At 33.9% G+C, this 144,179-nt stretch overlaps 6 protein-coding genes across 6 annotated transcripts; 5 read left to right on the top strand and 1 right to left on the bottom strand.

Annotated features, from left to right (window-relative positions):
• The first annotated feature begins 12,329 nt into the window (after window positions 1–12,329).
• LOC114274654 (small ribosomal subunit protein bS16m/bS16c) lies at window positions 12,330–16,315 on the top strand. The gene is given in 3 exon segments (XM_028216625.2): window positions 12,330–12,659; window positions 13,245–13,290; window positions 15,731–16,315. Coding segments are annotated over 3 exon segments (423 nt in total). The 5' UTR covers window positions 12,330–12,526; the 3' UTR covers window positions 15,975–16,315.
• Window positions 16,316–18,780: 2,465 nt separating this feature from the next.
• On the top strand, window positions 18,781–36,607 carry LOC114274653 (DNA repair protein recA homolog 3, mitochondrial). Its single transcript, XM_082902798.1, has 8 exons — window positions 18,781–19,071; window positions 20,205–20,259; window positions 20,491–20,708; window positions 21,517–21,604; window positions 22,378–22,550; window positions 22,950–23,096; window positions 25,203–25,334; window positions 35,847–36,607. Exons 1-8 carry the CDS (start codon window positions 19,015–19,017, stop codon window positions 36,237–36,239), a joined length of 1,263 nt encoding a protein of 420 aa, XP_082758924.1. The 5' UTR covers window positions 18,781–19,014; the 3' UTR covers window positions 36,240–36,607.
• Window positions 36,608–44,369: 7,762 nt separating this feature from the next.
• On the top strand, window positions 44,370–48,420 carry LOC114301385 (small ribosomal subunit protein bS16m/bS16c). The gene is made up of 3 exons (XM_028246352.2): window positions 44,370–44,792; window positions 45,384–45,429; window positions 47,836–48,420. The coding sequence occupies exons 1-3, from the start codon at window positions 44,660–44,662 to the stop codon at window positions 48,080–48,082; spliced, it is 426 nt and encodes a 141-aa protein (XP_028102153.2). The 5' UTR covers window positions 44,370–44,659; the 3' UTR covers window positions 48,083–48,420.
• A 1,357-nt stretch (window positions 48,421–49,777) lies between these two features.
• On the top strand, window positions 49,778–87,612 carry LOC114292951 (DNA repair protein recA homolog 3, mitochondrial). The gene is given in 8 exon segments (XM_082902800.1): window positions 49,778–49,827; window positions 50,066–50,283; window positions 51,093–51,180; window positions 56,954–57,126; window positions 57,571–57,722; window positions 57,863–57,874; window positions 58,878–59,010; window positions 86,851–87,612. Coding segments are annotated over 7 exon segments (1,050 nt in total). The 5' UTR covers window positions 49,778–49,827; window positions 50,066–50,184; the 3' UTR covers window positions 87,244–87,612.
• Window positions 69,978–70,602, top strand: LOC145806285 (serine/threonine-protein phosphatase 7 long form homolog). Its single transcript, XM_082902799.1, has 2 exons — window positions 69,978–70,058; window positions 70,167–70,602. Exons 1-2 carry the CDS (start codon window positions 69,987–69,989, stop codon window positions 70,551–70,553), a joined length of 459 nt encoding a protein of 152 aa, XP_082758925.1. The 5' UTR covers window positions 69,978–69,986; the 3' UTR covers window positions 70,554–70,602.
• Window positions 87,613–97,968: 10,356 nt separating the features above from the next.
• Window positions 97,969–103,435, bottom strand: LOC114292974 (putative transcription factor bHLH041). Its single transcript, XM_028236982.2, has 8 exons — window positions 102,794–103,435; window positions 102,429–102,551; window positions 102,199–102,304; window positions 102,027–102,041; window positions 101,870–101,932; window positions 100,909–101,622; window positions 99,628–100,017; window positions 97,969–98,498 (listed from the first exon to the last, which is right to left on the bottom strand). Exons 1-8 carry the CDS (start codon window positions 102,907–102,909, stop codon window positions 98,430–98,432), a joined length of 1,596 nt encoding a protein of 531 aa, XP_028092783.2. The 5' UTR covers window positions 102,910–103,435; the 3' UTR covers window positions 97,969–98,429.
• Between the last annotated feature and the right edge of the window lie 40,744 nt (window positions 103,436–144,179).

Below are 144,179 nucleotides of genomic sequence, written 5' to 3' on the forward strand. Positions count from 1 at the left end.
GTTCTCTACTCTATCTTACTGCAAGTAGAGCCGATATAATGTTTAGTGTTTGTATGTGCGCACATTTTCAATCCGCACCGAAAAAGTCACACATCATGACAGTCAAACGTATTTTCAGATATCTTGTTGGCACTTCAAATTTGGGATTATGGTATCCTAAGGGAACCACCTTTGAACTTTTTGGTTACTCAGATGCCGACTTTGCGGGATGTAGACTTGACCGAAAAAGCACTAGTGGCACTTGTCATTTTTTTGGACACTCCCTCACTTCTTGGTTTTGCAAAAAACAAAACTTAGTGGCTCTGTCAATTACTGAAGCATAATACATTGCCGCCACTGGGTGTTGTGCACAATTGTTTTGGATGAAACAACAACTTCAAGATTTTAGACTTTACTATGATCATATTCCTATAAAATGTGATAACAGAAGTGTCATTAACCTTTCAAAAATCCTATTCAGCACTCACGAACTAAACACATTGAAATAAGGCATCATTTTCTAAGAGATCATGTACTCAAATGTGACATTGAACTTGAATTTGTGCCTACAAATCGTCAATTAGCTGACATATGTACCAAGCCTCTAAATGAAGAACAATTTTGTTATATTAGAACTGAACTTGGTATGATGAATACTCCAATATAATGTTTATATTAAAAAAAATTATAAATTATAAATAAAAAATAATAATAATAATAATGATAATAAATAATTAAATAAAATAACTAGAGTAATAATAATAATTATTATAAATAATAATAATAATAAAATTATATACATATATATATATTCTCTCTCTTTCTCTTACCCGCTTTGTCTCTATCTCTCACCTGCTTTCTCTCTTACTTTCTGTTTTCTCTTTTTCTTGCTCTCTCGCTCTCCTTTTCTTCCTTTCGTCCTCAGCCGACACCATCTTCATCCTCACCATCGTCTATAACCAGCTTCACCATCCACTAAATCATTCATTATTTTCATTACTACCATTATCTACCCAAATCCCTCATTAATCTACCGAGATCCATCACTACTCTACCAAAAATCTGCATCACCATCATTACCGATTCATCAAGTTCCATTATTGATCCATCAAGATCCATTGTCGATCTGTAAAAATTCGTCATCGATCTACATGATCTTTTCCATTTCTTCCGATCATCAAGGTCATCACTGATCAACATGTTAAAATTCTTTTTACACTGTGTTATATTTTTTTACTTATTGTATGTGCTACAAACTCTCTTGGATTTAATAATGATTGCTTCTACCTTGTCTGAAGAAATTGTTTTTATTTTTATTTTCTCCTTTTATGTTAGTGCACTTGGCGTAGTTGTTTATGGTTGGATCATAATGGCCCTTAATATTATAGATTGGTAATTTGTTTTTTCAAATTTATGTAATTTTTAGTGCATTAATTTAAGGGAAGACTCATATATTTTGAGATTAACAATTATTATAAAAAAAAAAAGGACGTGTGTATATTATGTGAATAATTTTAGGGGGAGTATATATATATATATATATATATATTTTCTCCCTTTATCTGCACTACTTCTTATTTGCACCACCAATTTTTTCAATTTTTTTTTAAAGACAGAATTTATAGAAATAAAAAAGGGGGGGGGGGAGGAGAAATGCTTGCAATTTTATTTCAGAATGAGAAAATATTACTCGATTACATGTAAGTTTTCAGAAGGCTTTATAGATTTTTTCCGTTTCACTTCTCTCAACAATTTTTCATGAGCCTCTTTTACATGACTCTCTCTATTTTCGACTTCTGTGAGTCTTGGTATTATTGCACCGCATTCTCCAACTGTGCATTTTTCCTTTTTAGCTTTTTCTTCTCCTTACACATATTAACCAGTTGTTGTTTTAACAAGCACACCTCATCTTTCCATTGCTGATTTTTTTGTACTTTTGTTTGTAATCGTTGCGCTATATTGGAAATTACAGTAATTGCCTGTGTACTAAGAGCCATAGTGTTATTAGTAACATCGATATCATTTGGATTACCAATAACACTAGGACCCTCATTTACAGGAATAGTATGTGCCTGCACCACTGGTACCCTCTCATTTGCATGCATTATAGGCACTTCATGCATGTTCGAACCATTGATGGTTAAGGTAAGGAATGACATGATTACACAAGAAGGTAAAACAAATTTTTCTCTCCAACATTTGATATTTTTGTCTCTTTGCCTATCATTCTTGTCACTTTTTATACACTTCATCGATTCAATCCTTGATGCATATTTGTTCAAATCTTTTGTTTGTCAACATTTTGTGCGCTCAAGATGCTCCAAAATTCCCACAATGATCTCTACAAGACCTAAGAAACATTATTATATTTTTGGCATCTCAAATTATTGTATCAATTGTGTGTGTTTTCCTATCTCCATAGTTTATTTTGATGATGTCAATGGGGGAGAAAAAAATATGATTTTGAATTTTAAATTGCTGTGCATGCATATGCTTTAAATATCTTATGTTGCAAAATTATCAAATAACTTGTTGATTTCTATTTTGTGTCAAATCCATATAAGTATTGTCGTCATAAAAAGTGGGGAGATTGTTAATCATATTGTTTAATTTTGATGATGTCTAAAAGATTATTTGAAAAATTCAGATTTTTTTTATACATATTCTATATTATTTGACACAAAATATTATCTGGTTAAAATATAGATTGTATGATATATTTGTTAAAAATATTATTTAAATGGAAATATTTTGAAAATATCACTATTCACTTTTTGACAAATTTAAAATTGATTAGTTGTATTATTTTGACAAAGCTGATTGATTGGTTGACTGGTCACTATTTACTTTTTGACAAAATTAAAATTGATTAATTTTTTTTTGACAAATGTGATATTAATGAATTATTCCTTTTTGATATACTCACATGAGATGATTGGTTATTTTATTTTATTTGAGTGTATTTATAATTTCTTCAACAATTACAAAACTTTTAAGAGGGGTATATATATATATATTATCTGATATGTATATATATATATATGAGTGTAAATTGAATTTTATACTCAAAATTATGATGACTTGCTTGCAAAAGTGGACCGAGAAAAGGTGTAATATTTGACAAAGAAAAAATTGGACAAAGAAAAGGTGTAAAAGTTGGACAAACGAAAAGTGGACTAAGAAAAAAAAGATATGTTGTCGAGGAGTGTCTTCTCTTCCAACGGGTATATTTTTTTGTATAAATAGAAGTGTTGTGTATGGAGAAAAATAAGAACTTGAAGCGAAAAATTTCTGTGTGCTCCAAAATTTTGAGTATATTGTATTCTGCTCTTTCACTTTCAGATCTAAGTGCAGCCTTTGTTCTTATACTTTCATATCTACTCTTTGTAAGAGAATTATTGTAAAAGAGGGTTTAAGTACCACATATTTTTATTCATTATTTTTGTGAGAGATTTTTGTAAGGTTGAGGCATTTATTGTTGAGTGAGGTTCAATAGATAAGAGTAAGTCCTGTGCCAAATTTACAAGCTTAGTGGTGTATTTATTCAGTTGATAGTAAAGAAATTCTCAAGGAAATTCCTTGGAGAGTGGACGTAGGCCTGGCGTGCTGAACCATTATAAATCTCAGTGTTTGATTTTTTCACCCTATCTCTCTTACTTTTATATTGATAACTATTATTATGTTTTTTTTTGTTTGTTAAAATTCTGAATATTGTGTTAATTTTAATATTGTAAATTTTTTTTAATAACCCAATTCACCCTCCCTCTTGGGTTGCCTACTTGGGATAACACAATAGTTCATGGTAAACTACATTAGCACAAAAACACCAGGTATCTCTAAACGGCACCTGTCATCATTTGAAGAGTAATGCAACTGACATAACAATACAAATCGTGAGCAGACCCATAACAAGCTGTTTCATGAAAGCATTAGATTGCTCAAGCATTTGGTTCTTCACTTTTAGTCCTCCAGTCTCCATATTTTGATTTTGATCAAGCATTCTCTCGTTCCTCAGCCTCTCTACCATCGTCACAGATTTTGGGGCACACCACCTCCAAAATTGACAATTTCTCTTCTCACAAATGAAATATAGTTTTCCTTTAGATGACTTGTCAGACTCGGTAACCCTTATGGCAGCTCTTAGCCCACAATCACATTTCAAAGCCTCATACCTCAAGTCGACGGTCTCACCACTAGAATAATAGTTACTAGAGGATGGCATGCCTCTGCATTAATTAGGAAGAATTGAATCCAAATTCTCTAAAATTGATTGGGAAGTTAATTGTAAATACATTGCACCCAAGAAGTATTGATTGAATAAAATGTTTCTAACATATTGATAATTCGTTTGCACCCATTTGTTCCTAGAAAAATTTGAAGTGCACTGATCTCATTTCATATGAGAGAGTTATTTCTAATTATGTAATAAAATTATATGTACAACTATGTATTACAAGATTAATTTTTACCTAATTTATTTCCCACTTGCTACATGTGGTTAGTTTCGATTTATCAACTAATAAAGTTAAAAGATTCAATTCAGTGCTAAACATAGAACATGACATAGCAAGCACATGACTAAAAATCTGGCTAGCAATTAAAGAACAGTCAGCAAAGAAAGAAAGACATATGGCAAAAGGTGTTGCTCCTTGAGGTTCAAGAGTATTCTCCCAAAAGAATGTAGAAAATTATTTCAATTGGTTCTTAAATTGTGAATTTTAAAGACCTATTGTATAAGGATTTGAACTAATGTGGGTATGTTAAGAAGAAGATAGGGGCTCTGAGTCAACACACAAATAGTTCAATGGTTGTCATCCAAGTTGAAGAAGAGTAGCATGCTTGTCAAGTTGGCTCAACATTTGGGCTTAGGCAACTTGGTCTTTATTTGTAGAATCCACTTTTAAAAAATACTATCAATTTATTTATTTTCTAGATCTAATTCTATGTTTGGTTTTTAATCTTAAGACTAAATGAGAGAAACTTACAAAGCCAAACCCATCTGTCCGATAATCTGAATGTGATTTTTGAACATGCCACAAAAAAAAAAAAAAAGGATCTATTGGAATTCCATCTAACTCATTATTGATAGAAGCCCAAAAAGGAATTGAGAACAAAGGACATTAATCACATGCTAAACAACCTTACAAAATGAGAAGCCTTAGCAGGCAAACATTAATACATGGTAGCAAATCACCACATTTCTTATGCTGAAGGACCAAGAAAACAGGATAATTATAATTAAAGTAATAACAGTAACAACACAACTAAATAATAAAAATTACATATAGAAAACTTTACTATGCCTCATTTAGAGAATGAAATTGCCATTTGGATGTCTAGAGGGGAAGAAGCTAAATAATCTGTTGGTCAATAAGATTTCACAAGAAATAGAAAGTGTAATTTTAAAAGATTATTCCAAGATGAAGAACAACTTCATTTCAATAGCCAGATAATCAAGCTAAAAAAAGTTCAATGAAACCAGACCTGTTTCATATCATAACTTATGCTACTTCAAATTTAAACAACAATTTGGAAAGTAAAATCAGACCTGTTTCATTACTATGATAGATATCAGTTTAAAAAAATTATAAACTTTATTAATTTATATAACATTTCTCTATATTAAGAAATGTGATGAATGTGATGAAACTAGTTTTTCTTGATGAAAGTAACAATCAAATAACAAACACAATTAAGCACTCACATTGCAACCCAAATTTCACCTACTCCAGTACATTAATGAAGCTCGTGAAATGAATATAACTTTTTTGAACTCAAATTTCACTTACTCCAGTACCAAATTTATGCATTTAAAATTGAAAAACATTTAACGATTAAATAAATAAATAACAGATTGCAGTAAAAGGGGGTTTTCAACCCTAATCAAAGAGTGAAGAAGAAAGAGAAAGGCGTTTTCAACCCTATTCACATAGTGAAGAAGATGGACATTTCACCGTAATCAGAGAGAGAGAGAGCGAGAAGAAAAACCTCACACACAACTGGCACACCATTTCAGATAACCAAAAACAAAACCCTAATCGATGTCCATACATGTATATAACTCTTACCTTTCTGGTGCAGATGAACGGAAAATAGGGGGACGACTGTTCTTGAAGAGGTAAACGACTATTCTACAAGAACGATCTGCTGCGATCAGAGAGGTCAACGACTGTTTTCGTAGGTGTTTGGTAGAGCTTCTTCTCGGTCGCCAGAGGAGAGGAGAATAGGAGAGAAGAGTGTGAGAGGCGAGAGTGTTTAGGGCAAGAGAGATCAAACGATATATATAGTGGCAGTTTCGTAAATAATGAAGTTTGGGAGGGGCATTTAAGTCATTTCAACCCCCCACACCAGCTGCGCGCTTAAGCTGAAATATTTAAGCACCCCCTGACCAACTTTTCAAAAGAGCTGAAATTTAGCTTCATTTAAGCTATAAGTTGGTAAAGTTAAGCTGAACCAAACACAAGTTTTTAGCTTAATTTAAGTTAACAGCTGAAATAAGCAGTGGCCCCATTTGGTGTAGCTGTTAAAACAGCTTATAGATTATAGCTTAACAGATTATAGATTATGACTTTAATCAGAAGTTGTTAATCTGTTTAGTGTAGCTGTTGGATTATAGATTTAAGTTGCTGAGTAGTGTTTGTTAAATAAGCTGTGAAATAGTTTTTTCAATTAATTTTTATTTTTTGTTTGTCTACATTTCTCATAAAAAATAATAATAATAATCTATAGTCCATTTGAGTCTTTTTCTATTTTTAAAAAAATAAAAAATAAAAAAATTTAAGAATATAACCATAAATTAACATATCCACAGCAGAAGCTGATAATCAGAAACAAGGGGTGAGCAGCTTCTCAGAATCAGCTTTTTTGAGTTAAAATAAGCTGTTAGAATCAGAAGCTGTTTGAAATAAGTTTAACCAAACAGTCCAAAATAACTTTTTCAAAGCTAAAAGCCATAAGTTGGCTCTGAAAAGCTGAAACAAACACCCCCAAGGTCTACCAAACACCCTTAATAAACGAGTCGAGTTCTAACTCGAATAATTTCGGTTTGTTTATTTTTATTTAAATTATACAATAAATATATTATTTATATTAAATAATATATATATATATATATATAAATAATAGTATAAATACATTATTCATATATTAAATAATATAAATAATATTTAAAAATATCTTATCGAGCCGAGCCGAGTTCGAGCTCCAGCTCCAGCTCAATAAATAAGTTCAATAAGCAAACGAGCCAAATTCAAACTTAGTAAAGGTTGACTTAACTCGGCTCGTTTGCAACCCTACTCGGAATGGTCAAATGTGAAAATGAGTTGCCAAATTTGGAATGATTGTTTTTCCATTTGTAGCTCTTTCAATTTGGAAACAATCTCATGTCTCCACCTAATTCACTTCCTTAACTTTTCTATACTTCACTTTGACCCACCCTAATAGCATCAAAATTACTATAAAAAAGTGATAAATTACATTTTTAACCCTTGTATTTTGATTAAAATCACACTTTGGTAACTATTATATAGACTGAACAATTTAGTTTTAACACTTTAAATCTAGATTCAATTTAATTATTCTATTCAATTTTTTCTATATGTAAGAATTAGGATACGGACAAGTGTTTCAAAATCGTCAATTTTAACATCTAACCTAAGCAAAATAACTAAATTAAGATTAGACTTAAAAGATAAAAACCAAACTATTTAATTTAAAACGGCAATAATTAAAGTAAAATTTAATTCAAATTATAAGAATACAAAGTGTAATTTACCCAAACTTTATGAGTCCACCATTGATATTATTTGGTGAAAACCGTGAATTCAAAAAAGCAAATCACAATGGACAGAATTGGCTCGTGAAAACCATCATCCAATCACAAATGCAATATTGCCCTTTTGGGTAGAGTAACAAATATGTACTAATTGTGAATATATGTGGAATTTCATTGGAAAATTGAAAATTAGTGAAAATAAAATTGTAAAAATAAACTTACATCTTCATATTTTTGTAATTATTTTTATACTAATTTACAATTCCCACAATTATTTGCACTATAACATTCTCATAATTGCAAATTTAAAATAAAAATAAAAATCTAATCCCTAATGAACAAAGGTAAAAATTTTATTTTATTAATTGATATGTTATGTAATAATAAAATTTGAAATTTATAACAAAACTCAATTTTAACGAAATGATAAGTAGCAAATTAGTAACTAAAAAAAAATTATAAATTATCTTTATTTTTATAAAATCACTTAGGGGGAAAAATAAAATAAAAAAGCAATACATGGTTGAGATGGTTTGGTTCTCGTTTTTTTTTTTGGGATCAGATCCTTGTTGGTTAGGCCATCTCTAATGTTGTATCAGATATTTCATCAAATGCAAATTTAATGAAAAATTGATGCAAACGATGCCCCAACTGTTTTATCATATTGGTATCAAATGGAGGGAGCAGTACTTTTTTCATCAAATGAAGGGATTGTTTATCCTTTCATTAAATTTTACAAATGATTGTTGATGGACGACTTGATGGACAACCTCTCGAACAATCGATTTTGGAATGAATTTAATAAAAATTTACGTTGAAATATTGGAGTGTATCATATTATATCATACTTTTGATCAAATTTGTACTCAAATTTAATGAAAAATTTGGTGAAACATTGGAAATACTCTTACTCATAATCAGTGTGAATGTCCTTTGTTGTACAAAAAGCAAGCCCCAATATTTATTTTACTCCCTTGTTGTAGACAATTATTTTCTCAGGCTTTGTTTGGATATTTTCATTGCACAAATTTAAATTTTAAATACACTTTTTTTTTTTACTATCGATCTTAGCCACGGATATAGCCTGAAATTTGACAATGTTTTCACTATGGTCCAATAATCTTGTTATATAATTTGTTGTATACATCCCTTAAAATATGAGTATCATATAGGATACACTTTTTAAAGATGAGGCATCTTAACATTTTTCAGAAAAAATACATAAAACATTATTTGATAGGTGTTGTCCTTTGTACTCTATTATTCTCCATTAGTACTTATGTTTTCTAAACCGTTTGATGCTAATAAGACAAATTCATTGGCGGTTGAGATCGTTTTGTTCTTATTGATTATCCTATCTGTATCATCAATGCCATATGCTACACAAATTGTGAAGCAATTTTTTTTTTTTTTAAATTTTTATATAGAGATATTTAGCCTAACATCTTTCTCTAACTTTTAATAATATGAGAGATTCATAATTTTATTTTTATTTTTTTTATTTTTTATTTTTTTGGGTAACCTAAGGTCTCGTTTGGAAACAGGTTATTTTAGTAATTTTTTGACTTTTTACGAAAAGATGTGCAAAAAAATAGAGAAGTGATGTGACAATTTTTAGTAAGTTTTTGACTTTTTAACTAAAATAACCACTCTTCAAACGAGGCCTAAGTTCACTCATCTACGGCTCATATATTACACCTACCCTCTCATTCTCTTTCTTCCTTCCCAATAGCCTCCTCTTTTGTTTCGATTCGATCACAAAGAGAGTGGAAATTTGAATCGTTTGATTAATCATGAAGGAGACACCCACATCCCAATCTATCACCAATGACTCGTCACATCAAGTCTTGAATTTGCGAAATCACCCACATCCCAATCTATCACCAGTGACTCCACATCCCAATCTACCACCAGTGACTCCTCACATCAAGTCTCGAATTTGTGAAATCGCCCACATCCTAATCTACCACCAGTGATTTCTCATAGGCACAAAACAACTCCAAGACTCCTTATTTCTTCTCCTTAATAGGTTTGTTTTCCACCTCCTCGTCTACCTTTGTGGCGGCAAGGGCAACTTCGGCTCCTTCTTCCGTGGCGCTGCCGCCGCCTCCACCAAGGCCAGCCAGAAGAAGACCAATAACTTTGATGCTTGTAGAGACATAAGCGAACAGCGGCTCCACCACGTAAACGTGGAGAAGAAGTTGAAAGGAGTAGAGGGCGGTTGCAGAGGAGCAGAGGCTGGAGAAGGGTCCAAAGGAGTTTATAAAGAAGGAGAGAAAATTGGTCATGGGAATTTCTCTGGTTTAGTATAATCTGACTATAAAGAGTGAAGGCTAGTGTTTGGGATGAAGTGTTTGAGATGAATTTTCTTGTGATTATGTGCTTCTGTATAACAACAATACTAGGTAGTTCAAAATTTTGTGGCTCAAATGGTTCAAATCACTTAAAACGACGTCGTTTTGACAAATTTTGTGTGTAAAATGACGTCGTTTTGACATATTTAAACCATTTAAGCCACAAAATTTTAAGTTACCAAATATTTTCCTTTGTATAAACTGACTGCAAATAAACTTTGTATCCTTATGTCAAGTTGTTTATTATATATATTATGATCATGGGAATTCCTTTATGGGTTAATTGAGTCAAAATATAATTTTCTCTGATTTGGTCAAAACACAGAAAAAATTATGAGCAAATTAAAAAAAGTTGGTCAAAACATATAGAAAAATTATGAGCAAACCAGAAAAATTTCAACCTAGATAAATTTCAAAACATAGAGAAACTTTCAAAAAACAGAGAAAAATTAGAGAAGTTGAGAGAAAATTGGTCAAAACACAAAGAAAATTGTGAGCAAATCAGAGAAATTTCAATCCAGAAAAATTTTAAAACACAGAGAAAAATCAGAGAAATTAAGCAAACCAGAGAAATTTCAAAGTAGAGAAATTTTAAAACACAGAAAAATTTGTCTGAATCGAAATTTATCTGGATCGAAATTTATTTGAAAAAATGTTGAGGAACCCCAACCATTATGAAAATATTACATGCCTTTTATCCTATAAAATTTTAATACTAGAGTCCTTAAAAAAAAATCCCCTTTTTTTAATAGTTTTTTTTTTTTTACTAATATCCAAATTATTACAAAATTTATTTTCTAAATATAATTTGTTTTCAATTTATTTTAGAAACATGAGTTGTTTTTTGAAATCTTGAAATCATCTATCTATCTATCTATCTATACTATTATAAAGTGAACACATTTTATGGTGTCTTGAAACTTTTGTTTTTTATACTGCCATATGTCTACTTTTTTATTTGAAAAAAAAAAAAAAATTAGATAGATGAGAGGAGTGGATTTGAACCTTAAACTTAAGTCAAATGAGTAGGACTTTAACCACTTAACTAGCACACAATATATGATAAATGTTTTATTTTATTTTTATCTATTTGAATTGCACACGCATCGCGTGTGGCAACCGCTAGTATTTCTAAAATATAATTATTCTTATGATTTTAGAAATTACAAATACTCTCTTATTATTTAACATAATTAACAAAACATTTTTTTTCCTAACTACAATCTTATGCAACAAAAAAATTATCAGAATTATTAATTAAAATATATTTATGATGTCATTTAAAACTAATAATTGACGTAATAATTTACTAATAAAATTAATCATTTTATATAATTTTTAAAATGATAAGAAATAATTCATATTTTAAATAAATTTCAAAAAAATATATTTTAATGTTACTTCTTCTACTTTTTCTTCTTTTTTTTTTTGGTTTTTTTTTGTTTTTGTTTTTTAAGTTCGGAGGTCAAAGTTATGTTGATGTTAGTGGTGTCAGTTGACACCATTAAACTTCAATTTTTATTTTTATTTTTTTATTTAAAATATATGCAATTTTGATCTAAAATTTGTAAATATATACCTACTGAATCTAGTGGGTTTTGAAAGAAAAAAAAAAAAAAAACCTAATTCTCAAAATTTTACAAATTGAACCTATTAGGCTTAAAAAAAGAATCACTCACCCTAATTTAGGCTTCATTTAGAAATATTTTATTTTAGTAATTTTTGACTTGTTACAAAAAAATGTATAAAAAAATAGAGAGAATGATATGATAACTTATAGTGACCTTTTGAGTAAAACAAAATATTACCAAACAAGATCTTAATACTTTAAGAACAAATCCAACATTTGTTTATTTTCTATTGGTCTCGATTCCAACACCAATAAATATTGTATTTGTTATCTCTCACATTACTTTCATATTTATTCTTTCTCTCTCCAATGTTTCATTCTAGTTACATAGACTATCATTATATATCTTCTTTATTTGTTTATTATGACAGTTGTGATTTCTGAATAAATGAGGAATTTTTTGGCCACGCCAACTATTTCAACCTAATCCGATTAAAATGAATTTGGACTTTCACTTTGTTGGATTTAAGAAACATGATAGAGACCCTCCCTTCACCCCCACCCCCCATGTGGAGATTAGTAATTGAAGAGAAAAAAAAAAAAAAAAAAATATTCTGACCAATTACTGGGTCTCGGGAGTGATCCTCAGTGGGGGTCAGGAGCGTTTTTCATTTATCTTATCACGTTCGGGGCGGACTGACCCATCCCCAAAAAAGCAGCCCGAAAACGAAACCATCCCCAAAGAAGAAAAATCCAATCAAAGCCTTCGTTCCTGGACTCGAATCAAATCCACGGAGAGAGAGAGAGACACACACACAAAGAGATTGAAGTTGTGAGAGATAAAAAAAAATGGTGGTGAGGATAAGATTATCGAGGTTTGGATGCAAGGACAAGCCTTTTTATCGAGTTATGGCTGCAGATAACAGGTCTCCCAGAGACGGCAAGCACTTGGAAGTTTTGGGTTACTACAATCCTCTCCCAGGTACTCTCTTTCTATCAATTTCTTTCTCTAATCCATTTGTTTCCCGAGAAAATGTTAGGGAAAATGAAAAATGAACCCCCTTTTATGGGTTAGCATTTAAAAAATGCCATTTGTTTCCCTGTTATTGGGTTTCTTTACGGTTCTATGAATTGTTTGGTTGGTGGGAAAGCGTTGGAAAAGAGATGAAACCAAAATATTAAATAAAAAAAAAATCCAAATTTATTGTGAAATGAAAAATCCGTTTTTTCATCTTCTGTTTTCCGCAAGAAAATGTCAGAGAAAAGAAAATTAATTCCCTTTTATGGTTGGGCAAACAGAGATCAAGTGTGCACTTGTATGGGTTTTCTTTTTAGCATTGTAAAATTGCTGTTTGTTTCCCTGTTCTTGGGTTTCTTTAAAGTTCTATGATTTGTTTGGTTGTTCGGAAAGCGTTAGAAAATAAATGAAATGGAAATTATTTCCAAATGCGTGATTTATTATTTCTTCTGACCAAGCAACTCGAATTAGAGTTAAATCTAATATGCTTTTGTGGTGTAGTTTGATTTTTGTTATTACTAATTGTTTCAATGTGTTTGACTTGTACAGGTCAAGATGGTGGTAAACGAATGGGTCTTAATTTTGACTGAGTGAAGTAAGTGTGTTTTTTTAGAAGTTTATCTCTCTATAAATAATTCGAAACTTGTAAACGTAGAAGTGTTCATAGCTGGGTGCTTTAACCATGTGAAGCAAATTTTCTAGACTTGTGTTACATGATTGATTATGGTTTAGAGTCTGCAACATAAGTTATAGCCCTCAATGAACAATGGAGTTATAGCCTAGGAAAATGATGCAGCCACTCTTAAGTTATTTATGTCAGTGTATGTTTACATTCTTTATGTACCCCATGCAGATTGTTAGGAGAGAGGGGAAAAGGTTTTCAAATAAATATGTATGTGAAGATGAGAGGTGTGAATAGGAAGTATTTTGTGTTAATTTATTAATTGTAGTGTTAATGAAGCGTGGTGGCAAAAACAGTAATTAGAAGAATGAACTTGAATGGTATGACATATCTCCGCCAAGGCAACTTCACTAGACAAACACTTAAAATGGTTGTGGCCTTATTGGCAATTGTCAAGGCTTGTAGAACTGGTGTCCCTTTCTTGAGTATGACAGTAATTGGCCACTAGAACACTAGCCTGTCCTAGTTGGAAAAGCAAGAACCGTTGGTTTTGTTGACAATTTGTTGGTCATTAGAGAAGCAATACTTCATTGTGGGAATAGAATTGCCTTTTTCTACTCTTATGTGGTCTCTCTTTCCATTCATTACACGTGTACTCTATAATTTGTTGTCACTGAATATATGGATTTTCAGTCTCAGGTTTGTTCGATCCATAGCCAGACCTTCATCAAACATTTGGCTTAGTTGAATTTTTAATGGATCAGAACGTCTTCGTTGCTTCTCTTATTAGAATTCTCTATTTGTTGGAAAATGAACATTTGCATCATTTGTTCTCAGTGGTGCTCTTAAGTTGGCCTGATGATTTCTTATTTCCTGCACCTTTTTTGAAAATATTTTTTTCATTTGCTTATTCAATATCTGAAATCAGCTGTGTGTCTTTTCCAGTGAATTTGGTTTCTTAGATTTGAAGGAGCAGCCAGATAGGAAATGACTTGAATTTGCATGGTGGTGAACTTTAATTAGTTGGCATAGGTAGTACTTATGGGGGGTCAGGGATTCACTAGAGAGTGGAAGCACATGTTATAGACACCGGAGACATCGGAAGAGGGGGGGGGGGGGGAGAGAGAGAGAGAGAGAGAGAGAGAGAGGGAGGGAGAGAGAGAGGTACCATCTCCCATTTATTGGGGTGGTTCATGTGTTTGATAACAAACTTTCTGGATATTCCGATATTCTTTTACAATATGCCAGGGAATATGTCATAACATATCATTCAGTTTGGATTTGCCTCGATCCTTGAGTGACTGTACAAATGCATGGAGACAGTCTCTCTTAGTAAGACTAGCCTAAGGCAGTAACACCTGCATGGCATCATGGCAAGTGACATCATTGTCTCTAGCCACCAAGCCACAAGACCCCAGATTCCCGCGGTGCCTTACTGAAGACTTTGGCATTCCCAAATCCTGCCTTTTGGCTTGAGTATATGAAAATGGCATAGTAAGACAACCGCATAAGTGAGATTCGTGCGGTACAAAGTATGTAATCTATTTGATTAATTTAATTTTATATTTGGTTCATTGGAATGAGCTGGAATGAAATGATCATTTCATCATAATATCCATTCTCATATTTGGTTTACTAAAAAAATTATGAAAAATGCATTGCAAATGGAATTATTATTCATTATGGTAAGGGAATGATCATTTGGTAAGGAGTTTATGGAATAATTATTTCATTCCAATCCACTTTAATTCCAATGAACCAAACACTACCTAAGGATTGATATCAAATTTGATTTATCACCATGCTAACAATGAAAGCTAAAGGCATATGTTTTTGTAAATTCAAGTGATCTTTATATCATGTATAATTTGAAGAATTTGAAGAATCCATTCATGAACTTGGAGTTTTTCCAGTATTAGATTTCAGCTTCATGCAAAACTTTTCATTGCCTGTAAATTCGCTTATTTCCCATTTATTTTTTCCGTCATCTGATGAGATGAGAGTAAAACTGTGGGAAAGCAGTGGTTTCGTGGCCACGATCAGTTAAAGCTAAAAGTTTCATTAATGAGCATTTCCACAGGGTAGGACCTCCTTAGGGAATATTAGAATTTCATGAGGCTGATCTTGAGCCGTCATCTAAGGACGAATACGCTTGTTTAAGAGAATTTTTTTGGTGTAGAAATCTCAAATTCAGGATCCTCTGCTGGATGAATTTCATAAGAAATGTTCTCATAGGCGCACGTGTGAGGCTAGACCGACTACAATAGCACTCATTTGTACCCAAAAATAAATAAATTGTATACTGGCATATTGTTTTAGGTTTTCCTAGTAAGAGTCTTCAAACTATGTACTAAAAGGTTTTATTTAAAGGGATGTTTTAGTTCTCGCTTGATGTTTTTCCCAATTTTTGCAGGTATTGGCTATCAGTTGGTGCTCAGCCATCAGAGCCTGTTGAACGCCTTCTGTTTAGATCAGGGTTGCTTCCCCCACCGCCAATGCTGGCTATGGGTCGCAAAGGTGGGCCAAGGGACACCCGCCCAATTGATCCTATGACTGGGCGCTATTTGACAGCAGATAAGCCAGCAAATGGTGAGAAACCAAAGGACTCTGAAGGTAATGGAGATGGCGATGATGAAGATAGTGGAACAACACCATGATGAAGATGGTGCAACTGCCCCTTGAAACCAGTCTATACAGTTACTTTCTATGATCTGATATTGTTTTAGACGGTGCAAACGACCCTTGACACCTTCTATATGTAACTCGGCTTTGAAGATCTGACTATTGTTTCAGATAGTTCTGATAGGATTATATGGAGAGTGGTTCCAAGTTGCTTTGCATATAAAATAATTTTGAATTGTGTGGGACGGAAATTCTTGTGTAGAGAGTAATTACAATGCATTACTCCATTTTGAGTGTGGAAAAGCTCTTTGCTTTGGTTTAAAAACTATTCTTCTAGAAATACAGAAATTAATCACAGAATCAGACAACTTTTATATAGGTGTGGGATCTACAAAAATGAGCTTCATATAAAGAGTTGTGTGTACAGTTTTGTTATTGGTTATTCATCTGTTTCTGTACTTTTTAAGCAAAATATAAATATATACAGGTAGTTGAAGTAAACCAAAAGCTAGAGTATGTAAGTTGTATGTGTACATATAAGCTTATTATGTGAATTTACTGACTTTTTGGCTAATTACGAAAAGATGTGCAAAAAGTAGAGAGAAAAGAGAATCTTTGACTTTTTGGTATGAGTTGTTGATTTTTTGGCTAATTTAGTAACTTTTTGGCTAATTGGCTAAAAAAGTAAGTCCCCAAACGGGGCCTTAGGAAGTTAAAAAAATATGTAAAATGTTTTTTGCTACACGTAACTGCCTTCTCTTGTAATTACTATTTCTTAAGAATAATCTTATGCATCAAAATTTTGGTGTCACATATTTTTGCATTAACAAAATCGTGTTCCTTATTCAATTATATTTAGGGTATTGAGAAAAATTGTGCCAAATCGCACCAACTTAAATAAATTTGTGTGGTTTGAGAATGTGTGGGGGTTAAGTTGGGTGGATTACATCACAAAAATTAGTTTGTTATTTAATGGTATACCAAATGCTTGAGTTAAGGTCATTTTTAGCTATACCATCACAAAAAACTTCCTTCAATGATGTGTCAAACCTTGAGTCAAAATTTACCACATTTGCAAAAGCAATTATGATCATTAGATACTTTTTGAAAAACAGATCTAATGCTAAAAAATTAAAATTTGTCTTATAAAATGAGACTAGTTAGTGGAATAGCTTTTTAATAACTGTTTTTTTCACGGTAGCAAGTTAAAAAATAGCTTTAACAAAGTTTTTTAACTTTTACCATTGAAGTTGCACTAAGGCCTATAAATTATAATTTGTCTTATAAACTAACCCAAGCCTTAATTTTTGTGGCTCGAATTTGTCAAAACGACGTCGTTTTGAGTACAAAACAACATCAAAATTGCCAAAACGACGTCGTTTTGGCAAATTTGAGCCATTTAAGCCACAGAAATTAGGACCCTCAAACATTTTCCTTTATAAATTGACCTAACTTACTTGTACGTATATGCAACTTGTTACCTTGCACTTGTCTACCCATCATCTCTTCCTAATATTAATATCATTATTAGAATGATGTCACCTAAATTTTCTCTTAATTTGATTGCTTTTGTTAATTAATTTGTAAAATTTGTGTCAAAATTTATAATAAATAATATTTTTTATGTTTGAAATTATATAAAAAAATAATTCACTGATATATATAAATATATATTTATTTATTTTGCATTTCGAACTCATGTTTGAAGCAATTAAAATATTCAATCAGCTTGTTAATTTTGATTATCGATAACCAGTTAAAAAAAATTTCAATTTACAAAATTATGATTTGATTGATGATCTTCTATGAGAATCAATCGAGAATTTTACAATACACACTTCTTATTATGGCCTCTTTTGGCAAGAGATTAAAAATAATTTTTTAGCTTTTAATCTCTTTTAGATTATATCATTTTTTTACTTTTTTACATATTTTTTCAAAAAAAAATTAAAAGAACAAAAAAGTTAATTTTTAACTTACATCCTAAAACAATTCTATATACACTTTTCATTATCCTATTTTTTATTTTATTTTAATTGTGATATTATTTTGAGATATTTAGTACACGCTCTTTTCTAAGAATCAACTCAAGCCGACTTGTGTACATCCCTATAGGTGAAATTTGAGCGGGTTCGGTCGGGTTGAGAGGTTGTTCAAACCCAACCCAAGTTGTGCGGAGACTTGCCTAGGTTCGCCTAGGCCTGGATTGTAACCCGAGATTGTCTGTCCAAGCCCGACTCAAGTCAAACCCGAATTACCCAAATTGTAAATGAATTTTTGTTGTTGTTGTTGTTTTTTTTTTTGCAGTTATATTATTAAATTATTAAAATTTAATACCATCAAAACAAATAATTTATATAATGTAAGAGAAATATCGCTATAATAGTCTTTACAATTTATGAGTGAAAATAAAAAAAAGTAAAATTTTATGTTATATGTATATATAATATATATTCAATATGATTTGATAATATAAATTACTTTAATATCATGTAATAGCTAATAATTTATAGTATATTTAATATTTTTATATATTTATATATGTATAATTCGGGTTGCTCAGGTTATTTGACGTCTTTATCCAAATCCGTCTAAATTTAATTCGGACTTCTAAATTTTTGCACAAACCCTTACCAAATTTAAAAATATCTTGTTTAAGTCCTAAAAAAATTTAAAATAGATTTAAATTACTCGAGTTAAGCCTACTCAAGTTACACCCTAACACTCCCTACTAGTAAATAAAATAAAATAATCATATAATAATTTTCATGAAAGTGTAATTATTTTCTCACTACTTTGCAATTTGCCCCTTTTAAAAAGAGTATTTCCTGGAGGCCAGTCATGCAAAGAAAAAGTTCAAAAAGGAGGGAAAACCCATAAACCCTAAAAATACCAGTGGAGTAAACCTCTCTCTATTTCTCTCTCTCTGCAATAAACCTAAAATTTGCGAAACGTCGATGTATATATGATCTGTATATGTGTATATGCATACTCTAATTGTTTCTTGAAGTCGAACTATTTCATACTTCTTGATTCCTACGGCTTTTGGGGGTTTTTGTGACTGGAGGGACTCCAATGGCGAGGCTTCTTCGGAACGCTTCTTCTCTCAAACGCATTCTCTTCGCTCCACAGGTAATCTGTCTCCGCATTCTCATCATCAACCTTGTTTTCCCCTCATTTACTGCTTAGTTCATAGTATTCCAACAGTACTTGTATTTTTGCTCTTCAAAACGTCGAAATTGGTGTTTTTTTTTTGGGTTAGTTTTGATATTGATAATGGTGACTCGAAGCAATTTTTGTACAAGTTTTTGGTGTAGTTATCATTCTAGGGATGGCCTGTTTAGTTACATGCTTCGATTGATGCTTTTTGTTTAGAGTCTGTTTAGGAACCAAGAACAGGAAAGAAAAGAAAGGACTTGTTAAGTTAATGAGAGAAAATAAAAGAAAAGAAGAGAAAAGATTGTGTTTTCTCTCGATTAAGTTGGAGAGAAAAGAAAAGATTGTAATTTATTTTCTATCAAAGAAACTATTACAATTTATGTTACCAAAATAATTTTTTATAATAATTTTGATGTTATAAAAAGTTAGTAATCGCTTTGTTTCTTTTCCCTCCCAATGTCTCTACTTTTGGAGTGTTTCAAAATGTAAATTTTAAAAGAAATCAGTTTCACTATACTTCTTTCCATTTTCTCCTCTTTAGTAATCCAAACAGGTGATTAAGCTTAAGAAAAATTAATTCATATTATTTTCTGTCCAAATCGATCAACCAAACGGGCTATTAGCATCTATGATTTAGTTAATATTATCAAATTCTTAGGATAAAATGGGTTAAAGGGTTTTGCCATTTCACATCAATGAAACAACTAAAATGGAATTGATTTTTCAATTTTTATTGTTTGGATGATGCATTGGATTCGTTAAGTCACTGTACAACCCAACTTGTCCTGCAAAGTTCTTTGCTATTATGCTTACCCTGTGGGTTTAAGTGTGATAAAGAGGTCTGAAAATTTTGAAATTCCTCATGAAAGAGTACAATTGCGCATTTCTTTCTGGTATATAATGATCTTACCTTCACTTGGGACCTTTTGTTTGTGTACTTTTAGAAGTTTTATTTTGTTTATTCTGAAAAAATTGTCTATTTGTTATTTGTGGCTCCTTAGTTTTAAGTTTGTTACAATGAATAAAAGAAAGTGCTGTTGATGTAATACCTTATTTTATGATTATGAAATAAATTTTTTACTTTTAATTTTCTGTTTGGTTTGCAGGGTTTTAGGAAAGGGGTATTTGTAACATCCTCGATCTGCAATTTTTCTACTAAAGGTATTGAAAATTTGAGATCAGTTTTTTTCTCCTTATTCTTCAGCATTTGACACATTAAAATCCTTTTGCCTATTCAACAGTGTTTCTGTAGAATATCATCCTATTGGACTATTCATTTTTTGTAGAGTAGGACAAGCAATATGGATGCTATTTGTTCTGTTCTCCCTAGTAATTCATGTATTCCTGCTTAGGCTAATATGGGCTAATAAATCTCATTTTGTCTATTTGAAGGTAAAAAGAGATCTAAATCAGATGGCAGTGATTCCAATGACGAGAATTTGTCCAAAAAGGAGCTGGCCCTGAAGCAAGCGTTGGATCAGATCACTACCTCCTTTGGAAAGGGATCTATTATGTGGTTGGGTCGGTCCACCTCTTATAAGCAAGTTCCAGTGGTGTCTACAGGATCTTTTTCTTTGGATGTAGCACTGGGGATTGGTGGACTTCCAAAGGTATCTTTCAGCAATTGGAATTTATATGAATATCTATTTCCTATGCTGCAGATTTTCATATAACAGTTATAAGGATAAGAAGTTTTTGGATAATGCAACTGTTTAGAAAAAAAAGTTGTAATAATGCACTGTGTCATATATGTCATATAGGCACAAGTTCTTATGGCAGACTTTGCTATTTATTTTTTCCACAAGGCATATTCTGTTCTACATGATACAACTACTGTCACACTTTTCCATCACCAGCTCAAACATACTTTATGTTAAAACAACTACTCGCTCAACTTGTGCTACTGCACAGGCTTAACTAATATAATACGTTATTTTGAAATTTACATTTTATGATCCAAGTCTTTTGTTGATTAAATTAGGGAGATTTGCCAGTTCTTTCCTTAAGTTATGCTGCTCATGAATGTTCTTCTTATATCTTTATTTTCTACACTTTTCAGGAATATATGTAATTGTGAGTGGCATTATAATTTATAGTGCTCTATGTTGACTGTTTAGCTTTATAAAAATAACTCATTTGCATTTTATTGAACTCTGTATCTTTGATTGTAATTAATTTTAATTTTTTCCCCAATTGAATGATACATTACAAACCATATGTACATACTCATACAAACATCTAGATATTTATGCCTCTAGGGAGCTGTATGGATGAAAATTTAATGTGTATGCCAGTAGGGTTGTATGTATGTAAATCTAATGTATAATATCTTTATAAGGGGTTGGGGACCGAGAGAATTTTGTTGATTTGTCTTTGCTGTCTGGCTGCTTATACTGTTTTTTTATTGGATTTGTGCAGGGACGTGTTGTGGAGATATATGGTCCAGAAGCTTCTGGGAAAACGACTGTTGCTCTACATGTAATTGCTGAAGCACAGAAGCAAGGAGGTTACTCTTAGAAATACCTATATTTAATTTTTTTTTTCTTTCTGAACAAGTCATACAATTAGGATGATTGATTGTATTTGTTAATGTCCTGTGTACCGTGTATATTTCTAAACTAATAAATATTAAGTAATTGTAATTTCTAAAGTGCATGGTAGTTTGAGTTTGTCTGTCTTTAATTTTTCCCCCTTATATTTTGGAATGGGTAACTTCAAGTAATGAAGTTTTCACTTTGGGGTATCAAGTTCAATGTAGTCATCTATGCGGTTCAATTTTATTTATTTATTTATTTTTCCCAGTGCAATGTATTGACCCTCTTCTCCGTCTAATACCAAAAAGAAGTAAAACACCACAGCCAAAAATAAAAGTTACAATAAACAAGTCAATATACAAAACATATGTTGGTAAATAACAAAAGTTTTCTAGCAATGCATTTGTTGCCTAGCAGAAAGTTTAGATTCCCTAGCATGAAAAAAAGAAAAAAATGTAAGAAAACTGCAAAGTTAGGTATTTCATGCCATGCCTAGTGAATCATGAATGTTGTATAGGTGGGAAGAAGCATCTCATCTTGTAGAAAGCAATAATATATTGTTCACTTCATTCACAGATTTCTGGTTCTTGATACATTAGTATAAATTGGAAGCATGTGCTGGTTTTAATGTTGGTTATCATTCATAAATTTTTTCTATTGTTTTTTAAAAAAACAGGAAATGTCTGCTTTGTGACGGATTTTAACACCAGCTTCTTCTTGTTAATTAACATTTTTTTGGATATAGGTTACTGTGTTTTTGTTGATGCTGAGCATGCTCTTGATCCAGCACTTGCCGAGGCTATTGGTGTAAATACTGAAAATTTGCTTCTATCACAACCTGATTGTGGTGAACAGGCTCTAAGTCTTGTGGATACCCTAATACGGAGTGGTTCAGTTGATGTCGTTGTGGTGGACAGTGTAAGTGTTCCATAGATCAAGCTTCTGTGCACAGTGATTTAACAAGAATGATCATGGTTTAGAGTTAGTTGTAGCCTTGCAGGACATACTTCATGAGTTTCCTTCAAAATGTCTTGTGATGGTGTTATTACTGTTATACCTTTCATCTTCGCCCCCTTCCATGTTAATGTTGTGAACTTGTTTTTGATAGGAATCCTTGTGGGTTTTTTTTTTTTTTGGGGTGCATTGCTGCACATATGCAGCTTTGGCACATGGTTTGAATCCATGTGGACCAGATGGTTCATTTTGTCTAATTTGAGTCAATTTTTTGGGAGTCAATACTTGTCCTATTTTTAGGGGGGAAAGGCTCTATTTTGAATCTTCTGCTCTGTTTTATGAATTTTGTGTTTTGATTTACAGGTTGCTGCCCTTGTGCCCAAAGGTGAACTTGATGGTGAAATGGGTGATGCACACATGGCAATGCAAGCTAGATTGATGAGCCAGGCACTCCGCAAATTGAGCCACTCTTTGTCTTTATCACAGACAATTTTGATATTCGTAAATCAGGTATTGTTCTAATTTTTATTTATTTATTCTGTTCTATCATAATCACATTTTTATACAACTTCCAATTTTTATGGCTTTGATTGCACTCAGATTTATTATTCTACTTTGTTTATTGACTAATCGTTAAAGAAAATTCGAACCTCAGAGCTAACTTACAGTCAGGTAGCCATGTCATGTCAATGAATTATGGGAAATGTGTGGAATTTTCTATCACAGGCAAAAGAATCTTTCTTGGAGCTACTTCTGTAGGCTAATTTGTGTATTTTTGTTTTCTTTATTTTTACCAATTTCTATCTGTAAAGATTTTATGCTCTTTGTATCTTCTCTCTTAAGCTATGTTACACGGACTCTTCAAAATAGATCAAATACCTATGTGACTATGTCAGACACCCGACACTCGGATAAGGGTATGGAATATGTGTAGGATATTTTTCAACGGACACTTCTTATATAATTGTATATAACACTATTATTATATGTACATATTGTTGTATAATTATTATAAATGTCATTTTGACACTTCAAGTTACATATAGTACCATTTTATCTCACATACTAGATTAAAAATATAAAAATATGACATTTTTTTGCCAAGTCCGCATACTCTTAAATTTATGATTTTATGAGTCCAACCTCTAGATACATACCCGCACCTGACACCCGTACTGGAGTCTATGTAACATAGCTCTTAAGAAATGACACAGTTGATACTTAGCTAGGAAAATTTACTCTTTTTTCCTTGAGAGTGTGGTCAAGTTTCTCTTACATTTACATTTTCTTTTCCGGTAAAGTGCTTCCCAACCAAGTAAAATATAAATGTGTTATCCCTAATGTTATTAAAATGTCACTGTATAATATGATTTTTTTGAACAATCCTGTTAGGTAGCTCGAATTTTCCGTGGCTCGAGTGGCCCGAAATTCCAAAACAACGTCGTTTTGGTTTTTTTTTTTTCCTTTCTTTTCTTCATCCTTTTCGACTCAACACAGCATCATCACAGAAGAGAAGAAAGAAGAAAGAAGAAAGAAGAAAGAAGAAGAAGATAGAAGAGAAGAAAGAAAAAAGAAGAAGAAGAAGAAAAAGAAAGACGAAGACAACGTCATCATCAATACAGCATCATCATCATCAATAACCAACAAATCATCATCAACACAGCACCATCATCATCAACACATCATCATCAACAAATCAAACCCACCCACACACACACAGATCTGGAAAATCAAAAGTAGATCTGGAAGTCAAATCGATAAAACACACACACACACACGGTGGTGACAAAGTGGAAGAGGAAGAGGCGATGGCGGCGGCGGCGGCGGCGACGACGGAGTGGAAGAGGAAGATCTGTTTCGTTTCTCCCTTTCATTTCTTCCTTTCGCCCTTTCTCTCTCTTCTCTCTCTTTCTCCCTCCCTCACTCTGTTTCGTTTCACAGATAAAAGGGGAGAAAAAAAAAATTCAAAACGATGTCGTTTTGAATTCGGGACATTTGAGCTTGAGGAGTTTCGAGCGCTCAAGCATTTCTGTTTTTTGAAAGCTTAGTTATTTTTGTGTGGAAATTTTTTTGGGGGAGTTCATGATGTGGGATATCTTTCCATCAAAGGTAACTAATAAACAGTTTTAAGATGATAGATTGAAGGTTAAAGAATGATAATGAGAAGGGAAGAATAAAAGACAGAAGGCTGAGTAAGCTTGGTAGCTGAGTAAGCTTTCCTAGTCTTGGATCTTCTTTAGGTTCACTGGACTTATTACATTTTATCCTAATTAAAATTTAAAACCAAAAGCCCACCATGGCAGCCAATTCTACATTTCACAACTAAATTTTGGAATTTCCCCTATTGACAATCTCATAAAATGTTTTCTACCTTAAAGTTCTAAATTTGACTCATTTAATTTACATGATATTGGTTTTTTTTTTTTGGGGTCTAAATGAGATACAAATGTAATTAGTTGGTTACTATGCAGATTCTTGACCTATAAAATATAGTTTGTTATTTGAAATATATTGGTACCCACTGATAAAGCAGTTCGGTTGGTAAGCAGTTTCACCGAAACCTGCACACAATGTATTTGATTGTCAAACTTCCTAATCTATTACTTTTTTATTCAGGTCAGGGCGAAGCTATCTACGTTTGGATTTGGTGGGCCCACTGAAGTTACTTGTGGTGGCAATGCTTTAAAATTCTATGCTTCAGTACGCCTAAACATTAGGAGAACAGGGCTTGTCAAGAAGGGAGAGGAGGTAAATTTTCATTTATCTGTTGTTTTTTTGGGCGTAATTTACACTGACCTCCCCTGAGGTCTTGACAATGACAGACAGACCCTTCTAGGTTTATGAAATGACAGCGACCTCCCATTCCAGAACTTTTTGCTTGACATTGTTAATGCTGATTGATGAATGACCATTATGCCCCACTTAAATGCAGATATTTTAACCTGAATTGTCAATCAATGTAAAAAGACTGAATTGCCCTTTTGCTTTACTAAGACATTTGAGAACACATTTGTGGTGGTGATTCATCTTATACATGCATCTGGTGTACATAGAGGCGGAGTGGGTACATTGGCGGGAGGGAGTTGGGGTAGGGAGGGAAAAACTTAGAGAAAATGAGAGAAACGGAGGAAATCTTGTTGAAATGTGTGAGAGCCTGAAAGGTTAGTGTATTTGTGAGAGAAAATAGAGTTGGGTATTGGTTCATCACTATAACCGAATTATTTCTTTGTTTGAGTCAGTTTGGAGCCAAAAGAAGATGAAATGGCTGTGATTCTCATATTGATTCATCACATTTGCTCAAAGTTTGTTGTATTTTGGATTGTAAGGCAAGAATTGGTGCATTATTTGATAAATCATTGAGTTGGGTGTTATGGGTCTTGCTTTGTGTGTCGGTTTTGTTCTTTTTGATCGAACTATTTGTGTGGGTTTGTTTTCTTTCATCAAATGATCTGTTTGTGGATTTTATGATCTTTGGTTTTTCTTCTTGATGATTGGGCTATATGTGTTGTGATTGAAGTATGTGTTTGTGTGAATTTGTTTTCTTTCAGTGTGTGGGTTTGTTTTCTTTTGTCAAACAATTTAAGTGTGTGTGGGGGGAATGTTTTCTTTCATCAAATGATGGCGGCATTTGGTTTTGTTTTCTCTTATTTTCATTGATACTGAATTAGGGAGTTTAGATATGGGTTTTAATATGTTGTACATATTCTCTGTTTGTAGTTCAATTTTTATTCTGATACTTGGGTAATTTTGGTTTTCATTACTTCCTACTATGCTTGAAGTAGACATTTGTTGTTTGTAATCCTACAAACACAATATATATTTCCAATTGACACTTACACAAAATACAACAAATAACTAACCATATAGCTAAGCTAGTACATATTTACTGGAGAGAAAGGAATTTATTAACAATGTAATAAGGGCATCTCAATCTTTAACTAATGGGAATGCAGAGATAATTTGTCTTTTAACCAATGAAATGGAGGGCAATCATGTCTGTACACATGACATGACGGCAACATAGGCACTAAAGGGAACTTTGTTGCTGACCTCAGTAAAAACCATCACCTTCTTTACTAGCGGCACCATAATGGTTGGAAGAATCTGTAACAAATTGTCATCATAGGGAGGTCCTTGTCATTTCATAAACTTGGAGGGGCCTGTTGTCATTAGCAAAAACCTCAAGGGATGTCAATGTAATTTACCTCTTTTTTGCTTTTAAGTATTGATCACTTAATTGTATTTGCATGTATTAACAGGAAAGATGGCTCCTAATAAAATTGTTTGTGATCATAATATTGTACAGTGGGGCCACCTCAAATGTTTTTGGCTGGCGCTAACCCCCTTTTGGTGGGGTTTGACAATTGTTTTTTTAGGAGCTCTTTTTCTTGTTTGCTTTTTTTGAATCTAAAAGAACTGATGTGGTTGATAATTGCTACAAAAGTTGCTTTTTTGTTATGGAGAAAGTTGTTCCGTCTCTTTTTAAACTTTTATTTTTGGTGGGAAATTACCATATTGCCCATATATATATATATATATATATTTTACTTTTAGCTTGTTTTAGCCAAAAAGCTGCTTATTTAGCAATTGTCAAACAGGGCTTGCTTTTAGATTCTCTTTCCTTTCCTGTTAGGACTCAAGGCTTGCCCCATGATTTGTTCTACATTTTTATGATGTGTGGGGCCTTGAAGTTAGGTTTTGGGTTATTGAAGGCATAAAAGACAAGCCAATGGACATTAACAAGGAAGATGGTAGGCAGCCGTTTCAAAACAACTAACAGCAATTTGTTTAGGCTGAACTTATTTTTTGAAAATGGCTTGTGCATGATCCTCAAACTTGAAGCATGTGGTCTTAGGCATTATAACTGGACATGTGCACTTGTTCTTGTGCTGGAAAATTGGAGACAACAGAAAGATGAAGCAGATTAGGTCTGCAAGGGCCAAAAAAAAAAAAAAAAAAAAAATTATAACATTGAAGTGAGGATTAGATCTCAGTGCACTTGATTAGGGGCAACTTAGTACTTAACATTGCTTATTTTAGATTCAATATACAGTTAGGTTGTTAAAAATTGATGGCCAGCTATGAAGCACAGGCATGGGCACATGACGTGATACAGACACGATGACACAGATTTTCAAAGAAATGCAGGACACGACTTGTGGGCAAGGTTGTTAAAATTGGGATCTTAGATAGGATCGTTGGGAGGGATTGTGGATCGGATCGTAGAATTGGATTGAGCATCGTAAGATTCTACTTTTAATATAAAATAAAATGATAAATTATCTATAATGATAACGTATGCTAAATAATTGTAAAATCACTAAAGAAAAATGATTAATTTGATATAATGCATCTTTTATGCTATCATAAATTAGCAGAGATGTTTGTAGAAAGAATTTATAGTCAAATTTCTTATATAGATATACATATATACTATGAAGTACGGACACGTGACACGACACAGACATGACACGGACATGTGGACACAAATTTTCAAAAAATGGGGGACACGACACGTTGGGGACACGTTCAATATATATAATTTAATTTATTTATTATATGTTATGAAATGAAATTATAAAAAAAAAATCATTGAAAGATAATAAAAAATACAAAATAACACTATTAAAATTATAAAAAAAACCATTTCATTGATTTAACATCATATATATCATTCACAAATAACATAAAAATTGTATTCCATCAATACATAATATGTCATTCCAAGCTACCAACTATCTTTTGTTACAAAATGCATGAAAACCAAACCACAACATATAAAATTATCCAATGTACCAACAGCCACCATCTATTATAAAATCCATAAACATCAGAAAATGTAAACCTAAGTAGAGAAACTAATACAACATGTTCACCATTCCTTCCATCTTCTCCTTCATTTGAAAATAGGACTGCCTCCATAGCCGGTTCATCAAGTGAGATGTTAGCTGTCTCAAGCATTCCAATATCATCAAGTGAGTCAAAGTTATCTCCTACAATGCCCCACATTTTTATCTCTCCTTGCAAGTATTGGGAGCTCCTCCTTGATAAAAAACGAAGATTGCTATGAATGAACACCAAGTCCTCTGCTCGTCGAAGGACCATTTTGTTCCTTCTCACTGAGTGAATAAAAGAGTAAGTACTCCAATTTCTCTCACAACAGGATGAAGAGGTGGGTTGCGCAAGTAGTCTCAACTAGTTTTTGAAGAGTTGGTGCATATGCACAATATGCACACCACCAAGTATAAGGATCCACGTGTCACCTATTATGAATGGAATTATATTCTGAGAATGCTTCAACATAACTTGAAAATTTTCCAAACTCTGTTGTCACCTTGGTTCGCTCCGTGATATCTTCAAAATACCTCTTAAAACACGTGTTCCTCTCACTTGTCACCTCTTCATCCCTATGTGGAGGAACTCTATTTTGATCCTCATGGAGCCACTCATCACTATGGTACCTTCAATACAAAATAGGAAAAATAATTATTTCAAGAAAGACTAGATAAGTCCATTAAAATAAAATATCTAAAACAAATTTAAATGTGGTACTTACTTTGGATTCAATGAATGTGCTATACAATGGAGAGGAATATTGTTCTTATTCCAACGATCCATGAGAATTTGATGCACTACATTGTAAAATGTAGATTCCTTATCTAGTCTATTCCCTTCATGCCTATGTATTGTCATCTTCACTTTCTCTATCATTGTGTCCCACTTATCATATACCAAGTGAAGACAAGGCTTGTTCATATCACAAGCCATAAGCATGTCATATATAGGACCCGTGAAGGAAAGAATATGATCAATATAGTCCCACCACACATCATCCAAAATCTTTTCTTTTACAAATTTTGCCTTCCCAACATTATTCTCTCTATAACAATTCCACTTGTCACTAATCACCATTGCTTGAAAACCACGTTTTATAAGCTTCAACCTCTTGAGCATAACAATTGTGAAGGCAAATCGCGTTTCGGCAACCAAAAACAACTTCAACGGCACAAATTCGTTGTACATGGCCAATCAGAGTGATCAAAGATAAAATTCTTAATCATCAAACCATTTCCGACAATATCTCTAATCCAACTACACTCTTTATATGTGGCTTTATTCCTCTCAATATTCTTTGCAGCACAAATATTTTTCAAAGCTAGATTTAATGTGTGCACCACACAAGGAGTCCATAGAATAGGAGGGAATTGAGCTTCAATGAGTTGTTTAGCTGCCTTATAATTAGGAGCATTATCTGTGATGACTTGAACCACATTACTTGCCCCAACCCCATTAATCATTTCTTTCATCAAATTTGCAATGAAATATTTTTCTTTAGTTGTTCTAGAACAATCATCTGCCTTAATGAACATAGGCTCACTTTCACGCATTGCCATAAATTTAATCAAAGGCCTCCTTAGAGAATCACTCCAAACATCACTAACAATGCTCACTCCTTTTTCCTTCCATGTGCCCCTAATTGGTTGCAACAATCTATCAATATTTGTCCTCTCCTTTTGAAGTGATGTGGTTTGTAACAAATTATAACAAATATTTAGAAATATTATGATTTGCAACAAATGAGTAAGAGCTGACATTTCTTGCAAGATTAAATGGTAAACCACCCCCCCCCCCCGGCGCGGGCGGGCCTTGCGTGAGTAAAACATCCTAGCAATTTCAACCTGCAATTGCTCTTTATCCTTCATGTTTAATGCTTTCTTAATAGCAGTTCTGGGCCCACTCCTACTCCCACTCTCATATGTTCTATTCTTTGATTCATAAGCATAACTACAACCCACTAATACACTAGGAGGAGGAAATGGTACATTTTTAGGATGAGCATTTTTAATTCTCAATTTTTTTTTTTGAACAGGTTTTTAATTCTCAATTCAGCAGCATCAGTTTTATTTTGCATTTGTGAAAGTTTTTGACTTGTAACTTTCTTACAAGCACCAATTTCCTTTCCTGGGAGTTTTAACAGGTGTGCCCTTACTCTTGTATATGAACCTTTGAAAGTATTATTACAAAAATTACATTGTATTTGGTAATTTCCTCCTCATTTCCCAAGTTTTGCTAATTTAGTTATATACTTCCACAATGGTTTGTTCTCATCAAAATTATCATCATGTATGTCATTAGAACTACCACCCGTAGTAACCATTGTTTCAAAATTAAAAATTGGTTCCTATAAATAAAATTAATAGACACATATCATTAAAATTAACAAAACTAATCAGCAAAAAAAAAAAGAAAAAAATAATATAATCAAATAACAGAGGCAGAGAGAGAAAAGAACAAAAAAATAGAAGAGAGAGAGAGAGAGAGATGTCACAATCAGCATATAAAAGAAAAAAAAAAAGAAAATAAAAGTTGAAGAATAGAGTAGAAGAAGAAGATCAAAGAAGAAGAACGAATGAAGAAGAAGATAGAAGTTATACCTTGGATAACCGCAAGAGTAGTGACCATCGACGACCGACCACAGACGAGTGACGACTGACCAGCGAAGAGCGACCAGGTGGGCCCAACGAGTCTTTCTCTCACTCTTTTGTTCTCTTTGTTCGATTCTAGATTACAAATTGATCTATTTTTGTTTTTTTACAAATTTACCCCCACAAAAGTCTCATAAATTATGAATTTCAACCCGCGGTGTCTCGAACGTGTCCGGGCTGCACAAAAAAAAAAAAAAAAAAAAAAAAAGACCGGACACCTTCTACTGCCTGCCGGACACATGCCCACCACGTGTCCGACGTGTATCCGTGTTTGACACTAATACATAGCATATATACATACATATATAAGAAATAAGAAAAGTTTTACAATAGTTCCGGAATACCACGTGGTCATATTCCCTCTCCAATCACTATTTATTATGCCCCTTTATGTTCCTCAATCACCAAACACAAATAATCAATACTCCACTTTCTCCACCAATCATACTACCATGGAGCAACATGTGACCGTACTCCTGAACTACTGAATAATCGCCCAAAATAAATAAATAATAAGATTGTTATAGGATCGGGATCGTAATGTGATTTACATGATTTTATGATTAGGATTGTAATCACTTTAAGATCTTAAATTTAAGATTTTAGTTCGATCCGGATCGTTTAGCCCAACTAGAGTCGTACGATCCGGATTGGGCTTTTGATAACCATGTTCATGGGGGACGTGCAAAATTGTTAGAATTTCCCATCTTTACCTTCACCTACTCCACTATCTTTACCTTCACCTACTCCACTACACACTCCACTTCACCTACCTCCACTTCACCACACACTCCACTTCACCTAACCCACTATCACCTCCACTACACCTACTACCACATTTTCTTCTATATATAGATTGTATAGGAATTGTAATTTATCAATCTTGTAATACATCAATACAACAAAACACATCAATCAATAATACAATTCTCTACTTCTTTTTTATACATTGAATTTCTACATGGTATCAGAGCTATAGGTTAAAGATCTTGGTGTTCTTCGCCTTCCGGCGGGCGGCAACCGTGCCTTGACCGCCCGCCGGATCTCAACCGATTCAAAGCTCTCTCTCTTCTCTTCCTCTCGGACAACACACAGACAACCTCACCACCCCAGCTCCGCCGAATACTCTAGCTTCGACCACAGCTCCTAAGGCAGCACCACCTACTGTAATATCATCTCCGTCAGCTGTTCCTCTACTTCTGCACTGAGCCAGCACCACTGCCGAAGCTCTCTCCCGGTCTGCCTCCCTCCCTCGGCCTCGTAGAGCTCGAGATCCTCCAGCGCAGCAGCACTTCTTCCGAGAAGAGGCAAGCAGCTGTTATCCTTCCGGTTGTTCAGAAGCAACACCAGCTTCTTGTAATTCTGCTCCTGTATAATGCATGCGCTATGGAGGCCGCCACGACCCCGATAACCTCGGGTGGCCAAAACAGATCCAGACCTTCTTTGACTTCTCTTGTGTGGGAGTTACACAATCTGGAAACTTTAATGTTGAGAAAGAATTTAAGAGTGCTTGTGCAAAACCTGTCTTTGTGGACAAGCTAGGAGCCAGTCCAGAATCCATTTCAAATGGAATGCCTCTTGAAGATTTTGGGCATGGTTATCCAGATTCTAATCTCACTTATGCCAAGGATTTGGTTGACATTATGTATGGAGAGATTGAGTGGGTGTCTTGCCCCAAGAAAAGCTACCCACGTGATACCACTAGACCAAATGCCCTTTAATCTCTCTCTCCCTTTAAACCCTTTCTTTTTCCTTTCTTTTTCTTTTAATATTTACCTCCACTACTTTTTGTCTTTCAAATAAAGCCACCACCTTACACCAAACCACTTTTTTTTATTCGTTTTATTCTTATTATCATCCTCCTCATCATGATCCCCACTTTCTTTATTTTATATATATATATATATCTTTTTATTATATTATATAAAAAAAAAAAATAAAAAAAAAAAAAAAAAAACATCATCATCTCTCCTCCGTTTGATTTCAACCTCCATTATTTTTATTTATTTTCTCCAAACCACTTTCCTTATTTCTCCCATCTTTCATTTTGGATTTCAAATATATTTTTATTATTTCTTTCTTTATTTTTCTTTCACATTATTTTTAATCTTTTTCCAATTCCATTCATACCATATAGCTTTGCACACAAAACCATATTTTATTCATCTCAGGGATCAACCCCGATCACAATTTTACACAAAAAAAAAAAAAAAAAAAAAAAAAAAAAAAAAAAACCACCACACAACACCAAAAGCTTTGTTTTCTTTTCTGCAGCCGGCCACCCACCGACCTCACTTCTTCGCCTATTCCGCCGGTCTTTTCTTCTTGCCTCCGTCCTGGGCGGCCCTTGACGGTGTTGCCACCGTGTTTCCCACTCCACTGGGCATGATCACTACTCCCTGCTCCTCCACTGCAGCATATGGCGGACCTCCAAATCGGAACATCACGGTGGCCTTCCGCTTCAGCTCCTTGTTTTCCGCCTTTAGCACACTTATCTCTGCTCGCGCATCCTTATACATGCGTTGGAGCAGAGCCAGTTGGGCATTTAACTGCTGCACCTCATTTGTCCTACTCTGAAGCCGGTTCGACAAATTTGTGACCGCCGTCATGGTTTCCACGCATGACTTCAGAGTATACTGATTAGCCTCAATATCAGTTTGCATCGCCATTTTTTGCTCCACCGACCGCATCGGAAAGTTCAATGGAGCAAAACCAGAGGTGTTTGGTTGCGGTTCACTAGCCACCGCACCAGTTATTTCTCTTGTGGGCTCGTTCAGTTCTGGAAAGAGCGTGAGCAGGTTCTGGGTAACTGGACGGGAAGAAGAGGCCATGTTTTTGAGTTGCTAAGTGTTTCAGAGACGGGTTGGTTTCCGGGTGTTTCAAGATTTGCAGAGACAAGCTCTCCGAGCGTTCAGAGGTTTCAGACTCGTCTGCCTCAGCCTCAGCCTCCGTTTTATAGCCGAGGCAGCCACGCGCATCGCGCGCCTCTTACCACCAGCCGACAAACAGGCACGCAAGCCAAGGCGCCCACGTGCCTCGCCATCATGTCCGGCACACCTTTGATGAATTGGGCACGCCTTTTGATGGCACGCCTTTTTATGGATTGGGCACGCTTTTTGATGGCACGCCTTTTGAAAATTGGGCGCACCTTTTGAGGATGCGATTTTTTAAGGGGTCCGACAAGACTCTGTAAACTGTCCCGACATTGATTCCGGTTAGCTCCTTTCTGGGTCCGACAAGACTCTGTAAACTGTCCCGACGTTGATTCCGGTTAGCTTTTACAAGGGTCCGACAAGACTCTGTAAACTGTCCCGACATTGATTCCGGTTAGCTCCTTTATGGGTCCGACAAGACTCTGTAAACTGTCCCGACATAGATTCCGGTTAGTTTCTACAAGGGTCCGACAAGACTCTGTAAACTGTCCCGACATTGATTCCGGTTAGTTTCTACAAGGGTCCAGCAAGACTCCGTAAACTGTCACAACATTGTCTTCTACAACGGTCCGACATGACCCCATAAACTGTCTTCTACAACGGTCCGACATGACCCCATAAACTGTCTTCTACAAACGGTCCGACATGACCCCATAAACTGTCTTCTACAACGGTCCGACATGACCCCATAAACTGTCTTCTACAACGTTATGACACCCCATACAGTGTCTTCACCAACGGTCTGACACGACCATACAGTGTCTCCTATCATTTTTTATTTTTATGTATTTTCTTGTTTTGTTACTCTCTCCAAACTCAAGTTGGTTAGTTTCTCTCCTCCTTGAGTTTGCGGGGGGCTGTTAGAATTTCCCATCTTTACCTTCACCTACTCCACTATCTTTACCTTCACCTACTCCACTACACACTCCACTTCACCTACCTCCACTTCACCACACACTCCACTTCACCTAACCCACTATCACCTCCACTACACCTACTACCACATTTTCTTCTATATATAGATTGTATAGGAATTGTAATTTATCAATCTTGTAATACATCAATACAACAAAACACATCAATCAATAATACAATTCTCTACTTCTTTTTTATACATTGAATTTCTACAAAAATATATAATTTTTTATATTTATTATATGACATAAGTAAGGATGAACAATTATTATATATCATATATATGAATATTTAATTCAAATATAATAATTTTTAAACTTTAAAGAGGAGAACATGTATAAATTTGTAGTATTTTTTTATTATTGGATTCTAAGATATTTTTTGCAAATTTGTGATGTGTTTTATTTGTGTCTCAACAATAGACGTGTTCTCCAAGTCCAATTGTTTAAAGCGTGTTTGAGTCTAGAAATTTTCTGAAAATAGGATGTATTTCGTTGTGTATGAACTTTGATGAGTGTTGTGGTGTGAGGCTGTGGCGTGTTTGTATTGGCCTGTCGGGGTCGGACACGGCACACCACCTTTTTAGAAGTGTTGGTATTTCTTTGATGCCCAGACCTTGGCTTTTTAGACCTTTATGCTTTTGCCATAGTTAGCAGATCTTAATTAGGAAAAGGTTGGCAATGACAGTTTTGTGTTTTTATTTAATCATTTTATTTAATGGTAAATGTAGATTTCCAAAACCATCTTTAGTCCTTACCATGCAGTCCTTATATGTGGATCCTTGCTATGTTTAAATTATGTTGGGATTTTTTCGGTGGAATTTAATTTCATGTGTGAGCCACTTGAATAAAGACGTCTGAGGAGTCAGATTGGTCGCTGAATGAGATAGGACTCATTTTTTCCGGGACATATTTTTTGTTTTGCAGACTGTTGGAAGTCAAGTTCTTGTAAAGATTGTGAAGAATAAGCATGCCCCGCCTTTTAGAACTGCACAATTTGAGCTTGAGTTTGGCAAAGGGATATGTCAGGAAACTGAGCTCATAGAACTGGGATCCAAACACAAGTTCATAACAAAGGGAGGTGCATTTTATAGTATGAACGGTCAGAGTTTTCGTGGTAAGGATGCTATCAAACAATACCTTGCTGCTAACCCAAGTGTCAAAGAGGAACTTATGATGAAGCTCCGGGAAAAGTTGCTCGACTCTGAGGAAGACAAGGGAAAGGAATCCGAGGCAGAGGCTGTGGATACCGACCCTACAGAGGCAGTTGTTTCATCTGATACGACTGATGAAGAAGAAATATCTGCAGTTGAGGCATAAGACCGTCAATGACTATAAGATGTAAATGGGAAAATGTCCGTGTCTCAATGTCTTTGGGATCTCCTGATCATGTGGTGATGTTGGGGCGGCCTTCAATCTACGATTGCAGGCTTTCTGTGCCGACCCTTGGCATGATTTTCCTAAATGAGGGCGTTTAAAATTATATGTATATCTTGCATTGTTGTAGTACATGGAAGTTTTGAGTTAAAAAAGAACAATTTGGAAAAGTGCAGGTTCATTGTTCAGTTCCTGTAATCATCCCCATTGCTAATTATAAGTTGTCAGCTGCATTTGGTATGTTGGTGGCATTGATCCTATTGTACTGTACAACTTCATGAAGCAAGAAATCAATGATGTGTTTTGTCCTATTTGTGCTTTTTTGTTCATTTGGTTAGCTAGTAACTATCAGCTGGTTTATTCAGGGAAGCTATTAAAATTTTCCATGGGTTTTCAGGTGCTGATCTTGCAAACTTGGTCAACATATAGATGCTCTGAAAGCAGCAATGGATGGTTCTAAAGTAGTGAGCATGGTTGATATAGAGCTTGCACAGGACAAGATCATGATGGGAAGTGAGAGAAAATTAGCTGTGATGAATGGTTAAAAATGTATAATTATCTTATTATTTTTAATCATTACTACACTCTTATTAATTTAACTCCCCAATTTTATTCTTAGGTGTGAGTTCAATGATCTATTTTTAATTTTTACGGAATAATTTGCAATTAGGATAAATGCTGGGGCTAAATGGCAATTAAAGAAAAAGGATGCCACATTGAAAGCAAACTCTTGCCGGAAAGAATTCAACATCACACGGCCAATCAGACTATTGGAAGAATGATGCAAGCTGTTCTGTTCCAAAGATCCCAATTGGTTTATCACTATGGCAGTGATGTTATACTATAATAGATGGATAGGTAGAAGACGAGGGGAGGAGGCAGAAGCATTCCCCAAAATTTGATTCACAATACATATTATTTGCTCTTTGTGTTTTTGATACTCTAATTTTCTTTGTTAAGGTTATGGGTGAAATTCCAATGTTTTCGTTATATATATTTTTTTGATTCAATCATGGTTTTTAATATCAGATTATTTTAATTGATTGATTTATTTATTTGGAAAAAGTTTTTGTTCTGTATAATATCTTGTTCGATAGAAGCTTGATATTCCATGCGAATCAAATAACTAGATTTTTATGGTGTAATCAATCAGTGAAAATAATTAATTTTTATCTAGAATAATCGTTTTTATCTTCCGACTGAAAATACGTTTTGTGTATGTTTCAATTGAGTTATATAAATTGAATCTAAAATATTTTAAAGTAAGCATTGGTGGAGGATCCTTGATGCCTTAACACCCTTTTTATAATCACCTTATTTTATCTTTTAATTAATTATTTTTTCCTCCAATTATTCAACCGTTTCAAAAATTTAAAACCATATTTTTTTTAACTTTATTTGAGTGGTCAGTAATTATTTTGAACAAACTGGTCCTTGTGGATTTGATCTCGGACTCACCAAGTTATATTACTTTGCGATATCCTGCACTTGGGATTGCAATATAAAAGTGATAGTAAGTTATGATCTATCAACTTTTAATTGTTAAAGGTATTTGAAAGGTGAAAAGCTATATGAACTCGAGTTGATGTGACGCAGTTTTTCTCTTATTATTTGTTATGTAGTAAAAAGTGGTAGGGTTGAACATAAAAATTGAAAAATTGTAAACCAATCCCATCTAGACCAAATCACACGGTTTGGCTTAGTTTTCTCAATGCACTGTTCAGTTATGAGTTTTTAAATAGGCAAATTATATGTTACGGTTTGGTCCGTGATTTTATAGTTATGAATTGAACTGAACCATTTAGATTTTATATATAATTTGTTACTGAATGTAAATACAAAAATATTTTATTAGTATCAAATCTATGTATATATATAAATTATAACTCTCTACTATTATAAATATATTATATTTTTGTATATTGATAGAATTAGTTTCAAACAGTCATGTAAACAATTCTTAGGTTGTGAGTAATATTGTGTGATCATATTGTGAATAATGATAATATTTTTAAAATTTACAATGCCAAATTGAATTGAACCTAGTTTAGTGGTTTGGTTTGGATTGGTTTCAAGATTTTCATGAATTAGTTTGGTTTCAAATTTGATAAAACCGTAAGTAATAGATTGGTCTTAGTTTACGGCTAAATTGAATCAATGTGAATTATGGTCACCCCTAGAAAGTGGGACCAAAATTTGATTCGGCTGAACACTCAATACTTTGTGCTGAGCACAAAGTGACTTCTCAAGTTTCATATTTATCACATAACAAATAATGTGTGGAAGACAACACCATGTAGCATATACTTGTTACATAAAATATTTTTAGACAAAGTATGATGCTTTAATTTTAGCATATATTGAATTCACAAGCACACTCACTTTACGTGGATTTGTTTCATCTTCATGATAATCCATTTGGGGAGACAAAAATTGAATTGAATGCTTCTTTCTTGCCTTAGAACTAAATCAAACTAGAAATAATTAAGGAATAATTAATGTTTCCTTGCTGAGTTCATGATCATAAACCATACTACACCATGATGTTAGAAAGCCTAGTTTTTTTTTTTGTTGGTCATGTTTTCTAGTGTGTTTGTGATGTGTTCTGCCCCTGTTTACCTGGTACCCCTTTATTTTTTTGGTTGCTTTTGTTTTTCTTTACATGTATGATGAAAGTTTTTCATCAGCTAGCTAAATTGGTAAAATTTAGTGGTAAGCACCACCACGTTAACTTTGATCAATAAGCTTACACTCGTTATATGGTCCTGACTACGGAAGCTTCTAAGTACACTTACTGTATGCATTGTATGTCTTGTACCTTAGAGAGAAATCTATACTATATATTAAGCAAAAAGGGGTTTTTAACCCTAAGTCTTGTGGGAGCTCCAGTCTATAGCGACGGCGTTTTGTCGTCGCAAAAAAGTAATTTTTTTGGCTGAAACATAACGCCTTTAGCGACGGCTCAGGTTGCTGTCTCAAATACACTTTTAGCGACGGTATTTTTGCCGTCGCCAAAAATTATTTTAGCGACGGCAATATTGTGTCGTCGCAAAAAACTCAGATTTTCATCCATTATTAGCAACAGAAATTTGCTGTGGCCAAAAAGGCATTTTCCCGTCGCAAAAACAGTGCCGTCGCTAAAACGCTTTTGCAACCCCCCTTGTTGCGACCCCCACTTGCCGTCACAAAAAGCTATTTTACCGTCGCAAAAACCTTTTAAGACGGCGTTTGGAGTATTTGCGACGGCGTTTTGCCGTCGCAAAAAATAATTTTTTTTGTGGTGTATCTTTATTTTTATAAAATCACTTAAGGGGAAAAAATAAAAATAAAAAAAGCAATACATGGTTGAGATGGTTTGGTTCTTGTTTTTTTTTTTTTTGATCAGATCCTTGTTGGTTAGGCCATCTCCAATGTTGTATCAGATATTTCATCAAATGCAAATTTAATGAAAATTTGATGAAAACGATGCTCCAACTGTTTTATCATATTGGTATCAAATGAAGGGGGCGGTACTTTTTTCATCAAATGAAGGGAGTGTTTATCCTTTCATTAAATTTTACAAATGACTGTTGATGGACGACCGGATGGACAACCTCTCGGACAATCGATTTTGGAATGAATTTGTTGAAAATTTACGTTGAAATATTGGAGTGTATCATATTATATCAAACTTTTGATCAAATTTGTACTCAAATTTAATGAAAAATTTGGTGAAACATTGGAAATACTCTTACTCATAATTAGTGTGAATGTCCTTTGTTGTACAAAAAGCAAGCCCCAATATTTATTTTACTCCCTTGTTGTAGACAATTACTTTCTCAGGCTTTGTTTGGATATTTTCATTGCACAAATTTAAATTTTAAATACACTTTTTTTTAACTATCTATCTTAGCCACGGATGTAGCCTGAAATTTGACAATGTTTTCACTATGGTCCAATAAACTTGTTATATAATTTGTTGTATACATCCCTTAAAATATGATTATCATATAGGATACACTTTTTAAAGATGAGGTATCATAACATTTTTCAGAAAATATACATAAAACATTATTTGATAGGTGTTGTCCTTTGTACTCTATTATTGTCCATTAGTACTTATGTTTTCTAAACCGTTTGATGCTAATAAGACAAATTCATTGGCGGTTGAGATCGTTTGGTTCTTATTGATTATCCCATCTGTATCAATGCCATATGTTACACAAATTGTGAAGCAATATATATATATATATATATATATATTTTTTTATAGAGATATTTAATCTAATATCTTTCTCTAACTTTTAATAACACGAGAGATTTATAAATTTTTTTTTTTTGATAACCTAAGGTCACTCATCTACGCTCATATATTACACTTACCCTCTCATTCTCTCTCTACCTTCCTCAGTACAAAGAACGTGGAAACTTGAATCGTTTGATTAATCATAAAGGAGACACCCACATCCCAATCTACCACCAATGACTCATCACATCAAGTCTTCCGTGGCGTCGCCGCCGCCACCACCAAGGCCAGCCAAAAGAAGACCAATAACTTCGATGCTTGTAGAGACATGAGCGAACAGCGGCTTCACCACGTAAATGTGGAGAAGAAGTTGAAGGAGTAGAGGGCGGTTGCGGAGGAGCAGAGGCTGGAGAAGGGTCCAAAGGAGTTTATAAAGAAGGAGAGAAAATTGGTCATGGGAATTTCTCTGGTTTAGTATAATCTGACTGTAAAGAGCGAAGGCTAGTGTTTGGGATGAATTTTCTTGTGATTATGTGCTTTTGTATAAACTGACTGCAAATAGACTAATTGTATCCTTATGTCAAGTTGTTTATTATATATATTAGTATAATCTGACTGTAAAGAGCGAAGGCTAGTGTTTGGGATGACTTTTCTTGTGATTATGTGCTTTTGTATAAACTGACTGCAAATAGACTAATTTTATCCTTGTGTCAAGTTGTTTATTATATAGATTATGATCATGGGAATTCCTTTATGGGTAAATTGAGTCAAAACACAATTTTTTCTGATTTGGTCAAAATACAAAAAAAATAATGAGCAAATCAAAGAAAGTTGGTCAAAACATATAGAAAAATTGTGAGCAAACCAAAAAAATTTTCAACCCAAATAAATTTCAAAACATAGAGAATCTTTCAAAACACAGAGAAAAATTAGAAAAGTTGAGAGAAAATTGGTCAAAACACAGCGAAAATTGTGAGCAAATCAGAGAAATTTCAAAACACAGAGAAAAATCAGAGAAATTGAGCAAATCAGAGAAATTTCAAAGTAGAGAAATTTTAAAACACAAAGAAATTTGTCTAATTTGAAATTTCTCTGAATTAAAATTTCTCTCGATCGAAATTTATTTGAAAAAATGTTGAGGGACCCCAACCATTATGAAAATATTACAAGCCTTTTATCTTATAAAATTTTAATACCAGGGACCTTAGAAAAAATCCCCCTTTTTTTAATAATTTTTTTTTATTATTTACCAATATCCAAATTATTACAAAATTTATTTTCTAAATATAATTTTTTTCCAATTTATTTTAGAAACTTGATTTGTTTTTTGAAATCTTGAAATCATGTTTCTAAAATACAAATTATCCCAGTGATTTTAGAAATTATAAATACTCTCTTATTATTTAACATAATTAACAAAACATTTTTTTCTAACTACAGTCTTATGCAACAAAAAAATTATCAGAATTATTAATTAAAATATATTTATGATGTCAATTTAAACTAATAATTGACGTAATGATTATTAATAAAATTAATCATTTTGTTATGCGATTCAAAAATTTAAAAGAACGAGATATAATTTTTAAAATGATAAAAAATAATTTATATTTTAAATAAATCTCAAAAAAATATATTTTAATTTTAATTTTACTTCTTTTTTTTTTTTTTTTTTAGTTTGGAGAGCAGAGTTAGGTTGATGTTAGTGGTGTAGTTGACACCATTGAACTTCAATTTTAATTTTTTTTTTTTATATTTTATTTAGAGTATATGAAATTTTGATCTAAAATTTGTAAATATATACATATTGAATCTAGTGGGTTTTGAAAGAAAAAAAAAAAAAAACCTAATTCTCAAAATTTTACAAATTGAACCTATTAGGCTTAAAAAAAGAATCACTCTCCGTAATTTATGCCTCGTTTGAAAATATATTATTTTAGTAATTTTTGGCTTTTTAATAAAAAATATTTAAAAAAGTAGAGAGAATGATATAACAACTTATAGTAACTTTTTAACTAAAACAAAAGGTTGCCAAACGAGGTCTTAATACTTTAGAAACAAATCCAACGCTTGTTTATTTTCTATTGGTCTTAATGCCAACACCAATAAATATAGTATTTGTCATCTCTCACATTGCTTCCATATTTATTCTTTTTCTCTCCAATGTTACATTCTAGTTACATAGACTTGTTCATTATATATATATATATATATTTTTTTTATTCAAATGAAAGGTAAACAAACAAAAGTTACATTATCCTTACAATTCAAGAAATTAGTCCCTTACAAGACTAACTCCAGTCATGTTAACGATGACTAGAGATCTCACTTCTGCAGGTGGGTCATCTAGGACTACTACATGGTCATCTTGGACTGCCCCCAAGTTTGCTAGTTTGTCAGCTACTCTGTTGCCCTCGCGAAAGAAGTGTTTGATTGAGTAGTTGTAGCGTTTCAAGAGAAACTTGGTGTCTTCGATGAGGGCCTTATAAGATGAGTGATGGCTTGGTCCATCCTGGATTTGTGTGATAGCTTGGGTAGAATCAGTTTCATTAGTTATATTCATAGTGTCTTTTTGAAAGAGAATGGTGAGTTCCATGTATATGTCCCATAATTCAGTTTCTAGACTAGAGCAGTGGCCTAGTTTACCATAGTATCCCCATAGCCAAGTTCCAGTTTCATCCCTCAGCAGTCCTCCATATCTAGCTTGGCCTGAGTCACCTTTTAAACATCCATTTGTGTTGAGTTTGAGTTGACCTGCAAGTCGAAAACACCAGTGAATTAAGCCAAGTTTGGCTATCCTAAAAAAGTGTACTTATTTTATTTTTTTATCTTTTTTGGGTCATATCAATCAACATCTCCTCTCTACTTTTTCTACACATAATACAATAAAAGTTAAAAAATATACTTATTTAGTCTTTCCAAACTTGACCCTAATCTAAGATGAAAGGGGTTGGGATGGAGAGGGAAGTGGAAAGCCTCTTCGATATCTTCTTTATGGGGAACTTACTGATAAGTCCCATGTACCAAGTTTAAGATCCAGCTAATCCCAAAACAAAACACATGCACCAATTAGTCCAATACATTTTTAATTGTTACCAAAAAAATCCTTTTTTTTTTTAATTTACAGACACTGTTCACATCTTACTACCGTCGGACTTCCATTTAACGGTCGCCGAAGACTCACCGGAATGTCTAGAATATTGCCGGAAAAAAAAAATTAAAAAATATGTTATGAAACTGTAAAATTTTATAGTTCTAAAGAATGTTATAAAACTGCAAAATTTTACAGTTTTAAACCATGATTCATTCCAGCACCAAAAAAAATTTTTGAAACTGCAAAATTTTACAGTTTTCACCGCCTGTAACTAAAACTCGAAAACTACTTGTTCAGAATTCAAAAATTTTCTCTATTAGAACAGAAAAACAGAAGTGTATAGCAGAGAAAAAAAAAAGAGATCGAAGGAGAAAGGCGGATGTAGAGAGAGGATTATACTCCGATAACTATTTTTTAGTAGATCTACATCAGATCTAAGTAGATCCACTCATCTTCTTCGTCGGAAATATATATCTTCGCCGTCGGTGAGAGTGAAATCACGAGTTGATTTCGATAGTTGGCGGTTATCAGTGAACCCCGATCAATGGAGAAAGACATGAACACTTGCACCATCGTCTATGACGAAGACGATGAGAGAAAAATGTAGAAAAAAAGAGAAAGAAGAAAACGTAAAAAGGGAGGAAAAAATCAGAGAGATGGAGAAAAGGACTTTTGAGTGTACCCAAAAAATTATGAAATTAAATAGTATCCACATATTCCACATAAGACCTGTGGGTAATTTCCCCCTTCTTTATTTGTTTACTATGACAGTTCTGATTTCTGAATAAATGATGAATTTTTTTGGCCACGCCAACTATTTCAACCTAATCCCAAAAAAATGAATTTGGACTTTCACTTGGATCTAATTATCACGTTCGGGTCGGACGGACCCATCCCCAAAAAACAGCCCGAAAACGAAACCATCCCCAAAGGAGAAAAACCCAATCAAAACCCTCGTTCTTGGAATCGAATCGAATCCACAGAGAGAGCGAGAGAGAGAGAGAGAGAGACAGAGAGAGATTGAAGTTGTGAGAGATAACAAAAATGGTGGTGAGGATAAGATTATCGAGGTTTGGATGCAAGAACAAGCCTTTTTATCGAGTTATGGCTGCAGATAGCAGGTCTCCCAGAGACGGCAAGCACTTAGAAGTTTTGGGTTACTACAATCCTCTCCCAGGTACTCTCTTTCTATCAATTTTTTTCTCCAATCCATTTGTTTCTTGAGAAAATGTTACGAAAAATGAAAAATGAACCCCTTTTTATGGGTTAGCATTTAAAAAATGCCATTTGTTTCCCTGTTATTGGGTTTCCTTACGGTTCTATGAATTGTTTGGTTGGTGGGAAAGCGTTGGAAAAGAAATGAAACCAAAATATTAAATAATAATAAAAAAAATTCAAATTTATTGCGAAATGAAAAATCTGTTTTTTCATCTTCTGTTTTCCGCAAGAAAATGTCGGAGAAAATAAAATTAAATTCCCTTTTATGGTTGGGCAAACAGAGATCAAGTGTGCACGTGTAAGGGTTTTCCTTTTAGCATTGTAAAATTGCTGTTTGTTTCCCTGTTCTTGGGTTTCTTTAAAGTTCTATGATTTGTTTGGTTGCTCTGAAAGCGTTAGAAAATAAATGAAATGGAAATTATTTCAAAATGCGTGATTTATTATTTCTTCTGACCAAGCAAGCCGAATTAGAGTTAAATCTAATATGCTTTTGTGGTGTAGTTTGATTTTTGTTATTACTAATTGTTTTCAATGTGTTTGATTTGTACAGGTCAAGATGGTGGTAAACGAATGGGTCTTAATTTTGACAGAGTGAAGTAAGTGTGTTTTTTTTAGAAGTTTATCTCAATAAATAATTCGAAACTTGTAAACGCAGAAGTGTTCATAGCTGGATGCTTTAACCATGTGAAGCAAATTTTCTAGACTTGTGTTACATGATTGATTATGGTTTAGAGTCTGCAACATAAGTTATAGCCCTCAATGAACAAGGGAGTTATAGCCTAGGAAAATGATGCAGCCAATCTTAAGTTATGTATGTCAGTGTATGTTTACATTCTTTGCGTCCCCCATGCAGATTGTTAGGAGAGAGGGGAAAAGGATTCAAAGAAATATGTATGTGAAGATGAGAGGTGTGAATAGGAAGTATTTTGTGTTAATTTATTAATTGTAGTGTTAATGAAGCTTGGTGGCAAAAACAGTAATTAGAAAAATGAACTTGAATGGTATGACATATCTCCCCCAAGGCAATTTCACTAGACAAACACTTAAAATGGTTGTGGCCTTATTGGCAATTGTCAAGGCTTATAGAACTGGTGTCACTTTCTTGAGTGTTACAGTAATTGGCCACTAGAACTCTAGCCTGTCCTAGGTGGAAAAGCAAGAACCGTTAGTTTTGTTGACAATTTGTTGGACATTAGAAGAGGCAATACTTCATTGTGCGAATAGAATTGCCTTTTTCTACTCTTATGTGGTCTTTCTTTCCATTCATTACACGTGTACTCTACAATTTGTTGTCACTGAATATATGGATTTTCAGTCTCAGGTTTGTTCAATCCATAGCTTGACCTTCATCAAACATTTGGCTTAGTTGAATTTTTAATGGATCAGAACGTCTTCGTTGCTTCTCTTATTAAAATTCTCTATTTGTTGGCCTGATGGTTTCTTACTTCTTAAACCTTTTTTGAAAATATTTTTTCATTTTCTTATTCAATATCTGAAATCAGCTGTATGTCTTTTCCAGTGAATTTGGTTTCCTAGATTTGAAGGAGCAGACAGATAGGAAATGACTTGAATTTGCATGGTGGTGAACTTTAATTAGTTGGCATAGGTAGTACTTATGGGGGGTCAGGGATTCACTAGAGAGTGGAAGCACATGTTATAGACACCGGAGACATCGGAAGAGGGGGAGAGAGAGAGAGAGAGAGAGAGAGAGAGGTACCACCTCCCATTTATAGGGGTGGGTCATGTGTTTGATAACAAACTTTCTGGATATTCCGATATTCTTTTACAATATGCCAGGGAATATGTCATAACATATCATTCAGTTTGGATTTGCCTCGATCCTCGAGTGACTGTACAAATGCATAGAGACAGTCTCTCTTAGTAAGACTAGCCTATGGTAGTAACACCTGCATGGCATCATGCCAGGTGACATCATTCTCTCTAGCCACCAAGCCACAAGACCCCAGATTCCCACGGTGCCTTACTGAAGACTTCGGCATTCCCAAGTCCTGCCTTTTGACTTGAGTATATGAAAATGGCATAGTAAGACAACCGCATAGGTGAGATTCATGCGATACAAAGTATGTAACCTATTTGATTAATTTAATTTTATATTTGGTTCATTGGAATGAACTGGAATGAAATGATCATTCCATCATAATATCCATTCTCATATTTGGTTTACTAAAAAAATTATGAAAAATGCATTGCAAATGGAGTTATTATTCATTATGGTAGGGGAATGATTATTCGGTAAGGAGTTTATGGAATAATTATTTCATTCCAATCCACCTTAATTCCAATGAACCAAGTACTACCTAAGGATTGATATCAAATTTGATTTATCACCATGCTAACAATGAAAGCTAAAGGCATATGTTTTTGTAAATTCAAGTGATCTTTATATCATGTATTGATCGACTTCTTAGACTATCAGTAACTTGTAGAATTTGAAGAATCCATTCATGAACTTGGAGTTTTTCAAGTATTAGATTTCAGCTTCATGCAAAACTTTTCATTGCCTGTAAATTCGCTTATTTCCCATTTATTTTTTCCGTCATCTGATGAGATGAGAGTAAAACTGTGGGAAAGCGGTGGTTTCATGGCCACGATCAGTTAAAGCTAAAAGTTTCATTAATGAGCATTTCCACAGGGTAGGACCTCCTTAGGGAATATTAGAATTTCATGAGGCTGATCTTGAGCCGTCATCTAATGACGAATATGTTTGTTTAAGAGAATTTTTTTGGTGTAGAAAGTCTCAAATTCAGGATCCTCTGCTGGATGAATTTCATAAGAAATGTTCTCATAGGCACATATGTGTGAGGCTAGACCAACTACAATAGCACTCATTCGTACCCAAAAATAAATAAATTGTATACTGTCATATTGTTTTAGGTTTTCCAAGTAAGAGTCTTCAAACTATGTACTAAAAGGTTTTATTTAAAGGGAAAAAAGATCCATATGTTTTAGTTCTTGCTTGATGTTTCTCCCAATTTTTGCAGGTATTGGCTATCAGTTGGTGCTCAGCCATCAGAGCCTGTTGAACGCCTTCTGTTTAGATCAGGGTTGCTACCCCCACCGCCAATGCTGGCTATGGGTCGCAAAGGCGGGCCAAGGGACACCCGCCCAATTGATCCTATGACTGGGCGCTATTTGACAGCAGATAAGCCAGCAAATGGTGAGAGACCAAAGGACTCTGAAGGTTATGGAGATGGCGATGATGAAGATAGTGGAACAACACCACGATGAAGATGGTGCAACCGCCCGTTGAAACCAGTCTATACAGTTACCTTCTATGATCTGATATTGTTTTAGATGGTGCAAACGACCCTTGACACCTTCTATATGTAACTCGGCTTTGAAGATTTGACTATTGTTTCAGATAGTTGTGATAGGATTATATGGAGAGTGGTTCCAAGTTGCTTTGCTTATAAAATAATTTTGAATTGTGTGGGATGGAACTTCTTGTGTAGAGAGTAATTACAATGCATTACTCCATTTTGAGTGTGGAAAAGCTCTTTGCTTTGGTTTAAAAACTATTCTTCTAGGAATACAGAAATTAATCACAGCATCAGACAACTTTTATATGGGTGTGGGATCTACAAAAATGAGCTTCATATAAAGAGTTGTGTGTACAGTTATGTTATTGGTTATTCATTAGTTTCTGTACTTTTTAAGCAAAATATAAATATATACAGGTAGTTGAAGTAAACCAAAAGCTAGAGTATGTAAGTTGTATGTGTACATATAAGCTTATTATGTGAATTTACTTAGGAAGTTAAAAAAAAAATATAAAATGTTTTTCGCTATACATAACTGCCTTCTCTTGTAATTACTATTTCTTAAGAATAATCTTATGCATCAAAATTTTGGTGTCACATATTTTTGCTCTTCAAAATGTCGAAATTGGTGGTTTTTATTTTTGGGTTAGTTTTGATGTTGATAATGGTGATTCGAAGCAATTTTTGTACAAGTTTTTGGTGTAGTTATCATTCTAGGGATTGCTTGTTTAGTTACTTGCTTCGATTGATGCTTTTTGTTTAGAGTCTGTTTGGGAACCAAGAACAGGAAAGAAAAGAAAAGAAAGGACTTGTTAAGTTAATGAGAGAATAAAAGAAAAGAAGAGAAAAGATTGTGTTTTCTCTTGATTAAGTTGGAGAGAAAAGAAAAGATTGTAATTTATTTTCTATCAAAGAAACTATTACAATTTGAGTTACCAAAATAATTTTTTATAATAATTTTGATATTATAAAAAGTTAGTAATCGCTTTGTTTCTTTTCCCTCCCAATGTCTCTACTTTTGGAGTGTTTCAAAATGTAAATTTTAAAAGAAATCAGTTTCACTGTACTTCTTTCCATTTTCTCCTCTTTAGTAATCCAAACAGGTGATTAAGTTTAAGAAAAATTAATTCATATTATTTTCTCTCCAAATTGATCAACCCAAACGGGCTATTAGCATCTATGATTTAGTTAATATTATCAAATTCTTAGGATAAAATGGGTTTAAGGGTTTTGCCATTTCACATCAATGAAACAACTAAAATGGAATTGATTTTTCAATTTTTATTGTTTGGATGATGCATTGGATTTGTTAAGTCACTGTACAACCCAACTTGTCCTGCAAAGTTCTTTGCTATTATGCTTTACCCTGTGGGTTTAAGTGTGATAAAGAGGTCTGAAAATTTTGAAATTCCTCATGAAAGAGTGCAATTGCGCATTTCTTTCTGGTATATAGTGATCTTACCTTCACTTGAGACCTTTTGTTTGTGTACTTTTAGAGGTTTTATTTTGTTTATTCTGAAAAAATTGCCTATTTGTTATTTGTGGCTCCTTAGTTTTAAGTTTGTTACAATGAATAAAAGAAAGTGCTGTTGATGTAATATCTTATTTTATGATTATGAAATAAATTTTTTACTTTTAATTTTCTGTTTGGTTTGCAGGGTTTTAGGAAAGGGGTATTTGTAACATCCTCGATCTGCAATTTTTCTACTAAAGGTATTGAAAATTTGAGTTCAGTTTTTTTCCCCTTATTCTTCAACATTTGACACATTAAAATCCTTTAGCCTATTCAACAGTGTTTCTGTAGAATATCGAATATCATCCTATTGGACTATTCATTTTTTGTAGAGTAGGACAAGCAATATGGATGCTATTTGTTCTGTTCTCCCTAGTAATTCATGTATTCCTGCTTAGGCTAATATGGGCTAATAAATCTCATTTTGTCTATTTGAAGGTAAAAAGAGATCTAAATCAGATGGCAGTGATTCCAATGATGAGAATTTGTCCAAAAAGGAGCTGGCCCTGAAGCAAGCGTTGGATCAGATCACTACCTCATTTGGAAAGGGATCTATTATGTGGTTGGGTCGGTCCACCTCTCATAAGCAAGTTCCAGTGGTGTCTACAGGATCTTTTTCTTTGGATATAGCACTGGGGATTGGTGGACTTCCGAAGGTATCTTTCAGCAATTGGAATTTATATGAATATCTATTTCCTATGCTGCAGATTTTCATATAACAGTTATAAGGATAAGAATTTTTTGGATAATGCAACTTTTTTAAAAAAAAAAGTTGTAATAATGCACCGTGTCATATATGTCATATAGGCACAAGTTCTTATGGCAGACTTTGGTATTTATTTTTTCCACAAGGCATATTCTGTTCTACATGATACAACTACTGTCACACATTTCCATCACCAGCTCAAACATACTTTATGTTAAAACAGCTACTCTCTCTTCTTGTGCTACTGCACAGGCTTAACTAATATAATAGGTTATTTTGAAATTTACATTTTATGATCCAAGTCTTTTGTTGATTAAATTAGGGAGATTTGCCAGTTCTTGCCTTAAGTTATGCTGCTCATGAATGTTCTTCTTATATCTTTATTTTCTACACTTTTCAGGAATATATGTAATTGTGAGTGGCATTATAATTTATAGTGCTCTATGTTGACTGTTTAGCTTTATAAAAATAACTCATTTGCATTTTATTGAACTCTGTATCTTTAATTGTAATTAATTTAAATTTTTTCCCCAATTGAATGATACATTACAAACCATATGTACATACTCATACAAACATCTAGATATTTATGCCTCTAGGGAGCTGTATGGATGAAAATTTAATGTGTATGCCGGTAGGGTTGTATGTATGTAAATCTAATGTATAATATCTTTATAAGGGGTTGGGGACCGAGAGAATTTTGTTAATTTGTCTTTGCTGTCTGGCTGCTTATACTGATTTTTTATTGGATTTGTGCAGGGATGTGTTGTGGAGATATATGGTCCAGAAGCTTCTGGGAAAACCACTGTTGCACTACATGTAATTGCTGAAGCACAGAAGCAAGGAGGTTACTCTTAGAAATACCTATATTTAATTTTTTTTCTTTCTGAACAAGTCATACAATTAGGATGATTGATTGTATTTGTTAATGTCCTGTGTACAGTGTATATTTCTAAACTAATAAATATTAATCAATTGTAATTTCTAAAGCGCATGGTAGTTTGAGTTTGTCTTGTAAGTTTTCTGAACAAAACTGTATATTAGTCTTGAATTAATTTGAACAAAGAATACATACATCATTTATATAGAGTACCACTAATTAATTCCTAACCCTACATGAATACATTACTGAGATATATAGAAGTCTAATAGACATAGGACACTTAATCCTAATCCGAGAAGAACACATATTCTCACACCCCCGCTCAAACTCAAGGTGTTTTAGCAGAAAACACTGAGAGTTTGTCAAGAAAAAACCGAAACCGAGCAGTGGTGTGAGTCTTAGTGAAGAAGTCAGCAAGTTGCAGAGCCGAAGAGACAAAAGGAAGCAAGATAAAGCCAGACTGCAGATGCTGGCGGACGAAGTGACAATCAATCTCAATATGTTTTGTCCGTTCATGGAAGACTGTGTTATGAGCAATTTGAATAGCACTTCGGTTGTCACAATAGAGAGAGGTTGGGGAAGATTGAGGGACGCCCAACTCAGATAAGAGCTGACGAAGCCAGACAATTTCAGCAGTAGCATGAGCCATAGCACGATACTCAGTTTCGGCAGTAGAACGGGCAACAACAGGCTGTTTCTTGCTTTTCCAAGAAATTAGGGAATCGCCAAGAAACATACAGAAACCAGAAGTAGATTTACGATCATTAACATCACCAGCCCAATCAGCATCAGCATAAGCCACCAAGTCTAAGGAAGAAGTAGAAGAGAACAGCAAGCCCTGAAAGATAGTACTGCGAAGATAACGAAGAATTCGAAGCAAAGCAGCCCAATGTGTAGAGCGAGGGGCAGAAACAAACTGACTAATTACATGGACAGCATAGGCAAGATCAGGGCGAGTAACTGTTAGATAGACTAAGCAACCCACAAGCTCGCGATACAACGTAGGATCATCTAGAGGAACCCCATCAGTAGTGTTGAGCTTTACATTAAGTTCAATGGGGGTATCAGACAGCTTAGTGTCAGTAAGTCTGGCACGATGGATAACCTCGTTAGCATACTTAGCCTGGGACAGAAAGTAACCCTTAGGAGAAGAAGCCACCTCAATGCCAAGAAAATACCGCAATGGTCCCAGATCCTTCATTTCGAAGGTGCGAAAGAGATGCTGCTTGACCACAGAGATAGCAGAAGAGTCAGAGCCAGTGATGATCATATCATCTACATATAGTAAGAGAGCAACAAAACCAGCCGAGGTATGTCTTAGAAATAAAGCAGAGTCGGAAGCAGAAGGATGAAACCCAAGCTCGGTAACAGCAGTCTGAAAGCGATCAAGCACGAGGAGACTGCTTCAGACCATATAGAGTACGCCGAAGACGACAGACTTGGCCAGAGGAATGGTGAAGACCAGGGGGAGGACGCATGTAAACCTCCTCAGTGAGAGTACCATTAAGAAAAGCATTCTTAACATCCATCTGATAAAGGGGCCAAGAACGAACAGCAGCGATAGAAATCAAAGTACGGACAGTAGTCATCTTGGCAACAGGAGCAAATGTCTCTTCATAATCAATACCATACTCCTGGGAGAAACCTTTGGCCACCAGACGAGCTTTGTAGCGCTCAAGAGAACCATCAGAATAAGTCTTGACTTTGTAGACCCATTTGCAACCAACTAGATTCTTACCAACAGGTAAAGGAACCAACTCCCAAGTACTCGTTTTCTGTAGAGCAAACAACTCATCCTCCATAGCTTGAACCCAATGAGGATCCTGACAGGCCTCCTTGTAAGACTGAGGTTCTGTAAAAGAGTGAATAGCAGACAAAAAGGTACGATAGGAAGCAGAAAAACAAGTATTAGACCAACCCAACCTTTTTGGAGGATGACGCGCTCGAGGAGGATATCGGTGTGCAGCAGGATCAGAGTCGTCAGAAGCAGGAGGATCAGCAGCAGGGGTAGAGACAACTAGTAGAGGAGGAGCCTTACGACGAGAATAAACTAACAACGGAGGAGAAGAAGAAAGAGAAGGAGAAGGCGAAGGAGGAGGCGAAGGAGGAGAAGTAGTCAGAGGTGAAGCAGAAGGAGAAGATGGAATAAGCTCAGGAGGAACTGTGGAGATGTACTCATCAGATGGGACCTCAGAAGGAAATGGATCAATATGAACCAAATCCTCTTTGGAAACTGGGGCGGTGAGAGGAGGAAGCTGAAAGTAAGATAGACGTTCGAGAAAGGCAACATGGCGGGAGACATAAAGGCGACGAGAAACAGGGTCATAACAACGATAACCTTTCTGAGTGAGACTATATCCCAAAAAAACACATAGGACAGATCGGGCACTAAGTTTAGTTCTATCTTTACGGGGTAAAAGGACAAAACACGCAGACCCAAATACACGAAGGAGGGAGTAATTAGGAGGTTGAGAAAAGAGAGCCTCATAAGGAGACCGACCCGAAAGAAGGGGGGTAGGCATATGATTGAGAAGAAAAGCAGCAGTAAGAACTGCCTCACCCCAAAACGGAGCTGGAACGGAGGTAGAGAAAAGAAGAGATCTAGCTGTCTCAAGAAGATGACGGTGTTTGCGTTCAGCTCGGCCATTTTGGGCAGGTGTATCAGTACAAGAAGTTTGGTGAATGGTACCCAAGTTGGCCAAATATTCACAGAATTCAGTTTTAAAGTATTCCCCACCCAAGTCGGACCGCAACAATTTAATAGTAGATCCAAACTGTGTAGTGACCATAGACTGGAAAGTACGATATATTTGGTAGAAGTCAGACTTATGAGTCATAAGATAAACCCACGTGTAACGGGTGCAATCATCTACAAAAGACACATAATATACTGAACCCCCTTTAGTAAGAACAGGAGAGGGTCCCCAGACATCAGTATGCACAAGAGAGAAAGGAGAAACAGAAATAGACGTACTTTTACTAAAAGGTAAAGCTGACATTTTAGCAAGTTTACACCCCCGACATTCATCAATTTGACTAGGAGAAACTTTACCCAACAATCCTGACTGAGCTAACGACCGTAAGCGGTCAACAGACAAATGACCAAGACGAGAATGCCATAAGTAAAACTGACTCGACTGAGAATCTAATTGAAACGAGGAAAGTGCAGCTGGAGAGGTAGATAAGGGGAGATGCAAGCTTTCAACCACATAGAGATCTCCAATTCTACGACCGATCCCAATCTGCTTCTTGGACACCCGATCCTGCACACAACAGACAGAAGAGGAAAAGATAACATCAAAACCAGACGCATCAAGTTGACTGATAGATAACAAACTGACAGATAACTGAGGAACATAAAAGACAGAAGGAATAGTAACAGCAGACATGGCAGAGGGTAAGACAGACCCAACAGATAAAACAGACATACCAGATCCATTAGCAGTATTAATAGTAATAGGAACGGGTGGGGGAATACAATTTTGAAGTAAGGAAAGGTGAGGAGTCATATGATGTGAGGCACCAGAATCAAAAATCCAAACAGAAGAAGGGATACTTGAAGAGGACCCAAGCAAACCTGAATGAAGAGAGGTAAGAGCGGAGGCAGATGGGGATGACTGAGAGGTGGACAAGATATGCTGAAGTTGTGCGACCTGAGCACTTAGGGAAGCCAAGTCAGGATCGGGAGCCGGAGTAGATGTAGTGTAAGCAGCAGGAGGTCGGAAAGTACTCGAAGTAGTACCGCGGAACTGTGTCTGAGAAGACGGAGCAGGCTGACGTCCCTTTTTAGGACAATTGTTCTTCCAATGACCCCTCTGATGGCAGAAAGCACACTCATCTAGCCCTAATGGTCCTCTCTTGGGTTTTGCAGTGGCCTGAAGTTGATGAGAAGGAGGGGTCGATAACAAGGGTGGCTTGGCAGGAGCCAAGAACACAGAAGGAGGCAAAGTCTGACTGGCCGTCTTAAGACGAGTTTCCTCGGAGAGGAGTTCACGAACAATAGCATCCACAGAGGGAAGAGGAGATCGGTGAAGGATGCCACCTCGAATAGCCTCATACTGAGGGGAGAGAGCTGTTAAGAACTGGACTAAACGACCCTGTTCCCGAAACTCAATATAAGCGTCTAGTATCTTGAGACTAGGTGGTTCCATAAGAGCCAACTGATCCCAAAGACCTGTCATCTCAATATAAAAGTCCTGAATAGTTTGATCCCGCTGACGAGCACCCTAAATAGTTGTTTCCAACTCATACCGCTTGGCAAAATTGGACTGCTGATAAACACCGAATAAATAATCCCATACTTCCTTGGCAGTACTGTACTTGGAAAACATCATTCCAATACGGTCATCCACAGAGTTATGAAACCAGGTAAGAACTTGGGCATTATCACAATCCCAAGTGTCACAGGAAGACAGATACCCTTCTATTTTTGGGTCCGATGGACGAGGAGCAGAACCAGAAACATAGCCCCATTTTTTTTGACTAAGAAGAAAATTCTTCATAACACTGGCCCAATAGGCATAATTGCCACCATTGAGTTTACATTTAATAGCTTGAATTTTAGGGTCCATTATTGTAATAAACTAAAGATTAATGGGTCAAAGAGGAATAAGGGTTTTAATACTATTGATAACAAATCACGGAGACAGAGATAGAGAGATGAGAACCAGGGTTGCGAGAGAGAGTCGCAATGATGAACCGGCAATGATGAACCGAGATGAAGCCACAGAGAGAGAGAGAGAACCAAAGTCAGAAAATCGCGAGAGGGAGTTGTGATGATGAACCGAGATGAAGCCGACGAGGACTGAGAGAGATACGATGATGCAAGGGCGGTAATTGATCGTGATTTACAGCCGATGGGTTGCGACTGAACAGAGAGGCTACGGCTGTTAGGGTTTCGAATCCTTCAGATTAGGGTTTCGAACCAAGCTCTGATACCATGTAAGTTTTCTGAACAAAACTGTATATTAGTCTTGAATTAATTTGAACAAAGAATACATACATCATTTATATAGAGTACCACTAATTAATTCCTAACCCTACATGAATACATTACTGAGATATATAGAAGTCTAATAGACATAGGACACTTAATCCTAATCCGAGAAGAACACATATTCTCACATGTCTGTCTTTAATTTTTTCCCCTTATATTTTGGAATGGGTAACTTCAAGTAATGAAGTTTTCACTTTGGGGTATCAAGTTCAATGTAGTCATCTATGCGGTTCAATTTTATTTATTTATTTATTTATTTTTCCCAGTGCAATGTATTGACCCTCTTCTGTCTAATACCAAAAAGACGTAAAACACCCACAGCCAAAAATAAAAGTTACAATAAACAAGTCAATATACAAAACATATGTTGGTAAATAACAAAAGTTTTCTAGCAATGCATTTGTTGCCTAGCAGAAAGTTTAGATTCCCTAGCATGAAAAAAAGAAAAAATGTAAGAAAACTGCGAAGCTAGGTATTTCATGCCATGCCTAGTGAATCATGAATGTTGAATAAGTGGGAAGAAGCATCTCATCTTGTAGAAAGCAATAATATATTGTTCACTTCATTCACAGATTTCTGGTTCTTGATATATTAGTATAAATTGGAAGCATGTGCTGGTTTTAATGCTGGTTATCATTCATAAATTTTTTCTATTGTTTTTTAAAAAAACAGGAAATGTCTGATTTGTGACGGATTTTAACACCAGCTTCTTCTTGTTAATTAACATTTTTTTGGATATAGGTTACTGTGTTTTTGTTGATGCTGAGCATGCTCTTGATCCAGCACTTGCCGAGGCTATTGGTGTAAATACTGAAAATTTGCTTCTATCACAACCTGATTGTGGTGAACAGGCTCTAAGTCTTGTGGATACCCTAATACGGAGTGGTTCAGTTGATGTCGTTGTGGTGGACAGTGTAGGTGTTCCATAGATCAAGCTTCTGTGCACAGTGATTTAACAAGGATGATCATGGTTTAGAGTTAGTTGCAGCCTTGCAGGACATACTTCATGAGTTTCCTTCAAAATGTCTTGTGATGGTGTTATTACTGTTATACCTTTCATCTTCGCCCCCTTCCATGTTAATATTGTGAACTTGTTTTTGATAGGAATCATTGTGGGGTCTTTTTTTTTTCTTTTTTTTTTTTTTTTTTTTTTTTTTTGGGGGGGGGGGGGGGGGTTGCATTGCTGCACATATGCAGCTTTGGTGCGCGCATGGTTTGAATCCATGCGGACCAGATGGTTCATTTTGTCTAATTTGAGTCAATTTTTTGGTAGTCAATACTTGTCCTATGTTTAGGGGGGAAAGGCTCTATTTTGAATCTTCTGCTCTGTTTTATGAATTTTGTGTTTTGATTTACGGGTTGCTGCCCTTGTGCCCAAAGGTGAACTTGATGGTGAAATGGGTGATGCACACATGGCAATGCAAGCTAGATTGATGAGCCAGGCACTCCGCAAATTGAGCCACTCTTTGTCTTTATCACAGACAATTTTGATATTCGTAAATCAGGTATTGTTCTAATTTTTATTTATTTATTCTGTTCTATCATAATCACATTTTTATACAACTTCCAATTTTTATGGCTTTGATTGCACTCAGATTTATTATTCTACTTTGTTTATTGACTAATCGTTAAAGAAAATTCAAACCTCAGAGCTAAGTTACAGTCAGGTAGCCATGTCATGTCAATGAATTATGGGAAATGTGTGGAATTTTCTATCACAGGCAAAAGAATCTTTCTTGGAGCTACTACTGTAGGCTAATTTGTGTATTTTTGTTTTCTTTATTTTTACCAATTTCTATCTGTAAAGATTTTCTGCTCTTTGTATCTTCTCTCTTAAGCTATGTTACACGGACTCTTCAAAATAGATCAAATACCTGTGTTAGACACTCGACATTGGACACCCGACACTCGGACAAGGGTATGGAATATGTGTAGGATACTTTTCAACAGATACTTCTTATATAATTGTATATAACACTATTATTATACGTACATATTATTGTATAATTATTATAAATGTTATTTTGACGCTGTAAGTTATATATAGTACCATTTTATCTCACATAACAGATTAAAAATATAAAAATATGACATTTTTTTGCTGAGTCCGCATACCCTTAAATTTATGATTTTATGAGTCCGACCTCTAGATACATACTTGCACCCGACACCTGTACTCGAGTCCATGTAACATAGCTCTTAAGAAATGAAATGACACAGTTGATACTTAGCTAGGAAAATTTACTCTTTTTTCCTTGAGAGTGTGGTCAAGTTTCTCTTACATTTACATTTTCTTTTCCGGTAAAGTGCTTCCCATCCAAGTAAAATATAAATGTGTTATCCCTGATGTTATTAAAATGTCACTGTATAATATGATTTTCTTGAAAGCTCAGTTATTTTTGTGTGGAATTTTTTTGGGGGAGTTCATGATGTGGGATATCTTTCATCAAAGGTAACTAATAAACAGTTTTAAGATGATAGATTGAAGGTTGAAGAATGATAATGAGAAGGGAAGAATAAAAGACAGAAGGCTGAGTAAGCTTGGTAGCCAAGTATGACCAAGAGAAGAGACCTGGTCCTGCTAGTCTTGGATCTTCTTTAGGTTCACTGGACTTATTACATTTTATATTAATTAAAATTTAAGACCAAAAGCCCACCATGCCAGCCAATTCTACATTTTATATTAATTAAAATTTGGTGGGCCCACTGAAGTTACTTGTGGTGGCAATGCTTTAAAATTCTATGCTTCAGTACGCCTAAACATTAGGAGAACAGGGCTTGTCAAGAAGGGAGAGGAGGTAAATTTTCATTCATCTGTTGTTTTTTTGGGCGTAATTTACACTGACCTCCCCTGAAGTTTTTGACAATGACAGACAGACAGACGCTTCTAGGTTTATGAAATGACAGGGACCTCCCATTCCAGAACTTTTTGCTTGACATTGTTAATGCCTATTGATGAATGACCATTATGCCCCACTTAAATGCAGATATTTTAACCTGAATTGTCAATCAATGTAAAAAGACTGAATTGCCCTTTTGCTTTACTAAGACATTTGAGAACACATTTGTGGTGGTGATTCGTCTTATACATGCATCTGGTGTACATAGAGGCGGAGTGGGTACATTGGCGGGAGGGAGTTGGGGAAGGGAGGGAAAAACTTAGAGAAAATGAGAGAAACAGAGGAAATCTTGTTGAAATGTGTGAGAGCCTGAAAGGTTAGTGTATTTGTGAGAGAAAATAGAGTTGGGTATTGGTTCATCACTATAACCGAATTATTTCTTCATTTGAGTCAGTTTGGAGCCAAAAGAAGATGAAATGGCTCTGATTCTCATATTGATTCATCACATTTGCTCAAAGTTTGTTGTATTTTGGATTGCAAGGCAAGAATTGGTGCATTATTTGCTAAATCATTGAGTTGGGTGTTATGGGTCTTGCTTTGTGTGTCGGTTTTGTTCTTTTTGATCGAACTATTTGTGGGTTTGTTTTCTTTCATCAAATGATCTGTTTGTGGATTTTATGGTCTTTGGTTTTTCTTCTTGATGATTGGGCTTTATGTGTTGTGATTGAAGTATGTGTTTGTGTGAATTTGTTTTCTTTCAGTGTGTGGGTTTGTTTTCTTTTGTCAAACAATTTAAGTGTGTGTGGGGGGAATGTTTTCTTTCATCAAATGATGGCGGCATTTGGTTTTGTTTTCTCTTATTTTCATTGATACTGAATTAGGGAGTTTAGATATGGGTTTTAATATGTTGTACATATTCTCTGTTTGTAGTTCAATTTTTATTCTGATACTTGGGTAATTTTGGTTTTCATTACTTCCTACTATGCATGAAGTAGACATTTGTTGTTTGTAATCCTACAAACACAATATATATTTCCAATTGACACTTGCACAAAATACAACAAATAACTAACCTTATAGCAAAGGTAGCACATATTTACTAGAGAGAAAGGAATTTATTAGCAATGTAATAAGGGCATCTCAATCTTTAACTAATGGGAATGCAGAGGTAATTTGTCTTTTAAACAATGAAATGGAGGGCAATCATGTCTGTACACATGAAATGAAGGCAACATAGGCACTAAAGGGAACTTTGTTGCTGACCTCAGTAAAAACCATCACCTTCTTTACTAGCGGCACCATAATTGGAAGAATCTGTAACAAATTGTCATCATAGGGAGGTCCTTGTCATTTCATAAACTTGGAGGGGCCTGTTGTCATTATCAAAAACTTCAAGGGATGTCAATGTAAATTACCTCTTTTTCTTGTAAGTATTGATCACTTAATTGTATTTGCATGTATTAACAGGAAAGATGGCTCCTAATAAAATTGTTTGTGATCATAATATTGTACAGTGGGGCCACCGCAAATGTTTTTGGCTGCGCTAACCCGCTTTTGGTGGGGTTTGACAATTGTTTTTTAAGGAGCTCTTTTTTTTGGGGCATTTTCCTAAATAAGCCAAAATAATAAAGAAATTTTCAAACTGAAAGAATTTTCAAAATGAGCTAACTCGCGGTTCACAATCGCGAGTTCAACACTTTTCTATCCCTGTCGCGCGAAAGCTGCCAAATTTGAAACTCGCTGTTACGAAAAGCAAGTTTGATTAAGAACTCGCGGTTACGAAACGCGAGTTTAATTAAATTTTTTTTCCTTTGAACTCGCTTTTCACAAGCACGATTTCATCAAAAAATAGATTTCTTTTGAACTCGCTGTTCATAACCACGAGTTTATCAAATGAACTCGCTATTTATAACCACGATTTTAGGACAAATTTTTTTTCTTTAAGTGAAATCGTGGTTCACAACCACGATTTTAGAACTTATATTTAACCCCTCCAGGCCCGTGTTTTACATTCACGCTTTCTCCTCTCTCCCTCTGTTGTCTCTCTCTCGCTCTTTACTCCTCTCACTCTGTTCTCTCTCTCTCGAGCTACTTGCTCTCTCTCTCTGGAGCTCCCTCTGATTGATTCAGTACTGTCTCTCTCTCTCGTTGGTATGGCTTCTATCATCTATTTTACTGTGAATAAATTAGGATTAGAGTTTATATTTGTGAGTATATTTGTGTTTGTGAAAATGTGAATAAATTAGGGTTAGGGTTCATGAATGTGGGGTTAGGGTTAGGATTTATATTTGTGAATAAATTAGGGTTAGGGTTCATGAATGTGGGGTTAGGGTTAGGGTTTATATTTGTGAATAAATTAGGGTTAGGGTTCATGAATGCGGGGTTAGGGTTAGGGTTTATATTCGTGAATAAAATGTTGTGAAATCAGAAATAATAAATTAGGGTTACGGTTTATATTTGTGAAATTTTAAGTATAGATAATTTGTTGAATGTGAATGTTGAATGTGTTGAATTTTAATTATAGTTAATTTGTTGAATTTGTTTAATTATAGATAATTTGTTGAATTTTAATTATAGATAATCTGTTGAATGTGAAATCTTTTGCTATAGATAATTTGTTGTTGAATTTGTTGAATGTGTTTAATTATAGATAATTTGTTGAATTTTAATTATAGATAATCTGTTCAATGTGAAATCTTAAATTTTAAATTAGGGTTAGGGTTAGGGTTAGGGTTTATATTTGTGAAATCTGTTTAGAAATCTGTTGAATGTGAATGTTGAATGGTTTATATTTATCTTAAATCTGTTTATAATTGTGAAATCTGTTGAATGTGAAATCAGATTTGTATTGAATGTGAAATCAGATTTCTGTTCAATGTGACATCTGTTGAATGTGAAATCTGTTGAATGTTGCATCTGTTTAGCAAAATTTAAATATTATATTTGAAATAAGAAAATGAGGGTTATGGTTTTCTATTGAATGTGAAATCAGAAATGGGGGTTTTGGTTTTGAATTAGGGTTTTGAATTGATGAATGTGAAATTATTTTTCAATTAACGGTTTTAAATTGTGAAATCAGAAATGAGGGTTATGGTTTCAGAAATTAGGGGTTAAGAAATTTATGATAAGTTAAAATTTTTAAATAATGTTATATAATTTTTTTTAGGAACAAATAATTTTTACGTAATGAATAGATAATTATCTATAATAATAATAATTACATAAGAAAGAGAAACGTTAATTTGGCTGTAAAAATTATTATTAATTAGGTGATGTGGAGTAGTAATAACTTAAAATTAATAAAGTAACAAAAATAATTTTGTTCTAACTTTCAATTTTTTAAGTAAGAATAAGAAATTGAAAAGTAAAGAACAAAATTTGTGATAAGAAATTGCTATGGAAGTTTTCTCATCATTTTGGCCAGGAACAAATATATATATATATATATATATTTTGGAGATAGGGATATTACAAAATAGAAAATTCAGATAATTGAATTTTATGTCGGTGTAGGCCTGCTTAATATTTTCTATGGGTGACCCTTTAAGTAGTACACTAAAATTTTATTAACAAATTAAAAATCTAACTACTTAGAATGTTGACCCGAAAATAAAAAATAAAAGAAAACTTTAAAATATGCCATTGATGCCACATGCCCCTACGATAAGAAAAGTTGGTTTGACTAAATTTATGCACTAAATTCAAATGTAATCGTGGTTAAATATAAAAAGTATAGTTTACTTGAATTTCTTGCCCCATTTACGGTTGAATTTCATTTTCGAGTTTTTCCTCCTTAAAATTCATGACATTCCCTTTTATAAATTTGATATAAATAAATGACTTTTTAGAAGTGATCTACAAAAAATTGATATAAACATTAGAGGTCGAATAATTTGATCCACAAAAAATTAGAAGTCAAAACATTACTTTTTACCTCTTTGCCAAAAGAGGCCTTCCAAGTCGTCATGGAAAATGCTATTATGAAAACATTTGATATAAAAAAAAAAAAAAACAAATTTGTTTAGGAATTATGTTTGAAAAAATTAAAATATTTGATTTATAAAATGAGTCATTCTCGATAATTTTTACCCACTTGAATTATCCAATTGACTTATTCTCTATGCGCCTGCATTATGTTTATTCAATTAAGTTATAACTTTTTTTGATAGTCGGATGTCTGAATCAGTTTACGTATTTATCAACTAATTTTACAATCTACACCAAACGTCCATTCCACGTAGATCCGACAAATCTCAATTAATGAAACATACTGAGAGTTCAACTTGAGATCTGAAAGGAGCATACCTAATTTCTAACACATAATGAGAGCTCTTTAATATTAATGAAACTCAAGTTTGACTCGCTTTAGGTCGATAATTTTTTTGTTATGTTATTTCCCTAAGTTATTTCTTACGTTATTTCGGATGAGGTTATTTCCCTAAGTTAGGGAATAATGTCATAGGAAATAACCTATCAAATAACTTTGTCATTAAGGTCCCTATTGGCAGAAGGAATAATGTCAATAAAAGTAACTTCTCTTTAATTGTCCACAAATCTCACTAATTTGACCACCAGTTATAAAAAATGACGTGAACAATGTTTGAAATTAAAATTAAGTACAAGTCATACAAAATCAGTCGAGTTATTTGAACTCAATGAAAAAAATAATAATTTCATAGAAAAAGTTACACTATGATTTAAGATTTTTGTATGACTTGTCCAGTTTTGTCCAATCGCACTGAATAAATACAATACTTCATACAAATTATAGTATAAAATTATATGAACAGAAAAATAAAAGAAGAATCTTCGTAATATCTTCATATTCAAAATTATTGATATATCTGTCTAGGTTACAAATCACGCTTTTAAGGAAATTTTATTTATACAAAAATTTTTAAGTTATTATTTTTTTAAAGTAAATCTGATTAAGAAAATTTGATTTATACATAACCATGCTGTGGTTAAGTAATTCTTTCTATCTTCAGAAAACGTGGTTGCAAACCACGGTTTTACTGTTGACCCATGGATAATAATCACTTCTAAGCAAAATGTAAAAATTCAACAAAGAATTCAAAATCATCACTTATTCTTGTTTGTCACAGACACTCACAAACACTCTCTCTATCCCTCTCTCTGACACACACACCCACAACACTCACACTCACATCAAACATATAGGCTTTTTAATATACTAGCGGTGAGGGCACACGCGATGCGTGTGCAATTTAAATAAATAGGAATAAAAGAAAATAAAAATGAAATTAATATTATAATGTGTACTTAGCTTAAGTGGTATGAGTCCTCATACTTAAACCCATGGTCATGGGTTCAAGCCTTGCCCATCTCTTTGTTTAACTTTTTTTAAAAAAATAAAAACACTGCCACATGACATGAGGAGAGTAAAGCGTCAGGACACCATAAGAGGTGTTCACTTTATAATAGTATAGATATAAATTTTATTTTGTAAAATTCATACCAATATTTTATTATTATATATATATATATAATAATAATTGATAATAGCAAATAATAATCAACTATATAAAATGATTATTTTTTTACTTTAATTCTTAAAATGTAAATTTTTTTTTAGGTAAATTACACTGACACCCCTGAGGTTTATTTGAAAAAAAAAAATTCATTGGAAAAAAAATAAAAATAATTTGAAAAATAAATTATTTAAAAAGATAAATTAAATTAAAAAAAAATTAATTGTTCTGAATTTTATAAAATAAAATTTATATAAAGAGAGTGAGTGTTAGTGTCTGTGACAAATAAGAGGGAGTGCTGGTTTTGAATTTTTGTTCAAAATGTGTTTTGAAAACACGTTTTTACATATTTTACTTACAAGCGTGGTCACGAATATGTATAAATCAAATTTCTTTATGTATAAATCAAGTTTACCAACACTTTATAATTTATATAAGGTCACAACCTAGGGTCATTTCCCAAAATAAGTCAAAATACTAATTCAATTCTCAAACTAAGCTTAGTTTTGAAAGAATTCCCAAAATAAGCTAACTCGCGGTTCATAACCACGATTTCAACATTTCTGGGCCTGTCCCGCGTGGAATTTGGAAAATCTTAAAATCGTGGTTACAAAACGCGATTTTGATTAAGAAATCGCGGTTACAAAACACGCTTTTAATTAAAAAAAATTTATTATGAACTCGCTGTTCTGAACCACGATTTTAGCCAAAAAAAATTTTCTTCTGAACTCGCTGTTATAAACCACGATTTTAGTCCAAAAAAATTTTGTTCTGAACTTGCTGTTATAAACCACGATTTTAGCCAAAAATATTTTTCTTCTGAACTCGCTGTTATAAACCATGACTTTATCCAAAAAAAAAAAAAAGACTTGTGTACTCAAAACATATATATTAAAATGTGAACAAAGCATCACTTATGTTGTTGGTAGCTGAAGTGGTAGTGCAATAGTGATGCCGAGGTAGTTGTTTGAAAATTGAGAAGGAGTTGGCGTGGTTTGAACCCACGCCTCTGCCTGGGCATCACCATTGCACTGCCACTTGAGCTACTAACAACATAAGTGATGTTCTGATCACATTTTAATATATATGTTTTAAGTATACAAGTCCTTTTTTTTTTTGGATAAAATCGTGGTTTATAACACCAAGTTCAGAAGAAATTTTTTTTTGGCTTAAATCGTGGTTTATAACAGCGAGTTCAGAACAAAATTTTTTTTGGCTAAAATCGTGGATATGTGCATACCTGATGAGAAGTATCGACCACACATATGATACACTTATCTAGGTGTCAAGTGTCTGATATGGTTACTTGATTTGTTTTCAAGAATCCATGTAACACAGACATTTTTGATAAATTTTAAATTACAACTTCAGAAGTAAAATAACAAGTCCTTATAAAATTAAGATGTTCATCACACAAATAAAATTATATTTATTTAATGATTACAAATGTTGTTACTTTCTAATTTATACAAAATTAATCCAAAATCAATAAAGCTGTTTTTTGACCTAAAATTTAGCTGAATTACATTTAATGTGCACAAGAGCATGATATTAATCATAATAAGTAATGTAAAAAGCGTAGCATAAGAGGATGATGTTAATTTTTTCATAAGTTGTAAGATGTATTTCTTAAAAAGCTAAAAAATCTAAACCATTATCATTATTTTAACTCATATCTTAATTAAAAAATCAATAATGAATGTTGGATTATAATTGATGATTACTTAAATAAAGTTTTTGCGTCACAAGTAATTGTAATTGAATGAGTATAATTTCATATAATTCTTTTACAAGTACAAGGAGATATAAGTATATTGTTGCTATTTTAGTATTTTTTGTCTTAATTGAAGCAAGTATATGGAGACTGTTCCAATTATTTTCTACTGGGGGGAAACATAATTCGGGATCCTGATGAAGGCGTAGCATATGATGCTGAGCCGAAAGGGATATATGCGGTGCAAATTGGCACCACGCTTAGCAATTTGGAGGAGATGTTTATGTCAAAGGTGACAAGTTACGGGGAAAGTGTCCGATTGTCCTTCAAATGTAGATATCCTTATCGCCAGTGGCAAGCACACAGCAAATACAAGATATTACCGATCAATGACGATGAGGCGTTGAACACCGTATTAAGTATCGGTGCAAGTTTTCAAGCACCAAATTGTTTGGAAGTCTACATTGATAAAGAGATTGTACCCAATATCCCGAACATGACACATATGGATTCTCGTCCGTTCACTACATTGCTGACGCATGGGATTGACACAACAGCGTTTCAGTCTCCTATGTATGAATCAAATCAATGTTATCCATTGGGCTACACACAACAGTCATTTCAGGGCCATGGTGTAGAATCAAGTTCACGTGGTGGATATGGTTATGAATTTGACAGTAACACACAAGATGTGCCGACATGCAGCCATCATACCACTCCGGTTGAAGTTACTGGTAATATGGCTGAAACAGTGAACGAGGTGCAGTTTGCTGACAGTGACATGTACGGTCCTGATGTCGCCCTAAACGATGATGACAATGAAATGTGTGAGGAAGAAAATGTATTAGGTGGATCAGATGATGATGATGATGAAGAATATGATGCCCAGGCTCCCGTTGAACCTGAAAATGCCCCCATTCCACCTAGAGTTGAAATCCCTTTCTATGACAACATTCACATGGGTGGTGATTTTGACATTAGTACCCGTGATGTCGTTCCCCGTAACCGGATCTGGAGTGCTGAAAATCCAGAGTTGGACAGAGGAATGGTTTTTGTTGATAAGAAGCAACTTCTATATGCTGTGAAATTGTACCATGCAACAAATAATCGAGAGTATAAGGTCGTAACCTCCAAGCGAGACCTTTGGGTGTCTGCTTGCAAGCACGACTGCAGTTGGTGGTTGCGTGCATCTCTTAGTAGGAAACATGGTCTTTTTGAAATAAAGCAGTATAGGGGTCCTCACCATTGTTTATACCCACGAATGAACAGGAACCACACTAATATTAGCTCCAGTTACATTGTTTCTCATATTTTGGGACAAGTTGCGGTTAGTATAAAAAATAAATGTTTACATATACATACATATTTGTTTGTTTATAGTGTTCACATCTAGATAATCCAACTCATATTTGATTGTCGTATGCAGAATGAACCTGATATGCCAATTAAGAATGTCATCGAAGATATAAAAAAGACCATGAACTATAGTATATCATACAAGAAGGTGTGGCATGCAAAGGCAAAGGCAATTAAAATGGTATTCGGTGATTGGGATGAATCATACAGGCAATTGCCTAAATTCATGCATGCATTATAGACATCTAATCCTGGCACCATCGTGACATGGAAGCATAGATATACCGAGTATGCAACCATTATACTTGTCTTCCACTTTGTTTTCTGGTCTTTCAAACTCGTCATCGATGGCTTTAGATATTGTAGGCCTGTTATAACTATAGATGGTACATTCTTATACGGTAAATACACTGCTGTGTTACTTGTAGCAACGATTGTCACTGCCAATGGCAAAATATTACCGCTTGCATTCACTGTTGTCGACAGGGAGAGTTTGGAGTCTTGGTTGTTCTTTATTCAAAATATCAAGGAACATATTGTCATGGACCGGCAGGGAGTGACTTTGATATCTGATCGAGCTGAGAGTATTTTAGCTGCTGTGAGGCGGCATTGGCTGAATCCCTCGCTCCAATTTGTTGGATATCATCGGCACTGCTTTCAACATGTTTGCAGTAACTTTAATACACATTTTAGAAATAAGGAGCTCAAACAACTTCTGTGGAAAGCAAGGAGTGCTGATCAACAACGAAAGTGTAATGGTTACTTAGATCAGATACAGGCTATTAACCAAGAAGCCATCGATTGGGTCCACAAGATGAATCTTGAGGACTGGGCCCTTGCATATGACGGTGGATATCGCTGGGGGGTATTGACCAGTAATGATGCAGAGTGCTTCAACAGCGTCTTGAAAGGTGCAAGGAACTTACCTATTTCAGCTATGGTTGAATTCACATTTCGACGACTCGTCAAATATTTTGACGAGATGGGAGCCCAAGCTGAAACAGATGTACGCAATGACTTCCAATACCCTAGAGAGATGCAAAGAACTATGGAGGAGGGTATCGCAAGGGAAAATACTTTCAAGTTGATATCACATGACAGGTTAGTTTGTAATGTGAAAAAATTGTTATTATTATGTTGTTAAGTTAATTACATCTAAAAACATGAACTTGATTAGTTTGTTTCAATATTATCTTATAGGCCCCGCCGTGTATTTGAGGTGCAAACATCTTTTCGCCGTGGACGAGGTCGCAATAGACAGATTGTGCGGATGAATCAACCCACGTGCAGTTGTGGAAAATATGAGATAAGACACTATCCATGTTCTCATATGCTCGCTGTAATGTCTGAATGCGGTGACAATCCATTCCAGTACGTTGATCCAGTATACAGGCTTCCTGTATACATGAGGGTTTGGGAAACTAAATTCAACCCAATACCGCATCAAGATTATTGGGATGATCCGCAGTGGACCTTAATGCCTAATGACCTTCGTCTGCGAGAAGTAAAATGGGGTCGTACATCTATGGCTCGTATTCCGAATGAGATGGATATATCAGACAGGTGTTTGACAGCTCGTTGCAGTGAGTGCCACCAGACAGGTCATGACAGGCGAACATGTCCGGTGCGACTTGGTCGATGAAGACTATGTAATACTTACATGTTGTAATATATCATTTTGAAATTCTTCATTTGTAATAAATCATTTAATTATGTATTTTTAAATTCTTTATTTGTAAACGAGGTCGTACATTTGAAGTGTGTATTACAAAATGTGTACTTGAGTCAAAAATGTGTAATGCAAAATTGAAAATGTGTACAATTTATTCAAACTTTTATAATTTATTGAAAATGTGTACTAGTTTTTCACGGAGTACTTGATTCGAAATGTGTATTACAATATTCTATACTTAATCACGTAGTTCTTCTACCATTTCAAAATTTCATATTTTTGAATAAATTAAATATCGAATGCTGCAATCATTGTTCACATTTTATAATTTAAAAAATTTACAAATTTTAAAAAAATTAACCTATTATAAATTAAAATTTTAAAAATTGGAATGTTGCGGTCATTGTTCACAATTACAAAATTTTATATGTATTTTGCAAAATTTATAATTTATTCAAACTTTTAGCATTACAAAATAAATATTTCAGTTTTGTCAAATATGCCATAAATGTAATCATTAATTTCGAATTGCTTCCGTGTAAGTGGCACATAAATTTGTCTTTTTCTTGAACCCATAACATTTACTTCATTGTATTTTACATCGTTCAGTACAAAATCAATAATTACAGTTTTCTCTGTTATTATGTTATGATTAAATGAGCTTTTGATATGGATAAATAATTTCAGTTGTATAGGCTTCATGGCATATGTACCTGAGGAGGTTCCACTGTTCAGACAGGCACATCGGGCTGACAGTATGTGGGACCGTCCGGTATGCAATAACGTTTGTTGCACTTTACGGCTACAATTAAAATACATTGCATTTTGTTGTATATTTCGGGATAATGTTATTATTTGAACTGGTAATTCTGTTGTGCAGGATGAGGCACGCACCGTGTTGACATGCCGTCGGGCAGATTCTGGATTGTGGGAGCATCCGTTGGACCATAGAGTCTTGCAGTATCTATTACGCGCGGGATTCTATGGTGTGTATCGTATCGGGCACATTCGACTGGACCACGCACTCATCACTGCTCTCGTTGAGAGGTGGCGCACAGAGACTCATACATTTCATTTCTCGATCGGGGAGGCCACTGTCACGTTGCAGGACATATCCGTCTTATATGGTCTTCGGATTGATGGCCGAGCAGTTACTGGAGTTGACTCTTTTCTCGCGACGGGGCAGTGGATAGCCCTATGTGCTGAGCTATTGGGAGTAGCACCTACACCAGTAGATTTACAGCCAGGTAGAGTGAGGGTGAGGTAGCTGGCCGAGCACTTTGCTCATCTTCCAGATCATGCTCCAGATGAGTTGGTACAGCAGCATACCCGAGCATATATTCTGTGGCTTATTGGGGGGGTACTTCTCCCTGATAAGTCACAGAACCTGGTCAAGCTGATGTACTTGCCATTGCTGAGAGACATTGAGGAGATTGGGCAGTATAGCTGGGGTAGCGCGGCTCTGGCATGGTTGTATAGGATGCTATGTCGAGCAGCTCAGGTGGGTACGAGGGAGATTGGAGGACCACTTGTGTTGCTACAGGTTAGTAACAATTTTATTACATGTCAATTCATATTTATAACCATATATCAGTATTGTAATTGTGTTCAAACTATTGCAGATTTGGGCATGGGAGAGATTGATTCGCATTGCCCCGTCTAGGCGGCAACCGGTTGGTCTTGGTGAGCTTCCTATGGGTAAGGGGGACATGCAGTTGCCCACCGGACCGCGAGGTAGCCGGTGGAGGGTTGACATGGGCCACGAGGTCGTCTCGACCCACGTAGTGGTAGTTTATAGAGACCAGCTGGACCGGATGATCGAGGGCGAGGTATGAACTTTTTTGATTGCGTTTTAGTTGTCTTCTTCATTGTATATGTTTTGAGTTCACAAGCAAAATTTAAATTATTTGTCGTCATTGTAGTTTATCTGGCAGCCTTATGCTGGGGTCCTCGATACGCTCCCCGACTACTGCCGACTGGGTCAGGAGATATGGATGGCGAGAGTGCCACTTATTTGTTTTGACGTGGTTGAGTGGCATCTCCCCCATCGTGTCCTCCGACAGTTTGGTCGGGTGCAGTCCGTGCCGGATCGGTTCGACACCGAGTGGCAGTTGCACGTCACTAATAGGCGTGGCCGAGCTGGCACTGATTGGCGTCTGTTTTATATGCGATATATACAGTTATGGGATGCCCGCCGGGACAGTATTGTACAAGCTGACTACAGCGATGAGGTGATCCCCTATTCCGACCCTTACATGTTGTGGTATCGGCGACATACACACTTACTAGTCGGGAATCCGAGCCACGTGTCTGAGTCTGGATATCAGGGAGTTGGCCCTTATCTTGAGGCATTGGTGAGTATCATATTATGTGTTAGATAATTATTAAAATCATACTTGATTTATTTTCAGTGAACTGTAGCCTAATAATACGTCTGCATGTTTGTTCAGGTGGCTGGAGCTGGGAGGTCGTTTCACTTGGCTGAGGACGCCCATTTGAGACATGATGCACAGCATGCCTTGGAGGCCGTTGCAGAGATCCAGGAGTTATTGTACCAGGCATTCCAGCTTGCCCATCGGGGAGATCGTTTGTATTTCGGCCACTATGGTGTACACACTTCAGCAGCTGCTCCAGACACAACAGCGCCGTCCACGTCAGCGCCTTCCACTTCAGCGCCTGCCACATCAGCTCCTTCAACACTACCTTCGACCCCACCACATACTACCCCATACATATCTACAGATTCCCTCGACGTACTTCTTACGCAGCATACTGGCATACCTTATGTGCCTGACCCTGATTGGACACCGCCCCGATACATGCATGACGTTGTTACCCTACCCACCCAGTTACCACCACCAGACAGTTCGACCACGACCATGAGTACACATGATGCAGTTCTCACTGACATCTCCCACGTTGACGCTGAGGGCCATATTGAGCCCTTCAGAGCGCGCGGGAGAGACCGAGGTTTTGGTCGCGGCGGACGTCGCGGCAGAGGTCGGGGTGTGGGCAGAGGTAGAGGTCGAGCTCCAACTGCAGATCCTGATACAGTTGCACCAGATGGTGGAGTTTCACAGCTCACAGCAGTATCCGATCTTCTGCCACAGCCAGGATCAGGGGCAGCACATGCAGTAGAGGGGGAGTCACAGTCACAGGCTCCACAGGAGCCAGATATTCAGAGAGTCTACCGCAGGAGACCGAGGAGAGAGGTCCACGGTCGGGATTGTGGGACTGGGGGCAGGTTAGGGCATTAGCGGGTGTGATGTGGAGTGTATAGTTTATTTTATTTATAGTTTTTGTTATAGTTTTTGTATATCAAACTTGTACAGATGATGTACATGTGTCATACTTATTTCTTCGAAAAATATAATTTCACAATTTTTTATTCTTACTTGTTTTGATGATTTCCATAAAAATGAAAACGAAAACAAGAAAAAAATGATAAGAATTGATAGGATTTTATGATTAAATGAGATTGGAGGACCACTTGTGTTGCTACAGGTTTGTACAAATTTTATACAACAAAAATCTGGGAAAAAAATGTGAACATTGCATAATGGATAGTTGTGGGGAGCAATATGAACAAAAAGGAAACAAAATAAATATCTAAACAAACACAAGTATTTCAACTATCAATCGATATGAACTCATACCTTGTTCATTAAGTATCATTATTATATTCCACATCAATAATGCATGAAATCATGAAAGTCTAGTTCAAGTAGCGTTCTTCAAAATAACAATAACGGAGAGAAAGTAAAGGTAGAATTACAATAAATATTCGAAAACAATTGAAATATCTCCCTTCATTGATAAAATAAGTCGTGGATAAGCATTAAAAATTGCATGCATTACAGAAATGGTTTGGGCGTTCATCCAAACAATTTCATTCAGTATCATCATCATCTGATATCTTAATATCAGATTCATACATAACATCCATGCTCCAGGCGTAGTACTGGTGTGCATCATCCATTAACCCATCTTCGGCACGCTCATTTGCGGTCTTCATTAGTCCGGACCTTTGCAAACGTTGGGTCATGTGATTAACCTCGTCGCGGATACGATGCAATGCCCTTTGCAACAACTGTGGAGTGTCAGTTGGCATACGCATGGCTAACTGGCGAGGAAATTTAAGATTTACTTCATGACATAGCTCAACGAGAACGTTTGCTCGAGTTTTGCGAAATTCCCATTCAGCTCTCATGGTATTGACGGTGGCACGTGAGTAACGCAGATTTGGATTCATTGGGTATTCAAATTCATCTCCATCTGCAACCCAATAACGACCCATTGCTGAATATAGATCAACCACCGTATATCTCATGATGATATCGCTCGAAATAGCTGTAAAACTTTTGTTATGGTATGATGCGATATTTATACCATATATACACATGGTAGCTGTATGTATGAAATTATTGTAATCAACTATGCATCAGAGTTGTCACGTCAACTTTTATGACCTGAACAACTATGCATCAACTTGATAGGAGTTGTCACTTCGACTTTTATGAATTGCATAATTTATTGTTATTCCAAAACAAAAAGTAAAAACATAAAAAAAAATAATAAAATAAGAACCAAGCTGATCAACCGACTAAACGTCTGAAGTAGTCAAATTTCTCTGCCTGAAATTTTTTTTAAAAAATAAATGTGAAATTACAATTTCAAAATCTTTAAAATATTTTTAAATTCTTTGAAATATTTATTCAGAAATTTGTTTTACTTTTTAGGTGTATTGACATATTTATTAATTTATTGTTATTTTGTTATGACACCCCCTCAAAATTTTAATAGATTGCATAATTCACAAGGGCACAGTAGGTATGGTACGATAATAAATTGTAGCTCGGCGCGGTGATACATCCAACATTTGTCAGTGATGCTCACCAATTACTTGAACCGGTGTAATAATTTGGATGCTTTGTTTTTTCCTCAGATGCTATGTGACTTTGTGCAGCGATGCAGTGATGCATCTGACTTTGTGCAGCGATGCATGTGACTTTGTGCAGTGATGCAGTGATGCATGTCGCTTTATGCAGTGATGTAGTAATGCATGTGACTTTCTGACTTTGCCATGCTTATATAGTTTGTCACTTTTTTCCTCACATTACGTGATGCATGTGACTTTCTGCAGCGCAAGTAAATGCTTTATTTTTTTTATCACATTGCAGAATATACAAAAAGAAACAAAAAATGCAAACAGGAGAAAATAGGATGACTGTGAAGTTCATTAAGTGAAAATAAAATAAAATATAGGTTGTTTATGAAGAATATTAGTTTAAAACAAAGAAAATTTAAGGATTTAATTTCATTTATAATTTTTTGAAAATACCAATTTGTACTGAAATCGTCAATTCCAAGTCACTACTTACTGTATTAAAAAAGTAAGCATGAAAAAATAGTTTCATGGGGCGATGTGATAACTCACTGCATATTGTTTTATTTGACAACTCACTGCTCCAATATGATGGGATTGCAGTGTCATCCTCTGTCCTACAATGATGACTTTATCTGACAACCACGTCCGTGACTACATCACAAGTACACAAAGTCACGGGTACTCAGGATTGTATGAAATGAAAAGCTAAAAAATAATATCACGGGTATCACTTCTTCCATAGTGCCCCAGCATGCATTATCGTCACTAAATCATCTCTAGTTAACCCTCAATATGATGTCTATAAATAGCGACAACCCCAGTATGATGTTTGTTCAAGTCATAACAATAGTAATATATCTACAATTACTATTATTATTTGTTTGTTTATTTTAGGAACAATGTCTTCAAGAGGTGCAGGAAGTTCACGCCAACAAAGAAATCCGAAAGTGTGGCTGCTACCTCCATTTAGTTATGACTACAAGAGCGAAAAGTACTCGAGTCTGAAGGATTATTATGCTGGTATCCGAGCAGAATGGGCGTTTAGGGTAACGGAGCAAGAAGGATTGTTTAATGATCTACGTAACTTTGGGGCACCGGTACCTCATCGTCGTTCATTAACCATGGCTAGACGAAATGTCAGTGACTATGAAAAAATAGTTAGTAGAATTAAGAAGGAGAACAATAGAATGTTGATGCGAAGATGTCGACATTTCATGCTTCAGCTAGCCACCGAAATGGCAGAAGCAAGCAACAGAGATTTGAAAGTGATTGAGCAAAATAATGTCTTAAACAATGAAAAATATCTCTCTGACTACTACATGTCAGATGAGGAATGAGAAATCAAACACCTTTATCTTTCATATATATTTGTATGTTGTCTGGAGTGTAAGACAATGTTGTTGTTCATCTAACGTACGGATGTATTTGAAGTATTTGTTTAATGAACCTGAAGTTTATGAAATAACTACATTTATAACAGCACATTTATTAGTTCATGACTTTCTTTATTGAATTGCAATGAGTTAATAAATGTTCTGGATTAACAAATGGATTAATGTATGTTGAATTATGTGAATACTTAAAACACATAAAACAGAACAGGTAGCTCGGTGAAAAGCTTCCCTTAACTGGGCTCGTGAAATAGAGATCCTGTACGTAAAGAATTTCAATCTCCATCGGGAAAGAAGAAAGAGTCGCCTTCCAATTCCTGGAAGTCCAGTCAAAATGATGACTCTAGTAAGAAATTTAAAACCCAATTGGTTTACCTCAACACCAATTTGATATATGTGTGATTCTCAATTCAGAATGTCACATGGCAACAGTGAATTCACTGATTTACCCTACAGTGAGCATGCCCTTATTTTGTGGGTATATGCAGATAGACTGTCAGGTCATGTGACTTGGTGCACACACTTTGGTTTTCTCAATTTTTTGCTCGACTTTTTTATTACACTAACAACTCATTTCTTATTAATATATGTGCGATTCTCAATTCTGGATTAATGAATGGATTAATGTATGTTGAATTATGTGAATACTTAAAACACATAAAACAAAATAGGTAGCTCGGTGAAAAGCTTCCCTTAACTGGGGCTGGTGAAATAGGGATCAATTTACAAAGAATTTCAATCTCCATCAGGAAAGAAGAAAGAGTCACCTTCCAATTCCTGAAAGTCTAGTAAAAATGATGACTCTGGTAATGAATGAGGGGTTGACAGAAAACTAAACTCGGTGAAACAAACTACCGCCTTCAATAGCACATAAAACAGAACAGGTAGGTCGGTGAAAAGCTTCCCGTAACTGGGCCTCGCCAAATAGGAATCCTCTACGTAAAGAATTTCAATCTCCATCAAGAAAGAAGAAAGAGTCGCATTCCAATTCCTGGAAGTCCAGTAAAAATGATGACTCTGGTAAGGAATGGGGGGTTGACAGAAAACTAAATTTCGAGAGCTGGACAAACAAGCTCAAAGCCAAGCGATTGGTCCAGTTGGGGGACTAATAAAGTTCAGACAAACGAACTACCGCCTTCAATAACACATAAAACAGAACAGGTAGCTCGGTGAAAAGCTTCCCTTAACTGCGCCTCGTCAAATAGGGATCCTCTACGTAAAGAATTTCAATCTCCATCAGGAAAGAAGAAAGGGTCGCCTTCAAATTCTTGTAAGTCCAGTACAAATGATGACTCTGGTAAGGAATGGGGGGTTGACAGAAAACTAAACTTCGGGGCCTGGACAAACAAGCTCAAACCCAAGTGGTTGGTCCAGTTGGGGGACTAAGTTTAAAACCCAATTGGAATTGTGTAGAAACTAGAAATTGACGATTCTCTTCGTATAGAAACTAGAATTGTAACCAGTTCTAATGACGCTGATTTGTTATTTTTCGGATTTATACCCAAAGAGAACAACACTTCTGAAATTACTGTGTAACACCAGTTTTCCAGACAGATTTGAATGCACCAGTTTTCTGGACAGATTTGAATGCACCATGATATTCACAAACATTGGTGGCCAAGTACTCCTACCTAACCCACGTTTCACTCACAAGGTCCACCATTATTTTAAAGTTGATTTCAAAAGTTGAGATTGTAAATGTTTCCCAAAATATTACAAATCGAATAATCAAAAGTTGATTTTAAAATAATTCTAAATGACAACAAAAATTCAAATAGTCATACTTTTCCCGTTGATAGAAATAGTAGGTCATAACAACGAATGATGCATAGCTAAGTGAAACACAACATTGCCTACATAAGCTTCATTTTTTCAAACATTGAGTAGTCAAATCGTGGAGAGACTTGTCAGTATATGCAGATGGATTGTGAAGTCATGTGACCTGGTGCACAGGCTTTGGTTTTCTCGATATTTTGCTCGATTATTTGATACACAATGACAACTCATCTCTTATTGATATATGTGGGATTCTCAATTCAGAAAGTCACATGGCAACAGTGAATTCACTGATTTACCTTACAGTCAGCATGCCTTTATTTTGTGGGTATATGCAAATGGATTGTCAAGTCATGTGAATTGGTGCACAGGCTTTGGTTTTCTTGATTTTTTGCTCGATTTTTTTATTACAGTGATAACTTATCTCTACTTGATATATGTGGGATTCTCAATTCAGAAAGTCACATGGCAACAGTGAATTCACTGTTTTACCTTACAGTGAGCATGCCCTTATTTTGTGGGTATATGTAGATGGATTGTCAAGTCATGTGACTTGGTGTACAGACTTTGGTTTTCTCAATTTTTTGCTCGACTTTTTTATTACAATGACAACTCATTTCTTATTGATTTATGTGCGATTCTCAATTCAGAAAGTCACATGGCAACAGTGAATTCACTGATTTACCTTACAGCGAGCATGCCCTTATTTTGTCAGTATATGCAGATGGATTGTCAAGTCATGTGACTTGGTGCACAGACTTTGGTTTTCTCAATTTTTTGCTCGACTTTTTTATTACAATGACAACTCATTTCTTATTAATATATGTGCGATTCTCAATTCAGAAAGTCACATGGCAACAGTGAATTCACTGATTTACCTTACAGTGAGCATGTCCTTATTTTGTCGGTATATGTAGATGGATTGTCAAGTCATGTGACTTGGTGCACAATATTTCCTTTTTTCTGGTTTTTCATTCTACTGACAACTCATACCTTGTTCGTTTATGTGTGATTGTCATGCAGGGCCATATTTCTAAAACTGTTCATAACCAACTATATAAACGACTAAAGGTGAAGACACAACCTTACAACTCATTTCGCCCTACGAAATTATCATTCATTTGTTTTAAAAAATTAGCATGGCTACATGGTTCATGGGAGGGAGTGGGAATCGCAGAGGTGGTAGGAACTTGCAAAGGGGTGACAGTTCACGACGAGGAGGGGGAAGGGGAAGTGGTGATGCTGAAGATGAAACACCATTTGCTTTGTTAGATGCCTCTTGTTCTTATCATGATAGGTTTGGGAAGCGACATTTTGTCATGCCCAAGTACTATCGAGATCCATGTGGTTTGGTGGAGGAACCATCAGATAATCAAACAGGATATGGTTTAGCAAACGCTAGACTTCTGAAGTGGCCCGCACTATTTATAGAGCGAGTCCAAATGGAAAGATTATGTCGGAAAAATCGATTGAAGGTGCCAAAAGCACGTTCTGTTGAGATCCAAAAGGAAGATCCTGATAATGTTGATCGACTATGTGAAAGACTACAACGTGAGATTTCTCAAATGAACCGTAGGTTAGCCCGCGATATGCAGCTATACATAGTTAAGAAGGATGCCCAGAAGAACAAAATAGAACCAAATGATGCGGCTATCAAGGGTATCATGGAGGATCCTCAGCTTGTCTCTGATGCTGAGCTTTCGGATTGTTCAGACTCTGAGCCACCTACCGATTTAAGCGCGAATTAGGTGTTAATGTCTATACTTCGGCAATATTAGGTCATGCATTAATATGTAATGTCTGTGTTAGAGTAAGTGTTTCCGTAATGAGTTGGTCAAATTGTCTGGCTAATATTTGTCTGTCTAACTATTATGTTTATCTATGTATTGTGTGTTCAGTTCATGGTGTCCACAATGTATTGTTGTTCGAGACTTATGTTTGTATGACTTATGTATTTTTGTGAGAGACTTATGTGTTTTTTCCTCAAGGTTTTATGAATTACATTATCAGCTTCTAACCCAAAACAAAGACAACAGAAAAAAAAAAATTTATTTAAATGAAAACGGCTTTAGTAAAGCCAAAACCAATTTCTGAATAACACATTCTAACCCAAAACAAAGAGAAGAGAAAAAAATAAAAAATATCAAAGTTTACACGAAAACGGCTTTAGTAAAGCGAGAAGAAATTTATGAATTACATTATCAGTTTCTAACCCAAAACAAAGACAACAGAAAAAAAAAATATTATTTAAATGAAAACGGCTTTAGTAAAGCCAAAACCAATTTCTGAATAACACATTTTAACCCAAAACAAAGACAAGAGAAAAAAATAAAAAATAACAAAGTTTACATGAAAACGGCTTTGGTAAAGCGAGAAGAAATTTATGAATTACATTATCAGCTTCTAACCCAAAACAAAGACAACAGAAAAAAATATATATTATTTACATGAAAACGGCTTTAGTAAAACCAAAACAAAATTCTAAATAACACATTCTAACCCAAAACAAAGACAAGAGAAAAAAATAAAAAATAAAAAATTTTACATGAAAATGGCTTTAGTAAAGTGAAAAGAAATTTATGAATTACATTATCATCTTCTAACCCAAAATAAAGACAAAAGAAAAAAAATATATATTTAAATGAAAACAGATTTATTAAAGCCCAAACAAATTACTGAATAACACCTTCTAACGCAAAACAAAGAAATAATAATTAAAAAAAAAATTGACATCAAAACGGCTTTACTAAAGTTCAAAAAATTTATGAATTACATTATTACCTTCTAACTCAAAACAAACACAAGAAAAAACAAAAGAAATTTACTTTAGTCAAACAAAATAAAAAAATGCTGAATTACACATTCTAACCCAAAATAAAGACAAAAGGAAAGAAAAAAAAAAAATATGAGAACGGTTTTAGTAAAAGAATTTTAACTAAAAAAATTATTCTGAAATATATTATCACCAAAACAATGACAACATAAACAAAAGAACGAAAATTTTTTCTTTAAAGTTCAGTAAAATTGAAATTAAAAAAAAAATTACGCTAAAAGCGCGGTTCATAAAAAAATTTGGCAAAAAACCGGGGTTCTAAAGAGTGAGGTTAGAAGAAATTTTTTTTTTTCATAAAACATGGGTTTTGATGAACTCGTGGTTACAAAGAGCGAGTTCATTAGAAATTTTTTTTTGATAAACTCGTGCTTACAAACAGCGAGTTCAGAACAAAAATCGTTTCTGCTAAACTCGTGCTTGTGAAAAGCGAGTTCAAAAGAAAAAAAAAATAATCAAACTCGCGTTTTCTAACAGCGAGTTCTTAATTAAACTCGCTTTTCGTAACAGCGAGTTTCAATTTTGACAGGTTTCAGGTGGAAAAGTGTTGAACTCGCGATTGTGAACCGCGAGTTAACTCATTTTGAAAATTCTTTCAAAACTAGGCTTAGTTTGGGAATTCCCTTATTATTTTGGCTTATTGAGGGAAATGCCCCCTTTTTCTTGTTTGCTTTTTTTGAATCTAAAAGCACTGATGTGGTTGATAATTGCTACAAAAGTTGCTTTTTTGTTATGGAGAAAGTTGTTCCGTCTCTTTTTAAACTTTTATTTTTGGTGGGAAATTACCATATTGCCCATATATATATATATATATATATTTTACTTTTGGCTTGTTTTAGCCAAAAAGCTGCTTATTTAGCAATTGTCAAACAGGGCTTGCTTTTAGATTCTCTTTCCTTTCCTGTTAGGACTCAAGGCTTGCCCCATGATTTGTTCTACATTTTTATGATGTGTGGGGACTTGAAGTTAGGTTTTGGGTATTGAGGCATAAAAGACGAGCCAATGGACATTAACAAGGAAGATGGTAGGCAGCCGTTTCAAAACAACTAACAGCAATTTGTTTAGGCTGAACTTATTTTTTGAAAATGACTTGTGCATGATCCTCAAAACTTGAAGCATGTGGTCTTAGGCATTATAACTGGACATGTGCACTTGTTCTTGTGCTGGAAAATTGGAGACAACAGAAAGATGAAGCAGATTAGGTCTGCAAGGGCCAAAAAAAAAATAAAAAATAAAATTATAACATTGAAGTGAGGATTAGATCGCAATGCACTTGATTAGGGGCAACTTAGTACTTCACATTGCTTATTTTAGATTCAATATGCAGTTAGGTTGTTAAAAATTGATGGCCAGCTATGAAGCACAGGCACGGGCACATGACGTGACACAGACACGATGACACAGATTTTCAAAGAAATGTAGGACATGACTTCTGGGCAAGGTTGTTAAAATTGGGATCTTAGATAGGATCGTTGGGAGGGATTGTGGATTGGATCGTAGAATTGGTTCGAGGATGGTAAGATTCTACTTTTAATGTAAAATAAAATGATAAATTATCTATAATGATAACGTATGCTAAATAATTGTAAAATCACTAAAGAAAAATGAGTAATTTGATATAATGCATCTTTTATGCTATCATAAATTAGAAGAGATGTTTGTAGAAAGAATTTATAGTCAAATTTCTTATATAGATATACATATATACTATGAAGCACGGATACGTGACACGACACAGACATGACACGGACACATGGACACACAAATTTTCCAAAAATGGGGACACGACACGTTGGGGACACGTTCAGTATATATAACTTAATTTATTTATTATGTCATGAAATGAAATTATAAAAAAAATCATTGAAAGATAATAAAAAATACAAAATAACACTATTAAAATTATAAAAAAAAAACATTTCATTGATTCAACATCATATATATCATTCACAAATAACATAAAAATTGTATTCTATCAATACATAATATGTCATTCCAAGCTCCCAACTATCTTTTGTTACAAAATGTATGAAAACCAAACCACAACATATAAAATTATCCAATGTACGAACAACCACCATTTATTACAAAATCCATAAACATCAGGAAATGTAAACCTTAGTAGAGAAACTAATACAACATGTTCACCATTCCTTCCATCTTCTCCTTCATCTGTAAATAGGACCGCTGCTATAGCCGGTTCATCAAGTGAGAGGTTAGCTATCTCAGGCATTCCAATATCATCAAGTGAGTCAAAGTTATCTCCTACAATGTCCCACATTTTTGTCTCTTCTTGCAAGTATTGGGAGCTCCTCCTTGATAAAAGACGAAGATTGCTATGAATGAACACCAAGTCCTTTGCTCGTCGAGGGACCATTTTGTTCCTTTTCATTGAGTGAATAAAGGAGTAAGTACTCCAATTTCTCTGAGAACAAGATGAAGAGGCGGGTTACACAAGTAGTCTCAAAACTAGTTTTTAAAGAGTTGGTGCATATGCGCAATATGCACACCACCAAGTATAAGGATCCACGTGTCACCTATTATGAATGGAATTATATTCTGAGAATGCTTCAACATAACTTGAAAATTTTCCAAACTCTGTTGTCACCTTGGTTCGCTCCGTGATATCTTCAAAATACCTCTTAAAACACGTGTTCCTCTCACTTGTCACCTCTTCATCCCTATGTGGAGGAACTCTATTTTGATCCTCACGGAGCCACTCATCACTATGGTACCTTCAATACAAAATAGGAAAAATAATTATTTCAAGAAAGACTAGATAAGTCCATTAAAATAAAATATCTAAAACAAATTTAAATGTGGTACTTACTTTGGATTCAATGAATGTGCCATACAATGGAGAGGAATATTGTTCTTATTCCAACGATCCATGAGAATTTGATGCACTACATTGTAAAATGTAGATTCCTTATCTAGTCTATTCCCTTCATGCCTATGTATTGTCATCTTCACTTTCTCTATCATTGTGTCCCACTTATCATATACCAAGTGAAGACAAGGCTTGTTCATATCACAAGCCATAAGCATGTCATATATAGGACCCGTGAAGGAAAGAATATGATCAATATAGTCCCACCACACATCATCCAAAATCTTTTCTTTTACAAATTTTGCCTTCCCAACATTATTCTCTCTATAACAATTCCACTTGTCACTAATCACCATTGCTTGAAAACCACGTTTTATAAGCTTCAACCTCTTGAGCATAACAATTGTGACGGCAAATTGTGTTTCGGCAACCAAAAACAACTTCAACGACACAAATTCATTGTACATGGCCAATCGCATAGAGTGATCAAAGATAAAATTCTTAATCATCAAACCATCTCCAGCAATATCACTAATCCAACTACACTTTTTATATGTGACTTCATTCCTCTTAATATTCTTTGTAGCACAAATATTTTTCAAAGCTAGATTTAATGTGTGCACCACACAAGGAGTCCATAGAATATGAGAGAATTGAGCTTCAATGAGTTGTTTGGCTGCCTTACAATTAGGAGCATTATCCGTGATGATTTGAACCACATTACTTGCCTCAACCCCATTAATCATTTCTTTCATCAAATTTACAATGAAATATCATGTATGTCATTAGAAATATCATGCACATCCACCCGTGGTAGCCATTGTTTCAGAATTAAAAATTGGTTCCTATAAATAAAATTAATAGACACATATCATTAAAATTAACAAAACTAATCAGCAAAAAAAAAGAGAATATAATCAAATAACAGAGGCAGAGAGAGAGAAGAACAAAAAAATAGGAGAGAGAGAGAGAGAGAGAGATGTCACAATCAGCATATAAAAGAAAAAAGAAAAAGAAAATAAAAGTTGAAGAATAGAGTAGAAGAAGAAGATCAAAGAAGAAGAACGAATGAAGAAGAAGATAGAAGTTGTACCTTGGATAACTGCAAGAGCAGTGACCATCGACGACCGACCATAGACGAGCGACGACTGACCAGCGAAGAGTGACCAGGTGTGCCCTACGAGTCTTTCTCTCTCTTTTGTTCTCTCTGTTCAATTCTAGATTACAAATTGATCTATTTTTGTTTTTTACAAATTGACCCCCACAAAAGTTTCATAAATTATGAATTTCAGCCCGCGGTGTCTTGAACGTGTCCGGCTGCCAAAAAATAAAAAATAAAAAAAATCAGACACCTTCTACTACTTGTCGAACACGTGCCAACCACGTGTCCGACATGTTTCTGTGTCCGACACGTGTCTAACACTAATGCGCAGCCTCTGAGAGGTGTCCGTGCTTCTTAGCATATATACATACATATATAAGAAATAAGAACAGTTATACAATAGTTCTGGAATACCACGTGGCCATATTCCCTCACCAATCACTATTCATTATGCCCTTTCATGTTCCTCAATCACCAAACACAAATAATTAGGTGCTGTTTGGTAACAATTACGTTTTCAGTTTTCTGTTTATATTTACAAAAATTTTAAAAACTCAAATAAAAACTTGTTTGGTAAAATTTTTGATTTATAAATCAGTGGTCTCAGTTTATAAATTTGGCCAAAAAATGAAAACACAAAAAATGTGTTTCCATTTTGAGTTTTCAGTTTTTTTTTTTTACCATTCAACACTAGCCACCACCCGCCATCATTTTCCACCACCACCCACCCCTCACCACCACCTGCCACCACCACTCACCACCCACCACCTGTCACCACCACCCGCCTGCCACCCACTCGCCGCCATCACCCACCACCCACCACCTGCCACTACCATCCACCGTTCGCCGCCACCACCACCCGCCACTTACTTGCCATCACCACTCACCACCCACTTGCCACCACCATCCACCCATCACCACCAGTCACCTGTCACCCACCCACCTGCCACCACCACCACCCACCGCCACCACCACCATCACCCACCCGCTACCTACCTACCACCACTACTCACCACCATCCACTCGCTACCACCTACCACCCACCACCATCACCCACCCACCCACCACCACTACCGCCTGCCACCTACCTGCCACCACCCGCCACCACCCGCTATCCGCCACCCACTTGCCACCACCACCCACCACCCGTCGCCGCCGCCACTACCACTACCCACTCGCTACCACCCACCACCCACCACCCGCCATCGTTACCCACCCAACCACCATCACCACCTACTACCCACCTGTCACCACCACCCGCCACCCACCTGCTACCACCACTACCACCACCACCCACTCGCCACCACCCACCACCGTCACCGACCCACCCACTACCATCACCTGCCACTTACCCGCCACCACCCACCACCACCCACCATCCGCCACCCACCTGCCACCACCACCCACCACCTGCCATCGCCACTGCCACCACCACCACCCACCACCTGCCATCGCCACTGCCACCACCACCACCACCACCACCCACTCGCTACCACCCACCACTTGCCACCGTCACCTACCCACCTACCACCGCCACCCACCACCAGCTACCCACCACCTACCGTCATCACTTTCCACCACTGTCTTTCGCCGTCACTTGCCACCACTTGCAATTTTCACTCTTTTTTATATTTTTAAAATTTTTTAAACATTTTGTCAATTACCAAACGCGTTTGTAGTTTATGTTTTTTTAAAAATAAACAAAAATCAGTTTATAAAATTTTTGTAAATATAAACTAAAAACGTAAACGTTACCAAACACACCCTTAATACTCCACCTTCTCCACCAATCATGCTACCATGGAGCAACACGTGGCCGTACTCTCGAACTATTGAATAATCACCCGAAATAAATAAATAATAAGATTGTTATAGGATCGGGATCGTAATGCGATTTTACATGATTTTGTGATTAGGATTGTAATCACTTTAAGATCCTAAATTTAAGATTTTAGTTTGATCCGGATCGTTTAGCCCAACTAGAATCGTACGATCCGGATCGGGCTTTTGATAACCATGTTCGTGGGGGACATGTGCAAAATATATAATTTTTTGTATTTATTATATGACATAAGTAAGGATGAACAATTATTATATATCATATATATGAATATTTAATTCAATATAATAATTTTTAAACTTTAAAAGAGGAGAACATGTATAAATTTATAGTATTTTTTTATTATTGGATTCTAAGATATTTTTTGCAAATTTGTGATGTGTTTTATTTGTGTCTCAACAATAGATGTGTTCTCCAAGTCCAATTGTTTAAAGCGTGTTTGAGTCTAGAATTTTTTTGAAAATAGGATGTATTTCGTTGTGTATGAACTTTGAGGAGTGTTGTGGTGTGAGGCGTGACTTGTTTGTATTGGCCTGTCGGGGTCGGACACGGCACACTGCCTTTTTAGAAGTGTCGGTATTTCTTTGATGGCCAGACCTTGGCTTTTTAGACCTTTATGCTTTTGCCATAGTTAGCAGATCTTAATTAGGAAAAGGTTGGCAATGACACTTTTGTGTTTTTATTTAATCATTTTACTTAATGATAAATGTAGATTTCCAAAACCATCTTAGTCCTTACCATGCAGTCCTTATATGTGGATCCTTACTATGTTTAAATTATGTTGGGATTTTTCCAGTGGAATTTAATTTCATGTGTGAGCCACTTGAATAAAGACGTCTGAGGAGTCAGATTGGTCCCTGAATGAGATAGGACTTATTTTTTCCGGGATATATTTTTTGTTTTGCAGACTGTTGGAAGTCAAGTTCTCGTAAAGATTGTGAAGAATAAGCATGCCCCGCCTTTTAGAACTGCACAATTTGAGCTTGAGTTTGGCAAAGGGATATGTCAGGAAACTGAGCTCATAGAACTGGGATCCAAACACAAGTTCATAACAAAGGGAGGTGCATTTTATAGTATGAACGGTCAGAGTTTTCGTGGTAAGGATGCTATCAAACAATTCCTTGCTGCTAACCCAAGTGTCAAAGAGGAACTTATGATGAAGCTCCGGGAAAAGTTGCTCGACTCTGAGGAAGACAAGGGAAAGGAATCTGAGGCAGAGGCTGTGGATGCTGACCCTACAGAGCCAGTTGTTTCATCTGATACGACTGATGAAGAAGAAATATCTGCAGTTGAGGCATAAGACCGGCAATGACTATAAGATGTAAATGGGAAAATGTCCGTGTCTCAATGTCTTTGGGATCTCCTGATCATGTGGTGATGTTGGGGCGGCCTTCAATCTACGATTGCAGGCTTTCTGTGCCGACCCTTGGCATGATTTTCCTAAATGAGGGCGTTTAAAATTATATGTATATCTTGCATTGTTGTAGTACATGGAAGTTTTGAGTTAAAAAAGAACAATTTGGAAAAGTGCAGGTTCATTGTTCAGTTTCCTGTAATCATCCCCATTGCTAATTATAAGTTGTCAGCTGCATTTGGTATGTTGGTGGCATTGATCCTATTGTACTGTACAACTTCATGAAGCAAGAAATCAATGATGTGTTTTGTCCTATTTGTGCTTTTTTGTTCATTTGGTTAGCTAGTAACCATCAGCTGGTTTATTCAGGGAATCTGTTAAAATTTTCCATGGGTTTTCAGGTGCTGATCTTGCAAACTTGGTCAACATATAGATGCTCTGAAAGCAGCAATGGATGGTTCTAAAGTAGTAAGCATGGTTGATATAGAGCTTGCACAGGACAAGATCATGATGGGAAGTGAGAGAAAATTAGCTGTGATGAATGGTTAAAAATGTATAGTTATCTTATTATTTTTAATCATTACTACACTTTTATTAATTTAATTCCCCAATTTTATTCTTAGGTGTGAGTTTAATGATCTATTTTTAATTTTTACAGAATAATTTGCAAATAGGATAAATGTTGGGGCTAAATGGCAATTAAAGAAAAAGGATGCCACATTGAAAGCAAACTCTTGCCAGGAAAGAATTCAACATCACACGGCCAATCAGACTATTGGAAGAATGATGCAAGCTGTTCTGTTCCAAAGATCCCAATTGGTTCATCTACGTCTAAGGTGCTGAGGAAGTGGAATACTAAAATAAGGAATTGTTTTCATTGGGTGTATTGCATCAATTGGTTTATCACTATGGCAGTGATGTTATACTATAAATAGATGGATAGGTAGAAGACGAGGGGAGGAGGGAGAAGCATTCCCAAAAATTTGATTCATAATGCATATTATTTGCTCTTTATTTTTATGATATTCCAATTTTCTTTGTTGAGGTTATGGGTGAAATTCCAATGTTTTCTTTATAGACATTTTTTTGATTCAATCATGTTTTTAATGTCAGATTATTTTAATTGATTGATTTATTTATTTGGGAAAAGTTTTTGTTCTATATAATATCTTGTTCGATAGAAGCTTGATATTTCCTGCGAATCAAATAACTATATTTTTATGGTGTAATCAATCAGTGAAAATAATTAATTTTTATCTGGAATAATCATTTTTATCTTCCGATTGAAAATACCTTTTGTGTATGTTTCAATTGAGTTATATAAATTGAATCTAAAATATTTTAAAGAAAGCATTGGTGGAGGATCCTTGATGCCTTAGCACCAAGGTTTTGAAAAGCGGTTGTGGTTGCGGGGTGTAAATACCGTAGCGTAACAGTTGCGGTAACCGGAATCGTAGATTTTTTTATTTTTCGCACAATTTGAAAAAATTTATCAATACGCATATTTTTTTTTCATGATCATATTTATTGGATTTAAAATAAATATTGATAAACTTTTGTAAATTTTTAAGTATGATCCAATATATTTCATATTTTTAAATCACCATAAAATGAGTTTTTTACATTTTATTTTAATAATTAATGACTTTATATTATACAAAAAATCAATCACTAACTATTATATATAAGATAAACAATGACAAAAGTAAGAGAATAAATAAGAGTCTAAATATATATATATATATATATATATTTTAACAAAGCCAAATAGATAATGACCACACTTATTATTATTATTATTTTCAAACAATATATAGATAGACACATACAAACAAAATGGTTGAATGATAGCAGCTGAATAGAATATCATAGATCTTACAGTTTCAACAAATCAATAACATGTTCTTCATCTTTCCCCTTTCTCTCTCCCTATTTCTTGCTCCTCCATCTTCTCTTTTTATTTTCCTGCTTCTCTCTATCACTCTTTTCCCATTTTCAGTTTTTTTTTTTTTGTGTTTTTTCAAAAGAAGTAGTTTGGAACCGTTACGACCGCTACGGCAGCCGCTACGGCTGACACACCTGTGAATCTCAAACACATTGTAAAAGCGGCCGTAACGGGTGGCGGTAACCATCACAGCGTTACGTAACAGCGTTACGTAACGGTTGCGGCCGCTTTTTAAAACCTTACTTAGCACCCTTTTTATAATCACCTTATTTTATCTTTTAATTAATTATTTTTTTCTCCAATTATTCAACCGTTTCAAAAATTCAAAACCATATTTTTCTTTACTTTATTTGAGTGGTCGGTAATTATTTTGAACAAACTGATCCTCATGAATTTGACCTCAAACTCACCAAGTTATATTATTTGGCGACATCCTACACTTGGGATTGCAATATAAAAGTGGCAACAAATTGTGATCTATTAACTTTTAATTGTTACAGGTATTTGAAAGGTGAAAAGCTATATGAACTCGAGTTGATGTGACGTAGTTTTTCACTTATTATTTGTTACGTAGTAAAAAGTGGTAGGGTTAAACATAAAAATTGAAAAAATTGTAAACCAATCCTGTCTAGACCAAACCACCCGGTTTGGCTTAGTTTTCTCAATGCACGGCTTGATTATGAGTTTTTAAATAGGCAAATTAGATGTTACGGTTCGGTCCGTGATTTTATAATTATGAATTGAACCGAACTGTTTAGATTTTATATATAATTTGTTATTGAATGTAAATACAAAAATATTTTATTAGTGTCAAATCTATGTATATATATAAGTTATAACTCTTTACTATTATAAATATATTTTTGTATATTGATAGAATTAGTTTCAAACAGTCATGTAAACAATTCTTAGGTTGTGAGTAACATTTTGTGATCATATTGTGAATAATGATAATATTTTTAAAATTTGCAATGCCAAATTGAATTGAACCTAGTTTAGTGGTTTGGTTTGGATTGGTTTCAAGATTTTCATGAATTAGTTTGGTTTCAAATTTGATGAAACCGTAAATAATGGTATGGTCTTAGTTTACGGCTAAATTGAATCAATGTGAATTATGGTCACCCCTATAAAGTGGGACCAAAGTTTGATTCGGCCAAACACTCAATACTTTGTGCTGAGCACAAAGTGACTTCTCAAGTTTCATATTTATCACATAACAAATAATGTGTGGAAGGCAACACCATGTAGCATATACTTGTTACATAAAATATTTTTAGACAAAGTATGATGCTTTAGTTTTAGCATATGTTGAATTCACAAGCACACTCATTTTAAGTGGATTTGTTTCATCTTCATGATAATCCATTTGGGGAGACAAAAATTGAATTGAATGCTTCTTTCTTGCCTTAGAACTAAATCAAACTAGAAATAATTAAGGAATAATTAATGTTTCCTTGCTGAGTTCATGATCATAAACCATACTACACCATGATGTTAGAAAGCCTAGTTTTTTTTTTTGTTGGTCATGTTTTCTAGTGTGTTTGTGATGTGTTCTGCCCCTGTTTACCTGGTACCCTTTATTTTTTTGGTTGCTTTTGTTTTTCTTTACATGTATGATGAAAGTTTTTCATCAGCTAGCTAAATTGGTAAAATTTAGTGGTAAGCACCACCACGTTAACTTTGATCAATAAGCTTACACTCGTTATATGGTCGTGACTACGGAAGCTTCTAAGTACACTTACTGTATGCATTGTATGTCTTGTACCTTAGAGAGAAATACCTTTATATGTGAATGTAGAGAGAAATTAAGTGTATAGACCTCGTTTGGAAACATACAATATTAGTAACATTTTGGTTTTTTAACTAAAATGCGAGGTAAAAAAATATTTGGAATGACTTTTTGATTTTTTACGAAAATATATGCAAAAGAGAGAAAAGAGAATTTTTGACTTTTTGATATAGATTATAAGCTTTTTGATTTTTTTAGTAACTTTTTGACTTTTTGATTAAAACACTTGCATGCCAAACGAGGCCTTAGAAGTTCCCTCAACTGCTCATGATTGGTCGCATAAAAAAAAGTGAGGCTTATGCCGTATTTGAATCATAAATTTATGGATTTGGAAAGGAAAAAAAGAAGAAGAGTGAAATGTAACTATATTTCATCATTTTTTCCTTTTCCTTTTAAAATCCATACTCAAATTTATAATCCAAACACAACATTAAAGTGTTGCCTTTTCACCTTCCAATGAGGTGGAACAGGGAGTTGAGACACACACTATGCGTGCATATTACCAGTTATATTAATTTATCAAAAATCAATAAAATAAATAATAAATAGAGAGTATACAATTGAGTATGGAAATCATGAATTGAGGTTAATGGCAATTTGTTAATGCTGAGTTGTGAATTGTGGCTATAATTATAACTTATTGTATTGGAGTCCCAAGTATTGAAGGAGATCATATGTGAGATAGTTATCAAATGAAATTAAAATTATTTTTTATTTTTTTGATTATTTAATGGATGCATGCTTCAAGACACCAAATTTGTGTTGACATATTAATATAGTATAATAATGTAATAACCACCAAATTTAATATTGACATATTAATATAGTATAGAAGTATATATGACTGACTATGAGTGTGTTGGAATCAAAATTAACGTGATGATTTGAAATTACTGAATAATTACTTTTTAAATAATGCACTAGATGAAATTTTTCGTGCAATATGCTTGGCTAGCGAAATTGCCTATGACTGAAGGCATTTTATTATTTGAGAAATAATACTAATAGTTATATTTATTCAATCTGAACTTTCAACCATGCTATTATACATTTTTCATATCTATTAAATTTATTTAATCTTAACTTTGACATGCTTCTGTTCTGTTGCACTGATGATTCACCAAAAATTAATCAAACTTATTGTACTATTGTCACATGTCTTGATTTAGCCCAAATATTCTTAAAAAAGTAATTTGTTTTATTATATAGATTTTGGTCATAATGTCCTAGAAGAAAGGTAAGACTGCAAACCAAAGGCTGCGGCTTGAATTCTAGGTCTAGGGGGTAGTTTTCAAAAGTCTCTTGATTTTGTTTTTCCTTCTCATAATTATCATTTTAAATTTTTATCTATGCCCCATGTGCGTTAATGTTTGTCCACACATCCATTCTTTGGGTCTAAACTCTAAAGTCTCTTGATTTTATTTATTAATTTATTTTCTAATTTTAAATTTGAAGTTAATCCATGTGCTTTAATAATGTTTGTCCACACGTAATGTCACTATCTGTTCTTATTAATCGGATGCTCTTTAATTTTTTTGTTTAATTAATCTTTTTTGAGTCTTGGTTGATAGCGACTTTTTAGTCTCTTTACAAAACTGATATTATAGATTAGTTTCTAGGTACTTTCTGACCTGTTTCCTCTGTGCCAAACAATTCGTGGCATTGCTTTCTTGATGTTTACCCATTTCTAGGAAGCTGCCTTGTTACATTTTTCTGCAGCTTCATTATCATTGATGGATAGAAATGCAAGTGGTTCGGTTTGATTAGGATTGAGAGATAATTTAGTATTAAAATGAATCAAATTTTTAGGTTTTGATAGTTGGGGAACTGAAACTGATTACATATATTATGATCGATTTTGTCCCTTTAGTGTAAATAATGGATTCATGAAAGATTTTAAAAGTTACCTAAAAATATATAGAATTTCATGACCGAAAATAAATAAAAAGTGATGGATGAAAATGCTCTATAAATATCTCTCCTCTTAACTTCTATCGTAAAATGTGTAGCATTAGAGATTTACCTTCTAACACTTAAAAAATTAGAATACAAAAAATATTATATTAGTGCAAAAACCAACCAAAAACTAAAATTTTGGTCAATTTGAAACACTCGGTTTGGTTTCATTAATATTTTTTTATAACCCTAAATGATGATATTTGGAAAATTGTGTTATAATGTGAATAACTCAAAATATGCCATAATTTTTACATGCGTCACAAAATTTACATTTTAAAAAAAAATTATAATTATTTTAAATTGTCTTGATGGGAACACAATTTCATTCAAATGATAGGGAGAGTGAGAATATTTTGAATATTGAAATCTCAGTTTCTAGAAGTGGGGTACACTATGTTTTGAATTTGAAATATGTTTGAGAACATGGAAAGATACAAGGTATAGAGATTTTTAAAGTTAGAAGAAAGCAAAAATTTGAAAAAGTAAATTGGGAATGGATAGGTGTTGAATGGTGGTTTACCTTTGCTCTTGGATTGGAGATTCGATTTGTTTGTGTGTGCATGATTGTGTGAATAATGCAAACATGTAGGACATAGGGGCTCAAAAAACTAATTAATGCATCGTTGATTTTGGTAAAAGAATATTTATCGTGAGAAGTATTTTTTTATGGGCCTGACTTTGGTCCAGTCCATTATCAGATTGGGCCGTGCTGTTGGGTTTGTGGGAGCTCATCATAGGTCCCGTTTTGAAAATTTGAACCGTTGAATGTGTAAAACTCGTCGAGTACTATATGCTTGGCAAAAATCACATTGATCAGATATTGATAGCTATGTGATCAAAACAGTTTTTTATCAACCGTTAATTTATTCATTGTTTATTTTTTTTAATACAAAACTGATTTGATCACATAACTATCGATATCCGATTAACGTGATTTTTCACAAATATATAGTACTCGACGAGTTTTACACATTTAACGGTTCAGATTTTCAAAACAGGACCCGTGGTAGGCCTTTACGGACCTAACAGTACGGTCCAGTCCGATGACAGACTGGACCAAAGCCAAACCCTTTTTTTAATTTGGTTACGACTTTGTGAATAATGATGCTGGAGATTGTGAGGTTTTGGCAATTGCTTTCTGTATTTTTGAAGGAGAGTTTTGGTTAGTGAGGTTTAGCAATTGATTTTGTAGTTTTTTTTTTTTTTTCCCTTCCTTTTTTTAGAATTTAAAAAAAATTGAAGCATTTCGTAATTTCTAAAAAAATTACTTTTTTAATGAAGGGGTTTGTGTGTGGGAAATTCTATATCCATATATCTAATTATCTCAGTGCACACATTTAATGAAATAATATTTTAATGGTAATTATATCTTAAATTAAAATGATCATAATGGACATTCACTAGTACTCATAATATTATATGAAAATATTTTTTGTACACATCTTTTAAAAATTAAAAAAAAATCTCAATGAACAATTTTTGAGTTAAAAAAAAAAACTAAATTATAATTTTTCTATTGTTGTCATTTTGCTTGCTACATACTACGTTATAGTCCTCTATTGCTTGCAAATCAATACTCTCATAACTCTCATATTACTTTAATCTCTAGATTTATACTCTATTAGTGATGAAAATGTTAGTTTTTTTTGTGCAATTTTTTTTTCCTTTTGCGATTTTCAGTCGGATAACCAGTACCAAATTATTTCATTATATTCGGACGTCAACTGCCAAATTATTTCATTATATTTGGACGTCAACTGCCGAATTATTTCATTATATTTGAACATCAACTGTCGAAAGTTTTTATTATTTTTTTTGAGGACAAATTTGTTGAACTAATCACTTTTATTCGGAAGTTAAGTTTCAAATTAAATATATAATTTCAAATAACCAGTGTCGAAATCCCCAAACTGAAAAATGTAAAAAAAGAAAAAAAAAAGAATAAAGTGGTGTGTGTACAATGATTATGAGTGAAGAGTATAATTGTAATTTTTAATATGTGAATTGAGAAAATTAATTAATAATCAAATTAATAAGTGTGTGTATTGAGAAAAAATGTGCACTGAAATAATTACCTGTGTGGAAATAAAATTTCCCATTTGTGTGTCTTTTAAACTTTTGCTTTTTGATGAGAAATTATCATATTATTCTTGTAGTATTGTGAACCCTTGTTAACATAACTAAATGGACAACCTCAAGGGGTTTGACCTAGCATGGGGTCTGAGGTATGCTTCGTGAAGTATTAGATTCAATACTCACTAATTGCAATAAGTTCTTTGGGGCGTTGTATGTGATTGGTCTATTGGAATTAGTTGAAGTACGCGTAAACTGATTCGGACATTCGATTATTAAAAAATAATAATAAAAAAAAACCCAAACTAAACATAGCAAAAATTTTCAATGTCTAGAGGGTAAAATTGTGTTTTAACAATTCTATTGGCATTTCTTCTCTTTTTTAAAAAGAAAAGTTGCTTATTTTTAACCTAACCAAAAATATATATTGTACCTTCAACATTTCTTCATCTATAAAGCTTGCTTATTTAAAGATTGTTAAACAGATTTTGAAATGCAAATTCCGATCAATTAAATCAGTCATAATTAATAATTGATTAAGCTTTTTGTATTTTCACATTCACTGAATGTTACCCTTATATTCAACCAACTCTAACAGTAAATAAACCTCATGTTACATTGAATAATACTAAAAAATATTGGGTCTATAACATCACAATCATCCATGTATGTCTTTTTTAGTGTATCACTCGGTTAATTGAACTAAACTTAATTTTACGCTATCACTTTTTTATGACTATATCCAAAAAATCTAAGAGTCGTATCAATAAGATTAACTATAATGTCATAATACTAATAGTATTTAAGATAGTGTCATTGATTTAGGAACTTTGATTATTCTATTCAAAAACATCAATTGAATATTTCAACAAGAATTGAGGAAGACTTCTTGAGATAGACATTATCGATACCATTGAAAGCATAGAAATGTTTGAACATATATTTACGTAAATAGCATATGCAATCATATGGAATCGTTGCCTTGCTTTACTTTTTATTAAAGAATTAAAAATGAAAATTTGGAGGAAAAAAATGATAAAATGGATAGGCTAGTGCTATTTACACTCATGTTTTGGATCAAAACAATTTTTTATTAGAAGTAAAAAGACAATAATGTCCCTAATGATTTTCAATTAGAAATTGAAGGAAGGGCATGCTTGTCTTTTCATTGCCCAATCAATGAATAAGGCCTCAAGACAGTGTGGCCCCTTTCTCTCATGGATTAGGTGGATTCTTTAAATTAGGGACTAATCATAGTTTTGAACAAAAATAGATTAAGTCTTCTATTAAGGCAGTGACGGTCAAAACCGTCGTCTCCAAGCCCTATTCTCTTGATTCGATGAAAAGGGGAGAGAAGAATTGTTCATCCAAAGATTATATAATGATCCTATTTGATGGAGTTTTTGATTAGTTTAAAGTTGATAATTTAAATACAGAAGATAAAAATATTTATTTTTTTAACTTATTAATAGTTAGTTTTTTCTTATTAAAGTTGTTTTTGTCTCATAAACTAATTTTGAAAGTTATACCAATCATTTGGTCGAACTTTTAATATTAAAAGATGCACAAATATCTTTCATAAATGGTATCAAATGAGGTATAGACTCCTAAAAATTGATGTAGTCAAATGTTTTAATTTGAATAGAAAAATTAAAGTATGCTTGTGACATAATTCTCAATATGTAATGAAAATTTTAACTTTTGATACTGTTATTTATTAGTATATGTTACTTGACATCTGTCAATATATGTGATTATATTGTTTCAATTTAAAAGTATGATATGTATAATTTTCATCATTCATATGAAGAAGGAATAATCCATAGATTAATGAGGTGCATGAAAGCAACCTTGATTTGGTGGGTGAGGTTGAGAAAGTAGATTTTTTGTTTTGAAATTGGACCAATTTGAATGAATCTATCAACCTTTCTTTGTTGGATACCTTCTTCATGGTCTACAAGTCAACAAGGGCGACACATAAAAGTCATATTATTAGAAAATTTGATTATTGATGTGTTGGCACTCCATGGGAATTGGTAGAGGTTCAACCCAATCAATGGACTTCTTTCAATTGCAAAGAACTTTTTTTTTTTTTTAATTTTTATTCCAAAATCCATGAATTAGAGTAAGATGGCTAGTGAAGGATTAGTGTAGTTTGTTGAGCAAATTATTAATGTAAAAAATAGATTGATCAAGATTAGCAATTACATGACGAGAGCACATTTGCTTAAAAAATAAAAAGATAACAAGTTTTATTTTTGAGATTGCTTACTTTGAAAGACAAAAGTCATCTAATTAAGTTATTATCGACATTTAATTAATTTAATTTTTTTTTTTTTATATATGAATCACCTGCTTGGTGAGCTTTACAAAATGACAGGTTAGATCATTAAAGTAGGCCCGAAGTCGACTCACAGTCTCTTAATTGAATGGTGGAGACAAGTCTATCTCATTTCCAAATACAATCATGTAATAAAAAATGTATAGAAAAAAATTAAATTTTTTAAGAAATAGAGAATTCCGTGCCTTTCAATTAGGGACACTTATTCATAAATTTCTCTTCATCTATTTATATTCCAGTTAATTTAAATTATTTTCTTATATTCCAATAAGTTCTATTGTGACATAGTTACCTAAATACCCCTAATAATAATATTCACCTTGACAGTATGAATGTTACGTGATGTGAACATTCACACATTAATGTGAATATTCACGTTGTAAAATATAAATGTTCACATCACCAAATTGCTAAATGTTTAAAAAATATTTGTAAGGGTAAAATTGTTCATAAAATACTTTAAATATAAGAACTAAGATTTAATGAATTAAATGTTCAAATAATAAGATTTATTGGAATATAAGAATATGTTATGAATTAATTGGGATAAAGAACTCTAAAAAAAAAAAAACTTAATAAATCTCCCTTTTAATTATGTTATCACAACTCAAAAAGGAAATCATACATTTGTGGAATTAATCTATTTCCAATAAGCAAAGTATACATTGCTTTATCTATTGATCACTATCAAAAATGTGCAAACCTAGTTACACTGACTTGGTTGATGAAACTCATCACAATAGTACAAGATTGTGATTTCTAATGATCAAATGGCGGGAAAATGGTGAACCACCATCGGCTACGATATGGTGCCGCCACAAAACGAGTAATGCTATACTTATCATCTTCAATGTACCGCCTCATGTGTTAACATATTATTAGAGATAAAAATGAGTAGTGACATCTATTATACTAATGATGAGTTAATACATGAAGTGATATATATATTAAAGATGGTATATAGTTGTAAAATTCCTCTCCCTCTCCTTGTAGTACAGGTGTCAAGTGCTGGATGGGTCCAACTGTCACTGTGCCAGGTCAGCAACCACCCTTCTCACGGCTTCTTGGAAGGAAGACTCATCCCAATCACCTCCCTATACACAAAAGAAGAAATTAATAAAAAAGATTCAAATATTATAATTTGTCACTTCTTGTCTCCTTCCTCGTAATTTCCAACATTACAAAATTGAAAATGAAATCTACATATTTAATAAATTTCACCTCATATAAATAAAAAAAATAAAAAAATGTGTTTAATTTATATTTAATAAATTTCACCTCATATAAAAAAAATAAAAAAATAAAAAATTATGTTTAATTTTATAATTAAATTCTATGTGTTTAAAATTTTTCATATGCATTAAGTCGCAAAAAATGATTACATGAATGAATAAAACTCCAAAGTGGATTACTTCACTAGAAAGTAAATTAATTTAAAAAACTAATACAACCACCCATTATTGAAGGGAATGTCGAAATAAAAACAAGAGTTCATCATTTGAAGGGCCTACCATCATTGTAAACTAGCTTTCTTTTCTTTTCATTTTAGCTTATATGTTTTTTAAAAATTTATTTGCTAAGGAGAGAAAAAATACAATGAAAAGTGTTCAGAAAAAATAGTATGAAAAGTGTTCATTTGAAAATCTCTGAACCAGATTCATTCTGAATCTATTTATTGTCAACTTTTCAAACTTCTTTTCTACCTCCATAGCCTTTTACATTTCAAAAGGGTCTTTGCTACTTTTCTTTTTTCTTCTCAAAAAACAAAAAAAAACTTGTACCCTATTACTGTACTGCATGTTTGTTGTTGTTTTTTTTTTGGTTGGACTAGTTTGCTGTTCAAATGCGAAAATTCCATTGTGTACGATTCTTAGAATTATATGCATACTCTTTCTTGTCCTATTGAAATGTTTGTCCTATTGTAGTGTTTGGCTATTGTGCAATGCTACCCAACTTAATAAATTCTACAAACATTTTTAATTTATTAACGGGACACTTATCATATTACTAGCGGTCCCATTTTAAATGTATGTCATATCAATAAATAAATAATAATAATAATAAAAACTTATTTTGCTTGTGTACTATACTTAGAATACCATGCGTGGCTCTACTATAATAAAATTGTTAAAAATACTTAAATACCATATAAAACAGTAACAAAAAATCGATGACTTATAACATTTTTTTAGGCATTTATATATACAAGCTTGTCTTACATACCTCAATTCTCAATCTCAACACGACACGATTGATCGAATTTGTTTCTACCACTCTTGTATCTGCTTCGACAGAGATCAAATTGACATTCTTAACTTGCTTCAAAAACTCCATGATCCGAATCACCAAATCCAACATGTTGCAATCTCTTCTCACAATCACTTGCAAGTCTATGATTCTTGATTCTGATGTTAGTTCAGATACATTTGTGATTAGAACATCTAGCCTTTGATTTGATGATGATGAAGAGGGCACACTCACTTCTTCATTTGCTTCTCTTGGAGGCAAAATCTGTGCCTCCAAGCTCTGAGTTCTTTTAGTGAGCTCTGCAACTTGAGCTTTCAAAGATGTCAAGTACTCAGTTGTGCCAGCAAGCACTGATGCCTTGTCCTTCTGTACAATTTAAATGAAAAATTCACATTAGTGTTTGGATAATAATATGGTGTGTCTCATGGTTGACATATCGGGTATTACGTATTAGTCTTTTGGCTTTCGGATACTGGTTCGACTGTTATGAAGAAAAATAGAATTTTACACTAGATGATTTTAAATTTTTTTATGCCAGTGTCACTTCATTCTTGATATGAAACATTAATTTGGTATAGTCTAATTTGAAACTTGAGACATGAATTGGAGGCTCTAGTTGGGTCTACGGTTAACTCCGGACCCATTTTAGTGATCAAGCTGTTTATCTTATAGGGTCTATTTATAAAAAATCAGATTAATCAGATATGGTGGCTACATGATTGAATCACAATTTTTTTAAAAAGAATAACAATATATTTTTGAAATTACAGTTGCCGTTCATTTTTTTAAGACAAATGATTGTCTAGTTACCGATATCTGATCAATCAGATTTGATGCATGAATGATCTACACAGTAAACTTTACAAAATGAATAATTTAAATTACTGAAACAAATCTAAATCGAGTTCGTAATCCTAAACAAAACCCACTAGTCTGATTGACGGACCGGAGAAAAGCCTAATCCTAAAATTTTGCCAGTTTTGAATTACTTATTTATGATTGAAAATATTTAGTGCAATTTCGAGTTGTAAGTGTATGGAGAGAATAATATATACAAACTAAAAGAAATATACAAAATTAATATATAGAATGCTGTGGTTGTATTGAGATTTATGATTTTAAAACAAAGTATCTATTCAAATGACATTTAATTATAAAAGTACTACTTTCACATTATTCTCCTGTCAAATTTTGTATATATATATATATATAAATCAGTATGCATAAATTTTATATAAATAACATATACAGTAGTACCTTTGTTCCGGGAGGAAGTAGTGATCTCAAGGCCTGAAAGCTATCATTGAGCTTCTCTCTCCTCTTCCTCTCTGAGATCATGTGGTGTAACTGAGTGCTTGTGGGTCTGGTTCCTTGCACTCTCTCTTGAATTTTCATCAAACTCAATGTTCTAAAGAAAGAAATTGCTCTTTTCTGCAAATTCTGCCTTCGAGCTCTAGCCGTCAAAGGTGTCAAAGCTCCCAAACTCGATCTATAACTCTTGAACGCGCCGGTCTTTTGGCTCAACGGGTAATTTGGAGGCACAGTTTGTGGCAGTCGTTGATGTGACGAAGAAGAAGAAGATGGAGAAGCAGAAGAAGATATAACTGTGAGGAATGCTTTAGCCATTGCTGAAGCTTCGTTGCTTTCTTGTTGTGATGGGAATTGAGGGTTTAGGATGTGGCGAAAAGCTTGTGTGGTATGTTCAAGGGGACTAATCGATGAAGTGGATATTGGCCTCAGTGCTTGTTCGATATTTGATTCCATGGGTGGTTCTGGAAGATAGGATGTGCTTGGGATGTTGAAGAGGAAAGGAGAGGGCTCGGGGCTGTCTGTGGAGAGCGATCGTAAGGATGATGAAGATGATGAAGGGCGGTTTTGATCGGTTGGATGGGGAGGAAGCTCTATGGGCGGCCGCGCTGGGCGGGAGAAATCTTCTTGGAACCAGTTCTTCATCTCCATTTCCAAGTTCATCTGTGAAAACCATAATTAGTAAGAATTTCAAGTGCATTTTGAGTCATGTTAAATTTCAAGAGATGAATCAATATCATTCACCATATAAATATATTAGCAGTTGAACAGATTGTATTAGTAGCATCAACTATCAATCAAATGACTATGAATTGACATGTATTGGGAATCGGCTTATATCTACGAGAGTTTCAAAAAATGAATCTACAAATTAGACATGTTCTGAAAAATGTGATGTAGGGTGACTTACTTGAGGATCATTAGACATGCCAAGCTCAATCTCTCCAGTCGTGCACCCCATAAATATAGCAGTCTGTAAAGACAAATAATATCATGAGATCACATTTTTTTACAATTATATATGGCTCAAGAACAAAACACTTTTGATTGTTGTTGAACGCACAAACCTTGATCCTAGCTTCCTGAAACAATCAAAAACAAAAGAGTACACCAAGTTAGCCAAACTTCTCTCATCGTGCTGTCATTGTTATAACTTACAGTTTTGTTACGAATACAGAAACTAAAAACAAAATGAAATTAAGAATTATTCTGTGTTCTTAAGCATATATCCGCCATTACCCGATAGAATTGCAATTGTACATCGACAGAGGCTAGTCCTTGAAGTTCCAATTCCTTGAGCTCCATGTAGTGAAGACCATTCTTGAAAACAACTCCTGGAACCCGGCTGAAACAACAAAAACACCAATGCATTTTACAATGCATATATATATATATATATATATGTAACTATAGAAAACAATTTAATTTGTTGTTTTACTAACTGATTGTCCTCAAGATTTGTGTCATACCCGTTTTGAAAATTGAATATCCGTTGTCGATACTCATCGAAGAGCCTCCGCGCGACACTTCCTGAGGAGGAGCTGGGTTGTTTGTTCTCTTCATTGTGGAATCCATCCATGGAGATCAAACAGCTGTGAAGATCATCATCCTCAAACCGTAAGTGAAAAAATTGTATATACATCATGTGTTCTAAATAAAAAGAATCAGGGTTAGGCATCAATATGAGCATTATAAATTTACAATTATATATCAGCTAATATCAAATAGTATTGACTGATATGTATCAGTATCAGAAATTCAAAATCCCAATACATAATCGTGATATGCATGCATATACATATATTATGGGGAGAGAGAGAGAGAGAGGAAGTACTGGGATGGTTGGGGGACATATAACCAGAGGCAAATGTAAGTGAAGCCAAAAGAGTGGACTATCTCTTGGAGAAATCTGGCACGGGCTCCATCATCAAGGTGGAAGATGGAGTCCATGGCAATTGCTAGGATTGTTGCTGCATGAGAGCCCTTTGGATCTGTTTATCTCTCCTTATTACATATACTAATATCAACTATAGAGAGAGGGAGAGAGAGGAGACTTGGAAGCTAAACAAATGAACTTGTCTATATGGAGAGAGGACAGGGTCTTTGGAGTTTAGATCATAGGTCAGGCTTCTACTATTATAATCAAGCTCTGCTATAGAGAGAGAGAGAGAGAGAGTCTTGAAAAGTAGAAAGGGGAGGTGAGGTGAGGTGAAGATCCAACCAATGAAAGGAAGTTGTCAAGGGGAGAGTAAGACGATAGGGTCTATTTGGAGTTTAGATAATGGTTTGGTGTATAAGAATCAAGCTCTGCTAGAGAGAGGAGAGAGTGAGGGTCTTGAAAGTAGAAAAGGGGAGGTAAAAGATGACCATGGAAGGAAGTTGTAATGTATACCCCACCTGCTTCTTGTTTGGTGGGGGAGAGAGATAGAGAGATGTTTGGGAAATGGGAGCTTGAAAAGTAGTAAAGTTGAGAGAACAGTTCGTTTTGGGGATTCTTATACAAACATAATCCACACATATATTTCCCCATAAAATATTGTATTTCATTTATATATATTTTAAAGTTAAAAGAGTTCACATTGTAATTGACAAAGACAACTGTTTGGAAAAGTAATTCATTGGTTTTGGGCACAATTACTTGGTGCTTCATGTGTGTTTTGATTAGTAAAGAGGATTGTGTTTACGATTTTGTATTGGGTGATTAAAAAATACGAGGAAGTATGAGAATTTATAATTGGCCAAGGGTATGACCACGTAATATCTCTAACCAAACCAATAATTTTTTAGTTGTTTGAGTATGTGAAGCTCACTTGTGGCTAATTTTTGGATAATTTGAATCATTTATTTTATTGGAACTATTATATTATTTATAAGAAAAATTAAGTTGATTTGATAATTATAGTATTTTTATTTTATTGTGTTTATTTTCAAAAAAAATGAACGACAGATGTATTTTTAAAAATAAAATATTACTTTTTTGAAGACAAACATGATATAATGAAAAAGTGATGATTATTGGATCAATGTAAATTTTTTTACGAATAATATACATAGAGTGCTCTGTAAAATGAATAATTTAAATTATCAAAACGTGACATATGGTGAGTTACATGAGCTCAAACAGTTTTAATGAATTCAAATTTACATTTAAACTTAAGAGAAGGAAGATTCAATAAATAAAAAAACTTATTATAAAGTATATGAGAAATTATGATCCTTTCATTTAAAAACATAATTATATCCATCATTTCCAAAATAATTTACAAAAATATGTTATTGTCTTTTTCCTGTAATAAATTATGTATAAGAAATTTGGTAGTTTACCATTTTCCCACGAGAAAAATATTCTAAAAAAATTACTCAAAAAAATATTCTAGAAAATTATTATTTTCTAATAAAAGTTCCTCAAAAAATATTCAAAAAATATATATATCTAGTGGATCACATTCATTTTGTTTATAGGTCACATTCCACCAATTTTAAAAATTCACCATACATTTTAAAATAACATTTTTCTAAGATTCATGCTTTATATAACATTTTTCTAAAATTCTTGTAATAAATAATTGTAATCATCAAATATTGGTGTTGTAAAAATACCATCACCACCTCATTTTATATAAATTTTTATTAGCCTATCACCCGTGATATGCACGGGATAATTATAAATATTTATATTTGTTTCAAATTTTTTTAATATATAAATCATGTTTTTTAAGATTTTTTATAAAAATAATTTAATAATCTTATCACTAACCATAGTGTATGAGAGAAGTTAAAAAGGGTACTGCAGTAACTATACACGGATTGTATCTATAATTATTTGTATGAGGAGATTTTAAATGCTGACCATGAGATTTTGACCAAATCAATAAATGCAGGCATGTAGAAAAATATATGGATTGAAAAAAAATTAATAAATGCTGATCAGGAGATTTTGACCAAATCAATAAATGCTGAGTTTTTTTTTTTTAATAAGAAATTTAGAAAATTTAAATTGAGATATTGAAACTCGTACAGGTCTTGAAATTAAAAATTCTTATTTTACTTAATATATAGTATAGATATATTGCATACTTTAATATTTGCCATATTATTTTGGAGAAAAAATAGGACATTGAAAAGTAAGAGAGAGAGAGAGAGAGAGAGAGAGAGAGAGAGAGAGAGAGAGAGAGAGAGAGAGAGAGAGGCAATCAGCCAGCCAAGAAGAGGCTGGAAGAGAGAGAGAGAGAGAGGCAATCAGCCAGCCAAGAAGAGGTTGGAAAAGTAATGGTCAAAGTCCACCCTCGCGAGGATTTTGAAAACAGTCAAGGGAGGAAGGCCATCTGTCCCTTTCTATTTCCCTTAATTTTTAAATTTTTTTTTTATTCTATTTTATTTTATTTCATTTTTTTTTTTTTTTTTTTTTTTTTTTTTATATTTTGCTTTCATATTACCCTTTTTGCTTCACGTTAAGTAATCCTACTAGATTTGTTTTTAAGAATACTTATTTGGTTCAGTGGTATTAACTAAACAACTTCAGTTGGAAGGTCAAATGTTCATGTGTTCTCACTTGTAAGCAATTTTATTTACTGAATTTTTTACTCTTATTTTTTTTAAAAAATCCTACTAGATTTTTTTTTTAAGAATACTTATTTGGTTCAATGGTATTAACTAAACAACTTCAGTTGGAAGGTCAAATGTTCATGTGTTCTCACTTGTAAGCAATTTTATTAACTGAATTTTTTTATTTTTATTTTTTAAAAATCTTTTTAGGCTCTTTCAGTCTAGATGTTCATAAAAACTAATAAATAAGAGTCATGATAGAGACCCCCTCTAATCACCACCCCCACAACCCCACAGACACGTGGCGGGTGGTGATTGGAGGAGCAGGAAAAAAAGAAAAAAGAAAAAGAAAATGTAACCAATGAGAGAGAGAGGGGGTCAAAGGGGGTGGGGGAAAAGGGGACATGAAACATTTTTGAATAAATAAAAGGGTTTTACTCACGTGTGTCATGCATGCCCATGTTAACAATGCTTTAAAATATTTAATTTTCTTTATCACATACATTTTTACATAAAATGTACAATTCTTTTTAAATTTCTTAACATGTGTCCTAATTCACACATAAACAAAATCTTAAATGGAAAAGAAAAAAGAAATTCACTAGACATATATTTTACAAAAAAAACTGTTATTTATTTATTTTTTTATTATTATTATTTTGTAGCTAAGCCAAACTAATACTAAAAATTGTTTTGTTGCGTTGTGTGTTTTGATATTGTTGTTGCATTACCTTGTACTTAAGAGTGGAAACAAAAAATTCCTCCAAGGTTTGACCTTGTACATAAATTTTACCCCAACTTCTTAATTGTTTCAGTTTAAACTCGAAATTTTTAAAATGATATCAATTATAATTATCAGTTTGCATCTAAAACTAGACAATTTAACTAATTTAACTACTTTTTCCCTTTATTATTGTTAATACATATCTCTCACTTTTATTATCGTCCATCACGGCTTCCTCTCCTTTTTAACCTACTGTCACTGTTTCATCCTTTTTATTGGTCCACTGCCACTCTTTCCTTTCCCTAGCTCAATGCCACTCCCCCCTTATCCTAATCCATGGCTACTACCGTCGCCTAACACCCCCGATCAAAAGTGATTATATTAGCTAAATTGTCTTTATTCCATTAGTTATAACTAGCAAATAGTTATAATTGATACAATTTTAAAATTTAAAAGTTTAAATTGAAATAATTAAAAAGTTAGAATTTAATTTGTTATTGGAGTCAATCCTTTTTTTTCTTTTTCTTTTTTTAAATAACATTCCCCCCAAAAAAAAAGAAAGAAAAAAAAAGAAAACAAAAAACAACAAAGATCTTGATTTATTTATTGAAAATCACTCTCAGTTTTCCTTAAATTCTTTAATCTACACTTAGGTCTAGTGGCGGAGCCAAGAAATTAAATCAGAGGAGGCACTTATTAATTACACTATTAAAATTTTTTATAAAAATATTTCACATAAATTTTTACCATTAACTTCAAGAAAGATAAAAAAAATAAAATAAAATAATAATAATAATAATAATAATCAGTGTGTTTGGTTATAGTTTTCTGAATTCAGTTTTCTGAAAACTATTTATTTTTTGTATTTTTTTGGTTTTAGTGAATATTTTTTAAATTTTAAATAAATTTTTTTTTTTACTTTTTTAGATTCACATTACTTAGATATGTATCCAAATAGTAAAATATTTGTGAAAAAATATTTTAAAAAATTAATAAATATACAAAAATACAAGAAATGTATTGAATTTTCATATTATTTTTATATTTTTTGGTAATTAGTGTATTTTTTTAAAGATTTTTTTCAAAAATATTATACTTTTTAGGTATATTTATGTTAGGTGTGTTTAAAAATTAAAATTTTTTCTGAAAATATTAAAAAAATTTATTGAAAATATTAAAATACGAAAAATAAAAATGTAGAATTTTTTGAAAACTAGAACCAAATAAGCTAAATATTATTTGTAATTAGTGTATCATGGAAAATATTAAAAAAAGTCATGGATATAAAGTTTTAAAATAAATTATATAATGATAAAGTAATTTTTTATACAAAATATGCGTAAAAATTCAATATAATAGTTATACCACGTCATTATTAGCATGTGATATCACCAACCAATAGTAAAGAAATACATGGAGAATGAACGCTGCATGTCAAATGTAACTAACAATTCAATAAATTCTATATTTTTATTGAGATTAATTATGTTTGCATGTCAATAGTGATAGACATCACCATTATATTGGAATGAGATTTTTATTGATAAGTCCAATTTAGAAGTGTTTTAACCCAAGAAGTCCATGAAGGAATTTTTTAACCCATTTAGTCCCATGTATGTATAGTTTTGTTCCATAAAGTCCATTTTCTTGATTTACACTATTTTCTTTGACACTTATGCCCTTATATTTAATTTTGATACCCTTATAAATATTTTTTCAACGATTAGCAATTTAATGATTTGAACATTCATATTTTAAAATTCATATTTGTAGGAATGTAAATTGGCCCGTGGGCGGCCCGAAACCCGCCCGCGATCCAGGGCGGGCCCGGCCCGTTGACAATGTGAATATTCACATTGACATGTTAAAATTCACATTAATAAGAGTGTAAAATTGGCCCCCGTCTCGTGGCAGCGCGAAACCCGCCCGCGACTCATGGGCGGCCCGGGGCGGGCCCGGTCCGGCCCGTTGACAATGTGAATATTCACATTGACATGTTAACATTCACATTAATAAGAGTATAAAATTGGGCCGCGGCCTATGGGTAGCCAAAAGCCCGCCTGCAGCCTGGGGCGGGCCCGGCCCGGCCCATTGACAATGTGAATATTCACATTGACATGTTAACATTCACATTGATAGGAGTGTAAAATTAGTCCGCGCCTCGTAGTTGCCGTAGACGGGCCCGACCCAGCCTGTTGACAATGTGAATGTTCACATTGACATGTTAACATTCACATTGATAAGAGTATAAAACTAGATAGCAGCCTAGGGCGGGCCCGACTCGGCCCGGCCCGGCCCGTTGACAATGTGAATATTCACATTGACATGTTAACATTCACATTGATAAGAGTATAAAATTGGCCCGCGGCTCATGGACGGCCAAAAGCCCGCCCGCGGCCCGAGGCGGGCCCGGCCCGGCCCGTTGACAATGTGAATATTCACATTGATATGTTAACATTCACATTGATAAGAGTGTAAAATTGGCCCGCAGCCCGTGGGTGACCCGAAGCCCGACCGCAGCCTAAGGCGGGCTTGGCCCGACCCGTGACAATGTGAATATTCACATTGACATGTTAACATGCACATTGATAGGAGTGTAAAATTAGCCCACGCCCCGTGGCTGCCCGAAACCCGTCCACGGCCCGTGGGCGGCCCGGGGCGGGCCCAGCCCGGCCTGTTGATAATGTGAATATTCACATTAACATGTTAACATTCACATTGATAAGAGTGTACAATTGGCCCGTGACCCGTGGGCAGCCCGAAGCCCGACCTCGGGCCGGGGCGGGCTCGACCCGTTAGCAATGTGAATATTCACATTGATATGTTAACATTCACATTGATAGGAGTGTAAAATTGGCCCGCAGCCCGTGGGCGGCCCGAAGCCCGATCGCAACTCGAGGCGGGCTTGGCCCGACCCGTGACAATGTGAATATTCACATTGACATGTTAACATTAACATTGATAGGAGTGTAAAACTTGACCGCTGCCCGAAGCTCGCCCGCGGCCCGGGGTAGGCCCGGACTCAAACCTGGGCCACCCCGGGCCGCCCATGGGACGCGAGTCAATTTTACACTCTTATCAATGTGAATGTTCACATGTCAATGTGAATATTCACATTGTCAATAGGCCGGGCCGGGCTCGCCTCGGGCCGCCCACGGGCCGTAGGCGTGTTTCGGGCAACCACGGGGCACGGGCTAATGTTACACTCTTATCAATGTGAATGTTAACATGTCAATGTGAATATTCACGTTGTCAACGGGCCGGGCCCGCGTCGGCCCGGGGTCAGGCTTCGGGTTGCCCACGGGTCACGAGCTAATTTTACACTCTTATTAATGTTAATGTTAATATGTCAATGTGAATATTCACATTGTCAACGAGCGGGGCCGGGCCCGCCCTGGGTAGCGGGCGGGCTTCGGGCCGCCCACGGGCCAATTTTACACTCCTATCAATGTAAATGTTAATATGTCAATGTGAATATTCACATTGTCAACGGGCCGGACTGGGCTAGCCCCGAGCCGCCCATGGGACGCGAGTCAATTTTACACTCTTATCAATGTGAATGTTAACATATCAATGTGAATATTCACATTGTCAACAGGCCGGGCCGGGCCCCCCACGGGCCGTGGCCTAGTTTCGGGCAGCCACGGGGCGCGGGCTAATTTTATACTCTTATCAATGTGAATGTTAACATGTCAATGTGAATATTCACATTATCAATGGGCCGGGCCGGGCCCGCCAGGGCAGCCCACGAACCGCGGGCGGGTTTCGGGCCGGCCACAGGCCGCGGGCTAATTTTGCCCGGGCTTCGAGCTGCCCACGGGTCATGGGCCAATTGTACACTCTTGTCAATGTTAATGTTAATGCTAATATGTCAATGTGAATATTCATATTGTGAACGGGCTGGCCCGGGCCCGCCCCGGACGACGGGCTGGTTTCGGGCCGCCCACGGGGCACAGGCCAATTTTACACTCCTATCAATGTGAATGTTAACTTGTCAATGTGAATATTCATATTATCAATGGGCCGGGTCGGGCCTATTTTTTTGGCTTGTGGGCCGGCCCGGCCCGACTCGAATTTTTTCGGGCACCCACGAGGATCGACATGAGCCGAGCCCCTACACATTGACGATATAAACATTTACATTGATGGTGTGAACATTCACATTAAGGGTATTTTGGTAATTATGTCACCCACATGACTTATTGAAAAATAAGAAAATAATGTGAACTAAATGGAACATAAGTAGATGAAAAGGATATTTTGGTCTTCTTATCTCAAATTGGACCTAATGGAATAGTCAAAAAGAATATGGGTTGGATGGAATAAAGCTCTTAGAAAATGGATTTATCAAAAAAGCTCCCTATTGGAATTTTCATAGATAATAATATCGTAATCACTTTATTTTCAATTAAAATAACAATTATTATTCTTATTATTTTAAAAATATCATTGACATTTAAAATAATATTTTGATAAATTTTTTTATTTAAAATATTTTCTTTATGTTTACTTTAAAAAATAAAAAATTCCAAAACTCGGGGGCACATGACCCCCTGGGCCCATGTTAGCTCCGTCCCTGCTTAGGTCTTGTACATAAATATGTTATTTTAGTAATTTTTTGATTAAAATATAAGGTAAAAAAATTAATACATTTGGAATAACTTTTTAATTTTTTTACAAAAAGATATATAAAAATTAGAGAGAAATTTTTTTTTTGACTTTTTAATATAAATTGTTACCTTTTAAATTTTTTTTAATAATTTTTTAACTTCTAAATTAAAACAATAAACTGTCAAACGAGTCACGAAAAGTTCAAGGGCAATCAATAGACAGTTGAAAGATGTGTACACTTTTTGTATGCTTTTTCTCTTTTGATATATTTGCCCCGCAAAAGGAAAAACAGGAGAGTTACAAGGGTTATGACATTTTAAAATAAACACCCAATCCTTAGTCAAATTTTGTTCAAATTTGGCAACTAGAATGCTAACCCATTCCACTTGGGAGATAAATCTTCGCCTCTTTGCAAAAACAATTAAATATTGAGTTAATCATTTAAAAGTCTTATTTATAAATGTTATAATAATTCAGATTTTATTTAAGATTTTTTAAATTAATAAGTCCATTTAATAAAATTGAGAATTGTTATCTCAACCCAAGAGGGGAGTTGAATTGGGTTATTAAAAATTTCACAATATTAAAATTAACATAATATTCAGAATTTTAATAAATATAAAAAAACAGAAATAATAATTATCAATATAGAAGTAAGAGAGATAGGGAGAGAAAATCAAATACTGAAATTTATAGTGGTTCGGCACGTCAGGTCTACGTCCACTCTCCAAGGAACCTCATTGAGAATTTCTTTACTATCAATTGAATAAATACACCACCAAGCTTGTGGATTTGGTACAGGACTTACTCTGATCTATTGAGCCTCACTCAACAATAAATGCCTTACCCTTACAAAATCTCTCACAAAAATAAGGAATAAGAATAAGTGGTACTTAAACCCTCTTTTACAATAATTCTCTCACAAAGATTAGATATGAAAGTGTAAGAACAAAGACTAGACTTAGATCGGAAAGTGAAAGAGCAAAATACAATATACTCAGAATTTTGGAGCTCACAAAAAATTTTCTCTTCAAGTTCTTGATTTTTCTTCACACACAACACTTATATTTATACACAAAAATATACCTGTTGGACGTTCATTGCTGACGCCATGGCTTACATAAGCACGCTGCTGACGTCATGACTTATATAAGCACACTGCTGACGTCATGGCTTACATAAGCACGCTTCTTGATTTTAAATAGCCAGCAAATGTTAATAATTAAAAAAAATAAAAAAAGATTAATTATTTTTCTTTTTCTCTTTTTGTTTTTTCAAACATGGAGCCACCGTTTTTGTAGACAATTTAATATAAAGTTCACAACTTTCAAACAAGCAAATGATTTGCTCCATCTTGTTTTATTATAATATGATATAATCAATGTAGTGTAAAAATTTTAATTACTCACGTGATGTATTCTATTTATATTATATGATATCTATATAATATTCTAATCAAATATTTGCATATATAGTAAAATCCCTTTAAGTAATATTTATAATAGATCTGATCATATATACTCTTTTTCTGTATATGTTGTAGAGATTTTAAATTAAATATAACCTTTCACTCCATATCAATTTTGTCAAAAGAAGATTGTCCATTAATACCAAATTTGTCAAAATAATACAACAAATCAATATCAAATTTGTCAAAAGATGAATAGTGATCAGCCTAAATTTTTAAAAAGTGAATAGTAGAGTTTTCAAAAATATTTAACAAATATATATTTTTTAAAAAGATAATATTTTGTGTCAAATAATATGTATATTAAAAAAATCTAAATTGTTACAAATAATATTTTAGACATCATCAAAATTAAATAATATGATTAACAAGAATTTACATGTAATCAAGTAATATTTTCTTCTTTTGAAATAAAATTGCAAGCATTTTTTCCTTTTTATTTATTTATTTATTTTAATTCTGTCTTTGCACAAAAAAAATTTGTTTGTTGGTGCAGATAAAGAGTATTACAGATAAGAAAAAAAAATGTATATATACTTCCCCTAAAATTATGCACATAATATACACACACCCCCTTTTTTTTATATATATTTTATTGATCTCAAAATATATGAGTTTCCTCCTAAATTAATGCACTAAAAATTACATAAATTTGAAGAAACAAATCACCAATCTATAATACCAAGGGCCATTAAGATCCGGCCATAAACAACTACACCAAGTGCACTAGCATAATAGGAGAAAATAAAAATAAAAACAATTTCTTCAGACAAGGTAGAAACAACCATTATTAAATCCAAGAGAATTTGGAGCACATACAACAAGTAAAAAAATATAACACAGTGCAACAAGAATTTTAACATGTTGATCAGTGGTGACCTTGATGATCGGAAGAAATGGAGAAGATTGGGTAGATTGGTGAAGAATTTATGTAGATCGACAATGGATCTTAATGAATCAGTCACGGATCTTGATAGATCAGTCACGGAACTTGATGGATCAGTGATGGAACTTGATGAATCGGTAAAGATGGTGATGCAGATTTTGGGTGGAGAAGTGATGGAGTTCGGAAGATTGGTGAGGGATTTAGGTGGATGATGGTGGTGATGAAAGTGATGGATGATTTTGTGAATGGTGGATGGTGGAGCTGGTTGTAGGCTATGGTGAGGGTGGAGATGGAGTCGGCTGAGGGTATAAGGCAGAAGGGGAGAGCGAGAGAGCAAAAGAAAGAGAAAAAGAGAGAGTAAAGGAGAGAGCATGTGAAAGAGATAAAATACATGTATATAATTTTATAATTATTATAATTATTATTTATAATTAGTATTAGAAATATTTTATTTAATTATTTATTTAAAAAAAATTATTTTTAATATAAACATTATATTGGAGAATTCATCATACCAAGTTCTGTTCTAATATAACAAAATTGTTCTTCATTTAGAGGCTTGGTAAATATGTCAGCTAATTGACGATTTGTAGGCACAAATTTGAGTTCAATGTCACCTTTAAGTACATGATCTCTTAGAAAATGATACCTTATTTCAATGTGTTTAGTGCGTGAGTGCTAAATAGAATTTTTTGAAAGATTAATGGCACTTGTGTTATCATATTTTATAGGAATATGATCATAGTGAAGTCCAAAATCTTGAAGTTGTTGTTTCATCCAAAGCAATTGTGCACAACACCCAGCGGCGGCAATGTATTCTACTTCAGCAGTTGACAGAGCCACTGAGTTTTATTTTTTTCAAAACCAAGAAGTGAGTGAGTGTCCAAGAAAATGACAAGTGCCACTAATGCTTTTTCGGTCAAGCCAACATTCCACAAATTCGGCATCTGAGTAACCAAAAAGTTCAAAGGTGGTTCCCTTAGAATACCATAATCCCAAATTTAGAGTGCTGACAAGATATCTGAAAATACGTTTGACTGCGGTGATGTGTGACTCTTTATGTGCGGATTGAAAATGTGCACACATACAAACATTAAACATTATGTCGGGCCTACTTGCAGTAAGATAGAGTAAAGAACCAATCATACCTCGATATTTCTTTTCATCTACAGGTTTACCTTGCTCATCTTTGTCGATTTTTATTGATGTGCTCATTGGAGTTGCTGCAGGTACTACTAAAATTTGAGCTCTTTGCGATGGCAAAATGCCGTGGCTAATACTCCTAATGCCATCGCAAAAAAAATTTTGCGACGGTAAGAGGGGGGTCGCAACTGGGGCCGTTGCAAAAGAGTTTTTGCGATGTTTTGCGACGGCATTTTTGCCTTTTGCGACGACACTTTACAGTCGCTAATAACGTTTGAAATTTCTTGACTTTTTGTAACGACACTATTTTACCGTCGCTAAAAATATTATTTGAGACGGCAAAAAATGTCGTCGCTAATAGTCTTTTTTTTTTTGCAACGGCAAGAACACTATTTTTGCGACGGTGTGGTACCGTCGCAAAAAGTATTAAAAATATGAAAATTTTTATTTTTTGCGACAGTGTACTGCCGTCGCAAAAAGTATTAAAAAAATAATAAAATTTCTATTTTAAATAATAAAATTTCTATTTTTTGCGACAGTTTAGTGCCGTTGCAAAAAGTAAAACCTGTAACAAAATTAATAAAAATATTAAAATTTTCTGTTTTTTGCGACGGTGTAGTGCTGTCGCAAAAAAGAAAAAAACATCATGCGATAAAATTATTAAAAATATTAAAATTTCTCCATAATAATTGCATAATAATATAAAAATTTCTGTATAAAAATAACAATTTCTCCATAATAAAATATTCTTCCATTCATAATTACACATCAGCAAAATTGTCCCACTACATAATGTTCCATAATACATATATAATGTTTAAATACATGATTTTGTTAATAATTCAAAATAACATAAACCCAAATTAAATGTTTTTCTCATCATTCTTCCTAGATAACAAAAACAAAAGTTAGCCACATTCTCCACAGGCATGCATTCCACAAGAAGCACACTCCTACATGGGATATATCTGAAAAATAAAAATAAAAATAATTAATGACAATATAATTATGTGTTAGTGTTAATTACAAAAAAACATAAAAATTTAACTACTATAGCATCAAATACAACATTTTTTTTTGTTAGTCATCAAATCCCACATGGATAATTAAACGTCTCAATCAAATACAAAAATAAAAATTTAACTATTATAGCATCAAATACAAAAAAACATAAAAATTATATCTGAAATCTGGCTCTAACTCCCAACAACATCAAATACAACATTTTTTTTGTTAGTCATCAAATCCCACATGGATAATTAAACATCTCAATCAACAACGAGAACAGATAATTTATGAGAAAATTAAGCAATGGAAATAAGTTATAACACCTTCAAAGAAATGTCAGCCTTCTCGTATTTATACAAAAGTTCATCATCCTTCAATTAATTGGCACATACGCATATATTATGTTTGTATACATAAAGGTGTAGATATATCCTAGACTGAGCTATATGCTATACAACAAAATGTAAACCTCTAGACCTATATACAACAGGTATTTTATTCGTGGAGTTCCATAACTATGTTAATTTGTGGTTAAGCAAGCTCCAAATGCTCTTTTGGAAGAATCAAATTTTTATACACTACTTAAAACGGACTTCTTGAAAGCATAATTCTTTCTAATGTTGTAACTACAACCTTTTATTCATCAAATAGAGGTTAATATACAACCTTTAAATAAGATGACAATTAAAAAAAATTAAATAAAAGACCTAGGAACAAGTAAGGAAGATTTTTAACCCCTAACAACACATTTGATGGGATCAATTTGTAATGTCTCTAATGAACACAATGATAATTTCAAATTTAAATGGCCTTAAACATCAATCAGTGAGTCCAGATCAAGTTTAAACAAAAATTTAAATTGAAGAAACAAAACCACTTACAAACTTCAGAAGGCTATATCACATTTTTTTAGATAACAACAGCGAAAAAAAGAGGAAATACCATGGAAATAGATATCTCTCCACCAAACATTTCATCCAAGGACACCGCAAAGACGATCCGCGGTTTTAAAAACCTTTCCCATAAGAATATATTTTCCATTAAATAACTCCAAAAGAAATCAAAAGAAACAACTCCAAAAAAATAACAATAATAAATATTTTTTTATAAAAAAACACAGGAGTATGGATAGCATTTCATGGAAGCTGAAATGATTAGAAACTTCAGTGAAGTACCATATGGATAGCATTTCACAAGTATCTATCTTTGCTTTCAATGTGAAATATAAATTTGACTTTTCTAACACAGAATGAGCAACAAAGGAAGATAAAAATACAAACTACCTCTTTGAGGTGCCATTCCCATGTCTTTCCACTAATATCAAATTTGGTTCAACCTGCCCTCTACAAATAGAAATGATTATATGAGAATAATTAATTAAAATAAAAGGAGATAATAGGAAATGCAAAATAAAATGTTGAGCTTTATGGAGTTTCCTTTGCTTTAATTAGACTCATGTGAATATAAAAATTTGGAGTTCGTGCATGTAAATTATGGTTGCTTGTGTTAAAGAACCTCAGGGTTAATATTTGACTGAAATTACTGTGTAAAAATTTTATGACACTTGCTACACTACCAAACAGATACAGGCATTAAAAAAAATTCAAGATCATAATAAACAAAATATTTGTATGGTAAAATCATAAATAAAATCTGTCTCTTGTAATTGTGTTTCTCCTGCCCACTATTTTTTTTTCTTGGTTTCAATGAGAGAAACTATACTAACATTTCTTAAACACCCATTATTATTACCCATGAATCACCATATTGACGAGTTGCTTGAGGGAACAAATATTTGAGGAAAACAACTCTAATAAATGTCTTGATTGTATGAAAACACTGCAATAATCTCAAGAGACGCTACTGTGAAATATTTAAAAATAATTGGATTCCAAGTAGCAAGTGCAATTCACTAAGGATCTGTTAAGCTTTTTCATTCATTCATTCATTCTTTCTTTTTTTCTTTTTTTTTTTCTTTTTGTTCTCTTCTATAATTTTTTTCAAAAACCCAAAATAATAATTTATAATTTTTTTCACAAACCCAAGGAAATTTGAAGTTAGAAATGTTACTTCATTGATATGTAGAACTGAGTGTGCAGCATATGATTCTGTATATATTATTGGAAATTCAATTTGGTAATAGGAAGAATTATTAGAGATTTAGTGAAATCCGAATCAGAAATCTTAATTCAAACACGCACGCACACAATACATTTAGTTTGGAGTCTTAATTCAGTCATTAATTTACACAACTGCAAGGACTGACATCAAAAGCTGTTTATATCACAACTAAAACCAGAAATGAAGAAGAGGAAACTGAGATCCTCTATTAATTTCAAACAATAATCAGAGCCTCAATAAGCACTTACGAAAGAAATGTCAAATTAAACATCCCTCTAAGACACCAAAAGAGCCCCCGAAAAAAACATTTAAAAAAAATGCATAAGCAATAATGGCTTATTAGTTTTTTAAGAAAAATCCTTTTAGAACAGATCACAGCATAAATGCAATTTGCAGTATGATAAATTAAGGCTCAGAAAGAGAGTTGTGAATACACCTTCTTCTGGATTGTTCTGTCTATTGTATCAACATCAACATAAAAGCCAGCTTGATGAATCATGTCCTTTACCTATTAAAATTGAACACAAGAAAACATTCAAATTCCACAACTTTTGGAATGTGCAAATGAGAGAGACGAAGAATGCTTGTTGACATATGGTGACGACTTTAAAACCCTAGAGGCATCGTAGTTGTTTACAAACCAATTTTGCAATTATTTTGTGTTCAAAGGAATAAAAACATGACAGAATAAAGGCCCAACACAAACATATCAAAAGTGTAATTTGTACATGAGCTTGCTTTGAATTTCCAATTCTAAGAAATAAAATCCTATATCTGCTATGGTTAACCAATCTATAATGCATATGGTTCGGATTTCATTGACATAGGGCAAATATGTTAACCAACCTAAAATTCAATTCATATATGTATGTATGTATAAACATGTGTGTATGTGTGTGTGTGAGAGAGAGAGAGAGAGAGAGAGAGAGAGAGAGAGAGATGAGTAAAGAGTAAAGCAAGAAAGACATAAGAGATGTTGAGGTGGCGGAAGAGGAGGCCGACGCTGCTGCTGCTCCGACGACGACGACGACGCTACTCCGACGCTACTCCTTCGCCGCTCGCTGTCGATCGAGAGATAGAGAGAGAGAGAGAGAGAGAGAAAGGGGGTAAGAAGAGATTAGGGATTTTTGGGTTTGAGATTGGGGATTTTTTGTTTTATTTGGGGGGGGATCGGGAATGGGAAAAAAAAGGGCGGGAATAAAAAATAAAAAATAATTTTTTTTTGGGTCACAAATGAAATTTAAATAACAAAATAACGCCGTTTAACTCTTTTTTTTTTGCGACGGGGGTTGCCGTCGTCAAAAAAAATTATTTTTTGTTAAAAAATATATTTTTTTGTAGTTAATGAATTTTTTTAAAAAAATTTCTTTTTTTTTTAGTTACTAAGATTGAAAATTTATTTGTTTCATTTTTATTTTAATGAAAAAAAATTTTATTTGGTAGAAGTAGGGATAATATTTTAATGAAATATATTTTCCACTAAAATAAAAGTTAATTTTTTGTGGTCAATAAAAAATATTTTTCTACGGCCCATTTTTTTTGGTTATTAAAAATCATGAACTAATTTTTTGTGGTAGAGGAGAAGGAGCAGCGTAATGGAGAAGGTAGTGGATAAGAGATGGTGGTGGTGGTGGTGGTGGTGGTGGTGGTGGTGGCGAAGGAGATTAGCGGTGAAGTTGTGGTAGTGGTAGAGTAGATGGAGTGGCAGGGGTGAATGAGAGGTAATGGTAGTAGTAGTGGCAGTAGTGGTAGTGGTGGTAGTGGAGTGGTGACAATGGTAGTAGTAATGGTAGTCGTAGAGGTGAAGTGGCGACAGTGGTAGTAATGGTGGTAATGGAATGACGTTTGCAGTAGTGGTGAAGGTGGTAGAGGAGATGGGTGGTGAGAGAGAGAGAGAGAGTGAGAGATGAGTGAGAGACAGACAGAGGAGAGAGAAAGAAAGAAAGAGAGAGAGACATAGACAGAGTGATGAGCGAGAGAGAGACAAAGTGGTTGCTGAAAATGCATTTTCTTATAGTGGATAGTAAATCGAGAGGGAGCTTAGTAAATAGAGAAGACGGAAGGGAGAGAGTGAGCAACGCGAACACAGTGGTGGAGAGAGAGAGAAAGAGAGAGAGAGAAGAGAGATGAGCGAGAGAGACAGAGAGAGATAGAGAGAAGAGAGATGAGTGAAAGAGACAGGGAGAGAAAAGAGATGAGAGAAGAGATAGATGAGTGAGAGACACAGACAAACAGAGAGACAGATAGACAGAGAGAGAAGAGTGATGAGTGAGAGAGAGAAAGAGAAGAGAGAGAGGAATATGAAAAAATAGGTGAAAAGATATAGACAAAAAGAGAGAGAAAAAAGAGCAAAAAAAGATAAACGAGAGAGAGACAGAGAGAGATGAGCGAGAGAGATAAAGAGAAGAGAGAGAGAGAAGAGAGAGAGAGAAAAAAAAGAGATGAGAGAGATAGAGAGAAGAGAGATGGACGAGAGACACAGAGAGAAAGAGAGAGAGACAGACAAATTGACAGACAGAGAAGAGTGATGAGTGAGAGAGAGAAAAAGAAGAGAGATAGAGATAGACAGACAGAGAAGAGTGATGAGTAAAAGAGAGAGAGAGAGAGAGAGAGAGAGAGAGAGACAAAGAGAGAGAGACAGAGACAAAGAGATAGGAAGATGAAAAAATGGATGAAGAGAGAAATGTTCAAAAGAGTAAGACAACGTCCTTTTTTTTTTGTGACAGAAAAATACCGTTGCATTTATTTAAACCATTTTGTGACTATATATATATGAAGCCATCTCAAAACCACAATATCTATATATATATATATTTTTTACTTTTTTTTTTTTGTGTGCAACGGTACCTATTACGGTCGCAAAAAACTCCTTTTTTTTTTTGCGACTACAGCTGGTACCGGCGCAAAAACTCTATATTTTTGTGACAGCAATCTCTGCCGTCGCAAATACTCTATTTTTTTTGCGACAACAATTTTTGCCGTCGCAAATACTCTCATTTTTCGCGACAGCATTTTATGCCGTCGTAAATACTTTATTTTTTGGGATGGCAAGTTGTGCTGTCTCAAAAAGCCACATTTTTTTTTTTGCGACGGCAAGTTGTGCCATCTCAAAAAGTCACATCAAGTTGTGCCGTCTCAAAAGGTCACATTTTTTGCGACGGCAAGATGTGCTGTCTCAAAAGGTCACATTTTTTGGCGACAGCAAGTTGTGCCGTCGCAAAAAGTCATTTTTTGCGACGGCAAATGTGCCGTCGAAAAAAGTTCCGTCTTTTAAGCCCACTTTTCTTGTAGTGAGGCTTTGATGATTCCATTTCAAACCTTTTGAGTAGATACTTGATATATTTCGTTTGATTTAAATGGATCTCATCATTAGTTTGTTTAATTTGTAGACCAAGGAAGTAATTAACTCCCCCATCATACTTATTTCAAATTCACCATGCATATCTTTAGCAAACTCTTTGCACAAATTTTCATTAGTAGCACCAAAAATGATATCATCAACATAAATTTGAACAATTAGCATATTTTTCTTTTTGATTTTTATAAAAAGTGTTGTATCAATTTTTCCTCTACAAAAACCTTTGTCAAGTAGAAAATTACTCAATCTTTCATATCATGCTCTGGGAGCTTGTTTCAAGCCATATAAAGCTTTTGAAAGTTTGAAAACATGATCCAGGTATTTATGATTTTCAAAACCGGGAGGTTGTTCAACATAGACTTCCTCCGAAATGTACCCATTTAAAAAAACACTTTTAATATCCATTTAATATAATTTAAAATCTTTAAACACGCAAAAGCAAGTAACATTCTAATAGCTTCAAGTCTAGCAACTGGTGCAAAAGTTTCATCAAAATCAATGCCCTCTGCTTGATTATAACCTTGAGCTACTAATCTAGCTTTATTTCTAATAACAACTTCGGATTCATCTATTTTATTTCAAAAAACCCATTTTGTACCAATAACAGGATGATCCTTAGGTCGAGGGGTCAAAAACCAAACATCATTTCTTTCAAATTGATTTAATTTTTCTTGCATTGCTAAAATCCAGTTTTCATCATTTTCAGCTTCTAAAAATGATTTTGGTTCAATTTGTGAAACAAACGCTAAGTTACCACAAATATTTCTAACAGTTATACCTTCCGCCGCATCACCTATGATGAGGTCTTTGGGGTGGCCATGAGCATACTTCCATTCTTTTGGTAGATTTGAGTCACTTTCTGGAAGAGTATATATTTCTTGAAGTTTCCCCATTGTCATTTCTTCTTCATGTTCGCGTAAAGGATTTTCTTCATTTTCCTTTTTGTAAATGCTCTCCATGCTTGGTTGATTTTCTACAATATCATTACTTACAAGATTCTTAGAAATAATGTCATTAGATTCATCAAAAACAACATGCACAAATTCTTCAACAAGTAGAGTTCTTTTATTAAATACTCTATAAGCTTTACTAGACATAGAATAACCAAGAAATATAGCTTCATCCGATTTAGCATCAAATTTTCCTAAGTTATCTTTATTGTTATTTAATACTAAGCATTTATAACCAAAAGCACGCAAGTGACTAATATTATGTTTTCTACCTTTCCAAAGTTCATAAGGGGTTTTCTTAATAATAGGTCTAATCATGGCACGGTTTATAACATAGCATGCAGTGTTAACAGCTTCTGCCCAAAAATATTTCGACAAATTATTTTCACAAAGCATAGTACGAGCCATTTCTTCAAGAGTTCTATTTTTTCTTTCAACCACACCGTTTTGTTGAGGAGTCCTAGGGGCTGAGAAATTATGATCTATTCCTAAGTCATCACAAAATATAATAAAATCATCATTTTCAAATTCTCTACCATGGTCACTTCTAATACTACAAATATTAAGATTTTTCTCATTTTGAATTCTTTTACAAAGTTTTGAGAAATTATAAAAAACTTCATTTTTGTGTGTTAAAAATAATTCTCATGTATATCTAGTATAATCATCAACACAAACAAGGGCATAAGATTTTCCTCCTAAACTTAATGTTCTAGATGGTTCGAATAGATCAATATGCAAGAGTTGAAACGGTCTAGTAGTTGAAACGATATTTTTAGATTTAAAAGAAATTCTAGTTTGTTTTCCAAATTGACATGCATCACAAAGTTTATCTTTTTTAAAAATAATTTTTGGTAAACCTATAACTAACTTATTTTTTGAAGTTTGGAAATTAAATCAAAATGAGCATGTCCTAATCTTCTATGCCAAGGCCAACCATTATCATTTATAGCAGATAAACATTTAATGTTAAAATGAGAAGATAAATCATGTAAATCAAACACATATACATTCTCATGTTTATAACCTACAAATAAAGTCTTGTTTTCTAGGGTGTTTTCAATAGTGCAATGAGTTTTGTAAAAAATAACTCTATAACCTTTATCACATAATTGACTAATGCTAAGCAAGTTATGTTTTAAACCTTCAACAAATAAAACATTTTCAATAATAGGAGAGAGATTTTTACCAATACTTCCTACACCAATGATCTTACCCTTGCTATTGTTGCCAAAAGTCACATATCAGCCATCCTTTGGTTGAAGTGTGGCGAACATAGCTTTATTTCCAGTCATGTGCCTCGAACATGCACTGTTGAGATACCATCTATCGTTACTGGATTTTGTCTTGAAACATACCTACAAAAACTTGATTTTTTTATTGGTACCCATTTTTTCTTGGGTCAATAAAAATTAGAATTTGATATTCTTGAAATGTCTTTAGGGATCCACATCTTTTTTATTTTAGCAAAAGGATTTCTTTTAACCGGACATGAAGGTGAAATATGACCTTTTGTACCATAAAAATGACATGTGAGATGAGAGTGATTAGAAGATGTATACACAAAGCCATTTTTGACCGTTTTTACTTTCGAAAAAGATTTATATCCAATTCTGGTTCTACCAAAAGTACGATTTTGATTTTTAAGAATTTTATCTAAAGTTTCTCTACCTTGAGTGAATTTTGAAAGAGAATTTTTCAAGTCATCAATATTTTCTTTCAAAATAACTTGCTCATTTTTTAAAGACTTGTTTTCTTTTTGCAATACAACTAAATTTTTTTCAGAAATTGAAGACTTTTTTCGAGTTAAAATCTCATTTTCTTTTTTCATTTTCATGGTTTCATTTTTTAAAACATTTATCTTGGAAGTCAATGATTCATTTTCTTTTGATAAACTTGAAATTACTTTCTTTTGACAATTACTTTTCAAACTAAGTTTCTTAAATTCAGCATGTAATTTATCAAAAGCTAATTGTAATTCATCAAATGTAAAGGATTCGTCATTTACCTCATTTTCGTTTCCAAGTGCCATTAAGCATAGGTTAGCAACCTCATTTTTGCAAACTTAGGTTTCTGTGTCGCTTTTATCACTATCTTCTCTCCATGCTGCAATCATAGCTTTCTTCATGTCTTTCATGAATTTTTTCTTAAGTTCTGGACATTCTGATTTGTAGTGTCCAGGTTTGTTGCATTCGTAGCAGGTTACTTCATTTTTTTTGTGATTTTCTTCTCTTTGAAAATCCCTGTTGTTGAAGTCTTTTTTGAAAAAATTTTGTACGCCTTGTTTCTTTCTCACAAGCCTTTGAAACTTTCTAGTGATGAATGTCATTTCCTCATCCTCATCTGAATCATCTTCCTTATCCTCTTGATGTTTCAAGGTGGATTTGAAGGCTATTCCTTTCTTCTTATTGTTGTCCTCCTCTTCCTTTCCTTTCCTTCTTGCACTATGAGCTCATAAGTTAAGAGAGATCTCATTAACTTATCTAGACTTAGCTTTGATAAATCCTTGGCTTCGGTAATGGCAATGACTTTTGTCTTCCAACTTTTTGGCAATAACCTAAGCACTTTTCTTACAATTTCAGCCTTAGTATATATCTTTCCAAAAGAAATTAAACCGTTAATAATATCAGTAAAGCGAGTAAACATTTGAGGAATAGTCTCATCAGGCTTCATTTTAAAGAGTTCATAATTATGGACTAGCAAACTGACTCTAGATTCTTTAACTTGTTCGTTCCCTCATGAGTCATTATAAGCTTGTCCCAAATTTCTTGTGCGGTTTTATATGTGGAAATTCTGTTGAACTCGTTGGCATCTAAGGTGCAGTACAACATGTTTGTAGCTTTGACATTAATTTGGGCCATTCTAGTATCTGATTCATCCTACTCATCTTCAGATTTTGGTATCCTAAGTCCATCTACGGTTTTGGTAGGAATTTTTGGACCATTGCAAATAATTTTCCAGCATTCATAATCATTAGATTGAACATGCATGGTCATCATAGTTTTCCAATAGCTAAAATTTGTGCCGCTAAATAGTGGTGGCCTATTGGATGCTTGTCCCTTTCGTAAAGAATAACTAGGAGTTGCCATGATCTACTCTAAAACTGTTAAGTCACACAAACTAAAGTTTAGGCTCTGTAATAACCCCGACCTCCGATTAATGCTAAACCATAATTATTTATGCCTAACAGTAATTTAGAAGGAATCCAGAATTAAATTGCCTATGTATTGTATTATCTTTGTGCTTTTATCTGTTTGCCATAAAATGATATATTCATGTTTTATGTTTTAAATAGCAAATTGAAGGCCTTATCGGCGGCCGAATCCAAAACTGATTAGTGTTTTGTGCAATTAGAATGTGTGTTTCAAGTGTGTGTCCGTTATGTGTTATGTAGGTCACGTGCTGCATATCGTGTGATCAATCTGCTCCGTCTGTCTGTTTCAAGGCCAACTGTGAGTAATAATTTAGTAAAGTTATGTTCAAACTGTATCTACTTTCTGTGTGATAAAACAAGGTCTGTTTTCCGAAATGATACGTTTTGTACAATGAATGATTGTTGAATTTCTGATATGTATTCGTGACATCCTTAGCATCATGTGATATCTGTTAGTTGTTACCCGGTATCAGAGGTTCCTTTATGGAACTTATTTCTGTTTGCACTCTGTTACCCGTACCGGAGGCCCTATCACGGGGGCTCAGCTTCTGTTTTATTCTGTTGCCCGGATCCGGAGGTTCCTTTATGGAACTGGTTATTCGTAACCTCACGTGTATACGTTCTATTCTGTTCTGTTCTGTTTATGCTAATGGATGTTTCACGTAAACTTAATCATGACTTATGATTTCTGTCTGTATATGATCTGGACAAATGATAAATTTGATACAAATCTGAATTATGATTTCTGAATCTGTACGAACTTATTCATTGAAACCCTTTACTCTATTATTATTCACTGGGTTTTCGCTCACAGTTTATATTATGTATGTAGGTGAGCCGGCACATGACCAGGGCCAGAGTTGACGGCCTTCTGTTTCGTTTTTGTCAGCCAACTGCTGTGCCTCCCGAGGAGGTTCCGAACGAAGGCTAAAGCCACGACTGTTTTTGTATTCATGCTAGTCTTTGTGTATGCTCTGTAAAGTCAGGTCTTGGGAAGTACATTCTGTAAATATCTTGTAAATATTGTGTATCTGAACTGCCATGTTTAGGTATATATAAATAAGTTTTGAAATGTTCTGTCCCATATACGTTATCACAGCTCATTGTACCTTATCTATTTTGTATTATTGCTTCCGCAGCCCCTTATTATTTGCTAATCTGTTCAGAGGCTTTTGGTAATCCACGGATTATTGGCCGGTTACGGTGTTAAACTTATAGGGGCGGGTTTGGGTCGTGATAGGCTCTGATACCAATTGTTATCCCAGATAGACAACTCAAGAGGGGGTGAATTAGGTTATTAAAAATTTCACAATATTAAAATTAACACAATATTCAGAATTTTAATAAATAAAAAAAATAAAATAATAATTATCAATATAAAAGTAAGAGAGATAGGGAGAGAAAATCAAACACTGAGATTTATAGTGGTTCGGCACGCCAGGCCTATCTCCACTCCCCAAGGAACCTCCTTGAGAATTTTTTTACTATCAATTGAATAAATACACCACCAAGCTTGTGGACTTGGCACATGACTTACTCTTATCTATTGAGCCTCACTCAATAATAAATGCCTTACCCTTACAAAATCTCTCACAAAAATAAGGAATAAGAATAAGTGGTACTTAAATCATCTTTTATAATAATTTTCTCACAAAGAGTGGATATAAAAGTGTAAGAACAAAGGCTAGACTTAGATTTGAAAGTGAAAGAGCAGAATACAATATACTCAAAATTTTGGAGCTCACAGAAAATTTTCTCTTCAAGTTCTTGATTTTTCTCCACACACAACACTTATATTTATACACAAAAATATACCCGTTGGACGCTCCTTGCTGACGTCATGGCTTACATAAGCACGCTGCTGACGCCATGGCTTACATAAGCACGTTCTTTGATTTTAAATAGTCAGCAAATGTTAATAATTAAACAAATAAAAGAAGACTAATTATTTTTCTTTTTCTCTTCTTGTTTTTTCAAACATGGAGCCACCGTTTTTGTAGACAATTTAATATAAAGTTCACAACTTTCAAACAAGTAAATGATTTGCTGTATTTTGTTTTATTATAATATGATATAATCAATGTAGTGTAAAAAATTTAATTACTCACGTGATGTATTGTATTTATATTATATGCAATCTATATAATATTCTAATCAAATATTTGTATATATAGTAAAATCCCTTTAAGTAATTTTTATAATAGATCTGATCATATATACTTTTTTTCTGTATATGTTGTAGAGATTTTAAATTAAATATAACCTAACTCCATATCAATTTTGTCAAAAGAAGACTGTCCATTAATACCAAATTTGTCAAAATAATACAACCAATCAATATCAAATTTGTCAAAAGATGAATAGTGATCAGCCTAAATTTTCAAAAAGTGAATAGTAAAGTTTTCAAAAATATTTTTATTTAAATAATATTTAACAAATATATATATTTTAAAAAGATAATATTTTGTGTCAAATAATATGTATATTAAAAAAATCTAAATTGTTACAAATAATATTTTAGACATCATCAAAATTAAATAATATGATTAACAAGAATATTATAAGTTTTTTTTTCAATTTTTAAAAATAAGAATATTTTTAATTTTGCATAGTAATATTCCAGATAATTGTTTCACTAACTGATGAAAAAAAAACAGAGTATGAGATTAAACGTTTTTCCCCTTCTACTTACTAGTTTGATTCAATTACTAATAAAATCGAGAATATTATCAGTACTTTCCAATTTTAAAATTGAGAATATTATCAATTTTTTCATTTTTAAAGTTTTTTTTTTTAATTTTTTTTTTGCAAATCAATGTTACATTATCATGCTTCTTTATAGACACAAAACTTTCAGTTTTGTACAAAAAATAATTCTGTGTGTTTGGTTTTAGTTTTCTGAATTCAATTTTTAGAAATTGAGTTTTTTGTTCTTTGTATTTTTTTGTTCTCAGTGAATATTTTTAAAATCTTAAGTAATTTCTTTTATTTTTTTAGATGTACTTTACTTAGATGTATCTAAATAGTAAAATATTTGTAAAAACAAAAATGTTTAAGACCCCTTTTCCCTCCCACCCCCTTTGACCCCCTTTCCCTCCGATTGGCCAGTTTTTCTTTTCTACTTTTTTTCTTTTCCTTCTCTTCCAATCACCACCTGTCACGTGTGTGTGGGGGTGGTGGGGGTGGTGATTGGAGGGGGTCTCTATCACTGCTCTTGTAAAAAAATATTTTAAAAAATTAATAAATACGAAAAAATACGAAAAATGTACTATTTTTTTATATTTTTTTATTTTTGGTATGTAGTGAATTTTTAATTTTTTTTTACAAATATTATACTTTTTAAGTGTATTTATGTTAGGTGTGTCTAAAAATTAAAAAAAAAATTGTTTAAAATATTAAAAAAATTCATTGAAAACAAAAAAATACGGAAAATAAAAAAATAAAATTTTTTGAAAAGTGTTTTCTGGAAACCCAAACTAAACAAGCTAATTAGTTTTTTTTTTTTTTTTTTTTCCTTTGCACATATATATATGTATTTTAATTTTTTCAATTTGAAAGTTGATGTTTTAAAATTTTGAAAATCAAAATAAATATCAAATCATCATGTTACTTTATATATAATCATAAATGATGAACAATTATTGTTTGAAGGGCAATTTGGACTATTAAAAATTTAATGGGACTTGAAAGTCTAAAAAATTTGAATTAAGATTTAATGGAATATAAGTTCATAAATTAGGACTTGTATGTAAATGCCCCTTAAATATTTGATGCCCTTTGTTTGCTCATTAGTATTATCTTAAAAAAAAAAAAAAAAAAAACCAATAAAATGTATAAAATTATGGCATAAGTTTAAATTATGTGTTGCATGGGTTACACTTAGAATTAATATTGAAACGTATCCACATTTAAATCTGGGGTATAAATTTAAATTTGATACAATACGGGTCACAATCATTATCAATTTGATTCGTACATTTTAAATTTGGAATATTTTTGTAAAAAGATAACATATATATGGTTACCTCTCTTTGATAGCTCTTATGTTTGATGCACTTTCTTTGAGTCGACGATTGTGAATTTTGTGTATTTGTGAATGTTGTGTAGAGCATTTCTATTTTTAATTTCATTCAAAAAAAATACTAAAAAGAACATTTTTGGTTATGATGCTTTAGTTCGAGTCTCAATATCACTTAATGCAATTTTTCATTGTGTTAATTATATTTTTGGTCCTTAAGGTAAGAGTTTTGTGTCATTTTAGTTCCCAAAGTATAAAAGTATTTCAATTTGATCATCAATGCTAAAATTGTATCAATTTGATTCTCAATGTATAAAAAAATATTTCAATTAATCTCCCAATTTTACTCCAATAATATACCTTGTTAAAATCTGTAATAAATGTGTACTCATTTAAAAAACAAACTTTTAGCGGTAAGAATATATGGTATGCATCATTTAAAAATTATGTTTTTTTATTTTTATTTTTTTTTGATTGGCAAATGGTAGTTATTAGATTAGCATATATAAGAGAAATCATATGCACCATTGGTAAAATACCTAAATGCTTGCACTCTATTAATTCAACTCTCCTTAAGAGACTAAGCTCTAAGGAAGATATAGTGGCTAACTAAGTTAGATTTAGTTGATTTTTAAAAAATTATGCTTTTAGTCATTAAAATACGTAAACTGTGTTAATTTGCTATCTAAAATTACACATTTACCATTGACTTTAACAATAACGGTTGATTGAATTTGGTTGAGAACCAAATTAAAACAGTTTTATATATTAGAGATTAAATTAATACATTTTAAAATATTAAAGATCAAAATAATACAAAATTCATATTTTAAAGATCAAAAATATAATTTACCCTTTTTCTTTCCTTCCATTGAAAAAAACAAAAAACAAAAACAACAATTTTAGGGTCCATCAATCGAGTTATGCCACTCCACAAAAGTTAGAATGCGAGGATAGCTTTGTTTTGTCAACAAAGTTAGAAAATGAAATAAGTCAAATTACAACACTGCCCCTCTATTATTTATCATGTGGTGCAGGTTTCTTGGTGGCTTGAAAATAGACCAATGGTTTCAAGAGACACGGCCATTGCTTTCAAACCAGTGTGAATTCAGAGGAATTTTTTGGGTGTCAAGAGGGTAAATATCACATGTAACTTCCTCTATTATAACTAAATTTGATAGTAAGTTCATTACATTTATATTGAGTATCTGGGAGACACAGTAAAGATATATATATTCGTGATCAGTGAAAGGTACCAACTGACAGTACTTAGTAATACCCTCTTAGCATTTAAAAATTTCTTGTGAATTCATATGATAATTTGATCCATGCAACATATATGAATACACACACATATATACATATACATGTGTGTGTTCACATTGGGTAGAGTTGCAGAAGTGAAGTCCAAGCTCGCCGTGATCTAAGTCTAGTGAGATTTTTTTTTTTTTTTTGGCAAGATCGGATATGGTCGGGCTGTTGGCCAATACCTTAGGCCCAAATCTTGCCCAACAAGTTTGGTTTAGACGGGATTTGCGGGTTAAGGTAATGGATAGGCCAGCGGGCCAAGATTCAAGTCAATGTTTTAAAAAAAAATTTCATAATTTTTATAGGTTTACGGGCTAGCTCGATAGACCACTTCTCATGGGCCAATAGGTCGAGTTGAGCTTCAAACTCAGGCCCAATTGTACTTGGGCCGCCCCACCTTGTTCGAGATTTAGGCACAAAAGATAGGCTAAAGAGTAATTTTACTTACACCACCAATTTATCTCTTTACTCTATTTTTCTCATTACACCTTTTATAAAATTCAATTTTTATTTTTATTTTTATCTATCTACACTTTTCATAATTCCAAACCAATCCTCATCTCTACCAAATTTTCTCTCTTTACACCCTCAACTTTTTCAAACCCTAATCTCATAACCGCTATCACCACTGTCCTTCTCTACTATCGACCACTACTTCCTCCACCTCCATATAGTCCTTTCATACCTTGACAACTTCCTGCTCACATGTGACCCACCCAGTAACACCCTATCCATCACTTTTGCAAATTCCCATGACCGTAGACCTACCGCTGTCACAGCCTCCTACGATTGACTATCCATCGCCATCATGGCCCTCCACGATCGATGGCCCACCACCATCGCAACCCCTACCTCTGCGAGCTACTACCATCGCGATCACAATTCACCTACTTCGACATTGTCGTCACCACTATCGCAACTCCTATCCTACAACCCACTGTCATCATAACCTATCTCCATCGTTGTCCCCTCACCCTCACCCTCACCCTCACCCTCACCCATTGCGATTTTTACTTTTAGATCTAGGGTTTTAAGGAGCATGATGAAAAAGAAGAATGAGGAGAAGAAGATGAGTGATAGCTAGAGCACCACTGGAGAGAAGAGATGAGGTTGGGGATGACAACGGGTGGCGATGAATGGTACTCTGGTGGAGATGGAGGGGGTTGGTGGAAGAAAAAAAATTAGGGTGTCATCTTTTTAGATTTGAGGGTATTTCGGTAATTTTAATTAGGAATAAAAATATAGTTAAAAAAAAAGTAAAAAGTTAAGGGTGTAATGAGCTGATTTGGTGGAGTAAGTAAAATTACTCTAGGTTAAATTTGACAACTATTAACAATTATTTTCAACAGTATTTAACAACATGGACAATTATGAAAAGAAAAAAAACTAACATTACAAAGTTTCAAAATCTGTTGAATCTTGCCCTTTATACAATAGCTAGAAGATTTACGCAAATTCACTTGTGCAATTGAATTGCTTTGGGAAATCACATGTGAGAGTTGAGAGAGTAGTAGATAACTTTACACAACGATTTTTTAGTTGATTTTACTTTTAATCCTTAAAAGTAACTATTAGACAAAGTTAAATATTTAGAGTATTGTTGTGACGATTTTTAAAGATCAAAATTATATGACAAAATACACACTAGCAAATTGTGTGCTTTATATAATATAGGGTAAATTATATTGACTTCTCTTGAGATTTAAAATAAAGAGTGATTCTACTTACATCACTAGTTTATCTCTTTAAATCTTCCATCTCATTACATCACAAAAAAAAAAAGTGATTCTCATTACACCCTTTATATTAACAAAACTAACTCTAAATTAAAAACTTTTCAATTTTTTTTTTAGTTTTGTCTCTACATTGATAACTTTTCGTAATACAATACTAAAGAATTTGAATTACTCTAGCGTCATGTTACCAGACAAACTAATTTTTTTTCAGCCATTTGTTACCGTTCGATTGAATGATTGTACTTTACTTTAATAAGAAACTCGTTGGAGCCTTTGTATAGTGCCTATTCGGTGATACATTACTACACAAATTAGATTAGTTCAGTGTCATGTTGTCGAACTAAAATAAATTTGTTCAAGCACTTGTCATTTTACATACGTTGTAGATTGTTTTCATTGTTGTCATATTAAAGACATCTATTCGTTTCAATATAATCAATATCTCTTTTGGTCATACCATACTCTTTGACATGTCAACTAACAAGGATGTTTCCTCCTCAGATAATCTACCAGCAAATAAGTGTTTTTCAAGATGTTCAGCAGTCGAATAATTGTACTTACATTGCTATAATGAATAGTAAAAAATATATATATATATATATATGAAAATAAAACTGAAAATGCACAGTAATGAGTAACAGAACAAATTAAAAACGTTCGATCTTAGGTTACTAGAAATGTATCTTTTATTTGGCAGTGGGTTATCAAGAATATATTTTTTGTTCGACAATGTAATTCCAAACTATTTTATTTTGTTCAATTTTGACACACCGAACAAAAATCGAAGAACTCTCTCGAAAAACGAAACGAAAACCTACCAAACAAATAGAAAAATTCACCATTTTATTTTTTTGAAGGTTCTTTATCACCGTTTTTTCCTTCATTACTTTTTTCTATGATCAAAACATTATGATTCTCACTTGAAAAGTGATATGTAGTAGAGAAGAAAAACTAAGAAGGGAAGAAGAGTAGTAGGGATTGAAAAGTAATGGGTGTAAGGAGATAATAAAATATATTTAGTTTTAATTTTTTATCCTTAAAAGTAATTTCATAAATGGGTGAATTTTTTTTTTTGAGAGGGCGGGGGGGGGGGGGGGGAATCTCATATAGAGGGTAAAAAGGTAAACTAGTATAAGTAGAATCACTCTAAAATAAATACAACAGGCTCCAAAGTTTTGGAATGATTACACTAACATTCCTTTTAGTAAGGTTAACAGTATTAGAATTAATGCAAATAATGTAATAACAAACAATGCAAAATATGCATTTCAGTACATAAAAGATAACAATATCATTTATTTATTTATTTATATGACGAACAATTTTTTTGGGGGTAAATTAATCTTTGCACCTTTGCATTTTGCACTAAATCTCACTTTGACCCCTACACATGAAATCATGACAGTCAACTCCCTGTACTTCTGCTCAAATCTTATTTTGGTCCCTATACATGAAATTATGACTGTCAACCCCCTATACTTTTGGTAAAATTTTACTTTGATCCCTGTACAAGTGTCAATGTCCCATTTCTATTACTCAATTGCTTAAATTTTTAACAGAATCTAGTTATGTGATAAGAATGTGACTATACACATGAGAGTAAGAAAGAAACATAATCTACATTTTCCATCAATACATATTTATCCCAAAATTACATCAAAATATGACTGTATTAGGCTAAAATAAAACGCAGATTATGAACAATTAAGAAGATGAATTAGGGTTTTGCATAAATTGGAATCACGAAACTTTATTTTTCATGGCAACACAGTCTTCTGTCTATTCACCTTTCTTTCTCTTTATTTTTTTGTCAAATTATTTATTTATTTATTTCAAAAGTTCTACTTTCTTATATTTTCGTCTTAACTTTTACCATACGAACATATATATATATATATATATATTGTATTATATAACTCTCATATACTTATCACGGAAGACAAAGTGTATTGGTGAAAAATATGAATGATTTTCCTATCTTACTCTCGTTTCGTAGTCACATTTTTGTCACATAACTAGATTTGTTAAAGATTTAAAAATAAAATAACAGAAGAGGGACATTGACATTTGTGTAGGGACCAAAGTGAGATTTGAGTAAAAATGTAGGGGGTTGACTGTTACGATTTCATGTGTAGGGACCAAAGTGGGATTTGACCAAAAGTGTAGAGAGTTAACTGTCATGATTTCATGTGTAGAGGCCAAAATGAGATTTGGTGCAAAGTGTAGGCGTATAAAGTGTAATTAACCTTTTTTTTTTAAAAAAAAAATGAAAAATAGGCTAAGTGTTATGTGAAATTAAACCTTAATAGAGTTCAATGTAAATATATTAAACGGTGGGACTTACTATATTTTTACCAAAACTCAAGAGAGGTCAGTGTAATTTACCTTATAATATAATAGATAATAGCTACTGTATAAGGATAAATTACACTCTTCTCCTTCAAGATTTGAAAAAAATACATTTAACTCTACACTTTTGATATAATTATACTGACTTTACTTTTGTAAAGCCAAATCGACTGAAACTAATGTAGATAATGGGTAAATATTGAAATAAATAAAGACAAATATACATTTTAGTACATAAAAGATAACAATATTATTTTTTTCTTTATACGACCAATGAGGTATCGATAAAAAAAGTATAACTTTTATGTAAATTAAAGTATGTAAGAATATTAATATACTTATATTAAAAATGTAAGACTAATTATATTTTTTTTAAAATTTTAAGAGAGGTGAGTGTAAACCAAAACATATTGGAAAGATGATTAAAAATTAATTTTTTTGACTTTTTAAATTTTTTTAAAAAAAATCTATAAAAAATATTAAAAATAATATAAATTAAAATAAATTAAACATTAAAAAATAATTTTTAATTCACTTCTCAAAAAAGACCATAGAAAGACTTTGGGGCTACGAGAACTTTCTACTTTGGGATGGTACCTAAAAGAATATATACATGCATTAAATTTATTTTTGAAGTACATACATTTGTCTTGTGGAATATTTCAAACTGTTTGACCCAATTCATGGTCCATGGACCCACCAATTTGAATTCACATTAGGCTAAGTATTTGACCCGTTTGGCTAATTTTGACCCAGTTATTATAACATAAAAGAGAGGTAAGTGAGATTGAGATTGCTAAGGAAACTATAGCCACCTGCTTAACCATTGGTAATAACAAAAACAAAACCTCCACTCATTGGAAAATTTTTATTAATTATTTTGAGATCAATGTTTCACACCAATCATTAAAAAACACTTTCTTGTTTATTGGGTAAAATATCAACACTAAATATAATGAATCTCATTATATAAATTAATCATTGCTAGAAAATAATTTACTAATATAAAAGATATACATAAAAAAACATCTTTAATGATGTGCAAATGATATTTGTGAAATTATAAAAATAATAATGAATATTTTGATTAAAAATTAAGATATCACAAAAATAAGACTTCTATTTGTATATATGTTTACTCATCACTTTTATGTTAAGCAAACCACTTGAACATATTCACTCATTGTGCATATTACCTATAATGAGTCAGGATCTTCTCCATTTGCGCTTCGTAGGCCCAATTATGATATTAATTTGATAATTTAAATTGTTCATTTATAAAATTCTTCGAGTAGATTATCTAAGTAAAAAATAAAGTTCATCAAAAACGCATAGCCATGTAATGAGTTCTCATTTATCTTCAAAATGAACAATCCATTTTCAAAATCATATTTATTATTCATTTCTTGAAAACAAGTTTGATCTAATCATATAGTTACGACTCTTCTATCAACTTAATTTTTTTAATTATATAATTTATTCAATAAACTCTATAAAATAAACAAATTATCAAGTTAAGGCCCATGGTTGGGCCCATAAAGCCCCAACAATACTCTCTCAACTGGAGAGCATCCTGACTTTTATCTAATTGTCAGAAAATGGGGGTTAAGTAGCCCAACCTATATGGACTGAATTAAGGGCGTGACTTTGGGCCTATTGATCCAACTATTTCCCAAACCCCAACCCCTATCACAAAATCAAAATAGTTTAAGCTAACTTTTTAGGGCAGGTTCGGCACAATGGTAAGGTTTGCTCCATTATGACTTGGCGTCCCTGTTCAAACTAAAAAAACATTCTCTCCACATGTAAGAATAAAACTTTGACATTTCTCAAATTCCATCTTGTGTATTGAGTTTGGCTCTTTAAAGAGAACATCTAGGGTAGTTTTTTGTTTTCAATGGGGGAGTTGGGGTTAGCCGGTTCAAACCATGGACAGAGTGAGCAAGTTGACAAGGTGACCATTAGGGTAGGTCATACACTCCATATTTGTTATTATTAATTTTTTTTATAATTATGTTTTTGTACAACTATATTTTTAAAAATTCAGTAATTTCTTTTTTAAAATTCTGCAAAACACAAAATTATGGCTCATGGTTAGGGGTGATAAATGAAACAAACAACTCAAGTTCACTTTATGTTCGTAAGCTTAAAAACTCGTTCAAACTTGATTTGTTAAGTAAACAAACTAATCTTGAATAAATTTTAGAACTCTTTAAATTTTTTAAACAAAGCTTAAATAATCAATTGCTCGTTTGGCTTGATTCGATAAACCCAAAATTATATAAAAACATCAAACCATTTGAGCTTGGCTCAAAAAAAAAAAAAAACTCGTATAAGATCAACTTAAAAATTTAACAACCAAACTTAAATAGCTAATTATTTTACTCATCCGGCTCGTTTTAAACCCTAACTCAAGGTTTCAAATGAGCCCAAAGTAGTGCATAAACAACATTCAATGGTAAATTAATCGGAGATCCCGTGAGGGTGTTTATTATGCAAGATGGTCGAGAATCCAGAAAACGAAGAATGTAATATTTGTTAGGAAATCAAATGAGTTCAATGCACTGCTTTGGCTAAGTATTTATAGACATCATGGTGACTTTGCAGAAAGTCACAACCTTTGGAATATTATACAAGAGGATAGAGCCGTAATGCTTCACAAAGCATTGTGCCTCTTTATTTTGAATTCAAACCCATTTTCCAGATTCTCCTTTCTTTCTGCGGAAAGGTTTATGAATGACCACTTATGTAGGCTATGATTCTGTGTAAGAAGGTCCACCATATTATGGTGTGAGCACCTTTCATACCTTCATCTCCCACTTGATCACACTATAATATTGGTGATTAAACCTGAGTTTGGCATGTTTATCTTGGTACCAAAATTTTGCCTCATACCAACTTTTATCTATGAATTTACCGCATAGATCGACGTTTGATTGTGACTTGGCCATATGTGCGCACGATTTTGACACTAATCTGACCGCATCCATATGAATGTGTTCTCCCATTGACAACACACTCCAGATGACATCAATTCGTTATATTTCAAGTGAACAACATCAATTTTCAGTGTTGGGTTTATAGTCCATACCTGTAGCTTGCTTTTCGTGCTCCTCTGAGGGGTTTAGTCTCCTCAGATATGATAGCCTACAGTTCAGACTCCTGTGATTCGGAATCTGGTTTCACAAGTGTAATGTGAAATAGAAAAAAAAACAAAAGAGTCCAAATCCGAAAAATCTTTGGAAAATCGATTTACAATTAGAAATGCCAAAAATGGACTGCATTGCCAGATTTTAGAGTCGTCACCTAAATATTTTTGAAAGATTTAGGAAACCCGTGACTCGTGCCAAAGGCCACTTGTCCGTCAACACCAAAATGTCTCGGTTTGGAAACTTAGGTATAAGAGGGGAAGGTCATGAATTGAGCACCCCACTCACCTGATCAAAGATCGGTCTCCATTAATCATGATGTGATTTTTATGTACATTATATGTTCTTATTTTGATTATTATGCTGACATTACTATGTGAGGCACATAAGTATAGACTAATTCGCTCACTTTGGAATGCTTCGATTTTATGTTTGTTTGAATTTTTTTTTTTGAATATGAGCTACTTAAAAAAGTAAGCTCGCGTGCACATTAATCAAATCATCCCAAGTTAAGCAAAATAGCCTTCATCCACCGGTATTCAAGAGTTATATCAACTAAGCACCTAGTCTCATGGTGAACATGCTTGATATGGCAACACAAACATACAAGTAATATACTAAAGTAAAAACGCTCACCTAGTATTCAACCGAGGCAAGCCAAAATAGAGGAAAATGGTTAGAAAAAATGCATGTTTTAAGATGCATGTGACTAAATGCAATACACACCAAATGTAACTAATATATTTGGTTTATTAACATGACATATAATTCAACTCAAAGCATACGATAGCACACGTATTCAATTAAGTAGGAAATAACAACATGGTTAGAATGGTGAACTGAACCCAATGCATGCAAAAATGGATACAAGACATGGCAATGATATCAAATTGTAAAACATGATGCTACCATTGTAAGAACATAAATAAAAGGGAGAAAGAAATGGGGGTTGGAAGACATACACAAATATTACAAGCGTTCCCTCTTCCTCATACAAGAGGGTCCAAATGGCCGAATGTTTAAACTAATTATTACAGTGCCAAATTAATGAATTAATTAACTATTTATTACAAGTTTTGAATGAAGCTACTGATTAAGTACAACATATTATTATTTAAGCATTAATTTAATGGGCCCTGAGAAGTGAAGAGTTGCACATCCATGAACGAGAATATCTGCCCGAAAACTCCTTTGTTTTGCTGCCAGAAACTGTTGCAATCAGAAAATTAATTTGTTTTTGCCCTAGCTTCTTGTAGACACCCCATTTTTGACCAACCTTAAGACCCAGACGTCATCATTTGCGCATGCGATGATCGTGCATGTTTGTGCTCATTTTAAGTGCCCGAAGGTCTCCCCCGAGCGCCTTGTCTTTGAGTCTCTAAACTCTTTGTATTTCGGCCTTGTTTTTGGGCCAAACCTTGGTGCCCCCTGCCTGAAGGGAGGGGAGGCCTTGTCAGTCACTTTTGGCCCTTCTCAGCCACTTGTACCTCTTGTCAGCCACCTTGGGTGGCCGATCGACTAGGGGAAGTGGTCGGTCGGCCACGCATTTTTCTTCTTTTTCAGATATTTTGTGTACCAGCTATGTTAGCTGTTGGTCACTGAAGCCATCCTCCGTATGGAGGGATGGAAACAAGCTTTATGTTTGTATTCTTATATAAGGGGAGGTCCCTCTCCCTTTCTAGGGGTTCAGAAATTTTAGAAGCAAAAATTTCACTCTCTCTCTAGAATCCTCTCTCTTTTCTTGTTTTAAGTTTGAAAGTGAGTTTTCTTCACATATTTACCTACAACCTCTTGACCAAATACCTACATCTTGTTGCTAAGGTGCTTAGAGGTCCTATTTGAAGTCAAAAGCTTGGTTTTAGCTCAAGAAAGTTGCTGTTTATTGTTGTGCTTCAAGGCAAACGGAGGCAAGTGCAAACAGAGACAACCGACGGCAAGGCAATGGCTTTCTGGGACGACGGCAACCGAGCATGCATGTCTCCCTCGCCCTCGAGGCCATTTAACTGCTTTACTTAGTTAGTTAATTTACCAATTTTGTAATTAGTTAGTTAATGTGTTTAGCTAATCAATCTGTTTTGTAATATTTAGCTAGCTTAGAATAGTTAGTTAATCCGATTTCAATTGGTTTGTAATTAATTAGTTAAGATAGTTAATTAGTTGGTTTGTAATAAGTAGCTTAGCTTAGTGTAGCTTAGCTTATTTATTCGGACCCTCATTCGAGAGGGCACAATGTTGTAATAAGTGTGCGTGTGTGTGTGCATGTCTTCCAACCCCACGTCTTTTTCCCTTTTACTTAACCGCTTTCGATGGTTAGATTAGGGCACGTTTTGATTAGCATACCTTATGCTTGCATGTTTGCATCATTCATTTGTATTGCATGTACCAAGCTCGGCGCATCATTCAAATTGCATTATATTTCAATACTTATTTGAATATGTGTATCAAATTGTTGCATTCATATGCCATCTTAGAAAGCCGAGCCTATTTAGTTGCATTATTGCATGTGTTGCATTAGGCATCTTGTATAGTTAGGATCATGCATCTTTCTAACTAGCTTTTGTTTTGGCTCGGAGTACACTATAAGTGTTTACGCTTTAGCATCCTTGCATGAGTATGATTGTTTCCATGACATCATGCTTGCCATGAGGCTATTTGCTTAAGTGATTAACTGCATGAATGCCTGTAGATGAAGGCTTTATTGCTTGAATTGGAACAATTCATCAAAATGTGAGTTTTAAGCCCACTTTGCGAAGTAGCAAATTATCATGTTTTAAAACCCACTTGAGGGTGGCAAATCCGCGCTTTAGCCCACTTTGAGGGTGGCATTTTCAAACAATTTTCGAAAAACAAACATGAGTTGTTTTGTTCCAATTCTTGTGATTTAGTCTATACTTGTATGTTGTGCCCATCACATAGTAAGTTAGCTAATAACCGGAACAAGAACACATGAGGTTTATAAAACAACATATCATGTTTAGTAGAGGTCGATCCTTTGATCGGGCAAGTGGGGGTGCTCATGTCGTGACCTTTCCCTCTCGTACCCAAGTTCCCGAGCCGAGGTAACTTTGGTGATGACGGACACGTGGCCTTTGACACGAGTCAAGGTTTTCTAAATTTTTCAAAATAAAATATCTAGGTGACGACTCTGTAATCTGGCAAAGCAGTTCATGTTTGGCACTTTTTGATTCAAAATCGATTTTCCAAAATGATTTGCCATATTTGGACTCTTTGGTGTTTATCAGTCTCACATTGCACTTTGTGAAATTAGATTCAGAACCGTGACAGGAGTCCGAACTGTAGTAAGACCGATTCGCGCCCTCTCCGAAAGGGGGGGCGCGCGGAGAAAGTAGGGTCTACACTTCTTCTCTGTTCTGCCATGAAAACGACACTGCTTGCATAAAATAGAGTGGCTGGCCGGCCTTGAAAAGTGGTCGACTGGATGGAAGGGTGGCCGGCCACCCACTATTTTTTGTTACAATTCTGCTGCCACATAAATGAAACAGAGCAAAAACATAGTGTTTCCAGGAGGTGAATGTCCATTTTGCCTATCCTTATCATGAAACTAATCAAGGGAGGAGTAGACTCATTTCACAAACCATCAATTGTTGCAAACTCGTTGCGTGATGATCTATGAATGGATGGGTCAAAGGCTCAAAAAATGGAAATGATGGACATTGCTTCTTTGAACCATTAAACGTCACGAGAGAGTACGTAATGAGTCAAGACGCAATAGGTTCAATTAACGTCTGATTGAACCCGACTTGATTTCGTTGCTTTTTTTACTTCTTTAGTCCAATTTTAACCTCTTTTACATTACCTTGCCATTCTTTAGTCATTTTGTCCAAAAGTGAGAGTTACGTCTACTAAATGAAGCGAAGTGTCAAATAAGAAGCTGTCCTTAGCATGAGAGAAATGTAATGCCCTGGTAATGAACCTTCGAAGAGATTAAACCATTAAGCATGGAAGGTCTTTTTCTCATGCCCTAAATAACAATCAATTGTTTGAAACAACTCTTAAACAAAGAAAGTCAAGAAATGAAAGAGGTGGCAAAGGTGATTATGCAGAAGTGATTATTAAAGTGAGACTCTTTACATTAAAAAAAGTAATGAAAAGCTATCAACTCAAATAGATTAGTATCTAAGGCCTAAACCCCCAAATCTATGAGGACTTACAACAACGCAAGCATAATATTCAAATCATAAACTAAGTAGACAATGAAAATAGTCCAAGAAATAGTAAAAATAGTGCTAGAACTAGAGTGGAAATCTAGAAAAAAGTAAGCAAAAATTAAAGAGAACAAGGCTAGTAAGCAGGCTTAAGGAAGGGTGGCTAACCCCTCCACTTTTTGGACCTTAAAACCACATGTTTTAGCCTTTGAAAACTTTGAAAATCAGTAGCTAAAAGTTGGGAAACAAGTGAGAAACACAAGGATAAAAAACTATGGAATAAGGTTCAAGAAATGGTGGTTAACTGTAACATGCCCGGGGAGTACCCTGTGCGCGTTAAACAGTTCGGACCCTTGGTCTCTTTGATCTAGTCTCAGTAGTGCAATGTGAAACATAGATGGAGAGTCTAGATTTGGCAATTTTTAGAAAATCCATTTTATTGCAAAATCTTTTGCCAAAAATGAATTGCGTCATCAAATCTCAGAGTCGCCACCTAATAGTTTGGGAAATTAAGAAACCCATGACTCGTGCCAAGGTCACGGTTCGTCATAACCAAAGTTGTCTCAGTTCGGAACCTTAGGTATGAGAGGAGAAGGTCATTAATTAAGCACCCCTACTCACTCAATCAAAAGATCGGTCTTTACTAAACTATGATATGAATTTTATTTACTCTATATGTTCATATTTTGATTATTTAATAAATCCTAAAAATTACTATGTGAAGCATACAAGTATAGACTATATCATTTATTTTGAAATAATTTGATTTCATGTATTTTGAAAGAGTTTTAAAGATGTACAACCCAAATAAATTGAGTTTACAAACATAAAAAATCAACATTATTATAAATTAAATGACACAACCTCTATCCACTGGCATTCATACAATTATATCAAGTAAGCAAGTAGCCACATGGTAGGATGCTTAAGCATAATAAAAAAAACACACACAAACAAGATGCTAAAACATAAAAACTTACATATTTATCGACGTCCCGTGAATAGTTACAAACAAAGTTAGTAAAACATGCATAATCTTATATACAAAATCCTAATACAATTCGCTCATGAGATGCAACTAAAGATTCAGCTTCTAAGATATGACATGTGAATCATCTCAAGAACATGAGGTAGCTCACATAATCACATAGGAATTGATTAAATCTACAAATACAAACTTATCCGAATCAAGATACATGAAACATGGATGCAAAGCATGGATATAACAAAAAAAATAAAATAAAATAAAATAAACATGATGCATATCCACAAATAAGGAAAACAAGAAAAAGAAAGGGATAGAAAGAAGTGGGACAAAAAATTATTACAACACTTTGAATAAATTGTTACAAACCAAATGTGAGAGACAGAAGGGAATATTGCAATAAAATAAAACAAAACCTCACAAAACACTCAAAATAAAAATAAACAAAATAAAAGCTTCATGTTCCTTGAAACCGTTGGCGAAAATTAGCCAACATTGGGAGATTATGCCATCTTGTCCGAAAGAAGCTAACTAGCCGGCCAACTAGGCCTAGCAAAACCTGTCTCATTGCAAAAATAAAAAAATAAACAAACAAGAAATATGTAGGTGCCTCAACTAACCACTACTGGTTAGCTTACAACACAACTAATATGAAACAAAAGCAAGCAAGCAAATAAGTTAAAAAATAATAATAATAATTATGAGCTAAAGAAATTACTTGGATTATAACAATACACTAGGGGTATTCAAAAATTTGTCCGACCCGGCCAATCCGACTGACCCGACTCGAACTGACAGCTCACGGACGGTTTTGCCAGTCATTTCGATCGGCCACGGATGAAGAATGTAGATTTTTATTTTTTCCCGGTCGGATATCGGATGAATATATCTGAAAATAAATGAACCCGATCCGATCGAAATATTATAAAATGAATTTTCTTGCAAGGTGTCTTCATTTTATTAGTTGGAGGTATTACAACCTTATCATCTTGGCAAAAAAATATTAAACAATCTTTCACTTTTTTTTTGAAAATCTCCAATGTCATCATTACCTTCCTTTTTTTCTTTACACGTTATCCAACTTTTCACCTGCACAGATAATTATTTTAAACAACTTTTCACCTTATTTTATTCAACCTTCCATTTTCCTGGCTTTATTCACTTGTTCCATTTCCCTATCATCATTACATTTTCTTTCCGTTTTCTCATATTTTCATTTTAGTTGCTGAAGACTAGTTAGAATATAACCACACTTGGCCACTGCTACTGCTTTCCGTCGCTCACCACCAATGCTTTCCGCTGCCTTACCACCAACACCGGCGCTACTTTCCGCCACCTCACCACTGATGTCGATGCTACTTTTCCCTGCCTTCACCATTAGAGATCACTTCGTTCTTGTTTCTGTGTCTCAGATCTCACTTTCTCCTCTCTCCGTCATTACAATCTCCTCTCTCACCCTAAAGCTTTTCTTCCTTCTATTTTGTCTTCACACTTCTCTCTCTCTCTTACTTAAAGTTCTTCTTCTCAGAAATTGGGTCTCT

The sequence above is a fragment of the Camellia sinensis genome, chromosome 13 (genome assembly GCF_055761805.1).
Source record: "Camellia sinensis isolate YWXY chromosome 13, ASM5576180v1, whole genome shotgun sequence".
Classification (NCBI taxonomy): domain Eukaryota; kingdom Viridiplantae; phylum Streptophyta; class Magnoliopsida; order Ericales; family Theaceae; genus Camellia; species Camellia sinensis.

Bases quoted from the DNA above. Each gene is read 5' to 3' on its own strand.
- LOC114274653 (XM_082902798.1), top strand. From the start codon at position 19,015: ATGGCGAGGCTTCTTCGGAACGCTTCTTCTCTCAAACGCATTCTCTTC. The intron at 19,072-20,204 runs GTAATCTGTCTC...TTTGGTTTGCAG, and splicing joins GCATTCTCTTCGCTCCACAG to GGTTTTAGGAAAGGGGTATT. The intron at 25,335-35,846 runs GTAAATTTTCAT...TTTGTTTTGCAG, and splicing joins TTGTCAAGAAGGGAGAGGAG to ACTGTTGGAAGTCAAGTTCT.
- LOC114301385 (XM_028246352.2), top strand. From the start codon at position 44,660: ATGGTGGTGAGGATAAGATTATCGAGGTTTGGATGCAAGAACAAGCCT. The intron at 44,793-45,383 runs GTACTCTCTTTC...TGATTTGTACAG, and splicing joins TTACTACAATCCTCTCCCAG to GTCAAGATGGTGGTAAACGA. The intron at 45,430-47,835 runs GTAAGTGTGTTT...CAATTTTTGCAG, and splicing joins CTTAATTTTGACAGAGTGAA to GTATTGGCTATCAGTTGGTG.
- LOC145806285 (XM_082902799.1), top strand. From the start codon at position 69,987: ATGGCATATGTACCTGAGGAGGTTCCACTGTTCAGACAGGCACATCGG. The intron at 70,059-70,166 runs GTATGCAATAAC...TCTGTTGTGCAG, and splicing joins ACAGTATGTGGGACCGTCCG to GATGAGGCACGCACCGTGTT.
- LOC114292974 (XM_028236982.2), bottom strand. From the start codon at position 102,909: ATGGACTCCATCTTCCACCTTGATGATGGAGCCCGTGCCAGATTTCTC. The intron at 102,552-102,793 runs GTACTTCCTCTC...TGATCTTCACAG, and splicing joins TATGTCCCCCAACCATCCCA to CTGTTTGATCTCCATGGATG. The intron at 102,305-102,428 runs GTATGACACAAA...TTGTTGTTTCAG, and splicing joins ATATTCAATTTTCAAAACGG to CCGGGTTCCAGGAGTTGTTT.